Source organism: Podarcis bocagei (assembly GCF_964188305.1).
Source record: "Podarcis bocagei genome assembly, chromosome: 3".
NCBI classification, from domain to species: domain Eukaryota; kingdom Metazoa; phylum Chordata; class Lepidosauria; order Squamata; family Lacertidae; genus Podarcis; species Podarcis bocagei.
The window spans coordinates 84,722,871-84,867,049 of NC_138127.1; the positions used below are offsets into that span (position 1 = coordinate 84,722,871).

The 144,179-nt window shown below is 43.4% G+C and overlaps 3 protein-coding genes and 1 long non-coding RNA gene across 6 annotated transcripts in view; 3 read left to right on the top strand and 1 right to left on the bottom strand.

Moving 5' to 3' along the window:
- Positions 1-1,140: 1,140 nt before the first annotated feature.
- On the top strand, positions 1,141-64,139 carry LPGAT1 (lysophosphatidylglycerol acyltransferase 1). 2 transcript variants are annotated; one of them, XM_081186092.1, is made up of 9 exons: positions 1,270-1,409; positions 3,204-3,430; positions 4,441-4,708; positions 30,807-30,925; positions 36,316-36,411; positions 38,009-38,282; positions 52,320-52,446; positions 57,879-57,985; positions 62,330-64,139. In XM_081186092.1, the coding sequence occupies exons 3-9, from the start codon at positions 4,471-4,473 to the stop codon at positions 62,479-62,481; spliced, it is 1,113 nt and encodes a 370-aa protein (XP_081042218.1). In that variant the 5' UTR covers positions 1,270-1,409; positions 3,204-3,430; positions 4,441-4,470; the 3' UTR covers positions 62,482-64,139. The 2 variants fall into 2 exon arrangements, with proteins under 2 accessions (XP_081042219.1, XP_081042218.1); XM_081186093.1 differs by lacking the exon at positions 3,204-3,430 and having other exon boundaries at positions 1,141-1,409.
- Positions 64,140-89,598: 25,459 nt separating this feature from the next.
- Positions 89,599-103,271, top strand: NEK2 (NIMA related kinase 2). Of its 2 annotated transcripts, none has more exons than XM_081186073.1 (9): positions 89,599-89,825; positions 91,618-91,835; positions 93,608-93,848; positions 94,897-94,979; positions 95,182-95,308; positions 95,602-95,824; positions 96,815-96,869; positions 96,946-97,016; positions 102,242-103,271. In XM_081186073.1, the coding sequence occupies exons 1-9, from the start codon at positions 89,730-89,732 to the stop codon at positions 102,469-102,471; spliced, it is 1,344 nt and encodes a 447-aa protein (XP_081042199.1). In that variant the 5' UTR covers positions 89,599-89,729; the 3' UTR covers positions 102,472-103,271. The 2 variants fall into 2 exon arrangements, with proteins under 2 accessions (XP_081042199.1, XP_081042200.1); XM_081186074.1 differs by lacking the exon at positions 89,599-89,825 and adding an exon at positions 89,920-89,942.
- A 30,212-nt stretch (positions 103,272-133,483) lies between these two features.
- LOC308583500 lies at positions 133,484-139,504 on the bottom strand. The gene is made up of 2 exons (XR_014006260.1): positions 138,627-139,504; positions 133,484-133,719 (listed from the first exon to the last, which is right to left on the bottom strand). It is a non-coding gene; the product is annotated as an uncharacterized lncRNA (long non-coding RNA).
- Positions 139,505-139,835: 331 nt separating this feature from the next.
- Positions 139,836-144,179, top strand: part of SLC30A1 (solute carrier family 30 member 1) — an 11,100-nt gene continuing 6,756 nt past the window's right edge. The window contains exon 1 of the mRNA XM_081187594.1: positions 139,836-140,706. Within this exon, the coding sequence (XP_081043720.1) occupies positions 140,109-140,706 (598 nt within the window). The 5' untranslated portion in view covers positions 139,836-140,108. The remainder of the gene's footprint in view (positions 140,707-144,179) is intronic.

The window sequence follows — 144,179 nt, forward strand, 5'->3', positions numbered from 1 at the left end:
GAAGACAGGAGTGCCTGGTGTGCTCTGGTCCATGGGGTCACGAAGAGTCGGACACGACTAAACGACGACAACAAATATGTTTGTATGTGATTTTATTTCATGTTGTAATCTGCCTGGGGCATAGTTTTAACTACGGAAAGGTGGCATACAAATAAAATGATATATGTATTTATGTACACACACACACACACACACACACACACAGAGTCAAATGTTTTGAAAGCTGCATTTCCAAATTAACACGCGGTTTTCAGACCCACTTCACTTCCCGGCCCTCCCACATCCACTCCAACCTCGCCTGTCCACCCCCACCCCCGCCCCAAACACCCAATGTCTTTGCTCCTTAAACCTTGAGCAAGCAAGCTTCTTTCCCCCCCCTTGCACCCCAACCCTCGCAGGGCATACATCTGCAGGCCCTTATGTGTGAGGCATGGCCCCCGACTCCCCGAACCCAAAACCCCTTGCCCGCGCCTTAAATTCCTCTCGAGTCCCCGCCTCCTCTCTGTCCATCTTTCCCCGCGCTCCGTTAGGCACGAGCATGCACACGAGTCATGTGCCCGTGTTCGTCGTGCCCGCTTCGAGCCCTTCCACGCGACATTTTCCAAGCCAGGGGTCGCTGGTTAATGACAATGTAAGAGGTGGAGGGAGAGAGAAGGGCAGTGTGGGGTCTTGCATCCATCCAATCCAGCAGCTTTCTCGCTTTGCTCAAGCTCAGTAAGAGGAGGAGGCAGGAGGAAGTGTGTGGGGTGGGCTCCTATTGTCCCCCCCCCTTTTGCATCTATATATACGTATATGTGTGTGTGTTTGTGTCCGCGCAAACATATAGCAGCGTATGTTTTAAGTTATATATAGGGCTGCTATTTATAATACTGCATTTGCCCCTGCTGAGTGAGAGAGAGAAGGGGAACCCCCCACCCCACCCCGCCACAGAAGCCTTTCCCCGGCGAGCGAAGGGCGACGCCGAGCGCGCGTTTCCCTTCCGGGCGCGGGGCGGGGGTCGAGCGAAGGAGGCGGCCTGCCGAGGCCCTGCCCGCCGCCGGGGGGATTCTCGGCTCGGCCGCCTGAGCCTGCCAGCTTTCCGAGGCTCGTTAGAGGGAGCTGTCGGCCGGAGGGAGCGGCGCTTGCTGCAGTGAGGGGCCCGCTCCTGCCTCGCTCGCTGCCGCCGCTTCCACCACCACCAGCACCGCCGCCGCCTCCTCCTCGGGAGCCGGAAAGGGAGCGAGCGAGAGGGACCCTTCCGAGCGCCAAGAGGCGAAGAGGCGGCGGCGGCGGGCCGTGGCGGCATAGCCTCTTTCCGGCACGAGAGGTGGGCGAGGGCTGGCCGGGCCCTGTGGCGGCCGCCGGCCCGCCGCTATGCATCCCGCGAGCTCCTGGGAGCCGGCCTGGGGAAGGCAGCCGGCCGGCCGGAGGTACGGAAACACCCCCGCCTCGTCCGCGCTTACCCGAGAATAAATGGGGCGCTGGTTGGGGGGTGGCGGGAAAAGGGAAAGCAGGAGCGGCGGGCGCGTGTGCGTGTGGAGAGGGGGGGGCGCCGTTCACCCGCCTGCTGGGGCTTTTGGAGAGGCAGCTCCCTCCGGAGGAGAAGCGGAGGACGGGTTCCCGCGCCCCTTGACGCCCTTGAGAGGGTCCCCGCTCCACAGCCACCGCGCGGGCCGGAAGGAGGCTCCCGGTGGGGCTTTCCCGGGGTCCTTCCTCCTCTTCTAGGGGAGGAGGAGGAGGGTCTCCCCCTGTCGCCCTTGAGATGGATCCCCATTCAGGCTGAAAGGGTATGGGGTCTTCTTGCCCCCCTTCCTCGCTGCTGCTTTTCTACGCCCTTTTTAAGAGAGAGGGGTGAACATGCCACCTCCTCGGGCAGATTAAATACGGACATTGGTCCCTCTGAATTCGGATTGAGGGGCCGGGGGGCCGTCACCCCAATAGTGCCCTTGAGAGGCCAGCCCTCTCTAGGCAGGAGGGAAAGGGCTTCTCACGAGGGGGTGTCCTTAAGATCCTCCTCTTTCCCGACAACCGGGAAACTCGCCCCACTGACGCCCTTGCGAGGTTCCCTTTACACGGAGTGCATGGCGGTGGTAGTCATTGCCCTATGGATGCTCTTTTGGAAAGTCCCCTTATTTCGGGTGCCCTTGAGACAATTCCCCGCATGGTGCGGCGGGAGAGAAGGGAATGGGCAGTTTCAGGCTCTGGAAAAGGTCACTTCCCAAAACCGACAGCTCAAGGCGGGAGTACAAGGGAAGCACTGGACTACTTCTCGGGGGCAGCCTGACCTCATCCCAGCTTCTTTTTGTTGTATGGTGGGAAGATTGAGAGCCCACCTTACTGAGGAGCAGAATGGCACCGTTTCTGACCTTGAGAGGACCTTCCATCCCGAGTGGCTCACCCCGAGGACCCCCCCCCCCGCCCCTTTCCCCAGTGGGTGAATACTCGACATGTGGGTCACGCCTGGTGCTCTGATCAGAGCTGGATGTTCCCCAGCATTGCCTGGCATCTGCCTCTTGTCGCCCTTGCGACAAGCTATGGATAGGTTGAGGTGGGGCAGCGGAGTAATAATAACAACAACAATAATAATAATTAATAATCGAAGCTATCCGGCGTGCAACTCAGAGATTCCTTCCGAGAGCTGCCGAGCTCCTCCCTCCCCTCTGTGGGGCGCTTGCAGGAAGAGCACCACCGAGTTCTTCCTACTTCTCCATATTTGAATGGGGCGTAGAGGCGTCCCTTCCCCCCGGCTTTTCAGAGGGTGCCCCCCCCCACCTTCTGCCCCCAAAATACGCTGCAGGAGCAGATAGGTAACGGGGCGGGGAGTTCCCGAGACGACCTCTATCCTCCCCTTCCTCGCCGCGCCTCTGTACCCCAACAGGTGTCGCGCATGCTTCTTCCTCGTCCTCCGCCCTCTTGCCCTGCCCTCTTGCACCCCACCCACTTCGGTGGGAGATGCGGGGGACACCCGCCCGCCCGCCCGAGGGGCTGCTGGCCGCCAAGCTTAGCCTAGGAGAGCCGGGCGCGTTAGGCCCTGAAAGCCGCGACTGGAGGAGGAGGCGGCGGCGGCGGCGGATTTAGCCGCAACCCCGGGACAAATCCTCTTGCCGGCGACCTCCCTCGCCGGCCTGGCAGCCCCCGGCGTTGGCGCCGCTTCTCTCTTCCCTCTCCCGTTCGCTCGCTCGCTCGCTCACTCCGCGCCTTTCTTCCCCCCCCCCCGCACTCAGGGAGCTGCAGACGGAATAGGGAGCCGGCTCCCAGCCCGTTACTTTGGGGCCAGGCCAGCCACCTCCGTGTCCATGAGCCCGCCGCCCTCCTGTCAGAGCTGCTGCTGCCGCCGCCGCCGCCTCCTTCACCAGCAGCCGCTGCCAACTAGGGCGCACATTGCTGCCGCCGCCGCCGCCGGGCCCAGTTCGCTCGGTCCTGCCATCTCCTTCCCTCTGCGCAGCAGAAGGTGAGTGATGATCCGCGGAGTCCCGTTGGTTGGCTTGGCGTTGTGGTTGCCCACTATCCCTTTCCTGCCTTCCACAGGCTGCTGGCGTCCCACCCCCTTCCTAGTCCTCCTTAGCCTCTCCCCCCCCCCCCAATTCCTGCTTTCCATTTCCAGCCTGGGATTCTCTGCCCTTCCCTCTCCTGTTTATCTCTGCTTTTACCTACTGACTGCCCCCTAATATGTTTGGATGTCCACTTTTTCCTGGCTAACTTGAAGGCTAGAGAGGCCATTTCAGGTATTCTAATGTCTGGCTTCAATGCTTATTGGTTGTAACTGCTAAAAGGTCCTCTCTGCAGCTGGTGGTTGCCTGTTTCCCCCTCAGCTACCTCCCCTTATTAACTAAAGGGGAGTTGTCACCCTGCTTTTAGTGTAACCCATAATAATTTCCCACTTTGTTTGTTGAGGGGGGCAGACAAATGGACTGCCCCTTAGTGCCCAGTTACTGCATTTGATTGTCTTCTTGCAGCATGGAATGTACAAATGTGCATTTCCTTTTCATCCGTGCTATAACATTACAAGACTGAATTATGTTGATGGGGTCCATTTACAGTTTATGTGATTATACTTATATATGTCTGTAAAAACAAAGTGAAACCCTAGGTCCACGGGGAAGGGTTTTCTGAGATTTCTTTACAACCTCCACAAACATAGATTAACAACTAACACAAGTGATCCTTTTGTAGCTAGGTAGATTGTGATGTGTCAGTTTTTAACAGTAAGCTTGGGTATATGCATTCTTTGCGGTAGACCCAAGGAAAAATCCTAAGCTCCTTATCAGGCTGGAAAGATAGTTATGACTCAATAGATGATGTGTGTTCAAACAGGCCAATTAGTGGGGGAAATCTTTGCTATGGTGACTCAATACATACAAAGCACATAACTGTTTCTTTGAAATAAGGCCTTGTTGGACATTGGTAAGCAGGAAGTTGTCTTCTTCATGTTGAGTAATTTCTCTCTTTCTTATTCTGTAGGAAACGACTACAGACTCCTGTGTGAAGAGAATGGCTGTGACTTTAGAACAGGCCCGAAGGGCGGCCTATATATTTCTGAAAGCACTCTTAAGATTTGGCTTCATGGTTGCCAATAACCTTGTTGCTATTCCGTCCTACATTCTGTATTTAATAGTACTGCAACCTCTCCGATTGTTGGATAGTAAACGGTTCTGGTATATTGAAGGAGTATTATTTAAATGGCTTTTAGCTATGGTGGCTTCCTGGGGCTGGTGTGCAGGATATACAGGTAAGAACAACTTACTACTTGGAATTGATTATGCATGTATACAGAAGTAAACCTATATGTGGAAGTCTCCTAAAGTCTTTTTATGTATTAATAGAGATGTATATTCAGTGCTTGTTGAATAGCAGAATTTTGGCTTAAAGACACACTTAGCCAAAGGAAGGAGGGGGGAGGACAGGTTGACTTCTCTGGGGAAGGAGGAAGCCCTTTTGAAATCGGTGAGATTTGTTGCAAAGTAAATACAAACATAATACTGTATATACTTATAAGGCTTCCAGAATAGTAGGACACTTCATGCCCTTCTATGGGATCTATATTGGTGAGAACTCCTTAAGTCCATCATCAGGAGTGATGTGTGCATTTTGGTCCCACTTCAAAACAGTGGTACTTTCCTGTTTTCCATATGGCTTAATAGTAAACGTTCATAGGTTTTATTCTTCCTGAGCTCTATCCCAGATTGTGTCTTATGATTGTGATAAAGTGTGACAGAATAGTGGGAACTGGCTTTTTTATGTGCATGAATTATATGTGCACATGTGAGTGAATGATATTAAATGTCCAAACTGGAAAACATGGGCATTCGGTTATGAATGCTGACAGCTCTAGATACATTTTGTGAATACTTATGTACAAATTTCTGTGACTCTTACCATTTACCAGATTTTGGACAATCGAAATTTGTGGATATGCCAGCGAACAACAATCACTTGTCTGCGTTTGTAAAAGGGGAAATAATACATATATTATAAATAGTTTGACTAGACAGGTTTGCTTTTTCTGAAATTCTTAATAAGTGACTTCCATTTTACTAATGGCTTCCCGAACTATAAAGATGCACGAGGACTGTTCTTGGCTTGCTTTTGTTTGTTAGAACAGTGTGTAATAGCAGCTTTTGGATATTGATATCTCACAGTTTGAGAAAAGAGGTAGATAACTCAGTATCTACAGAAATTCCCATGCCTCTATGCTGCAAAATGTTCTCTTATCTACTGATATATATGTATATATTTTGTAGAGCTTAGACATGATCATAGTGCCTCGCAGCAGTAACAGAAACTAATACTGTAGGACTTTTAAAGAACCTGAGCTAAGTGCAGGCAACAACTGCTTTAGGTGCGTCTGAATGACATGCGAACGATCACATATGATGCTGAACCCAGAAGTGACCCCCCCCCCGCAAAGTCATAAAGACGTTACGAAAAGGGAAGGGATAGGCTTATGCCTCCACTGATGTGTTCAGCGTCCAGAACATAACCCCCATGCGGAAAGAGGATTGCCTGTATGTTTATTGGGGGGGGGGGGGAATTTCCAGTAGTTCCTAGTCAGTATATTTTAATTAGAGTCTTTGTCAGTATAGCACTAGAATCTAGAAAGAACTTCCTCACTTCTCTGTAAAGTAGCCTTCAAGAACAGCTGTCCTTTTTAATAATATGCCATGTTCTACTCTATCATGGGCTTTTCTGAGTAAAACCTTTTTTTAAAAAAAAACCAGATGCTTTAAGATGAGGTTTTGTTGGTAGTTATCCAATGATTCCAGCTCATGTTCATATTATATAATGTTCTCACTAAAGTTTTAATTGGCCTACAATGTGAATGCGGTGCAAGTTTGTATTTTTGTTAGTCTTTTGTCATTCACGAGCAACATTCACAAAAGGTACAAATAGCTGGAGTGTGGCTCAAAGGTGCTTTTGAGGCCCCTACGCTGTAATGCATCCCACGTCTTTGGGGCTTCTTGAGTAGCGCAGTGCTTCAGAAGTGCTCTCCCCGTTATAGAGGTTAATCAGATACTCATTTTCATGCTGTAGATTTTAAAGATGTCTATTCAGAAAAAGTCTACATAGTATTCACAATGGAAAGTTTCCATCTGAGGTCTTCACACACACACACACACACACACACACACACACAGAAGAAAAATTCTTCCAGCAAGGATTGAGGATTTGGATGCTTTACCGTGTTACGTATGTGAGGTTTACTGTAAAAATGATGAGGTTAAAGACCCCGTTTATTATCCTGAGGATGTAATATGACAATTTTAGTTAAAATTCAGGCCAATTGTTCTGTGATATTAGATGATGTTAGTGGTTCAGAAAGGCTTTTGTTTTTAGTTCATTTCTTCTGACAGCAGGAGAAGGTTTTTTCTTCTGCCTGTTGCGTGAAAGGCATTACAGTGGTGCCTCGCAAGACGAAATTAATTCGTTCCGCAATTCTCTTCGTCTTGCGGTTTTTTCGTCTTGCGATGCAGGGTTTCCCATAGGAATGCATTGAAAATCAATTAATGCGTTCCTAGGGAAACCGCCTTCAGACCAGGTCCGGGGACAGTCTGTCCCCGGACCTCTTCTGAAGGCTGGGGGGGGGGGCAAGGGCTTTTCTTCCCACCCCCAGCATTTTAAAAAACCCCGGGACAGCGGAGGACTTCTCCGCTGTCCGGGGCGATCTTAAAATGCTGGCGGGCGGCATTTTAAAATCGCCCCGGACAGCAGAGGACTTCTCCGCTGTCCGGGGCGATTTAAAAGCCCCTGGGAAGGCAGGCAGGGGGGACAAAGACTTTTGCCCCCCCGCCAGCCTTCCTCTTCTGAAGGCTGGCGGGGGCGAAAGTCTTTGCACCCCGCCTGCCTTCAAAAGCTGTCCGGCCAAGGCTTCGCGGACCTCTCCGCCAGCAGCGGCAGCGCTGCCGCTGCTGGCGGAGGGTTGCCGCCATGCCGAAGCCTGCGCGCGCTGACATCAGCGCTCCCAGGCTTCGCGGCGCTGATGTCAGCGCGCGCAGGCTTCGGCATGGCGGCAACCCTGCAAAAGACGTCCGGGGGAAGCGGCTTCTTCCCCGCTTCCCCCGGACGTCTTTTGCAGCAAGGGGCTGCAGGGAGATAGCGATCTCCCTGCAGCCCCTTGCTGCAAAAGACGTCGGGGGGCAGCAGGGAAGAAGCGCTTAGCTTCCCGCTGCCCCTGGACCTCTTTTGAAGCGAGGGGCTGCGGGGAGATAGCGATCTCCCTGCAGCCCCTTGCTGCAAAAGACGTCGGGGGGCAGCAGGGAAGAAGCGCTTAGCTTCCCGCTGCCCCTGGACCTCTTTTGAAGCAAGGGGCTGCGGGGAGATAGCGATCTCCCTGCAGCCCCTTGCTGCAAAAGACGTCGGGGGGCAGCAGGGAAGAAGCGCTTAGCTTCCCGCTGCCCCTGGACCTCTTTTGAAGCAAGGGGCTGCGGGGAGATAGCGATCTCCCTGCAGCCCCTTGCTTCAAAAGAGAAGACCCGCTGTCCCCGGGGCAAGCTTCGTCTTGCGAAGCAAGCCCATAGGGAAATTCGTCTTGCGAGGCAACTCGAAAACGAAAAAACCTTTCGTTTTGCGAGTTTTTCGTCTCGCGAGGCGTTCGTCTTGCGGGGTACCACTGTATCGGCATGAGGTATATTCATAATCTGCCATTGAAATTATGACAGACCTATTAGCTCTTTTTTCCTTTACAAACTTAAGAATTGTATAGGTTTGTTTAAGATTCATATATGGTCCTTGTTAGCATATCATGCTAATAATGCACACCATGACTTAACCACTTTGCTCCTACAGTTGTTCTGCCGATTTAAACCATGGTTTGGCTTAGCATGTCATCCATACCTGAGCTCAAGGTTTAGCGCGCTCTAGACAAACCACAAGCTGTAAACCATAGTACAAACTTTGATTACAGCTCCTTACAAGCATGGGTTCAGACAACACATTATGCCAGCCATGGCTAAAGCTGCAGAATAACCAGAGGAGAAGAAAAGTTGTAATCACCTCTCTGGGAGCCTACATATTGTTTGTTCACACTAATGTTTTGGCTCATTCAAACTATACCATTGTCAACAAAGTGGTGATATCATTCTGTTTATGCTATACATGAAGAAATTACCGTATTTTTCGCTCTATAACACGCACCCGACCATAACACGCATGTAGTTTTTAGAGGAGGAAAACAAGAAAAAAAAATATTCTAAACAAAACAGTGGATGTATGATTTTTGTGGTTCATGCTGTGGCCACAGACATGTGATCTGACGGCGAGTTTGGGGTAGCCCAATGCAAAAATCCTGAGGATCCATGTGGATCCATGCTTTGTAACCACGTTTTTGCACCACTGCGGCCCCAGGCAACAGTGGGTGCGTGATTTTTTTGGTGCAAGCTGTAGCCATGGACATGCTATGTGATCTGCTGGTGAATTTGTGGTGACCCGTGTAAGCGGCTCCTCTCCTCTCCCACTTTGCTCCTTTAAAGAAGCAGGCTCTCTGTCCCTCTCTCCTCCCCACTCAGCGGCTCTTCTCCTGCTTTGCTGTTTCAAAGCGAGCCACGGAGGAAGGAAGGAAGGGGAACCATGGATCCTCTGCTCACGACTGCAGCAGATCCCCTCCGCCACCCGCAGGCATTCCCTCCATAACACGCACAGACATTTCCCCTTACTTTCTAGGAGGAAAAAAGTGAGTGTTATGGTGCAAAAAATACGGTAGTTGAACATATGAAATTGTAGGAGCCAGTGCATTTTTTCCTGTAGATGTTTGTGCTAAGAAAGGAGAAGTACATTTCTTATTCCCTGTTTCCTTCCCCTCCCCAATTATCATTACCTCAGGCGTTCCATATACCTATAATACTTGTGAATATGTTCTTAAAAGACTTGATGTGCTCCTTAGTGTTTAGAAGGTAAGTGCCAGTGCTTATTTGCATAAGATCACATATTCTGGAAGATTTAGAAAGTGGCCCTAAAAAAGAAAAACTCTTTCAGTTCTTTCTTTACCTTTGTACCATGTGCTTTACAGTTATGTCATCTGTTAGCATTTGCTCAAGCATTTGTCTTTAACTCCGCAGGTGTCAACATTTATTTGCATTCTTGTGCTAAAACAGAGTGGAACTGTGATGCAGAGTTCAGATGACTGCTTCTTCGCCTAAATATTCTATTTATGGTGACAAATTGGTTTTGCCACATGTGCAGAAAACCCCCCAGAAATATTTTTGTGGCCTAGTAATTAGCTGACTTGTCTCCTATTATAAGAGTACTTGAGAGTATTTATGCTTGGTTATATATTTCTGCTTTCAGCTGTTTCTAAACATGTGCTCTTCAATAACACTCAAAAGAAAACACAAATCTCTTGTTAACAAACTGTTCTTTGTTTTCTGTTTTTGATATAAAGCTTCAATATTAAGGCCAAACCAGGCATGATAGTGCTTGTTCGCTGTCTGCACCCTTCACGAATAAACTGAAAGGTGTGTATGTCTATATTTTTAACACCAAAAGAGGTGCACATGTGAGGAAAGCTGAACAGGTTCTCAGTATTGTCATAGGCATTTTTATTTCGTCCTTGGTTACTTCTGGTATTGGAGTTGGGTTTAGAGATAAAGGAATTTGGGCAACAGACTACATAAGAGTAAGGTAGGATGAAATTCAACTGAGACTTCTTATTTTCTGTGACCAGTTCCTGGGAAGGGTCTTCCCAGAAAACTATATATCGAAACTAACTATACTCTTTGCTTTGAGCTATTCTTAGTACTAAGTGGATGAAATCATAATAGGAATGGTATTCTCTCATGTCTTCATCTACACATCACTGATTATTCATGAACAGGTGGAACCATATGTCTGGATCTTTAACCAAGAGTCATGGTGTGCCATGGAAAATTGAGTCTCCAATTAAAGGAATTGGTAATGAGATCAAGACTTAGAGATACAAAATGTCTATGCACATGGTTTATTACAAGAAAGGGGAAAAGGTTCACTGAATTACAAAGGCATCATTTAGATTGGGTGGCGACTATGTGGTTAAATCTATAGAGAATAGAAGAGATCGGGGCAGATAGAATGAGAAGGAGGGATGTGGCGACGCTGAGAGAATTTGGAAAAAGACACACCAAATAAAGGAAAGGTGATTGGTGCTACGAAGATACAAAGGGATTTGTTGGATTAAGGAGGAGGAATTAGGAGGTAAATAACAGTTCATTTGGTGACAGAACTTGCTTGTGAGTTTCAAAAGGGGAGAAAGAAAGTAGAATTAGAGAAGGAAAACCCAAGCATAGATACTGAGCCCATTCACCCATCATAGTAAGCCCTAAACTATGACTTACTACAAACAAGCAGTTCACTAGTGCATACCGTTGAACTGCTCCTGCTCTGTTCTACACTGCTGGGAGGTAGACCAACAGAACTCAGTGTTGACTTACTATGAACTAGTGCTTTTGGTTTGTTTCTCTCCAAACAAGCCGCAGTTGGTAAGCCAAGAGTGTTTTGATGTTTGTTGGGAGTCACACAAGAACTTGGGGTTTTCTGTTGTCCATTAATAGGTCATAATTTGTTCTCATTGTATTAGGTTACAGATAACTTGGTCTTTTGTGCATCCAATAAACTGAGGCATAAAAGACCAGGCTGCTCTTTTTTAGAGGGTCACAACTGGCTTGGCAAACATTCCAGCTAGAGAAGAGACTGAGAGACCAAAGTAGGAGTGTGGGGACAAAGTGGAAGTGAATTCGTAGACTCTGGTGACAGGATGTTCATAGGGAAAATAGTGCAAAGTTCAGTGCAGCATGCAACTGAAGTTTATAATTTTACCTCTATCTGGTTGTGGAACAGTGTTGACTGGGTTGTAGTAAAACACCCAAGGGTGAACTTTGTAATTGCCATGGAATAATGCAATATGAAAAACCTAATACAGTTGGGTTTCTTTTTTAGTCCTTGTTTCTGAGTATGCTGTATATTCAGAACTCTCATGCGAGGTGGAAACACTCCTTTTCTTCAACAGAATTATTTGATTCTCAGGATTTAAAAGAACTATTTAGGCAGTATAGCTAGCACAAGTGCCTTGGGGAAACACGTTGACTGCCTCCGCTACTGAAGAGACCCAAAAGCAACTTTCCATTATTGACACCATGTATAGAAGATGGAACTCAAAAACTGTTAACATGGGGAGGGTGGTTTGACTATGCACACATGGTATACAGTTTTTCTTTCTGCAGTAGGCTTCCTAGGCTGTACCTAGTTTCTGATAGATTAATTGTGGGTGGGAAATGACACAGTTGGGAAATTAAGCATGGCTTTCTTTTTGTCTCTTTAAAACAATTTATAAAAGAAAGTAAATGTGTTTTACAGTTGTGGCCTATGCAAAATATATTGTGGTAACTTCTGCCTTCTTTAGCTTCACCCACATTTACCTTAACTTATTCATATTGTGTAAGATGTGTGCCTTTGGGCTAGCTGGAAAAGAAGATCAGGGGAAAAAATTGCCTATTTATTACAGTGCTTTTCTTATTCATATTTAAAGCTAGAATCTATTAAAAAAAATGTGTTGCAGTAAAATTACCGAAGAATAAATCATCAGAGGATTTTTCTTGCCTGTTTCTGGGATTATAATATTGAAGGGAATTCACATCTAACAGATGTGATTATGTAATTGTCACTTGACAAAGTGTCTTACTGGTGTTGAGTTCTAGAGTAGGTGGGCTGTGCCACTCAGAAGGCTACTTTGGTCCCTGCTGAAATTCAGAAACAGCTCAGGTCTCTCCAGCAGTTTTGGAGGGAGGTTACCATAGCAATCCATACATTATATTTGGCTCCTAGATTTCTAAGGGAAACTCCTTACAGTGGACGCTCCGGTTGTGAACGTGATCCGTGCGGGATGCACGTTTGCAACCCGCAGCGTTTGCAACCCCTCGTCTGCGCACGCGGGTTGCGATTCGGCACTTCTGCGCAAAGTGCGACTTAGCGTTTCTGCGCATGCATGACCTCCGAAACACAGAAGTAATCCGTTCCAGTACTTCCGGGTTTCGGCAGTCCGCAACCCAAAAAGATGCAACCTGAAGCCGCTGTAACCCGAGGTATGTCTATTCTTCTTTCAAACTTTGCTGGAGTTGTGGTGTAGGCAGGCTTCAGGTAGGCTTAGAGCCATGTAACCTATTCATTAGCAGAGAGGTGGCATATACACCTTTCATAAAGTTCTAGAGCTTTAATTGGTCTTAATGTATACAATTGTATTTTGATTATTTGCTTGGATTTTCCTTATTGTAAACTGCTTTGGAATCTGTTAACAATAAGTGATCTATAAATGGACAAAATAGATAATTAAGGGCTATGGAACCCTGGCAGAATTCTGAGAACAAACATTTGAAAGTGGTAGACGTGAATTAGATGAAACACTGGAAAATTGAAGAACCACCTCACTTTGAGGAAAAATAAAATGAAAACCTGTTTTCTATGGAATATCTCATCTCCAAAGAGTAAGGCGTGTCCATACAGAGAAGAATAAGTTTGCACTCAAACTATATTATCCACTGAGGGTGTGGTACATCTAATTTCATGTGTTATCAAAGGGGACACTGCTGCTGGGATTGTAGAAAGGGTAATAATACACAACAGATCACAACTGAGGCATTTAGTTACTGCACACAGAAAACTCTTCCGCAACAAGTTGATTCCCAAGGAGGAATATCAGGATTTCAGCTATTGATTTTGCTTTTTCTGGCAGGGACCTGCAACTTAAATTTGCTGGCATGCGTTTCGGTTTTTGTGTATGGATTATAGCCTAGGGGAGTTACAATTGAGTTGAATTGGTGAGAAGATAAAAGGGTTTCCGCACAATGATAAGGATGATATTGCTGCAATTCTGAAAGATGTTTACCACAGCATAATTTTGAAGAATTGTCCCTTGTTTCAGAAGCATCCAGCATCCTAGCGCTTGGGGTAGCTATATTTCAGAACATTGGACTTTCACATTCTTTCCTAGAATGGATGCCACACTCAAGGCTGTGTGTGTAGCTGCTTTGAGTTCCACCAGGGAAAAAGATGTGGGCAAGTTGTTGTCTCTCATCCTTAAATTTCCCATCTGCAAAATAGGAATAATATTGAGATTATTTTTTAGAGTATTTTCCTTTTTTAAAAAAAACATGTTTAACCCATGAGCTTCAAAATAGGGCAGAATAATAAAGCACTGGAATTGCTGTAGTTGAGGATGTGCATTGCACAGAATCCAGAATGCACAACTTGTCAATTGTTCTCTTCTCACCTGGATTGTAAGGGAACTGCATACCTGTGCCTGCTGTCTGCACCCAGATGTTTGACATCCAAAATGGCTTGGAAAAGAAACAGATTTATTTGTTAGGTTTGTTTCCCCCCATCCTCCTCTCTGTCACTTGACTTGCCCCTAGTGAGTCATACTGCTGATTTTTGCTTAGAAGCCTGGGAGAAGAAAAAGAGAGGGGGGGGTGGAATAGAAGGGAGTGAATCAGTTGGACATCTTTTCCCTTCTGTTTCTTCTTCCTCTTCTGCTGTCACTTGGCTCACCCAGGGCATGTGCGCACCCTTTTTATTCTACTGGGCGGCGGGGGGGGGGGGGGCTAGCTCTGACTCAAGAGAAAGATGAATGGTGACAGCACAAGCCTTAGGGAGTTCAAGTGGCAACTGAGGAGGGTGGAACAGAAGGAAACACACAGGCCAAATTAATCCACTCCCTTTCCCAGCCATGTCTACCTGTCTCCCCCAGGGTCAGTTGCAGGTTAAGAACACAAAGGATTAACTTTGTCTGACTAGATGATCTCTAGGCCCAAGCAGCTTTCTGTTTGTATCCAAAGGTGCTTTGTGCAAATAGGCACTTCTGCAATTCCACCAGTTTTCCTCTTATCTCGTTGCACATCATAGAGGATCCTTGTCCCTCAAACAGACTTCAAGTGGGCTTCAGTAGAGAAGAGAGGTGGGAAACTCCTTTTGCATGTACAGAAGTCTGTTTTCACTTCTTTGGATCAAACCCTTCAGGTTGATGCCATGGACGCAAGATCAGTACAGATTAAACAGCATGTAATAATAATATAAAATCAAATAATTATCTAAATGGAATAGAAGGTAATGTATGTGAACTTGTATTACTTGGCGTTTGTTTGCTTGCTTGCTCAGTGGCCTAATCCAGATCTCGCTCCACACATAGAAGTGGAGGGTCTGGATCCATGAAGGGGTGGCTGTTAGTGACAGCTAGAAAGCAAAAGGGTTTCTAGTGCAAGAAATCCCCCCTTCCCCTTATCTTACTCTGCTGTATACATCACATTGAAACTCACAGTTCTCCCATCTTCTGTTGGCTTACATTCCTAATGTCAAGTCTTCCCTTTCTGGCATTCTTTCCCCATCCTCAGCCACCTCTTCATTCCTGACTTTCCTTCCTACCATACCTTTTTATATAAAGGGAGTGGATGTTGTAGATTATTACTTGGGTTGCATTGTTGATAGCATTTTTCAAAAACTGATCGCAAATATTAAGCTCAATTTAGGTTATGTGAGGCAGGTTGCTACAAGATGCGTATTGGAATGCATGTCATGTTAAAAGCGATGCAGCGTGAATAGGCAGCTTTCTCTCTTAGATGCATGGATGGTTATTCATCCAGTGTACACTACAATTGTCAATCTAAGTGACGTATGCACGAAAGCCTGCTTCTGCGTGCAGATTGGGGTTTTTAAAACTAGAGCAGAACAAATCCAGAAAAGCATGGAGTCATCGCTGGCGGTCCTACTGTTGCTCTGCCTCACCGCAGCTACAATACACCATGCCTGCCACAGGAAATGTAAGGGCAATGGTTCTAATGGATTTTATGGGCACCGCTTTAAAACCACAGCTTTTATAGACAGTTGGCAATAACTAAATTATGACTTAAAATAAAAAAATTCCTTCCAGTAGCACCTTAAAGACCAACTAAGTTAGTTCTTGGTATGAGCTTTCGTGTGCATGCACACTTCTTCAGATACACATCGTGCATGCACACGAAAGCTCATACCAAGAACTAACTTAGTTGGTCTTTAAGGTGCTACTGGAAGGAATTTTTTTATTTTGACTATGGCAGACCAACACGGCTACCTACCTGTAAATTATGACTTGTTTGATTCTGTCAGGGTGCGTCCAGACTGGCAGATTTTTAGGATTCCTTTGCACAAACTGCATCTGTATTGTTTTTATGTCTCTCTTGCAGGGGATCCAATTAAATCTGTACTAAACAAAATGATGTGAGCGAATTCATACTGTGATACCAATTAAGCTGTGCTTTCTATAGTCCTGTGGTTAGATGAGCATTTCTTACTGGAAGCAAAGTGTTCTACCATTGCCACTTCTTGCACTATTATATGAATAAACAAGAAGTGCTTCAGTTATGACAAGGATTATGATTTTTTTCCTTTTCTGGCAATAGGGAACCAAACGATTTCTCATGTTATTAATAATGGATTTATTCAGTGTTGTTTTTCTATAGAAAAGAGGTGCCTGAACTCACCATGAACACCTCCCTCGCTCTCTTATATGGCGCCCACCTGAGAGGTACCAGAACTGAGTTCTGGCTAAAAAATTGTAATTCAGCATGCTTTTTGGGATGGGAAGTATGTGAGAATGGAGACTAGAAACAACTGAAGGGACTTCTGCTTAAATGACACAAAAGAAGAAAATGTGCAAGTAAATCTTTTTATTATTTGCCTCTATGAGTAAAACTTACCAGGGTGTTCTTCCTGAGGTGACTCTCTGAAGCGTACATCTTGTACACTCTTATCAGAATATCACAGGACAGGATGGGTATAGCAGAAATGTACTTGTAAAATTGTATGTTTTGATTGTAATTTTTTAATTTTTTAAAAAAATCCTATTGAGTTCCATAGAACTTAATAGAATTTTGGCTGTAGATTTAAATATCTAGATCAGCATGAAAGAGCTTCTCATATCCAAGAAAAGTGGAATGTTTTGTAACTTGCATAACGTTATCATTTGCAGCACCATTGCTGACAGGAGTGAGGCCTTGTCGGCATGTAACACCAGTGGTCAGAAACCTGCACTGGTTGCCAATTTGCTACCAGGCCGGGTTCAAAGTGTTACTTTTAGTATATAAAGACCTTAACAACTTAGGGCCAGTTTACCCATGAGATCGCCTTACCCTGAGAATGTCAACCCAACCACTTTGATCAGCGGAATTGGCACCACTACAGGTGCCACATAACACATGTTCCACATTTGTAAGGACTCGATAGTTAAGTGTGGCAGAGCCTACACTTTGGAACTCCTTGCCCCTTGAGTACTGTGCTTTCACGGGGCTCTTTTCTGCGCCTGTTAAAAACATACCTGTTTAGACAAGCCTATTTAGAGAGTCAGTGTGGTATAGTGGTTAAGAGCAGTGGACTCGTAATCTGGTGAACTGGGTTTGCTTCCCTGCTCCTCCACATGCAGCTGCTGGGTGACCTTGGGCCAGTCACACTTCTCTCTGAAGTCTCTCAGCCCCACTCACCTCACAGAGTGTTTGTTGTGCAGGAGGAAGGGAAAGGAGATTGTTAGCTGCTTTGAGACTCCTTAGGGCAGGCGGAGGCAAACTCCAGCCCTCCAGATGTTTGGGGCTACAATTCCCACATCCCTGACCACTGGTCCTTAGCTAGGGATGATGGGAATTGTAGTCCCAAACATCTGGAGGGCCGGAGTTTGCCTATGCCTGCCTTAAGGGGAGTGAAAGTCAGGGTATCAAGTCCAAACTCTTATTTTTCTATCCAGAAGCTTAGAGAGTTGAGGTAATTTTAACCCATTTCAGTATTGTAACTTTTGCATGTTTTAGAGTAGGGTTGTGAATCTTTCTTGATTTTACTGTTTTGTCTTCTGTAGACCGCTTTGCGGTGCATACATTTTATTAAATAAATAAATGACTAACAGTTACAGATTAGAGGTGTTTTGTGCCTTACGGGTGTTATTCAACCAAGTCTCACTCAAAGTAGACCCATTGAAATTAATGAATATGACTAAGGTCCATTGCTACTAACATGAGTTTGACCAAACTGCGGGAGGCAGTGGAAGACGGGAGTGCCTGGCGTGCTCTGGTCCATGGGGTCACGGAAAGTCGGACACGACTAAACGACTAAACAACAGCAAGGTCTGTTAATTTCAGTGGGTTTACTCTGGGTAAAACTTAGTTGAGCTCCACCTGTAATTAAAGGTCAGCAGCTTTTAAGCGATTAATTATAGTGGTGCCTTCCTTCATTAGTCCCATGCAGTGTATTAATTTAGTAATAACAGCATAGTAGTGAATGTTCTTTTTCGAACATTTTGCATTAGGGTTCTCCAATATTTGGCAGGTAAAATCCTTGCTGTACTAACCTTGTAGGAGAACAGCCAATGATGATACACTGGCAAATTTTTCATATATAATGAAGAATAGCTTAGGTTTTCAGTTTATTAACATGTCTGTTATTCTGTAGATTATATTTATAATATTTCTGTGAAAATGGAACAGTTGACCACAAGCAGTAGAACATTATACAGTCTCAGGCTCTACCACAGCACATTACAGAAGGCAGGAAAATATTGTAAGTTGTCTGTCAAGAACCTCAGCATTTTTAGTGAGTGGTGGGGAGTTTTGATCCCAATGCTGTAAGTTATTGTATGTCATCTAATCATAACTATTTTGGTCAGATTAGCAAATAATGAAAAAATATCACAGTGGTTCTAAATATATGCTCAAGGCTTAGTTTAGATGATGCCTTGCTCTTTAGGGTCATTGGATCATAAATCTCTTTGACTGTTTCATTTTACAGGAGAATTCCATTTTAAAGAATAAATTAGAGACACCAGATGCTTTACCGTTATTTATTATGAACTCAGATTTTAATTTCCTCACCTGAAAGTGCTTACATTACAATTTCCTTATATAGTTAGTGAACTGTAACTATTAAAACCAATACGGCTTTTGATTGCCCAAATATATTTATACCTCAGTGATTTGTTGAGGCTTGAAGATCTTACATATGTGAAGGCATTCTCTTGCCACAGTGTTTATTCATAAAAATAACATTTGGTTGAAATCAGTATTGCAGATTATTATTATTATTAATTATTAAATTTGCAGGCAATCACACAATTGAGGGATTTAAGCTCGACTTAATTTACTTCTAGATTAAGTATTCTATTTCTGTCCCACATTCTCCGTAGTGGTTGTAGTAGTAGTAGTAGCAATAATAATAATAATAATAATAATAATAATAATAATAATAGGTGTTGATGCCAGTTAAGCTTAGATCTTGAGCTTGATCCTAAAGAAGCTTAAAATTTGGACAAAAGGTTTGTTGTTTGCATAGTTAGTTAGTGTGTTTGGATTTTTTATTCTGATACCCATTGTAAACTATTTCCATGATAATAAAATTTGAAATCCCTTTTTTTTTTGTTCACTGCTGTCATAACTAATTGCCGATATACTGTTTTGCTTTTTCAACTTTATTTCCATTATCCCTGAGACATTGAATGGTGGCGGCGTAACTTCTGAATGTGGCTGTTTGGTTTTTGTTGTTGTTGTTGTTGTTGTTTTTTGTTCTGCAGTACACCTGGCACATTTTGAGGATTACTTTGTTGTAGCAGTCTTCCAGCTATTAGACTTAGATAAAGTAGATAAGTGTGGGACACGGGTGGCGCTGTGGTCTAAACAACTGAGCCTTGGGCTTGTTGATCAAAAGGTTGGCAGTTTCAATCCCCGCGACAGGGTGAGCTCCTGTTGCTCTGTCCCAGCTCTTGTCAACCTAGGAGTTTGAAAGCACACCCCAAAAAAGTGCAAGTAGATAAATAGGTACCGCTCCGGTGGGAAGGTAAACGGCGTTTCTGTGCGCTCCTCTGGTTTCGCCAGAAGCAGCTTAGTCATGCTGGCCACATGACCCGAAGAAACTGTCTGCGGACAAACACCGGCTCCTTTGGCCTGTAAAGCGAGAGGAGCGTTGCAACCCCAAAGTCGTTCACGACTGGACTTAACTGTCAGGGGTGCCTTTACCCTTTACCTTTAAAATAGATAAAATATACCTACCGCCTTTTAATATTGATACTTGTGATTGGCAGTTTATCCTTTTCCCCTGACTCAAGGGGGCTTACAGGATTGGAGGTAATTTCAATTACAGTGGTACCTTGGGTTACAAACACCTCGGGTTACAAACACTTCGGGTTACAGACTCCGCTAACCTGGAAGTAGCGGGTTAAGAACTTTACCTCAGGATGTGAAAAGGATCTAGGAGTCTTGGTTGACCACAAACTTGACATGAGCCAACAGTGTGACGCGGCAGCTAAAAAAGCCAATGCAATTCTGGGCTGCATCAATAGGAGTATAGCATCTAGATCAAGGGAAGTAATAGTGCCACTGTATTCTGCTCTGGTCAGACCTCACCTGGAGTACTGTGTCCAGTTCTGGGCACCACAGTTCAAGAAGGACACTGACAAACTGGAACGTGTCCAGAGGAGGGCAACCAAAATGGTCAAAGGCCTGGAAATGATGCCTTATGAGGAACGGCTAAGGGAGCTGGGCATGTTTAGCCTGGAGAAGAGGAGGTTAAGGGGTGATATGATAGCCATGTTCAAATATATAAAAGGATGTCACATGGAGGAGGGAGAAAGGTTGTTTTCTGCTGCTCCAGAGAAGCGGACACGGAGCAATGGATCCAAACTACAAGAAAGAAGATTCCACCTAAACATTAGGAAGAACTTCCTGACAGTAAGAGCTGTTTGACAGTGGAATTTGCTGCCAAGGAGTGTGGTGGAGTCTCCTACTTTGGAGGTCTTTAAGCAGAGGCTTGACAACCATATGTCAGGAGTGCTCTGATGGTGTTTCCTGCTTGGCAGGGGGTTGGACTCGATGGCCCTTGTGGTCTCTTCCAACTCTATGATTCTATGATTCTATTCTATGAGAACAGAAATCGTGCAGCGGCAGTGGGAGGCCCCATTAGCTAAAGTGGTATCTCGGGTTAAGAATGGTTTCAGGTTAAGAACGGACCTCCAGAACAAATTAAGTTCGTAACCAGAGGTACCACTGTACATTTTAAAAGCAAGCATAACATTTTCATGGGAGCTCTTACCAGGAAGACCTGGTCCTCAGTAAATTTATTGAAATGCTGACGTGGATCATTGTGTTAGAATAAATTGCTTACTTCTGTAAAGGTCAGGGCTGAAATGTGCTGTGGAATTAGTTTTGTATTTTGCTGCCTTTTTATAGTAGATTGAACTCCTCCTTTGCTGTTCCTCAGTTTTGGTATGATGAGTACATGCCATGTGTTGAATGAAAACTGGAGATATCTGGAGGCAATTGGAGAAAGAACATGGTTGAGGCTTGGAAGCTTCTTTTATGCAGTCACAATGTTAAAAAGTACATCTTGGATTTGAATGTTGAATGGGCTTACTTGATTTTATCTTATTGTTATTCCGATAGGCGAGTTATTTTAACGGTTACTGTATAAAAAAGTTTTCTTCGTCTTTGTTGTGGAAGTTGTCATCGCGTTCAGTGGTTTAGCTTTTTATTCAGTAGTGCTTTGTTATTTTCCTTTTTATCTTCATCTCTTGACTATTGGATGAATGGTTTACATTATTGTGATCCGGACCTGTTATCTCCTCTTGCTTGTTCTCTTCATATTACATTGAGAAAAAGACATAATCTCTTCTAGGCTGCCTCTTAAGCCCTTGGATCACTCTGCAGTACAGGGCAAATATTACTTAACAGTGTTACATTGCAAATCTGAAAATAGCCCTGAATAATGACGGTCAGTAACCAAACTAGATGTGACAGTGGCAGAACCTTTTGTTTAAACCAGCTCTGAACCCTGCGCTTGCTACTTACATCTCTATAGTGATGAGGTAATCTTTGAGTGATGGGTTTAGTTCCCTTTCCTCTAAAATCTAATCTGGTCTCTGCTTTATATGTGATTGAGGCGGGCTTGGGCTTTGAACCCATCATATACTTAAAGCACCTACCCCTCCAAATTCTGGGAACTGTAGTTTATTTCTCTCAGAGCTGTATTTCTCAGCACCTTAAACTACAGTTCTCAACCCCCCCCCCCCAGGTAGAGGCATGCTTTAAATGTATGGTGTGGTTGCAGTTTTAGAAGACTGAAATGAATTAATCTTCTGCTGTTTGAATCCAATCTGGCCATAGACTAGGAAGTCTTTTTAGCATTCTTCAAAAGCTGATCAAAAGTTGGTGCTTACCTTATTCCAGAGTGGAGGTGATTCCATAAACTGGGTAACAAAACTGAAAGGGTCGTTTCCTGGTTGTTGCAAGATGGGACCTCAGCATGCTTTGACACAACCAGACAGGTCTCAATATACAGGTTGAGGGTGTCCAGCTTCCAAGTTGTTTACAGCTTTGTAAGTTGACAAGAGAACCTTAAACTTGTCTCAGCAGCAACTTGGAGCCCACTGCCCAGTTCAGTTCTTTCAGAAGTGGTGGAAAATGCTCACGACAGGTAGCCCAATCAGCAGTTTATCTGCTTTATTCTGCACTAGCTTTGGTTTCAGACCTGTGTTAAGGGCAGCCCTACTTAGAGTGAATTCCAGTAGTCTGTATTCCAGTATAGTCTTGGAAGTTACCAATGTGTGGGTCACTGTGGCCAAAGTACCCAAGTAGACATAACTGGGTCGGGTCAGGATCGCCCTATCCACATTTCGGTAATATACATCAGATCAGCCTCTTCATCCATAGTCAAATCATGAATGGGTCTTATTATGCACTGACTTGGGATGTGGCAGTGAACCAGACAAATACAAAATTTATTGGCATCTACAGTTTCAGGGGGTTTTTTTGGTCTACTAATTGCAAATCAACCAAAGTTCTGCACCCTGGAAAGCCATATCCTGCAAATTACATATTATGTACGTTTTGCTGATTTGGTCTAACCAAATTCATCACACTATTTATCACTGAACAGAAATAGAAACAGCTTATTTAAGATACTGCCACCCACACTAGGAGAGCTGATCTGCCCCATTTGCAAAGTAGAACATTAGGAGAGAGGAATGCCTGCATCAGGATAAGCCAACATGGTGCTCTTCTGATGTTGGACTACAACTCCCATCATCCCTGGTGAGTGGCCCTGCTTGCTGGAGCTAATGTGAGTTGGAGTACAACAACTCGCTCTACGTGGGGCTGCCCCTGAGACTGACCCAGAAACTCCAGCGGGTGCAGAATGCCGCGGCGAGACTCCTTATGGGGTCTTCGCTGCGAGAACACATTCATCCGGTATTATACCAGCTGCACTGGCTCCCAGTGGAGTACAGGATCAGGTTTAAGGTGCTGGTTTTAACCTTTAAAGCCCTATACGGCCTAGGACCCTCGTACCTACGGGACCGCCTCTCCTGGTATGCCCCAAAGAGAAACCTACGGTCTGCAAATAATAACATCCTCAAGGTCCCAGGCCTCAGAGAGGTTAGGCTGGCCTCAACTAGAGCCAGGGCCTTCTCGGCTGCGGCTCCAAACTGGTGGAATGCTCTGTCACAAGAGACCAGGGCCTTGCGGGACTTGACATCTTTCCGCAGGGCCTGCAAGACAGAGTTGTTCCGCCAGGCTTTTGGTCAGGGCGCAGCCTGACTCCCTCCTCTGGCAACCTGCTCAGAATTTTGCTTAATTGGTTGCCATCAATTTGATTTAATTAATTTTTATAATGAAATATTTTTAGATTGTGTGATTATTTGACTGATTATTTGATTGTTGTTAGCCGCCCTGAGCCCGGCTTCGGCTGGGGAGGGCGGGATATAAATAAAATTTATTATTATTATTATTATTATTATTATTATTATTATTATTATTATTAAGATACGGAGGGTACCATGTGGGCTTCCCCTGGCCTATGCAGATGCAGAAGTGAAGTGTGTAAAGCAGATAGGAAGTGGCTGAAAAAGGAGATTATTTTTTAAAACATCATTGCCCTCTCTTGCATTCCCAGTTATATGTATTTTGCTGCTTCTTTGAAAGTTCATTGTTTACAGCTATATTCAGTTAAAAGGCGAATGATTTGGGGACACTAGAAACTGACCTCTGACCTATTTCATTCAGGATTTTGTCGGGCAACCCAAGTGTTAATGAGCAGCCAGAACTTGGGCCATGCCAAAGGTTGGTATACCAATAGCAAGATGTGTTTAGAAGCAGTTCAAAGTCAAGGCTAAAGTAAACTTTGTTCTGCAACTAAGCTTTTAAATACCGTATTTTTCGCCCTATAGGACGCACTTTTCCCCCTCCAAAAATGAAGGGGAAATGTGTGTGCGTCCTATGGGGCGAATGCAGGCTTTCGCTGAAGCCTGGAGAGCGAGAGGGGTCGGTGCGCACCGACCCCTCTCGCTCTCCAGGCTTCGCGGACCTCTCCGCAAGCAGCAGGAGCGCTCCCGCTGCTTGCGGAGAGTTGCCGGCATGCCGAAGCCTGCACACGCTGAGATCAGCGCGTCCAGGCTTCACGGACCTCTCCGCAAGCAGCGGGAGCACTCCCGCTGCTTGCGGAGAGTTGCCGGCATGCCGAAGCCTGTGCGCGCTGAGATCAGTGCGTCCAGGCTTCGCGGACCTCTCTGCAAGCAGCGGGAGCCAGCGCTGGGCTCCCACGGCTTGCAGAGAGCTGCCTGTTTGGGGGCTGGGGTCGGGGGAAGCTCGGGCCTCCCCCGCCCCAGCCCCGCGCCTGGGGGAAAAATAATTTTTCCCCCTTTATTTCCCCCCCAAAAAACTAGGTGCACCTTATGGGACGGTGCGTCCTATAGGGCGAAAAATACGGTAACTAGCTGCTTGTATATCACTGAACTTTTCAATTGTTCAAGCCTTTTTTTACATGGGACATTCTTAATTTTATTTTTTTTTAAAAAAATTGTTAGACATCATAGAACAACTTGGATTGAAGCTTTTAAAAATGTTCTGCCCTAGATCAGGTATAATAAGGTGTACCAGACTGTGTTGATCAAGTTACGCCTACTTGGCTTGTACCTTATGTAATTTATGATGTCAAGTGGGGACAGGTAAAGACAGGCTTTGGCCAAAAGGGGTTTGCAGGCACCATTATTCAGCTGTTTGGCAATGCCTGCAAAGCCCTGTGCACTAGATTCTGCAAGCACCGATGATCAGATGATCATTGAGGCTTCCAAGGTGCTATGTTTTTGCCTTTTTGGTTTGATTTCAACCAAAGCAGCAGACAGTATTTCTTTCAGAATTTATATAGTATGTCTTTATTTTTATTTAAAATGCTTTTCAGAATTGTGTTCATACAGTGTTAAAATCCACAATATGGTAATTACGGCTTGATTACTGTAATTCACTCTACACGGGGCTGCCCTTGAAGCTGACCCAGAAACCAGCGGCTGCAGAATGCCGCGGCGAGACTCCTTACAGGGTCCTTGCCGCGGGATCACATTCATCCAGTGCTTTACCAGCTGCACTGGCTCCCAGTGAAGTACAAGGTCAGGTTTAAGGTGCTGGTTTTGACCTTTAAAGCCCTGTGTGGCTTAGGACCTTTGTACCTACGGGACTGCCTCTCCTGGTATGCCCCGCGGAGAACCCTTAAGGTCCATAAATAACAACACTTTGGAAGTCCCAAGCCCCAAGGAGGTTAGATTGGCCCCAACTAGGGCCAGGGCCTTTTCAGCTTTGGCCCCAGCCTGGTGGAACGTCGTACCGCAAGAGATCAGGGCCCTGCGGGATTTTACATCTTTCCGCAGGGCCTGCAAGACGGAAGACGGAGCTGTTGCACCTGGCCTTTGGGCTGGACTCAGTCTAAACACCCCCCCCCATATATATATATATTTTTAATGGAACCCCTTATATGGGATTTGTATATAAATTTTCCCTCGGCTCTTTTTGCTGGCCCATGTACGACCAGCATGGATAGTTGGCCCCAGTGAATATTTTCTCCCCTTATGGCTTTGATCTATGGGCTACCACTAAAACGAGGCTGCATATTAAGCTGCATTTTAAACTGTATTCTAACTTCTATTTTAATCAACTATTGTTGTTTTTTACTGTTTTTACTGTATTTATATTCAGTGTTAGCAGTCCTGAGCCCGGTCTTGGCCGGGGAGGGTGGGGTATAAATAAATTGTTGTTGTTGTTGTTGTTGTTGTTGTTGTTGTTATCATTATTATTAAAACATAAATCTTGGGCTAGAATAGAATTTTGCTTGGTCTGTGTTTTTAAGTGAACAGATATAATTCACATCTCCCTCACTAATACATGAATTGGAACATAATTCTCCTTTAGTTTTCATCTTCTCCAAATTTTGCAATGCAGCTCTCAGATCACATGTAGAACAAGTCCAGGGAGGCAAAGTCCATTTGAATTAAGGAAATCTTCTCAATTCCTTTGGTTGTGTCATACAAATGTGGACTTCTTGGAGAAGTTGTGAAAGATCTGGCTCGGGTTTTTATTTTGTGTTCTGTATTTTCATTATGTTCTCATTTAGTGTATCTCCATCACAGTGACAAACGTAAACAATGACTTACCATTATTTTGCTCCTCCCCGTTCATGTTAGCTGGGCACTGGTAGAAAACAAGTCACAATCCCTTTGATGTCCACACCAAGGGATCATAATTATTCTGCTTCCAACAAATCATGATTTCTAGACAAAGTTTGTTCTAATAAATCACAATCAGTAATCCAAAAAATGAAACAAAACCACAATCTCTGGTTCAGATCGTTTTTGGGTTTTTATTGTATTTTGTTTTAAGTTGAATATGAAGAGAAGACAAACAGGCCAGATAGGTGCATACATAGTAAACCATTAGCTAACTGCTTTGAGGCTTTTTTTTTTTTACATTCAAGCAGTATATAAATTCTAGTTTAATGTGGAGTGCAAACTGGGTCAGTTTGTATTATGTGCACTGTAATAAGTAGCATGCATTAAGCTGCTCCATTACTCAAACCTAAATCCTTTTAAAAATCAATATATTTTACATACTTCTAATTATATGCCGAATAAGTAATATAACCATTAGCCTTTAAGGTCCCACGAAAGTCTTTGTTGTTCATACAAAGAATTGTAACATTATATTTTACTTTCATGCTTTGGTTTTAAACATGTTGTGACTTTCACTGAGCAATCAGGGTTGTTGGGTAGCTAGGTTGTTTTTTTAAAAAAACTGTTCATTGCAGTTGGATATGAACTCCTGTCTCCATAGCATGTTCAAACTACTGGGCTTCTCTTTTTTAAAAAAAGGATTATAAACATTTGCTTGCTGCACAGTGTAATTCATTTCTCAGGACAAAGCAGGAGAAATTTAAACCGATGAATAAGAGCACATTTAATTGAAGAAATTATTTGTTGAAACACATGGTTAAGTGAGGTTCCTCTTGGGAGCTTATTTTTCTGTGTGCACAGTGAATCAGACTCAAGAGCAAGGGAGCGTTGTGGAAGCCGGCTGCAAGCTGTGCTCTTATTTCCTCTCTGCAACAGAGAAGAGACTAGAGATGTCATACATTTCAAGGCAGGTAGGAATGAAAGGCATTCCTCAAACCCTCAGCCTACATTTGTAATAAAATAGGAGGACTTTGACTTATGGAGCTTGAAGGTTGGTGGGAGGAAGAAAGACAAACTAGGCAGAAGTAGCACAAAAATTGCTCAAGGCAGAACCATTAACATTTATAACATGATACAGGGAGGGAGGTTTCAGAAATAGTTACTGATAAAGGCTGGAGTTTGCCCTACCTGAAGTATAGAGTTACAAATGAGTTGAGTGAATAACTGTTTTTCGACTGAGAACTTCAGAAAGATTAGTTTTCAAATGAGGCAAGATGGAGTAATTGTTCCAGGGTTGCTGCACGGAGGAAGGGGGATCGAATGCCCCCATTGCTATTCACACTACTGATCATAGAATCATAAAATTGTAGAGTTGGAAAGGACCCTGAGGATCATCTAGTCCAGCCCCCTGCAATGCAGGAATATGCAGCTGCCCCATACGGGGATCGAACCTGCAGCCTTGGCATTAACAGCACCGCACTCGAAGCAACTGAGCTGTAATGAAATGGGAGGGAGCACGTAGGTATATGCAGGGGGGAATAATTTCAAAAGTTGCTATCCTGAAGCTCCATTTCCCCACTTCAGGGCTGGCCCACCCATGAGGCAATGTGAGGCAACCGCCTCAGGTGGCAGCATCCACAGGGGCAGAAGATCTGGTCTCTAAGGAACGTATCACCTGCCACCGCTGCCACTGCCTTGGCAGCAGTGGAGGCCAGCACCCCCCATGCTGCCTCTACAGTGACCTCTTGGCAAATAGGAAGCAGTGCTGGTCTCCTCCCAATCCTTGTTCCTGATGTAGATCTTCATTCATCCCTTCTCCGCTGGTGGAAGGAAACACCATTTTGTGGTTTGCCTCAGGTGACAAAATATTTTGGGCCAGCCTCCTTGCTGCTTTGGGTTGGGGTGGGTGAGAACCATGGGAGATCTAATAATGGACCTCCAGTCCTCTCTTCAAGTTTAGCTCTCCACTTTGATTGCAAGTAATAACCCAGAAATTGCAGGAGGGAGAGGAAGGTAGAAGCACCATTATTGCACCTGGCAAGGAATGAGAGCGGCCTTCCTCACTTTGCCTATGTGTATTTTACATCATTAATATCTGAATATGTCCTCATTTCGCTTTTTTGGTTCATGGATCTGTTTATATTACAACTCTGTTGTGAACCACCTAAACTCAGAGCTATAGTTGCCTGCCCTCGGGTCTATGGTTACAAATAAACAGAAACTGAAATACTTTGCCATGCAGTAGACATTCCTCCCTCCCTCCCCTCTCTCTCTCTCTCTCTCTCTCTCTCTCTCTCTCTCTCTCTCTCTCTCTCTCCCTGGTGTACTGTAATTTATTACTTGATTGTAGGTGCAGTCCTCAAATGTCCGGCAATAGGAACAATTTGTAACGGAAGTGCTTGTTCTTGTTCAGTAGCCCTTTAAACAGTTTACCTCTGGATGCTCCTTGGCCATTTCACAGGGGAGCACATCAATGTTCTTGTTTAGTTGCTGCACACCTGGTGATTGATAGATTGAGCGGTTTGTTTGTTTTTTAAGCCTTTATGCATGGAAAGAAGCACAAAAAAACACCTCTCAAACTATGTTTGTTTTCCTTGCTCCAGCGGTCTGAAGGCTAAAGGGTCGCTTGCGAGCATGACATTGTAGAAGGGAGGGTTTGACCACAGAGCCATGGCAAACTTTAAACCCAGCCAGATTAAATATAATTCATTCATTTCTGTACAGGTCACAAGCACTATTGATTCTGTCCTGTTGCTTAGGGCCTTGCCAGGACTAGGTTTTGATCTGGTGGAGTGGATTCTAGTCCACAAAACTTAACCCACTTTTTTCAGACACTGGCCACAGACCACTTTTAACTGGGCCTCAGTGCCATAGCCTGCAAGCCATACCATAATCTTTGGGTTGATTCCATAAAAGGAAGAACCTCTTAAGGAAAGCTAAGCTATGAAATAGTTTGCCACAAGGCAAATGCCGCAGCAAAGAATTTAGCAGTAATCAGATATGGATTAGCTATTGGTAGAAAGTGGTGACAGTAATTGCCAGCTGATTATGCCAAGCTCTGCCACTACCTGCCACTGTTTTGCGACTGGCTTCTCCCCTGTATCTTCCGTTTTCTGTCTGGTGGGCCTCAGTAAGCATCCTAAGTGCCTTGAGGATAGAACATTTGAGAACCCCTTTTCTGGCCTGCCATCATTGTCTTGGTTTTAAGGTGCCACAATAGTGCCTCTGGCTTTTGCTGCAACACACACAGCAACTTTCTGGTACTTGCTTTTGGTTTGTTTGTTAAACTACTGTTTTTAAGCCCACCTTTCTAGAACTGCTTAAGGCAACCAACAATCAACATTTACGGGAACATCATATCTATAAACGCAGAAAAAGCAGTGCAGCAGTCCAAGCTTTCCTACAGAGTAAAACTCAGGAGTGACTTTTTTTAAAAGCCATCAATTCCTCATGCCCCCAAGCTTTCCTAAATAAATGAGCTTTACATAACTGACAGAAAGCCGAAAGGGAAGTATACAATCAGGATTTCTGTTGGAGGTCATTCCACAGCCCTGAGTCACAACTGGGGGCCCTGCTCCAAACACCACATTCCTTTACTTGACTTAATCTGGTCCTTTGATAATGATGACAATAGGCAGATAGAGGTGCTCGCCAAGTTCCCAGGTTATGAAGTGTTCTCAGGTGTTTTGCAATATTGCTTAAAAATGTAAATGGGAATTATACTATTGAGAGGTTTTTTTTTCTTTGCCTGCATTAATAGTACCCGGGGGGGACGGGGACCTTTTACCCAGTGGCGTAGCGTGGGTTGTCAGCACCCAGGGCAAGGCAAGTAATTTGCGCCCCCTAACCCGTGGATTTGCGCCCCCTAACCCGTGGATTTGCACCCCCCTAACCCCCAGATGTTGCGCCCGCTGCGGCCGGGCCCCCCCTGCACCCCCCCACGCTACGCCACTGCTTTTACCTGCTGCCCTTTGCTTCTCTGGCATGACTGCAGTGAGCTGCTGGTTTCCATTAACCACATCCAACACGGCATCCAAACTGTTAAACCAGGACTGGGAAACTTGCGGCCTTCCAGATGTTGCAAGACTACTACTTCCATCACTTCTGTCCCTTGGCCACACTGGCTGGAGTGATGGGAGTTGGAGGCCAACAACATCTGGAGAATCATTGTTTACCCACCTCTGCCTTAAATTATGGTTAACATTAACCACAGTTTGTTTGAACAAACTCGCTTCATAATCCATGGTTTGAAGTTGGCTTGTTTTAAACCAAACATGCTTTACATTAACAAGTAGAAACAGAAGTGAACAGCTTCTGAACTAGTCCACTTTAGAGGAAAAGAGGAGCAGCTACAAGGCCAAGGGTCACTGATTTGTTCTCCTCGTGCAACACCAGGCAATGCCTGATATCCTTTCTGCTATCTAGTGCATTTAAAATTTTCAGGTGTCAGAATACAGGTTCCTGTTTTTGAATTGACACGTTTAAAGTGCCTGTGTCAATTTCATGACGATTCCCCCCCTTAAAGATAGTATGCTCTGTAACTAATATTGTCATCCTTACTTAATTACCAATGTATTGATTAGTGAATGTGTTCTTTCTGATGTTTAATTCGGGAACTGCAATTCAGTTTTATCTTACTGCTGCAGATTTTTGGGTTCTTTATGCTTGTTCTTCTAAGTTTATAAATTAATGTGGTCTGCTAGAATGCCTTTTGAATTGACTGTTTCTATTGTGCTGAAGAAAATAATTTTGCTTAACTCATATATATATATATATATATATATTACATTGGCTTGTAATGACATTTTAAAATATTTTTTAACTTTAAGAAATATGTGGTTTTAAATAAGTTTTTCCTTTCCCTTTCCCCCCAAAATAGTCATAGAATGGGGAGATGATATTAAAACCATCTCAGAAGATGAAGCTGTGATGTTGGTGAACCATCAAGCAACAGGAGACATTTGCACCCTAATGATGTGCCTTCAGGACAAAGGCACGGTATGCTATTTTTGTATTCACCGCTGTTTCATACTGGGTAGGCCATATTGAGAATATGCTCCGAATCATAGCACTGGAGACCACTGCCAAGTCTGGTACCTAGCCCTGAGACTCAAATTCACACCCATTTAATGGATCTAGCTGTCCTCCTTCCCCTGCAGAGTGGCCCAGATCCTCCAGATGGCTGTGCTATAGAAGCAGGGCATACAGACACCAGAGTTGTTTGCAGGGCAGGAATCATTTAGCAATCCAAGTGGCCCAGGAAAGCAGATCAAACTAAGTGACCGAGGAAAGGCACAAAGTAAGAGATGCTTCCCCATGTCCACTTCTGGAGAGGAAAGGAGTTGAAATTGCACAGTGAATGTTACCCAGGAATGGAAAGCAAAGCAGGGGGCATTCAAGGATAGCAAGCATCCTTTTAATTTTGCCTTCATGTACTGTAGACAATGCTTGCTGAATAAAAATGCACTGCGCTGCATTAGTCTTTCATAATAAAATGCTCATAAACCTTGACTGCTATGTTCAGGTGATAAAATGGGAATTATGCATTTCCCATTATCTTCGGTTCTGAAAATGGGATATGGCCTGCAAACAATATTTGTTTAGAAATATTTATGGTCTTTACTCCAATATGGTTGAAATGGGAAGCATTTGATTTAGTGTTTTATTTCTAGTTAGTGCAAGGCTATAAAAGTGAATACATGCCATCCATCCGTTTGTTTGTTTTTTAATCAAATGAATGTGGGTTGAAATAAATTGTTCTGAACATCAGTCCAAAAATGAAATTGCTTCCAGTAGTTTGTGTGTGTGCATGTAATTGTGATGATACCAGAATTCTTAATTAGTCTGTTCAAATGGTAAACCCAGCAGGTTCATAATTCCTGTTTGCATAATGAACCCCAACTTGAAGCCAGTGAAATTTATTACAAGCTAAACTCTCTTTTCTGTGCCTCTGTCATCTGCGTGGAACTCCATCTTATAGCAAGCTCAGATTTTGCCTATTAGTTACCGAAGGAGATGAAAATATCCCATGTTGTACATGTTCAAAGAAATTTTCCTTTTACCACTTTGGTTCTTTTGTCAAAGTGTAGCAAAGCAGTTTAAAAGTTTGGATCAGAAACTATACAACCACCAATCACTTTGGAGAATCAGACATGTTGATTTGCACCATTTCTTTCTTGCTCGTGGTTGGGCATTCTTTTCTCCTCCAGCTAGTTACTACTGACCCCCCCCCCCAGTATCGAATATAAAGTTTCTTTCTTTCTTTTTATAAGTAAAGCACAACTTGACTCAGGTTCTGGGTGGCACTGTGAAGGCGATGCATTCTCTCTGTGTTCAGCCTTTTGCAGTACCTGCATAAATTCCTGCCTGTTGTCCTCCCCAACACCATCTCCACACAAAATTGTAGCATGCGGAATTCAGTTCAGTCTGCATCAAATGCTAGCTAGGAAGCAAACCTGGTACCCCAATGACCCCAGGACAGTGGAACTCAGTAATTTCACGGGGTTAGATGAGATGACCCTCGTGGTCCCTTCCAACCCTACAGTTCTATGGTCTATGTGGCTTGTAGAGTTAATCACCATGAAAGGGTACCATTATCCCTTCTTGATAAGCTGTATTTTGGAGTATTTATCCATCACTGTGTCCCTCAAGAGAAGTTGTCTGGAAGGAACTACTTTTTCAAACAGCAGTTTTTGCACTTTCAGCTGCTGTTACAAGATGCTCCCAGTACAAACTTTGAAGATGGCATTGGTGGGACCGTACATCTCACCATAGATATTTGCAATAGCTAATGAGTACAAGACTACATGTCTTGTTACTACTCATTGGTTTACAGTTGCAGATATGGGCAGTCTGGTGAGACAACAGGTGGTTCTAAACATACCTGGATTTGGCTGTGTACATGCTGCAGTCAGTGTTGCATGCAAACTGACAGCAGTCATTCAGTTGAGTGCTGATTCCTCAGCCTGGATTTCAAAGCAGACAGTGCAACAAACATTATGAAGGCACAGTATGATGGTAGGATCCAACATATCTCACTGTTAAAACATGGTTTTGAAGGGCAAATCACACATAAAACTCCAAGGAGTATTAGTGATTAATTCAAGCAAACTGTATCTTCACAAACAAGACTGAAAAATTGAGACCACCACCACAACTTAGCGCTGTGCTGCTTAGTGTAGGGTGTCCTTGCAAGTAGGAACAGCAAGCTGCAGTAGTATTGTACCTCTGCAAACAACCCAAATCAATGGTGGGTTGTTGTTTTTTACAACTTTCACTTCATTCCAAGGCAATAGGAATAATAAAGGACCTTTCTCACAAGCAGCCTTCTGGCCAATAGGCGTATCAAGGCAGTTCAGGGGGAGATTATCTGGTGGGCTGCTGGTTACCTTACCCCAAGATTCGTTAACTATTTAGGGAGGAAGGTCCTGTTTAAAAGAAGTTAGGTAGGATGAATGAGTATCTGGTGGGAGAAACTGTGATGGCTTGTCTTGAAACGCACTAGGTGTTTGTAAGGTACAGCATATGGTATCTGATGCACTGAGTAACAATTTTTCAAAGGTTATGGAACAAATCTCAGCAACATCCAGAGACACTGAGACTGATCCCTCGTTCGTCTTGCAGAAGTCCCAGGTGGATTGTCTGGGACTCGTAAATGAAAATGATTCTTCACCTTATACCAGACATGAAGCTGCAGCAGCGACAAGGCAGGAACTTGTGAGGGGGAGGGTGTGCCAGAATTTAACAAAGCCCTAAGGACCTATATGCTTTATCAGGAACACAAGTGGCATTTGCAGCACTCAGCACACACTGTTTCTTTGGACTCCCTTGCTAGCCCTCCCACCAGTATCCACTCTGAGAGTCTGTTCAGCACAGCTGGAAGGATTGCAACAGGCAGCATAAATAATCTGCCAACAGAGAATGTTCATATTTGAACCACTCACGGATACCAAAGATGCAGCCAGTGGACCCTTAAAAAATCAGTTGGGGCTTCCCAGCACATGTATCATACACCAACAGCAGAAGCAGCAGACATGGAGCAGGAAGATGAGAAGAAGAAAGGGCCAAACCTTCATCAAAGAGCCATTTTTGAGGAAGTCCTAATTGAAGTCAATAATGAACAAAACAAGCATGACAACCCACAGTTAACCATCATGTTAGTTTAATGCACAATAACGTAAAGCTGGTTATCTACAGATACAGTGTTTATTATTTTTGATAATTGCTGAAACATGATATGTTTATATTTCCTGACTTTAAATTATTTTAAGTACAAAAAAGCAGGAAAGGAAGTATAACAAAAACCAAATAAACTTCTAATAATGAAGCAAAAATTGGTTATTTCTGTCTTAAAGTTGCTTAATTAGGCACTCTTTTAGAGTTTTTTAAAAATAAATAATACATTGGATGAGAATACAAACTTTCCATCCATTCCATTGTCATTGTTACTATTTTAAATAATAAAAATAAGTGAAGGAGTCTAGCACCTCTGCAGTTAACTGTCCCACCCCCCCAAAAAGAAATAAATACACTTACTTTCCGGAATTGGGGACAACAACTGGCAGAAGCAGTCTCCACATTGACGACAGCAGCATACTGAGTCTGTCATCAAATAGGAATGGGCATTGTCACTGCTTCTGCTGGTTTGGCTTGTTCCATAGCTGCTGTCTCTGCCTGTGGTTCCATGTTGATCTACTCATTATTGTAAACGAAGCCCACATGAGAAGGATGCCTTGTGATTCGTGGGGTGGAAAAAGAATGCTAAATTCACACTTTTGTTTCCAAGATCTGCTTTCGTGATGTGCACACGCGAAAATTCAGAGGTGCTTCAGAAGATTGTAACACAGGAAAGAGTTTGCCTGAGTTTATAACCCTGGACTGGTAACCTGGCTGCCTGATTCTGAATTATAATGGGTCAGTTCACCCATCTGTAGCTATTAATATAACTAATATAATTTACTGGTATGGCAAAGTTTAAACCAAAATAGATGAACCCATTCCTTGATTAAATACTAGCCATTCGCTCAATGCCAATAAAGCATATAGGGTTAGGACCTTTTGTTTCTCTGGCTCACTGGTCTTTGGTAGTTAGTTTGGGGCCCACTTCTGCGCTGCAACTTGACAGCAACACTAACACCTTACAGATATATAGTGTCCCATTAAGTGGGTCCCTGAATGTGTCCTTGGTATGAAAAGGTTCCAGAATATAGATCTTGCCCAATATTGTTTGCCCTGATTGCCAGCATTCCAGATTAATTTGAGACTGAATGGTTGGGTGTTTGTTGGGTAACTGGATTAAGGGGGAACCTGAATTTTCCATCCAGAAGGTTTACAGCCTGAGAACTATGTAAACACTACAAATTTCCTAGATAGAAACTGCCTACATAAAAAGTATCTTCATATAGGAAGAAGTGTGAAAGGTTCTTTGAATGCATCTGTTTTCACTGCATATTTTTATGTTGAGAAGCTGGTGTTCCCTACACTTCCCCACACTTAACATGTGCAGACAAATAGGTGAATGTGATTAACACATACAACTTACATGGTCTTCATGGCTTTTCTTCTCTTGACCGTGCTTTCTGTGTAGGAAATTTGTAATGTTCCAAGTATGGTGGACGGAACGCATACATAACACTGTTTAAGGTAATATGATGGTAGGAAAAATTTGATTATTTTCTGCCAGTGTCTTCATATTTCAAAACTCCCTTACCTCATTGTACACCTGCACAGATCTTTTAAAATTAAATAGTGTAGATATTCTCCTTCTGAAACAGAACAGTACAAAGAATACAATAGATAATTCATGGAATAGGTGCTGTTCTTGTATATCTTATCATGAGAAGCCCATCTTAGATTTTTCCTTTATATTCTCTTGCTCTCCCTTGCAAGAAAGCAAGCCCATCTGTTCAATCAAACCAATTCAAGGAATGTATTCAGTTGAAAGTAAGGACTATTTAAACTAATTTTTTAAAAGTGCATATGAAAGTCATTGTAAAAGCTTGTTAATTCAGATTGATTGGAAGTGACTGATTTCCCCCCCCGAAGAATCAAATGATTTACCCAATATGTTTAACAAGTAGAGATCAAATCTGTATTTTCCCCCTCTGTAAAATGAAAACTGTGAAGATGCTGGATTGAGTGGGAGTAGAATTCTGAGAGATTATGTTTTTGCAAATAAGACTTTGTTGAAAGGTAATAGTCTTTTAGTGGTTACATCTGTACAGAGTTATTCTCGGTGGCATTTTTATTCAGACTTCTTAGTAAGGAAAATGGTTTTCTGCTAGCTAATGTGTTCTGAAGGGTTACCATGTTTTACTTTGTACATTGCCTTGTTTATTTGTTGTGTTACTTTGGAGTGCACTGACAGGTTCTTGTCTGAACTTCCCCAGGTTGTTCGTAAGATGATGTGGCTGATGGATTATATTTTTAAATATACAAACTTTGGAATTGTATCTCTAATTCATGGAGACTTCTTTATAAGACAGGTAATGGATTTTTTTTTAACTGTATCAGTAGCATCATCTGCTTTCAAAGTGGTCACCCATTTCATCGACTATGCTAGGTAGTCGTAGTGTATAAAAACATTTCCACAGTGTACCTTGGCACAAAACCAACTGTTTATCCCCAAATTAATGTTTCAAAGTTAATATATTATTTAGGAGTACTTTTATCCTACTTGTTCCCCAAAATTATTCAGGTGGCTAAAAGAGAACTGGGGAGGAGAGAAGAGAGAATGCAGGAAACATATGGCAATACCTAAATATATAGTAGTTGAAATGGAATGTAAAGAAATGTCTTCAGGACAATTGAGCCTGCCTCTTCATTCTTGGAAACTAGTCAATACTTTCTATAGAGCAGATGTGGGAAACCTGTGACCCTCCACATAGTGGACTCAACTCCCATCCGCCCCAGTCAGCATGGCTAGTGATCAGGGATAATGTGGGTTGGGGTCCAATGACATGTAGAGGGTCACAGGTTTCCTATCTATGCTATAGAGTCTCTGGGGCTATTTAGGCATGGTGTGAGCAGGCATAAGCCTAGCGTTTCCTCAGGTACAATATTCTTTCAAGCCTAATTGCACCTAATTTGGTGGGGGTATTACTGATAGGACCTTTTGACTGACATAAGCTACAGGTCAGTAAAATTCAGCTGCTTGATCTAGCCATTTGACTAGAATCTGGGAGTGTTGTATAGCTGGTGACGAGAGAAGTATGAAGTAAAAGGTTGTGTTGCTTGTAGGATACATGTCTGTAAGAAATGGCAGCACTGACCCCATCATCATCCTCTGAGATGTGATATAAATAAACAAACTTCCATCAATTAAGTCCTGACGAGAGATGAATGGAGACAAAAACTTAGGGATTACGCAGAAATTGTGAAACTTATCAGAAGAATAAGAAATCAAGATGACATTTTTTAAAAAATAAAAGCATGGAAATGGTTTATTGAATATCTAACAAATTATAAACAGAGAAAAGACATTGGCAGGATTATTGTAATAACCTGCAATTTATATATTCTTTTAAAATAGATGAATAAAAGAATAAGTTAATTTAGAATATGCATGAAATTATAAATTTAAGGAACCGCAGGAAGAGGAGGAAGGAAGTCAAGATTGGAAATGTTAGAAGTAATGTTAAACTATTGAATTGTATTTAAATGAAAACTAGAAATATTTTTTTTTAAAAAAAACTTCATCAACACTATATCATGTTTCTCTATATGTTCGGATTTCAATGAAGAAATGACCCTGCAATTGTGAGTTGGGCAGCCTGGGGGCTCTAGACCAGGCTTCTCCAACCTGGTGTCTTCTGGATGTCCAAAATATCTGGAGGGTACCTCATTGAGGAAGGCTGTCACTGGCTATGCGGAGGGGATTACATTATCTTTCTGATAGTATGTGACAAGAGTATTTACATGGAAATAGGGGTGGGTAGGAATTCTCTCCCAACTCTAAATTCAGCCAAGTGAGATAATTTGTTTTGGGATTATTATTTCTTTTAAGTAAACAACAGCATTATGAAAATAAACTTTCTTAGAAAGTTGTACTTAACGTGTCCCTTTTTATCATTTGCATTTTAGGGAAAAGCTTATCGTGACCGGCAGCTTTTGCTTCTCCAAGAACATCTAGAAAAACATTATAGGAGCCGCGATCGGAAGTGGATTGTATTGTTTCCAGAAGGTGGTTTTCTTAGAAAAAGAAGAGAGACCAGTCAGGCATTTGCCAAGAAAAACAATTTGCCATTTCTTACACACGTTACACTGCCAAGACTGGGGGCCACACAAGTTATACTGAAAAACCTGATAGCTCAGCAAGAAAATGGAACTCTGGCAGGTGGCGATGCTCCAGAAGCAGGTATGGGTCATTTAAACTTTTTATAGAACCAGTTGCCAGCTGATTGGGATCTCAGAATCAGCGTCAGGTCAAAATGAGAGTCAGGTTTTATGTTTTACATAAAAATATTTTTTAATGTAACTTAAAAAAAATAGAATTGGATTTTTTGGACCAAAAATATATAGCACTTCCAAGCAATAGCAAATTCAAGTCATCCCAGAATTAACAAATGCTTTTTTTTTCCCCTTTAAAAAAAATGCCTTAAAATATCTGGTGCTCCTTGGATTACCTAACCACATACATTTAACTGTTCTGGGATCATAAGAGTACTGTATACACCTATTAGTGTAGGAGGGGAAGTTGTGGGTGTGTTAGAGACTGAAGTGCAAATTACTACTTCTATATTGTTGACTTTTCCCCTGTTGTGCGTCTATTATAAGTCTGATTGCCGGAAGGAGAATATATAGCTCTCACCTGCAGCGTTACAGAATTCAAAGTTATTTGCTGTAGGCTGCATTTAAAACACTTCTACTGCAGTCCTTTCCTCCTACCTTACAGGAGTGATATCCACCATGGAGCTTGTAGGCTAGAAAATGAAAAGCACCGACTTTTATCTAATGGAAACAACTTCTTTAAAAATAAGTTTCCGTTACTCCCCTAAAAAGAGAACTTTCTTTTCCATTGGCTATCGGTTTAATAACACTGTCTGGGCATCTTTGTATGAACAAATTAATTCTGGGCCAGGGGTGAAGAAGAAACATGGGCTGAAGGAAGGTTATTTTGTCCCACCCAATTGCAAAGCAACCCCCCCCCCAGCCCACTTTGCAGCCAGGCTTCTCTGGACGCAACACATCCGTTAATTAGCTTTGTGTCTTCAGTTATTGTTGCTGTTTCTGCCCCCAGCTGCTTTACTGTGTTAAGAACAAAGGAAGTCTTTTGGGTGTGTTTATTTGCCTCCTCTATTCCATCACTCATAACCTAGTGCATCTAAAGGACTGCCACCTTCTCTTAGATGGGTTCTTCATGAACTGGGCCCTTTTGGTTGTGCTGATGCTGTAGTAGAATGTTCTTCCCTAGAGGCCTGCGTAGTGTCAGCAGCTGATGAAAACTTGGCTCTTTAAAGAAGTATTTGGGGAAAACCGAACTGATCATCTGTTGTGTTTGCTGATTCCATTATTATGATATTTTATCATGCTGTTTGATGTTGCCTAGATTATTTGTACCTTTGTGCTGCTACTTATTTTGAATTTCCAGAAGAAAACGGGGGTAGAAATTTAATATACATATGATATATTTCGCTCTTGCTATGCTTGTACATTATTTGAGTTACAACTATCCACATACTGGCAGCGTCCAACTTTCCTTTTTCCACCAATTGAGCATATAATGATTGTGTTTTGGCAATTCCTGTACAGCACATTATAGTGGGTGTTACTTGTGCACATTATAGTGGGTGTTACTTGTCATCAGAAAAAGAATTTCTACATTATTTTTCTACATTACTTGTTTCAGAGTGAAGGTGTGTTGAATTTATAGCATTGTTTTTATGGAGCTTTAGAGGTATGCTTTCCAAAATTCAGCTGTGTTCAAAATTAATATGAGAAACTCAGGGAGCTTTTGCTGTATTTTGCTTTGCAAATCAGTCCCTGGCTTTTTGGAGATACAGCAGAATTAAACAAGCAATTTATGTTCACCATGTAAGTGAGATTACTTATTTAAGATCTGAGACTCAGCTGAATTTAGATATCTGTAGGAATGTGAGTTTACAAGGGAAAAGGCATATTCATTCATTTGCGTGCAGTTCTTTGTTACCTGGCCAGCTTCTGGCACACCAAATGCAATTTCTTCTCTCTTGTTTTTTTAAAAAATAATATTTATTAGTAGTTTCAAAGTTATAAAGAAAAAAGAAAAATTAAAAACAACACTGTAGTACATAGAAAGAAAAAAAAGAAACAACAATACAACAAAAAAATATAAAAAGAAAAATGGAAAACACAAGAAAAAAGAAAACAACATAGATCCCAAGTTGCATATCTATAACTTCCATTTGCTTGTTTCATTGACCTCCTCACACCTCCCTTTTTGTATTCTAGTTTAATTAATTGTTTCAGCAAATTCTTTCCATCTTTCTCAATTTTTGTTAAAAAATTTATCTTGACAGTTTAACTTAATAATTAGCTCAGCAAATCCTTACCATCTTTCCCCATATTCTGTTATTCAAATTGCCTTAATTTATTTAACCTTATCTTACCCTAAAATACCTTAAAGCTTAAATCTTAGTTTTCAAATATACATAACTCCTGATATCATTTCTGCTAGAGTCACATAGTTTCATTCCAACATTTTCCCTAATATTCATTAATTTTTAGCCAATTCCCTAAATAAAAAGTTTCCTTTATAAATTTTCTTCCAATCTTCATCCAACGTCTCATCTTCCTGGTCTCGGATCGTGTCAGTCCTTACTGTCCAATCCATCTAGTCCATCAACCTGGAAGCCTTATGTCCGAGGCCTTAAGTCTCTTCCATGTCCCTTCTGCATTTCTTCTTCTTTTTTATACTTGCCCTTTTCCCTGTCTTTTGTTGGTCTCTTTCTTAATTCCTTTCCTTTCTCATTGAGGAGTAGTTCTCTGGGGGGTTCCAACCCAGAATTGTCTCCATCTCCCTTCATCAAACCCACCCATTCCCCAAAGTCCCACTCCCCACAGTCCTTGATAAAATAAAATAAAAAATTAAAAACATATTTCAAGGTCTCTCCAAAGTTAGGAACCTCCTCAACACCAGATTCCCCCTGGCCCATTCCAACTTCAATCTTCAATGATAGCGGCTTATGCTCCTGTAGGGCCTCGGGTCTCTCCATTTGTATTATTTGAGGTGCAACCTCCTCCTCCTCCATTATCTTCTGTTCTTGCCCAGTCAGTACTGATTCATGAGTTGGTCCCTGAATAATTTCTGTATCAATTTTCCCAGTTATTAACCACAACAGTCAAATCCATTTTTTCATTCATCAAGTCCATCTTCTCATGCATCTGTTCCAACAGGGCACTTGTCTTACATAAGGCAAGCACCCAATCTTCCTCCCAGCTCATCTTTAGGCAAGGTCAGAAAAGACTGTTCCCACGGTCTTAATCTCACACCTGTTGAGTCCTCAAGTATACTGCTGCAACAATTTAACAAGCTCCCTCTAGAGGAGACAATTTCTATTTGTATCCTTTTTTTTTTTTTAAGGCAAGTCCAACAAAGGAAAATTACTTTCGTTTTTCAGATATTTTCCGGATATTTTGTTTCTTTAAGATGCAAAAGGCAACATTGGAATCAGCTTGTTTCTCTTCTTTAACTATCTGTCAAAATGTTCCATTCACAGTCAATAAACCTACAATTTCTGTCTCTGACACCCCGTTCCCAGGTTAGAGACGGTGGAAACTCATCCTTCTCGCTCCCTCTCCTGCAGGGGTTAAACAAAATTCCCCCCCTTTTCTCCTGCTTCCAAGGGGGTTTCAGTAGTTCTGAATGAAGGAAATTTAGACTTTTTTGACAGCTTTCCAGGCTTTAGCTTACGAAGTTTTTGCTTTAGTCTATATACAAAAAGCTGAAGGCGGACTTCCTATTTTGAACCTTCCCGCTTCGATGCCAAATTAAGATATTTCTTGATCCAATTTTCCGTTTCTACTCACGGGTACTTGTTTTAAATCCAATTGTCCACAGGAAAAAGTCAGCGCTCTCCGGCAATGGCTGTGCGGCTTCACTCCATGAAAGTAGCAATCAGTTCGCAGCACCGCGCAGCTCACCCCGCTTCAGTCTGGCACCCCAAAAAGGGGTTCCCGGTGAGTGGGGGGGCGCTTCTGGTGCCCTGCCGAACCCCACGTTCGCAGGCTTCCTCCGCCTGGGATTTCTAGTGGGTCCCCGCCTTCGCCGCGGCGGGAAGACCCAGTTTTCACGGAGCTAGTTCCTCTGGTTGGAGGAACTCCGCCATTCACCAATGGCACTGACCCAGAAGTCCGCAATTTCTTCTCTCTTGAGACCTTGACATTGACAGTTGGTCTTGCTCAGTATTTGATGAAGCATATTGTAGTTGCTTGGCAGTTTCATTGGTCTTGCCAGCAGTGTCCTGTCTACAGTCCTTCCTTTCGTTATTTTATATAACTCTACAGGATATCCTAAATCTTGTCAAGAATGTGGTGCATACATAGCAAATTCTTTGGTATTCCTCAGGGTGAAAGTTTTCTGTTTTTCACCTGGACAGCATTTTACAAGGTTATAGTGTCTGATTATATGTAAGTTTGATTTTCACACACCACTGCTTCAAGGTTTATATTGTTTTTTAATGGCAATGTGTACTAGCAGAAACTTTATCAGAATACTGGACTTCGGCAGTATAAGCAGTTTCCAGTTGTTGTCCATTTTTTAAAGAAATGCCTTTGTGTGTCACGATATATTTGGGCCCTTTATTTATTTATTTTTATCTTTATTTATACAACAACAAAAACACACAAAAAGAAACACATATACAAAATTACACACAAATTACAAAAATAACCATAGACACATAATTTTCTTGGCAAACAATAAAACATCTATTGGTCTTAACACTAAAGACCCAACTTCCCGTCTATTCCATATTTCAAATTCATATTACTTATTGCCAATACACATTTTCATAATTAAACTTATTCTCAATAAATCTAATTTCTTCTATCTACCTAGGTAGCTAGGTAGCTAGGTAGATATTTGGGCCCTTTAAAATGATCGCATTGCAGAGTCAATTTTCAGGAGCACGTTTCTGCTAAAGATTGTGATTACTGATTGTTGTAAACCTGCTATTGGAGTATTGTGTTTATGAATTATTCCTGATGTGTTAGAAAGTCTCATTAGTAACATCCTCATTGGATCAAAATGGGCTTGCAGGTACCTTAACATTGAACCTGAGCAGTTAAGTGTTCAGTGACAGAGGCCTAATGGAATGAAATAGTTGAAGTTCGCAAAAAATTGTTGCAATGCACTACTTGCTGATAACTGATGAAAGTTTTCATTAATGTAGATAATGAACAAATCTCATTTACATAGATCGGCATGTGTTATTTATTGAATTATAACCTCATATAATAGAACTCTGATGTCATTTTAAAGAAGTGTTTTCTTTTGTGTGCAATAGCTGACCCAGTTTAAATTTGTGAGTTTGTTATATACTGCACACAGATGGAAGCATAGATGCCTCCTCACCCTTGAACATGCTGCTTTTTGCCTCATTCTAGTTTTGGCCAGGCTTAATTGATTTAAAATTAATTGTTTACCTGTATGAACCCAGCCCTAGTTGTTCTGTATAACCATAGTACCTTTTGTTTATGTTTTTAATCCTGCAAAGAGCACCAGCCCAATATTTCTAAGTTACTTAGGGCTGGAATTAGCCTATGAAGAGGAACCAGGAGTGAGAAGTAGAGATTGTATAAGAGATGGACAGTACAGGAGGTGAAGGAGTAGGAAATAAGAAGTGGGCACAGTGTCTGAGAAATCTAAATTAATAGGGAAACATTCAAGTCACTGCTACAATGTGCTACTGCCACCTGTAGAACAAATGAATGGAATATCCAGTCTAAAACACCTGTACAGTATTACCTATTTTGGTCTATAGGCAGCAGCAATATGCTATAACAATTCCTTCCTGAATTGTATCAGATGGGGCTAAGATGTGCCCGGCTATTTGTTGTTAATACTTTAGAGCTTTCATTTGAAATGCAGTGTTAAATATTGCTGGGTTTTAATGATAAAAATTGGGTAATGATAGACAAATATTGGATAATCTGCTGGCTTATTTATATTCATCAAATTGATGTTTACCCATTGAATGTGGGTAGAATACCTTTTGTAATCTTCACTGCAGTTCACAACTGAAGGGGTGTCTTGTTTGGTTTATGTGGGAAGATAAATATGCTCTTCGCTTTAGATTTGGAGTTTGCTTTTTCTGGTCTGTCAGCATGCATAACCAGTGAATCCTATCCTGCCTCTAGATATCCAGCACAGCCCACACTGCGTGCTTTTAAGCTTTTAGGTCCCACAAAATGAGAAACAGAGTTGAGTGAGACCCTATCTTTTTATTTCAACCAACTATTATTATTTTAAAATCTTTTCATCAGGTTGCATATTCAGAGGGGGAAATGATTTTGAAACATACTGGATCAGATCACGAATCCGCCTTATAGTCCAGCATTAGACTAGACATTCACTTCCGCGAAACCCACAAGAAGGGCATGATGCCAGCAGTTCTGTCACTTTGTCAATTCAGTGTTTATCCCACAATACTTTGGCAGATTTTTAATATCAAGACACAGGAATTTATTTAAATCAAATGCTTCCATTTAGATATCTAAGTCTGAGCTATACTATTTAGTGTCAGGTGGGCTTCCCTGAGACAAGCAATATAGCTATTATTGCTGTATTTAATAAATACTACACTTTTTCTGCTCTCCCTTCCATAGCTATGACACCCAATTATATTGGTGGCACAAAGATGCCTTACTTTTCTGGTTGCTAAACTTCTAAATGGAGAATGTGTATGGGTGTTATATATTGGTTTGTTACTTGGCTGGGATTCGTGTAGCCCAAAATGTTATCCTCGAACGGGTAGTATTGCTAAAAGACGTTCCTTCCTTTTCTGTTTCTTTGATTGCTGTGAGTGTTGTGAGAATTTGCCTTGGCACTGGATGAAAGCAGCCCTACTGAAGAGCCCATTCAGAACTGCTAGGCCAAGCTATTGCACTTGGCAGCCCCTGACTGCAAGGAACCCAGAGGGAAGGAAGGGCCTGTAGAGAGTGATAGATAAATACATGCCGCAGCCTGCAGGGTTTCCATTCAAATCCCCGTGGGCTAATTTACTTGCTTCCAGAGGAAGCAAAGACTAGGAGTATTCTCGAGTGGAGCAACACTGTTAAAAAAAAAAAAATCTTTTTAGGTATAGTCTCTGAAGTATTTACAAAATTGTATTTCTTCTGGTAGCACAACTGGGATTTCTTCAGAAGCATTAGTCTCTGATCTGCTCTTTACTCTGGCACTTTTGTGGTAAAAGCTGGAGGCCAAAGAGGTGAGCTAGCTCTTTTGTCTCCTTCAGCTCTGATGCCATAGCACAGGTTTGTCTTGGGCTCAGAGGCCTAAGGTCTAAGGACATAATAAGGGGGTCTATTGGTTTGCTTTTGCTTTTGTTTTATTCTGTATTTTGTGTTCTCATTTTATTTGTTTATATTGTGAACCTCCCTGTGATCTTTGGACAAAGTGTGGTATAGAAATGTTAATAATAATAATAATAATAATAATAATAATAATAATAATAATAATAATATAATATACCCTACAGTGAGGTGGTCTGAAGTGGAAGGATTGGGGGGGGGGTGATGAGCAGCCTTGGCCCTCCTTTTGTCCCAAATTAATTTTAAGTACTTCTTTGCTGGACTGAGGAGGAATAATTGGTGAACCACTTCTTTCCATTCATCTCTCCAAATTTTGGGCCTTAAGCTGGCCAAGAGTAGCACATACCCCCAAGCCTTGTCCAAGGTTTTTTGGACCCTCCCAGGTGTTTTGGGAGGAAGCAGGCACGGGTTCATTGTGACCCACCTCTATTTGGGACCTATGGCAGGGTTGCCACATGTCCGTTTCCCCCCAGACGTGTCCTCTGTTTTTAGGGTAAAGATTCCAGGCGGGTTTTAATTTTTTTTTGCAAAATGTCCAGGTTTTTTATGGCAGCATCATGGCGACAGCGGTAGCGAGGTGGAAGCCTGTGTGCCCTATACTCCATCACCCACACCAGGCCCACATTCTGGCTTTTGCCTCCTGGCTCGTTTGCTCTCCTCTTTCTCCTCTGAGGCTGTAGCACGGCGGGCAAGGCCGCTGCAGCACTCAGGGCACGATTGCTAAGGGAACACCTGCCTGCGCACTGAGAGGAGGAGGCAAGCAGGGGCAGGAGAAAGGAAAGGTGAGCGCGCCGAGAGACATGGGGCAGCAGTAGAGCGTGTCTCTGTGCTGCTCGGGGCGGGTATGCACACGCACACACACACACCCACTCCAGTGGCAGGGTGAGGGGCAGAGGACAAAAGCAAGTCTAGAGTAAGAGACTAGGATGAAATCCACTGTTTCCACAACTTCTTGTTGTGAGCTTTCTATGGGTGAGTTGAGGTTTTGATTGGACCCTGGCTGAGAACCCAAAGGCTGAAAGGGAGGGTGTGTTAGGAGGAAACTGAATTGGTATTGATTTATATGTATTAATAGTAATAATAATAATAATAATAATATAACAACAACAACTGTCTTTTTCCAATCTTTTGTTTTAATTGTTGTTGCTTCAGTTTTTTGTACACCGCTTAGAGTTTTTTGTAATATATTAAATGGCATAGAAATTAAATAATCAAAAAAGTATGCTTTGTAATTGCAAAATAAACTGGTGGGCAATCTGACCTTTTAAAAAGACCTTGCAAGACTGAAGCCAGGGCACCCCTGGCCCTCAGAGCATAAGAATTACCTCATGCAAGCAGATGCAGCCTTTGAGGGAATGGTCATGGCTCAGTGGTGGAGCATCGGCACAAAGAAGACCCTTGGTTGTGTCTTTAGCATCTTTCAGCTAGGGCACGAAAAAATCCTGTTGTCAACACCAGAAAGCTGCTGTATAAAGAGCTGCCGCCCATTTTCCCCATGTATTGAGCCACGTGCAGCACCAGATCAGGGAAGAATCTTCTCTCTCAGGCTGGCCCAGGCAGGAAGGGGTATAAAGCACTTTGTTTTTCAGCTGACTCTTTTCCAAACCACAAGGTCCACCTGATTCTATCACAACTTGCCTCTGTGGTCTTGTTCCCTGGTCCAGCTTTCTGGATTGCCCTCAGGTACTGATGGTCATGGAGTCCCGACTCTCCAGGCCACTCATTGCCTGTGGTCCAGCCTTGACATGCCACTGGTCTCATAGACAGCACTGAGCTAGATGGACAAATGGTCTGACTCTGTATGAGCCAGCGTCTTACGTTCGTGGTCCCCATCACTGCACACTAGGACACAGATATTCCTCTGTTTTCAGAAAAGAGGAAGAGCGTGGAAGAACAGTTCTTTTTGCTTATCTAGTTGGGGAAGTACAGTAATACAGTGTGGCTATGGAGCTTGTGCATGTGTGCTCTCTCTCTCACTCTTCCCCTTTCGCCTCTGGCAGAGACACAATGTGCAGATCAGGTCACTGGTCAGGGCACATCAGCACACTGTAGCTATTGCTTTTATAGCGGCTCCCTCAGCTGTTTGCAGAGTGTGTACGTGTAGGTTGGAGCTAGTGCTGCTTGCAACATCTCCTTTTCTATCTTCTGGTTTTAAGAACAGAAATGGAGAGAGCAATGAGAGCTACTTCCTTCATGCTGTAATTTCTTTCTGCGATACAAGGTAGCCTATACTGGCTTCCAATGTGTGCAGATGATCCTTGGGGGAATTACGGGTTTAATTTTCCAGGGTTGCTTGAATATCAACATATATAGCAGTGTTTCCCAACACTAGTGTGCCGCGGAACGTTGCCTTGTGTTCCGTGGGAGGGAGGCGGGTGAGTCGGGCGGCGGCGAGCACACGCGGGGCAGCGAGCGAGCTCCCTCCCACATCCCATCGCCGCTCGCTTCGGCCGGCCTACTGGAGGAAGGCGCGAAAACCTTGCGCATGCGCAGGCCTTCCGCCTGCGACAGCCCAGTAGGCCGGCCGAAGCGAGCGGCGATGGGATTCGGGAGGGAGCTCGCTCGCCGCCCCGCGTGTGCTCGCCGCCCGACTCGCCCGCCTCCCTCCCACGGCACACCAGCCTACCTCCGTGGGAGGGAGGCGGGCGAGTCGGGCGGCGGGCGGCGGCGGCGAGGAGAGGCCGCCCAGCGCGGGGCTCTCGCCGTCTGCCTGCCTGGCTGCCTGCGAGCTCGGTGGGCAGCGCTTCCGTCCACAGCGCCCGCCTCGCGGCTCTCATTCCCTGCCCCTGCCAAAGCTCACCCAGCCAAGCCGCGCTCTCCTTCCTGCCTCGCTTTGCTGCCTCCTCCCCCCCACCCCCAAAGCTTGGAGGTTCCCCGGCAGGAAGGAGGGAACTTAATCCTCTCCAAGGGCTGCGGAAAGCAGACATGCAAATGGGGGCTTGCCAGCTCTTCAAGCGCCGCCGGCTTTCTTTGGGAATTACCGCCCGCCGAGCCCGGTAACGCTGACAGGCCGAGCCGCGGGGCTTGGCAGCGCAGCCGGCAGAGTGTGGGAAAGGGCGGCCGCCACGCGTCGGGCAAGGCGAGACTCGACGGGGAGGACACCGGCAGCAGCGCCCCCCCCCCAGAAACCCGCTCCGGGCAGGTAATTCACAGAGAGTGGACAGAAGGAAGCCTTAAAGGGCTTCAGCCTCCCAGAGTGGCGGGGAATAATAATAATAATAATAATAATAATAATAATAATAATAATAATAATAATAATAATAAATTGACAGGTGGTGTTTTTCTAGGTGAGGGGGTGGGGACTGTAATAACAAAAAAATCAGCTGTATATCAACCGCTGTTTTGCAATGAGGAATTGCAAATAAGGAAGATCAAAAGGAGAATGTTTTTTTGGGGGGGACTCTCTTCCTCTTCCTCCTCCTCCTCTCGTTCTTGCTCCTCTTCCTGGCAAAAGGGCTGCTGAGACCCCTTCTCTCTTGGGTGCCGGTGGGTGCTGTGACGTTGACGCTGCTGTGGCAAGTGCCTTTACTTAGCAGAGTGCATTCCCCTTTACACAGGAGGGGAGGGGAAAAAATTGAAACTTACACTTTCGTGCGTCCCTCCCGGCGCGACGCTGCGCGCTGACGTCACGGGGCTGTAATGGTGGTGTGCCTCGAGATTTTTTTCATTAAACAAGTGTGCCTTTGCCCAAAAAAGGTTGGGAAACACTGATATATAGAATGGAAGAAGTGGTAGCCAGGATGAAACCTGAAACAAAACAAGCAGTCCCTGGAGGGAAAAGTTGATGTAGCTGGCTGCTAAGTCCAGCACACCAGGGTAATTGGACCATTTGCTGAAGAGAAACTCTCAGTGTCTTCTAATGCAGAACAAAAGTATTCTAATTGGAAAGATCAAAATAGCTTGGCTGCTTGAGATCTGTGTGTCAAAATTGTAAGGAAGGGGTTTAGGAACCATCTCTTTCCTGTTGCAATTTATTGAAACAAATCAACCTGTCCTTTGGCTTAAGGTTTCTCAGCAGTCCATTATATGCATAAGAAGTATGCCTTTCAAAGGCATACATGTCACAGAGTTACGGGCCAGTGCACTATGTGGAGAATAAAGCATACAGTTAAAATGTGACACATGATTATATTACAGTGGACGCTCGGGTTGCAAACGTGATCCATGTGGGATGCACGTTCGCAACCTGCAGTGGTGCGTCTGCGCACGCGCAAGTTGCGATTTGCTGCTTATGCGCAAAGCGCGAGTGCCGAAACCCGGAAGTAACCCGTTCCGGTACTTCCGGGTTTCGGCGGTCTGTAACCCAAAAAACACAACCTGAAGCATCTGTAACCTGAGGTATGACTGTATTTTAACGGCTGCTTTTGTCCGTAGTTTTATGTCTGCGCACTACAGGCGGTGACAACTTTGTGTGTGTCCAGTTGACACACGACTGCCAGTGAAGCGGTCCTTTTGGACCTGGTAGAGGGAAGAACGGTGGACAGAACAGGGCAGCGAGGGCATTTGTGCGCTCTGCTGACACATGCGGGGGCCAGTATGGAAGCCCCCACGCACAATGGTTGCCACCTGTATTTTATTCTCCTCCTGTTTTGTATTTTTTATGGTGGTTGAGTTATTTTGTGGCTAAGATACCTTGAATGCTATTTAGCTGAGAGGCAACATATAAACCTTTCAAATAAGTTAGCCAATTAATTTGGGTGAAAATAAAACATGCTTAACTTTATCTCAGTTGTTCTCTTTCGCTCTAATATTTTCATGGTAGTTTTGTCATCACAAACCAGTTTGGCATTGTCAGGGGTTCAGGAGCAGAGGCAAGGGCAAGGGAGGAAACAGAGAGCGAGGGGGAGGAGGCAGAAGAAAAGATGAGTGATGACGACGACCCGAGATCTCCGAGTCTTTCCAGTGAATCGGAAGATTCACAGAAAGGAGCACCAGTGGCCAGGGCAAGGGGGGAGCCTAGGGGGACACCCCAGCAAGATAGAGCCAGAGGGGACTCAGAGGAGAGCAGTTGGAAATCGGGACCAGCGTCACCGCCAGAGAGCAGGGAAGAGGAAGGGAGCCAGGGATTAAGCGCTGGCAGCTCACAACAGGGGGGAGGGCATGAGTCAGGAGTGGCCACACCTCCATCGGGGAGCGAAGAAACGGTCAGACGGAAAGTGGAAGGTTGGGCGCGCGCGCCAAGTTCAAATGCACAGGAAAGTGACGCAGTAGGCAGCCCTGAAAGAGAGCCAGGTCCTAAAGCCCGGCGCAAGGAGACAGGAGGGTCCGGGGGGTCGGCGTCAGAAGAATCCAGGAAGGAAGAGACCCCGGGGGGCAGAGGGACCCAGAGGAGAACAGTCAGGCGGAAAAGGTGGAGCAGGGCTAGGATATTAAGTTGGTGCACAAGGGGCGGAGACTCAGACGGAGCTTCGCCGATCTAGCCACTAGACGTAGAGTTGCACGCAGTAGCTTGAGAATGGAAACTGTAACTCAATAAAGACTTTTACTTAATGATCGCTGGCTAGCGTGATCCTCTGTGAGCTAGGATCTGGAAGCAACTCTGACAGGCATACAGTACTTTGGTTCTTGTTTCTATGAAGACTTCCTTTCTTAGGTATGATGATGGTTTTTTCCTTGGCGTTGAGAATCTCCTCTAGTCATTGATTGTGAATATATGGTTTCCTGTGATTTAAAACTTCTACTTAAATAGTAATGAAGTGTTAATGTAAATGGGCTATAAATTAAAATGTGTATCTATATATTGTTGTGTTAAAGATAAATAATAGCCACTATTTTGTTTGCTAAAAAAATATTTTGAAAAGGGCTCTGTCTGCATTGCGAAAGTGTGATGAAGAAGCTTTTGAAAGCTTGAAAGAGAATGAGTAACTAAGAGAAGAAAGGTCTCTAGGCGATGAGAACTTATGCCAAAACAAATATATTAGTAGGTTGCCATGTCTTCTTTGATACTACTTCATACATTCCATGCTGATCCTGGTATTGAAAACAGATTTGTGTACTAAGCCTGTTGAGACCAGACGTTGCAAGCACTTGAAGGCTTCAGCGGTGCACCAGGCGTATGTCATTTCCTCTGCCCAGGGAGAAAGTGCTCCTACACCGAACATGGCACTAGGTTAAGCTTTTTAAGTGCTTGGCTTAATTAGCATCTCACTTGTTGACAGAATGCCAGAAATTTAATGGGGTACCTTTAATGCTTATTGATAATTTAAATCATGTTGGTTAGGGCATGGTGCTGATAATGCCAAGGCTGCAGGTTCGATCCCCACACGGGACAGCTGCATATTCCTGCATTTCAGGGGGTTGGACTAGATGATCCCCAGGGTCCCTTCCAACTCTATAATCCTATGATTCTATGTTGTTATTAAAACATCCTCACATTGTATATCTGAATAATCCTACTAATGTACATACAGCCATAGAAACATCAATGTATTTCAATAAGAAGTTCTTTAAAGCAAGCAGCAGTGCTAATAATACACCTTGAATTATTCCTTCCTAGGGCTATATGGAAGATACAAGGTAGACTTTTTTTTTGTGAGAACAGGGTGAGAGGGATTGGGGAGGGAGGGAGATGAAGTGGGGTCTTTGGATAACCAGAATTTAAATAATTGAAGTGTATGACGTCATGATCAAGGATAGCCATTTTTGTATATGATGATTTGGAATATAAGGGAGTTTTCTGCCAATTCTCTAATTTGAGAAGTAAGAGCTGAACATGTTCCTCCTGCTTTGGCATCGTGTAGTATGGTGGTATTTCATCAAATCATAGAATGCAGATCAAATGAGTTGGTGTGATGTACTGTATTAGAACAGAAATATGATACTAAGAATTGAAAATCATACTCTTTCTGTTTCCTTTCTTTTGTTCTATAATCCCCTTTCTTAGAAAGTAAATCAAAAGGTCTTCAGTGGGTGATAGATACAACCATTGCATATCCCAAAGCTGAACCCCTAGACATCCAGACCTGGATTCTTGGCTACAGGCGACCAACAATTACACATGTACATTACAGGTAGGACAAATATGTTTGTCTTCTGTTAATTTTAAATTGAGACCTGGAAAAAATACATTAGGTACTTGTATTTTGGAATATGACTGGCTTGAAATAAAATTTTCACATTGCTTTCTTCCTCAAAGCTCTTCATTTTTGGACAAGCAAATTATTTTCAATAAGGTAACTTGGGGGTGTATGTTTGTAGATAGAAGTTTCTGGGGAAAAGTGAGGTTTTTTACCTCCCAATAGCATAAGAAAGAATTCATCAATAGCATATGCAGAATTCATCATGCGAAAGGCTGGGCTGGATGAATCCCAAGCCGGAATTAAGATTGCCGGAAGAAATACCAACAACCTCAGATATGCAGATGACACAACCTTGATGGCAGAAAGTGAGGAGGAATTAAAGAACCTTTTAATGAGGGTGAAAGAGGAGAGCGCAAATATGGTCTGAAGCTCAACATCAAAAAAACGAAGATCATGGCCACTGGGCCCATCACCTCCTGGCAAATAGAAGGGGAAGAAATGGAGGCAGTGAGAGATTTTACTTTCTTGGGCTCCATGATCACTGCAGATGGTGACAGCAGTCACAAAATTAAAAGACACCTGCTCCTTGGGAGTAAGGCGATGGCAAACCTAGACAGCATCTTAAAAAGCAGAGACATCACCTTACCAACAAAGGTCCGTATAGTTAAAGCCATGGTTTTCCCAGTAGTGATTTATGGAAGTGAGAGCTGAACCCTAAAGAAGGCTGATCGCCGAAGAATTGATGCTTTTGAATTATGGTGCTGGAGGAGACTCTTGAGGGTCCCATGGACTGTAAGAAGATCCAACCTATCCATTCTTAAGGAAACCAGCCCTGAGTGCTCACTGGAAGGACAGATCCTGAAGCTGAGGCTCCAATACTTTGGCCACCTCATGAGAAGAGAAGACTCCCTGGAAAAGACCCTGATGTTGGGAAAGATGGAGGGCACAAGGAGAAGGGGACGACAGAGGACTAGATGGTTGGACAGCGTTCTGGAAGCTACAAACATGAGTCTGACCAAACTGCGGGAGGCAGTGGAAGACAGGGATGCCTGGCGTGCTCTGGTCCACGGGGTCACGAAGAGTCGGACACGACTAAACGACTAAACAACAACAAGCATAAGAAAGTCAGACTATAACAGCATACTCCTTGAATTAAAGCCAGTACTTCAGTTATGGTCAAATGTGTCTTTTGAAAACCAAAGCAAGGAAGTTGTTTCTCACTTGGCTAATAATTAGACATAGAGACCCTATCCATCCATCCATCCATGGCGATCTTACATTACATCATACAATGTGGCTCTTGCAAATGTGGCAAACATTTACTGGGTCTGCCCATGACATCTGTAATGAAGAATGCTGAATGCCAGGTCAGTCTGCAATAAACCATGCGGATCCATGCTTTGATCATGGATGAACAGGTGTATCACCAAGACCTGCTCATCAGGTGTGATGTCAGACATCAGTCATGCACATTTGCCAAAGAAGTCTGGTTAGTCTTGCGTTCACCTGCCATATGTCCACCATGAGTTTACATGTATTTGTCCTGCAAACAATAGTAGTGTTTACTACAAGACTCACTTTCAGTGTATCTACCCTGGATTTGCTACACACAGCATAAAGTGGTCCTCTGATAATGACACAAAGCAAGTTAATAGAGGCTTTGGGAAAAATACTGAATAGTGGGGGCCAATTAAATTTAGCTTTAATGCATAAAGCCTACAACTAACAGACCACTGAGTGCAGGCTAGAGAGTGGGGGTTGAGGCCACCTTTCCACAATGACCTATTACTAAGTCTGGCTGCTAAGTTGCTTCTCTGTTGAGTTGCCTGAAATAACTTGGGAGAAATATATTTGGAAGAGGCGAAGGGTCAGCATTTATGTTGTAATGTAATGTTGTTATGTAATGTTCTTTCTTTCTTGGGTCCAGTTTGGACGACCATTCCTGTCTGGTTTATGAATCCAGTAACAAGTGCTCCTCCCTTAACCCTTTGCTCCTTCCATCACACTCTGGCTTCGCCATGAAAGTCCTGACCTGCATTAAGCCAGATTCCCCCACTTTTTGTGTAATGCAAAACTCTGCTTTAGAACAACCCAAGATCTTCATGCTGAAGCTGGCACACAGCAGAAGGAGAGAAGGGTTTAAGGAGGTTATTATATTCGATACAAAAATAGTCAAGTGGGTTTATTATATTTATTTTAGAAATGCATGTTCCCCTTTTTCTTCAGTCCACTTACCATTCCAGAGTTCAGCTCTGTAGAAAATGTTCTGCATAATTTCAGCAGAAGCCAGCTGTGCACAGTTTCAGTTGCCTGTGATACTATCAAGGAACATTTTACCCTCCCATGTAACCCCTGGAGCAGTTTTGTACTTTATATGGTGACAATTGAAAGGCATGCAGCAGTTTTTAAACATTAAAAAGGTGAACCTTCCACTTGAAGCATTAAGGGAGAGAGCTAGTCAGGAATCTACTGGTATGCATGCAATTGTGAATCCAGGAGACCAGGATGACAAATCAGGGGGAAATGCTTGGGTGGAGAAGAACATTTGAACAGAGCTGAGACCTGGCACTTCATAATCCTATTCAGTCACCTCCCAGGTCTCCCTTGAGAATGTGTATTGTATAAAACATTGCACACACAGCTGCAGCCTGTTCCTGCAAATCTTTTCAGTGTTGTGAATTAGAGTTTAAATAGCACTCAGAAATCTGCTGAAGGTAATGAAAACATAACAGTGTAGGAAGGGCAAATGAAAGGTGGAATGGCAAACAGAATCCTATTATGAAATACTTTCTTTTTGGAGACTAAACTCAACTAGTCATTTCATGCCTTTAACTTGAAGGCCAGTGCACAGCAGTCTTACATAAGAGAAGCCAAAAGGCACTTACGTTAAAGAGCTCGCTAATGAGAGTGGAGAGCAGCTACTTTCTTGACCTTTCGATATCTTCAGGCTTGTTGAAGCTAAAACGTAATAGCAAGATCCTGGAGAAAAAGAGAGGCTGTGATGATGTGAATGGAAATTTATTGGTGAAATGAGTAAGATAAATATTTGGTGGTTGAAGTGAGCGTGAAATTTTCCACTCAGTAAATTAACTTTTTGTCATGGGGCAATGAAATGATGTTCCTCTAGCTAGCCATCCTATTATGATATGTATAATGAAGGCTTGAGGGGAGTGCAATTTGATCTTGTGTTTTGGAATATTTGGGGCATAGGGTTAAGTGCTATGGTGATGGCACTATAGGATGCTCTTCCTTTGAGGACTGACCCTTGCTGTTGTGGCATAAATGATGCTGTTCTGACATTAAGGAAAACTCCTGTTTGGTGCAGAATTGCCCCCCAAACGCTCTCATTTGCGGCAGGTAGCAGGGATATACGATGTTACGATATGAATGCAACGCAGCTGCAAACCAGCTCGATGTTTACATCACATGATGAGGCTAGCTGTGGGAAAGAATCTTCCCGGAAGTTCACAGGCTGGAAAAGTCTTTGTGAAGTGCGTAATATGAGACCTTCCTGTTGCGTATGTGAAGGAAGTCTTTGCCACTTGCTTGCTGAACACTGAACTGTTCGGACATGTTTTCTGTAGTGCTGCAAAGTCAGAAATAAACAAGATGTAAAGGACTTTCTGGCTATCTTCTTTCCCTGCTAGGGAAGCAAGGGGGAGAAGGGGGCGTGCATTTTCCACGCTGGGAAATGTCGCCTACTGAGATCTACCCTGGACTTGCGGGGATTGCAGCCAGGGAGGTCACCGGTAAACAAGCCGGGAGCCTGGGAGAGTTGCCAGTTTCTCCCAAGGAGGCTTGTTTTCCAAAATATAGGGCCATACTAGTTGTCCGTACTTTGCTTACTAGATTGAAATTCTGAATCCAGGGAACTAGAAGGAGTTCAGGAACAGAAGGCACTGCATATGTGCAGACATGTTTTATTTACATATGAATAGAATGATAAAGGTTGAAGATACAATGGGAACTGGCCTTGAGAAAGGAGCAGAGGAAAGTTGGAGAAGAAATGTGCCAGGAAAAAATATACTTGATGGACGCTCCTCATTGTGAAATATGAATCGGACTGGTTTGGTACAGGGAACCAATGTTTGAATATAAGAACTTTCAGAGTCTGCAGTTTGCAAAATAAAAATGGGTGCGTTGACAAGGAGAGCTTCCTTGGTGGCTGCAATGACTGCATCTTCCTTCCTAGGGAGAACTGTTTTGCCTCCTCTTTAATAGTCTTTTACCAACAGGTGAGGACTTTTTCTTTCTTTTTTTGCTTAGACAAGCCCTTGGATTGATTGCATTTGACTAATTAAGGTATAGGGACGCGGGTGGCGCTGTGGGTTAAACCACAGAGCCTAGGACTTGCCAATCAGAAGGTTGGCGGTTTGAATCCCCGCGACTGGGTGAGCTCCCGTTGCTCAGTCCCTGCTCCTGCCAACCTAGCAGTTCGAAAGCACGTCAAAGTGCAAGTAGATAAATAGGTACCGCTCCAGCGGGAAGGTAGACAGCATTTCCATGCGCTGCTCTGGTTCGCCAGAAGCAGCTTAGTCATGCTACATGACCCGAAAGCTGTACGCCGGCTCCCTCAGCCAATAAAGCGAGATGAGTGCCACAACCCCAGAGTCGGTCATGACTGGACCTAATGGTCAGGGGTCCCTTTACCTTTACCTTTAATTAAGGTATTTGAAAAGAAGTGTATCTGAAGAAGTGTGCATGCACACGAAAGCTTATACCTAGAACAAACTTAATTGGTCTCTAAGGTGCTTAATTGGTCTCTAGGGACGCGGGTGGTGCTGTGGGTAAAACCTCAGCGCCTAGGACTTGCCAATCGTCAGGACAGCGGTTTGAATCCCCGTGGCAGGGTGCGCTCCCGCTGCTCGGTCCCAGCGCCTGCCAACCTAGCAGTTCGAAAGAACCCCCGGTGCAAGTAGATAAATAGGGACCGCTTACTAGCGGGAAAGTAAACGGCGTTTCCGTGTGCTGCGCTGGCTCGCCAGATGCAGCTTGTCACGGTGGCCACGTGACCCGGAAGTGTCTTCGGACAGTGCTGGCCCCCGGCCTCTTAAGTGAGATGGGCGCACAACCCTAGAGTCGGACACGACTGGCCCGTACGGGCAGGGGTACCTTTACCTTTAAGGTGCTACTGGACAATTTATTTATTTTTTAATTTCGTCTGCGTCAGACCAACACAGCTACCTACCTGAATCTAAGGTATTTGACGTGTGTCCCTAAAGATTGTTGCAAGAGATGAGTCCAACAATTGGGTCACTTTTTAAAAAAGTGTAATGGGTTATGCAAACAGTTCTTCTGTGAATAGAATGAATAAATAGTGGAGAATATGCCAGGTCCTGTTCCAGAGTTCACCTGATTCACCTTACAAATGGGAAATTATTTCATATGTCTAGTGTACTGTTCTGTCTGTCTTTGAAATGCAGGATTTTTCCAATTAAAGAGGTACCTGTTGAGCCTGCAGCCCTCACCATTTGGTTATATCAACGGTTCATTGAAAAGGAGGATCTTTTGTCACACTTTTACAAAACAGGTAACACTTTCTTAAGATAAAAAGCAAGCATTTTTAATACTCAGCTCCTTTCAAGCATGTTTTCACTTAATGGTCAACTAATTAGAAGCCCAGGATTAAGCTGCCCACTATCATTAGAGATGTGAAGGTGGACATTTTCTCCCAATTTTTCTGTTGGTTTGTTTTCTTGTTCTACCTCCGCTCCCACCCCCAAAATGGAAAAATTGGGAAAGCCCTATGGTTTCTCCCAATTTTCCTGGGTTTTCCCCAAGCAACCCCATCTCTAGTTATCATCTCAGGTCTTGGGCATTGCATTTCTAACGTACCTGAATTTTGCAGAACTTTTTCTCTTTTTATATAATGTTGGCTTTATTATGTGCCTGTTAATAAATAAAATATATAGAAATGACTCTTTTAAAAAAGTATTGAACGTGCCACTTTCAGCCCAGTCCTTTACGTGTCTACTCAGAAGTAAGCCTCATTGAATTCAGTAGGGCTTTTATTGCAGCATGAATTTTAAGATTGCAGGCATGGGATCAGCCATGCGGGTAATGCAAAAGTTGGCGTTACATATTCTCTTACTGTCTTGCTGCACTTCGTGATGCTATTGCATACGAGTCTAGATACAGAGCGGCATGAGCCTTTGGGAAGGGCAACTGGAAAGTTCTCCTTCCACAGGAGCTGGAGGGAGTGTTCTGACATGTGAAGAGGGGAAAGCATAACTTGTAAACAGTGGTAATGCTGAAATGGAGGAAGATTCCCCAGTGAGCATTGAAGCATTTTAAAATGCACTTGTTATTTTAACTTTATATGCTGCTACCATGCTGCCCAAGGTAGTTATTAACAAATGTTTACAATCTCATTCTGTTTTCTTTTAAAAAAATAATATTTATTGCTTTTACAACAATTTAAACACTACAAAAAAAACAAAGAAAAAACAATACATTACAATACAAAGACCCTGCCTTACACTAAAACATTAAACTAACAAGACAAAACAAAAACAATTTAAAAACACATCAACAAAGAAAAGAAAAGGGGAAAAAAATAAAATTCAATGTCTTATCTTTCTTTCACATATTTCCACGACCTCCTCACACCTCCCTTTTTGTATTCCACTTCTATTAATTATTTCAGCAATTCCTTTCCATCTTCCCGTTTCCTATCCTATAATTATCTTAACACATTTCAACCTTATTTTTCTTTTAATACTCTATTAACCTATTTGTACTTAATTCCTTATAACCTTTCTACTAAAGCCATATCACTTCATTCCAACATTCTTCTAGCATTCCTTAATTTTACAATATTTCTGTAAATAGTCTTTAAACTTTTTCCAGTCTTCTTCCACTGACTCTTCTCCCTGGTCTCGGATTCTGCCAGTCATTTCTGCCAGTTCCATATAGTCCATCAACTTCATCTGCCATTCTTCCCTGGTGGGTGAATCTTGTGTCTTCCAATACTTCACGATGAGTATTCTTGCTGCTGTTGTTGCATACATAAAAAAAGTTCTATCCTTCTTTAGCACCAATTGGCCGACCATGCCCAGGAGAAAGGCCTCTGGTTTCTTAAGGAAGGTATATTTAAATACCTTTTTCATTTCATTATAAATCATCTCCCAGAATGTCTTAATCCTTGGGCACGTCCACCAAAGGTGAAAGAATGTACCTTCAGTCTCATTACATTTCCAACATTTATTATCGGGCAAATGGTAATTTTTTTCAAGCTTAACTGGTGTCATGTACCACCTATAAATCATTTTCATTAAATTTTCTCTTAGGGCATTACATGCTGTAAATTTCATACCTGTGGTCCATAACCGTTCCCAGTCAGCCATCATTATGTTATGTCCAACATCTTGTGCCCATGTAATCATAGCTGATTTCACCGTTTCATCCTGAGTGTTCCATTTCAACAGCAAGTTATACATTCTTGACAAATTCTTGGTTTTTGGATCTAACAATTCTGTTTCCAATTTTGATTTTTCCACCTGGAAACCAACTTTTTTGTCCAATTTGTATGCCTCCATTATTTGATAATAATGGAGCCAATCTCGCACTTTGTTTTTCAATTTTTCAAAGCTCTGCAATTTTATTCTATCTCCATCTTGCACCAGAATTTCCCAATATTTCGGCCATTTGGCCTCCATATTGAGTTTTTTCTGTGCCTTCGCTTCCATTGGTGACAACCATCTTGGGGTTTTCTTTTCTAACAAATCCTTATATCTTATCCAAACATTAAACAATGCTTTTCTAACAATATGATTTTTAGACACTTTATGTACTTTTACCTTATCGTACCACAAATATGCATGCCAACCAAATACATTGTTAAAAACCTTCTAAATCCAACACTTCAGTGTTTTCAAGAAGCAGCCATTCTCTCAGCCAGCAAAAAGCAGCTGATTCATAGTAAAGTTTAAGGTCTGGCAGGGCAAATCCACCTCTTTCTTTAGCATCAGTTAGTATCTTAAATTTTATTCGAGGCTTCTTGCCCTGCCAAACAAATCTAGAAATATCCTTCTGCCACTTCTTGAAACAATCCATCTTATCCAAAATTTGCAATGTTTGGAACAAAAATAACATCCTTGGCAGCACATTCATTTTTATCACAGCAATTCGGCCTAACAATGATAACTTCAAATTTGTCCATACTTCTAAATCCTTTTTCACTTCAATCCAACATTTTTCATAATTATCCTTAAATAAATTCACATTTTTAGCAGTCATGTTAACCCCTAAGTATTTCACTTTTTAAACCAATGTTAGTCCTGTCTCCTCCTGAAATTTCTCTCTCTCATTCATAGTTAAATTTTTCTCTAGAACCTTGGTTTTCATCTTATTCAACTTGAAACCTGCAACCTGTCCAAATTCTTGAATAGGTTCCAATACCCTTTTAGTACTAGGTTCTGGCTCCTGTAGAGTCAATACTAAATCATCAGCAAATGCTTTCAGTTTGTACTGTTTAGCTCCCACTTGTATACCTTTAACCTCTTGGTCCTTTCTAATCATGTTTAACAAAACCCCGAGGACCGATATAAAAAGCAATGGAGAAATTGGGCAACCTTGTTGTGTCCCTTTTTCAATCTTAAACTCTTCTGTCATCACATTGTTCACAATTAATTTTGCCTTTTGTTCTGAATAAATTGCACCTATACCATTTTCAAAACCTTGTCCTACTCCCATCCCCTGTAGATTCTTCTTCATAAAACTCCAAGAAATATTGTCAAAGGCTTTCTCTGCATCCACGAATATCAAGACTGCTTTAGTATTGATATTCATTCTGAAAGCCTAACCCAGGCTTCCTCAGACTCGGCCCTCCAGATGTTTTGAGACTACAATTCCCATCATCCCTGACGACAGGTCCTGCTAGCTAGGGATCATGGGAGTTGTAGGCCAAAAACATCTGGAAGGCCGAGTTTGAGGAAGCCTGGCCTAACCGATTGAGCCCTTTTTCTCTAGGAAGATCCAAGTAATCAGCCCCCCACCCTATGTACATTAGGGAAATTTGATACCGTCTGTAGTTGGAGGTTCTTTTACAAATAAATAGCTTAACCTGCCCTTTGGATCCTTTCCAACTCTACAGTTCTATGTTTCTAATTACTACATACGCCACACATTCAGTATATTAATGTGTATACAAATCTGCCAAGCCATTTTCATGCTGTCTCATTGCAGAAATGGCGCAGCCGTTGCTTCCTTAATTTCACTTGAAATTCAGGAAAATTAAGGAGGGCCTAAGAAGAACAGGGACGCGGGTGGCGCTGTGGGTTAAACCACAGAGCCTAGGGCTTGCCGACCAGAAGTTGGCGGTTCAAATCCCCACGACGGGGTGAGCTCCCGTTGCTCGGTCCCTGCTCCTGCCAACCTAGCAGTTCGAAAGCACATCAAAGTGCAAGTAGATAAATAGGAACCGCTCCGGCGGGAAGGTAAACAGCGTTTCTGTGCGTTGTTCTGGTTCGCCAGAAGCGGCTTAGTCCTGCTGGCCACATGACCCGGAAGCTGTACACCGGCTCCCTCGGCCAATAAAGCGAGATAAGTGCCGCAACCCCAGAGTCGGTCACGACTGGACCTAATGGTCAGGGGTCCCTTTACCTTTACATTAAGAAGCTAAACAAATCCAAAATCCTGTAGATCCAATTCTGCCTTTTCTCCTACTGCAAAGAAGAAGAAAACACACTAGCAAAACTTAATTATGTTATGAGAAGGATTTTTAAAGTCTGGCTTGTTGAGTAACCTGTATCTTGATGAATAAGGTGCTGTTCTACATCTGCATTGCACCGAGTTCTTGTTCTGTCCATGATGTGGCAACACTCTGAAAAGGCAGCTGGAATGTGCAACTAACAGACTGTTCCTTCTCTTCCAGGAGCGTTCCCCCCTTTGCAGGGACAGACAGAAATTGTTTCCCGGGAGATGACCCTTAGCAATTTGTGGCTAATACTCGTACAGTTGTTTGCGTTTTTGTCAGGTGGTATGTGGTACTGCATTCTTCAGTATTTTTATCAATGCCTATTTTAAAAGGTGAATGAATGGGACCTAAGAACAAGAGGAACTTGGTACTTTACAGAGTGCATCATGTTATGTTCAAATGTGAATATACCAGGATAAAGGAACATTACTGGATGGACTTTCTCCCCCTTCGGGAATTTTAAACTCCGCTAGGAGAGAGAATCAGTAACACAGCAACCTAATGATGTATTTTAAGAACTGTCCATATTTTTAAAGGGTGTGTCTTCCTCGCACATCCACGTCAGCAAATTCGGTGTTTGAACAGGAGATACAATTATACAACCACCACAGGTGAACATCTGCAGCAAGATTGCTTTCACCGCAGGTAGTATTCAGCATTGTAGTAAAAACTCGGAATCTTCAGCAACTTTCTCTCCAGTAGCCTGTACTGCAAGTCTTGTGGTAGAGATCCCTCATCTGCACAAGCTCAAGTTGTATTGTAATTAATCATGCTGGATCTGTTTAATGTACTCTGCAGACCTGGTCATGGTATTGTGACTGCCCCATGTTACCTGTTTAGTAGAGACCTCTCTCTCTTCTTCTTCTTCTGAAAAAGAATATCTCAGTGAGATCTTGTATGGGAAAGCTAGAAAAGGAAAAGCGCTCTGCAAAAGGCATTAACTGTGTCATGAAGTATTGAAGAAATTGTGCATACCTCATTGACCCATCTGTTCTTACCATGTTTTCTGTCTTCAAATCTCTTGAGAGCATCCTCTTGTAAAGGTACTTCACATATGGCGCATCACATAACCCGCTTCCCGTTTTGGTTTTACAATGCATTTTGTAAATTGGGATCTTCTCTTTCTTTCTTTCTTTCTTTCTTTCTTTCTTTTTTGCAAAACAATTTTGAAAATGCAATACAGTGATAGAAAAGAGCATAGCTTGAAAGGAATTTAGATGCTGTCCATGACAGATTGGATTCTTGATAGCTGTTAGCAGTTCAGAAAGGTCTGTGGATTGCCATCCCTGAAGTTTACCTGTTGCCACAGTCTAGCCCAGATGATATGGGTGGGAGTTGTTTTTAACCTTTATAGAGGCCTTTATTTCCATTTGACACAACAGTACCTGGAACATCCATGCGAGGGTTTATGCCAAGCACCACAATTCTTTTTCTTATAGGAAAAATAAATAAAAGGAAGTTAGCAGGGTCATGAAACAGTATATCTAGTCACTGGGTAAAACGTTTGCTTTACCATCCTGAACTAATGTAAAAATTCTCTGAACCATGAAGAGCGTTATGAAATCTGCCATCTTGCTGAAAAATGTCACTGTCATGGAAAGGGAATTTTAATTTAAGAGACAGACTGGCACTAAAGCAGGATTTCAGGTTATAATGTTACAGTTTTATAATGGTTTTGAAGGAAAGATATTTGTTACCTATCACTCTTGGAACGTTTGGCATCCTGTCTGTATCACTATATGAAGATATATTTAAAAAGAACCATTCCTAGGAAACAGTTCCTAATTTCCACATACAGACGTGCAAACGAAGCTTGAATGACAGAATGTTGTCTTTTTATGGACTGTAAGTTTTTCTAAGAGCCAAGCCAAGCCAACAGTAGTTGTCTGTGCTAAGTTTGAGGTATATATTATCCTGGTTTCCCCCCCAAAATCACATGAGAACCAATTTTGGTGAGTAGTATACAAAATAAAAATATAAAACCACAGCATCATCCTTTTTTTCTTTTGCTTTGAGTGGGGAAGAGGGGGAATGGGAAGAGATGAATTTCCCCTAGCTATGGGAATGAAATGTCACCTTACTGAATACAGGCGAATAGTGTTTTTAAATAATGAAATGCATTTTAGCATGGATGATGGCAACGTCCGCTATTCATTCTAGAAGATAACTCTGGTACATTTCACTGGAATGAGACCACCGCAGATACAAGGCAAAAAGTCAGTTTGCAGTTAAGACCTGCTTTTTGAACTTCATGCAAACTTAAGGATAAAACATAGAAATAAAATCCATTTTAAGTAAAGCACTTCTTGCAGAAGGAAGCCTTTGGGGGGGTGGGAGTGGCCAGAGTTCTTTGGTTTTTAATCCTCCTTGCCTTGTTGAGTTATAGCAAGCAGTTTGCTTCATTTGTTACGGAGTTCATTTCTGGTAATGATGTATGTAGCTTCAATCCTGAATGACAAACATCTTGAACTGGGATGCAAAGCAGCAGCTGCTGTTTTAGTGTATAATTTATTTGGACATGCGACCTATTTTAGGAAGGGCATGATTATACTGAAAATGAAGACTTGCATCCATGGGCATAGCCAGGATTGGGGGGGGGGGCGCAGGACTTTTGTTAGGGGAGTCAGAACCGACATGATTGGTCAGTTAAGTATTTCTATTGTTTTACTTGATGGGGGGCAGCTGCTCCCCCTGCCCCCTCTTGGCTATGCCCATGCTTGCATCTAAATGTAGGCAATGAAAACTAGGTATGCGTTGTGCTGCTTCATCAGACTTCCTGTTTGTTCTGCTATGGCTGCATTGAATTCAGCAGAACCAAATCCAGAGTACATTTGGGGAATACAGAAGAATGGAAAGTTAGTTAATAGAACATTTTTTAAATGTGTGTGTGTGTATACATGAAATGCTGTATATATGCAGTAGGTTGGTCCAGTCTGTTTTTGAGTACAGTAGTTCAGTTGAAAACACCCTGTGTTCATGGTGGCTTGAGCCTTCCATTTAATACAGCATTTCATAGTGAGTGAGGCTTCAACATCGGCATCTGGTTGGCCACTCTGAGAAGAGGATGCTGCCATTGGCCTCTTCCAGCAGGCTCTTTTGTTCTCATGAGTGGACATTGTCCTGGGTTGTCTGCCTCTTACAAAGAGGAGACGGGGGATTCATTGCCTCTTGGAATATAATGAACTTCCTCAACATCTTTTGCATCACCTAATCCCACATAAGACAGTATCTTGCAATTCTGTATCCAAATTGTAGAGTTGGAAGGGACTCCGGGGGTCATCAGTTCCAACCCCCTGCAATGCAGGAATTTCAACTAGATCACACTACCGATGACCATCCAACCTCTGCTTAAAAACCTCCAGTGAAGTCCACCAACTTCCAAAGGAGTCCATTCTACTGTTAAACAGCTTTTACCATCAGAAAGTTCTTAATAATAATAATAAATAATAATAATTTTGTTATTCAAGTCCCACCCATCTGTGTTGCCCCAGCCACTCTGGGTGGCTTCCAACACATATAAAGTTACAGATAGGTAGCCGTGTTGGTCTGCCATAGTCAAAATAAAAAAATTCCTTCCAGTAGCACCTTAAAGACCAACTAAGTTAGTTCTTGGTATGAGCTTTCGTGTGCATGCACACGAAAGCTCATACCAAGAACTTACTTAGTTGGTCTTTAAGGTGCTACTGGAAGGAATTTTTTTATTTTAACACATATAAAAACATAATAAAACATCGGGCATGTTTAGTCGGAATCTCCTTTCTTGTAACTTGAATCCATTGGTTTGAGTCATCTAGATGAGCACCTCACAGTTCCATCTTTGCAGCAGTCCATTATAATTCATGTTCCTCTTATGTATGCATACAGTGAAAGAGTTGCATTTATATAATGGTATCAGAATAGCTGAAGATTGGGAAGGGACCACTAATTTGCGTTGAACTACTTCAATAGGCACCCTTGCTTTCTCTCTGAAAAACATAGTGTAGAGCCAGCTCATCCCATGCTGAAGCTTACCATACTTGTATGCCATCATACGGGCATTAGCAGCCATGGGACATACCTTGGTGTATTGGGGTCATCATGCAAAACTCACCTGGCAATTGAGACATTGTGACACACTAACACACACACACACGTGCATTTTTCAGCAGCGTGACTGGAGGATGTAATGTTAGAATTGACTCTGAACAATGATTATTTTAATATTATTTATTAAATTTGCATACTGCCCTTCATCCGTAGAATTGCAACATAAAGAACACAAAGTACATGATAAAAATAAGAACAAAAACAACCGCTTAATCCCTCCCTCCCACAGCACACTTAAAAGGGCATCAGATGTTAGTTGGCCAAAGGCCTGGTTAAAGAGGAACACTTTCATCTGGCGCCAAAAGGTGTATAATGAAGGCACCAGCCGAAGCTCCCTGGGGAGAGCATTCCACGATAATGAGGGCTTCTTTGGCAAAGCCTGAATGGTGGATGGCAAACACCCACTCACAAAGCTTGTTTTACTATGGCCTGCATATTTATTTTCTATCCAGAATAGTGTGTGTAGAATAATATGCCCAGCGGAACATTGTTTTAACAAATCAAACGGTTTTACATGAGACAGTTCCATTTAAGCATTATGGAACAGTAGGAAACACAAGGGTAAAAATTACGATGCTTTCTCAGGTTTGGTGTGGGTGTTGGAGATTCAGCTGAACCTATTCTTAGTCTTGCAAATTTGCATCAGTATGTTAACTAGGTAGTGTAAAACATCAACTGAAGAAGATAGTAAACGTTTTGAAGGCTAACCATTTATTAACAAGAAACCATCACGGCCTTAACCGCTTTAAAGTGATGTGTGCCATTCACACAGATCCCTTCCATTGATAGTCACTGTTCTGCAAGCTTTCTTAACGTCTACGCATTATTGCTGTTTTTAGCAAGAACTTAAGTTACAATTGTAAACCTTACTTTAAAGATCCAAAGGTTTTGTGGTGTTCAGGAAGCAAGACCACACTCCTTTGAAATCCAGCCAAAATATGAGGGATGTCAGGTCTGGTCTGCAAACGTGTGTTTTTGTGACTTTGTTTGTTCAGCATATGACTCACAACTGAATGTGCGAACTGCTTTTATGGAAAAGCATTGCATTGCGAAGTAATGGCTCATTGAGAGATAGAGCATGAGTCTGTGAACTGGGCCAGTCTAATACAATTATGCAAACCATGCCTAACCTACCAACATCTCCACAGCTTCTTTTCATTTTAATGGAGACCCCCTTATTATATCCTAACGTTGCAGCACTTGGTGTTTTGTGCCCCAAAGCTGCCTTCCGTCCTCTTGACTGTTCAGTGCAGAGCATTGTCCCATCTGTCCGTAGAAAACAAGGATACCAAACAGCTGTGTGGGGCAGCAGTTAAGGCTTTGAGAATTTCCTCTAGACAAAATGTAACATGCACTTGGGACCAAAGTTAATGAATTTCTTTCTGGACTTCTCAGCGTACAGGTTGGTATGAAGGAATGGCACTGACCCTTGGCCTTTGGCCGTGGATTTCTGTTTCTCCCCAAAACAAACACAATGAAGCTTACAGCTGAAGCTACCATACTGGCGAGAGGTGGCGGGGGGAGGGGAGCCACATGAAAATGTACGTATGAAATACCATGTTTTGCAGAGTTACATGCTTGGTTTTGTAAGGAGGAAGATTAAACTGCAAGGTCATCACAATTAGTTGTGAATTGCTTTTGTTACCCTTGTACAAAACTTGTAGGTTGTCCTGTTGTATACCTGTCTGCGAAAATTCCTTAAACATATGGTGGCTTTGAGAAAGTCTATGCATTTTATTGTTATACTTCTTAAATGTCCAGTACAACCTTGCATTGAATTTCCTCCTTGATGATGATGAAGATGATGGGGTTTGGGATGCCATATTCTTTAGTTTGGTCTTTCGTCCCCTCTATTGTGTATCTGTTTTTCTTCCCCTTTTATTTTATGCCATATGTGATTGGAATGATTACAGGCACCATGGTGTAAGTCTGTTAAAGGACTGGTCACATTTGGATTTTGTGCTTCGAGTTGATTTTTCTTTATCAAAATAAATAACCAATCAACATTCTTCTTTTTTATACTTCTGCAGATACCAAAAATGCTTTCCTCTTCGCAGGCAAATATATGGCATTATTGGGTTTGGAGTTTCTGTTTTCCATGTTACAGTTGTTAATAGACAAGAAAGGGAAATAATGTGCCGGGTTCATTTTGTTTCCCATAAAACATTGAATCGGTTGTGTTAATTGTTCTTGCTGCAAGTTTGTATGCGTGTTAGCTAAATATATGGTTTGTTAATTCTGCTTCCAGCTGGAATAGTTCTATTTATAGCTCTCAGGAATAGCATAGAGACTTGTCTTTTTTCTGCAAGAAGGGACTGGGTTGTTACCTGCCATTTTAACTCAGTCACGGTAATAACTGCATAAATATTTGCAGAGATCTAGCTACCAATATAAAGGTATGAACATTTCAGAGTTGCTTAAGGGAAAGAAGGAGGCTGCTGCCATAATGTATCTTTGTTTGTTTGTTTGTTTGAAATGTATGCAACCACTTTAAAGAACGTTTAGCTTAAAATAAGCAATACAGGGTGCCATGGTGCCATAGACTTACTGTCCTGTGATCCAGCGCTCTAGTAACACTAAGGCCTGGTTCAGGTTAAAAGCAACCCCACAGGGAGAAGGTGTGGCTTTGTAAGCTGGCAGAACTACTGTATAGACACTAATTTGCAAGCGCAAATGGGGGTTGCCTCTCTAGCCGTGATTGTGCAATGACACAACCCTTTTTGTGAGTTGCCACTGTAGCTCAGATTTGCGCGTGGCTGGGTAGGGCGTACTATAAAAACACCATTCGAGGTTGAGTCCTACGCAAACCTGGTGGAAGCCCTGGTTGTTTGCACGGAGGCGCCATTAGTCTGAACCCTTAGTCAAGCGGTGTCAATGTTTTAAGCAAAGTGGCCGTAATAGGAAAGTAGAAACAAATGGAACTCTTAGGAGCAAGCCGAAGCACATTGCTCAGTCCAAAGAACTGTGCATTGTGGTTACTGTCTACCTCTTTGTTTCACCTCTGGATTTTGTTTGGGTTTGGATTTGTGTTCTTTGTGCTGATGATGAAAGTGTTATTTTTTAAAATCAAAATCAAAACGAGGGTAGGGGGAATGAAGTTTAAAGCACTACAAGATCCGGTGCTGACCGGCTCTGTTCTGCACGTCCTTGACAAAAGCCATTGTTTTTAATTCCTAATATAAATAATGTTTGTAAAGTTCCTTCCTGCTAGGGGGAAAATATGTATTTTTAAAAGGGGGGAAATCTGTCTTTTGGCTATAAGAATGTCAGCTGTATGAGCAGGTGTGATCATATCATAACATGCTGATTGGATATAAATCAATAAAGTTTATACCTCTCCGGACTCTTTGTGCTTGGTCTTTTGGGTAATCTATTAGCATGCTCTGTGTATTCCCCAGCTCCAACATGTGGGCAGAGAGAATGTGATGCACTGATTCTGGTCATGTGAATTATGTAATGTACCTTGACCAGAAACTAACACAAATTTGTTGGCTTGAGTACCAGAATGGCATTGGAAAAATAGCAAAGACCACAGTGGAAATGAGGTTAGAGGTTGCAAAGGAGTATGTTGGAAAGCATTTGCCAGAGTTTACAAGCCAGTCTAGATCTAAGTACAGTGGTACCTTGGTTCTCAAACTTAATCCGTTCTGGAAGTCCATTCCAAAACCAAAGCGTTCCAAAACCAAGGCACACTTTCCCATAGAAAGTAATGCAAAATGGATTAATCCATTCCAGACTTTTAAAAGCAACCTCTAAAAAAGCAATTTAACGTGAATTTTACTAGCTAACAAGACCATTGATCCATAAAATGAAAGCAATAAACAATGTACTGCAGTCACACAATCAATAGCTGAACTGGGTTTTACACAGTCACCAAAAAACCCCCCCACAAAAACGCAAAATAAATAGCAAAAACAGACCTAAGCATAACACTCAAAACGGAGCACGTTCAGCTTCCGAAAAAAGTCTGCAAACCGGAACACTTACTTCCAGGTTTGCAGTGTTTGTGTTCCAAGTTGTTCGAGTACCAAGGCATTTGAGAAGCAAGGTACCACTGTACAACAGAAATGGAATGAGCTACCAGGAGGGGCATTCACTTTCGTTTTTACACCACTGCTGAAGGTTTTGCTGGGTGTGTCTGCTCAAACATGTTTGTAGATGATCAGTGTTCTAAAATAACAGGTTCAGGAAGGGGACAGGGAAACTCCCCTTCTGATCACTGTCACTCCTCATGGACTAGAAAAAACTCACTCGTGAGTTACCATAATACCAAAACAGCAACAATAGGTCAAAATGGCAATGCTGCTTAATTTCCTGTTTCCCTTTTACTGCCACCCATTTTTTGAGAGACCAGGTCTGCAACCCCTGAATAGCTGGTCTACTGTAGATGCAATGCAATTCTAAGTGCATAGATGTGCCAAACAAAACAAAAGAGGGGGGGGCATATTTATATCTTGACAGTCTGATAAATTTGTTGTGTTCCTTTGTAGCCAGTTGTATCCTTGAGCCATTCCCTCAAAGCTCTGCAAATAGGTGTCCTGGTTGTAACAGAGCAAGGGGGATTCTGCACTGTTGTTATTTTTGGGTGAGATTCATTCACAGCACCGACAAAATCAGGATGCGCAATTAAAGCTGTTTTGGCACATTTGCACAACAAACTTGCTCCCCCCCCCAAAAAAATCAGACACTTTGGAATTAGGAAAGCAATGGGGCATTGCATCTGGAATGTGTGGGATAACACTTACTGGACAGAAGAAGAGTTTATCACTGCCCTAAGGAGTCTCAAAAGAGACGCGGGTGGCGCTGTGGGTTAAACCACAGAGCCTAGGACTTGCCAGTCAGAAGGTCGGCAGTTCGAATCCCCACGACGGGGTGAGCTCCCGTTGCTCGGTCCCTGCTCCTGCCAACCTAGCAGCTTGAAACCACGTCAAAGTGCAAGTAGATAAATAGGTACCGCTCCGGCGGGAAGGTAAATGGCGTTTCCGTACGCTGCTCTGGTTCGCCAGAAGCGGCTTAGTCATGCTGGCCACATGACCCGGAAGCTGTATGCCGGCTCCCTCGGCCAATAAAGCGAGATGAGCACTGCAACCCCAGAGTCGGTCATGACTGGACCTAATGGTCAGGGGTCCCTTTAACTTTACCTAAGGAGTCTCAAAGCGGCTAACAATCTCCTTTCCCTTCCTCCCCCACAACAAACACTCTGTGAGGTGAGTGGGGCTGAGAGACTTCAAATAAGTGTGACTAGCCCAAGGTCACCCAGCAGCTGCAAGTGGAGAAGGGAAGCGAACCCGGTTCACCAGATTACGAGTCCAGTGCTCTTAACCACTACACCACACTGGCTCTTAGAACATCATATAATCTCCCCGCCAGCTAATCCAAAGGCATGCTTAATAAATATCAGGTGCTGCTGAACCTCCCTACAAAGTTTGTGTAAACATGTCAGGATTAATGCTCAATAAACTGTATGGAAATGACCAATGTGTCTATTTTGGAGTGGGGCTTCTGGGTGTTATTACCCTCAACAAGAGAGGGTGAGATTCTTATTTAATGAATGATGGCGGCATCCAGTGCAAGGTAGAAGAATACATGGAGAATAAGTGGTTGAAATGTTAAATATTTTAAAGCATTAAGTCTTTTAGCTCAGCCTTTTTGATGTGATAGGAAGGACAAACCTAATGCAAAACTTGAGTGTTCGTTAAAGGTACATGCAGCAAAGTCAGGAGACCAGGGGGAATAATTAACGCTGACTTAAGAACACAGTCACATGCTTCTTGCTGTTTATGCAAATATGCATTTAAGGAGTTTAGGTAGCACATTCATCTATTTTTATCACCTATGCTTTATTCAGAAGTTAAATGTAAAGCTGCAAACAATAAAGAAGCTCATTTTCAATTAGGCTGCATGTGGTTTCAGAAACGAGATATACAGGTATGTATCATGTGAAAATGCCATACAATACTGTTGTTGTTTAGTCGTTTAGTCGTATCCGACTCTTCGTGACCTCATGGACCAGAGCACGCCAGGCACTTCTGTCTTCCACTGCCTCCCGCAGTTTGGTCATACAATACTATCAAGTGCCAATTCCAAGACTCAAATTGAGGGTTACTTTCTTTCTTTCTTTTTAGAATTTATTTTTGTAAACTGTGTAACATTTATCTTTAAAACATAAAAATCAAGCAATAGGAATTATGGGGTCATTGGGGATTACATCCAGATTGCTTGCTTATTTATTTACTAGCAACGTTATACCAGGCATTGCTGACGAAATTCCAGGAAACCAAGCCATCAGGGCAATTTTGAAATCTGTGGTTAAAATCAATGCAGTTTTGAAAGGTCCATTCCACCACCTTGATTCAGACCAGCATCCAACTCTGTTCAAAGATAGATGAAAATCTGCTCCCTCATCTGATACACAAACAACTTCTCAAAATATAGAGTAGATTATTGTGTTTACACTCTACCTTTCCTCCAATAAAAGGCATTGGATCGAGAGACTGTATGGCCAAAGTTCACCCAGTGAGAGAGAGTTGAACGCTGTGGTTTCCCAAGACCTATTCAAACACTTTAACCATTACATTACACAGACTCAACACCATGGTTGTCCTGGCGAATGGTGCAAGGTACAAGTTCTTCTTTTTCATTCTGGATTCGACATTTAAATATTTGTATATTGCCCAATATTGGAGCTGCCAGCTGATTTCCTCATCCTTTTCTGTAAAGGGTGGTCAAGCTGTCAAACAGTCTGGAAGCCTGTCAGAAGATGGCTTTTTCCTGTAGCTGTTTTCTTCCGCTTTTTAAAATCTTCAGAGTGTATGAAAACATGAGTTGACCACAATGCATGGAATATGGCATGAGGTGCTCTGTTTTTGCTCTGGGCACACCAGCTACAAATATAATGCACAAGTGTCTTTCCATATTTTCTATAAGGCCCCCTCTGTACAATGTTAAAGGTGTCTGCAAAAGGAGATAAATTGCAGTTGGCATCAGTGCTACACTTACCATAACAGTATTGGAGTCATATTTGAGCATGCTCAGAAGAGTTGCAATTTGGGGGTTATGGCAAATACCTCTTCACTATCTGAAATGAAGAAATACAAGCTCCCTTGATTCCCATTCTGAGATGTTCTATTTCTCATTGGGGAAAAGGGGTTGTACAGGAGAGAGTGCATGCCCAGCCCAGCCCCATATCGTAGAAATGGGAGCATACAGATTTGTTTCCCTTCTGTATTCTAAGGAGGCAGCAATGGCTGGTGCCCATTGGGTGGAAGGTGGAGAGACCCACAATAGTCAGAGCCAATAACAGGCAGACCAAATTAACTCCAGTTTTGTCTCCATCTTTCTCTCTGCTGAGCTTAAAAAGGGAAACACTGGTGCTGCTGTATGTAGGTTTTATTTTATTTGTTTTTATCTTATATTTTGGAAATGTACATCCAGTTTTTCCCCTTTAATTTTTTGGAGGGCCCCCAAGAGAGGGGCCCCCTAAGCTATAGCTTGTTTAGCTTATATGTAAATTCGGCACTGGGTGGGACAATGATGAATGGTCAGAGGGAAAAGAGACAGCAGACTGAGAGGCGCTGGTGGTGGAAGCTGAGAGACAACAGGGTTTAGTGAGCAGGAAGAGGCTGTGGCAGAGAGCAGTTCAGACTCTGAGTCTGGAGGGGAGAGGGGCCAGGAGACAGAGATGAGGCAGGCTGCTGAAGAATCCAGTGAGTCTCCCCCTCCTGCTGTGACCAGCTTCTCTCCTCTCTAGTCTCCTAGAACTCACAGAGAAATGAAACAAGCAGAGAGAAGAAGGGTGGTTGTGTGCAGACACAGCCTGAGACTGCATGGAAACGACCCAGAAGAGGAGTCCTAGTGGACACTGGGAAGGTGGGAACCTTGCAACTGCTTCCTTTGGGCAAGACTGCCTAGAAAGTGTTGCTGAGACTATTAGCTCTGAGCTGTGGTCTGTTTCCTTTAATAAAGATTTGACTGCACTGGGCCTTGGGTGATTTATTGTTTCTGTTGTGGACCTACGCCTAAGTCCAGCCCTCTAGGGCTGGCTCCCTAAAGCTGAACAGGAATAGTTATTCATGGTTTAGCCCTGAACAGCTGCCCCCCCACTCCAGTATCAACTGAACTAGAAGAAAAGTCAAAGCAGGATAACCGACATCAGAAGCTGACATACCCTGTGCTTTGGCAAGAACACTTGGATCTTGAAAACATGGATCCCAGATGGTTTCGGGATATTGAAGCTGACCTTTTATTTTCTGAAGATTAACATGTTAATATCTTTTTTCCTTCTTCAACTGTTACTTGGAAAATTAAGTAGCTGTATTTCCAGGGCCATTTTAATTTTAAAAATGAAGCATCATGGCCTTGCCATAGCTAGTTGGAAAAGAATCAATTATGTGAAGTCAACAGATAGATGCAAATTTGCTTTATTATTTACATTGCGGGGTGATGAACTGTGCTCTCCCGGTGTCTCTGGACTCCAAATCCCATCAGCCCCAGCAAACCTGGCCAATGCTCAGAAGTTGCAATATGACATCTGAAATCTTCAATGTGCTCAACTTTGGCTGGCTCATTCTTAGAGAACTGCTTCAGCCGAAGACACCAGAATGTCTGGATTTGTTCATTTCTGCTGTTTTTATATAATACACGTCAACCTTGAAAACACCAGCCTCTCTCTTGACATAAAGAGGGAGGGGGGGAGGGCAAGAGGCATATCACATCTCTAGATAGAGCTAATTAAATAAGAACATTTTATTACCATGAAACTTCGCAGATAATTTCATTACCTGCTGTGGGGAGAGAGGGTGAAATTAGAATGTGGAAGAGATGTGTTCTCCATTTTCATCTTTATGGGACTTCATCTTATGGCCAGCTTCAAACACAATTGTAAACTTGTTCATTTCATAGCAGATAAGCCCAACTGTGGCTGTTCTGTTTGTCTCATAATAATGTATAATAGAAAGTTCCCAACAGGCTGGATTACTGCCATGTGCTCTCTGTGGGCCCTTGGGCCTGATTTGGGGATGCTTCAGCTGGTGCAGAATGTGGCAGCCAGACTGTGGCCAATGGGGGTGTCAGAGCATGTGACCCCATTGTTAAAACTGCGTGCTGGCTGCCCATCTATTACCAAAGCAGGTTCAAGGTCCTTGTAGTAATTTACAACTTAGGTTCAGGGTACCTCTATGGACCACCTGAACCCTTATATTCCAGCTCAGTCACAGAGGAGCATCATGGGTTGTTCCCCAAGTTGGTGAGGCTCATTTGACAACAACAAAAAAAAACCCTAAGCATTTAGTTTCATTGGCCCGGTATTGTGGAATACTCTGCCAACAGAGATTAAGCAAGCACCTTTTGTTCCAACTTTTAAATGTCCGCTGAAAAGTTTTCTATGCCATCAGGCTTATCCAGACAACTAAGAATACAACAGTTAGCTGATTTCTGATTTTAACATTTTATTTGGTTTTATGTGCAGTGGTTGTAAGCTGCTATGGTTTGTTCTGGGATTTTTTTTATAAAAAATAAAAATAACGGTCTATCAGTATTTTTATAAATAAAATTACCATAATAAATGAACATTGTGTCACATTTGACTGTGTCCAAGTAGCAGGTCCCAGGATGGTGATGTGCAGGTAGAACATTTAAGTTGCTCTTGGAGATGCATGGGTCAAACAATGTTAAATTTTACTCTTAAAAAGATTCATGAGGATTATGGAGAACTCCCACCACTGCACTGGAGAACAAAATGATAACACTGTACTAGCAGTTATTTATTTTTTTGCCTTGTAGCCACAGTTCAACTTTCCGATAGTCAAAGTCCAATATATTGAGCCAATGCAACCTTTCACCTCTTGCCTACCTTGAACGTGGTTGGCAGCCAGAAAACCTTTGGAGCCATGCCCACAACACGACAACACTGAACAGTGGGTGGCATGCTTTCGGTGCACAGACAAGATAATATAATTACTGGATTTTATATAAATGGGACACAGCTGATGACCGTAATAAACCTCTCTGCATATTAGTAGCCCTCAGGGCTGCACTGAATTTTCTCCCATTTCATATTTCAGGTTGGAAGTAATGCTTTCAGAGTTTCCCTCCCCAACCCTCCAATTTATAACTTTTTCTTGAATCTCTCTGCTACTGTTTTCCAATATCCGCTGCTGTACCAGCAACTTTTCCTCCTTTCCTGTGCTGTGATCGAGTTCCTGTCAGCATCTTAATTTGGAATGTGCTCGGTTAAAATGTCTTATTTAAAATAATAATAAAAAATCAGAAAACATTGCATCTTTTTGCTAATTAGCATCTTTATTTTTTATGCTCCCCCAGCCATCTGAGGCAGCTGCAGAGGCACTTCATGGTGCCCTAGATTCAGGCCCATGGGACAATTCCCAGAGTTGCCTGGGAAGAGGTATTTCTTGTTAAACCACAGAACCACAGATTGTTAGAGTTGGAAGGGACCCCAAGGGTCATCTAGTCCAGCCCCCTGCAATGCGGGACTCTTTTGCTCAATGTGAGGCTCAAACCCACAACCCTGAGATTAAGAGTCTCATGCTCTACCGACTGAGCTATCCCAGCTCTAAACCACTCCAGGAATTATCGCTCTGGGAGAGGAGTTGTTGTCTCCTAATAACTGTCAGCACCCTTAGCAAACTACTGATCCCAGAATTATTTGGGGGGAAACCATGACTGTTAAAGCAGTATTGAGGTGCTTTCAGTATATGGTGTGAAGGGTTTTAACTTATAGCACCTCTTTTGCAAGGTATGACATTACATTGATGCAGGGGTAGGAAGTAGCTGTAGGCAAGGATAAAGTTTCACCTCAGCTCTCATCTCCATCTCCATCTCTGCCCATTTCTCCCTGCTGCTGTCCTGCCACAATATGGGTTTTGGCTGAAGACAGCCTGCCCTAGTAGCAGTGCAATGGTGTCAAAACACTACTGCAGATTATTGGCATGCCTCTGAGATCCAGGAGGGCGGGGGAATTTAAGAGTTAACCTACCTTCATTCAGTGGGCATAAATCAGAATAGAATTTTTATGCTAGGCAGAATCAGGTGCACTAAAATCCTTTATTAAGCTGAATCTGAAACTGCCAATTGATTCCTGGAACAGTATGCATTTTCATTTGAATTTTTGTGTGTGTATGTGTGTTAATTAGGTCATTTGAATCACAAGCTGCTCAATAAATACAAAACTCAAATGCATATTTACTCCCCATCCCTAAGGAAATATCCACATTGCACAATCTGGCAAAGAATACGCCTGGTGTCCCTGATCCTCAAGGCACAGAACCCCCTAATGCCCACGAGTGTGGAAAGTCCCCAGCTTCGTTAGCATTTGCTAATTCAATTTCCTCAGTGCCCTGCAACTCCTCTATGCAATCTGCTAATCCTGATATCCTGAGAGGTCATGCAGCTAATATGCTCTCTTGCTAAGGGTGATGATTAAATTAATTAGACATACTCCATAGGCTGTGGAATTGGCTGAAGAATGTATTAACCCAAAATTGTAACACTGGTTTCAAGCTAAGTTTATTATGGCTCAGGAGATGAGGAATGACTGCTGCCACTTGTCATTGAGCCCCAGACCTTTGCACTGTACAAGCTAGAGAAGAGCTGGAGAACTTGTGGCTCTCCAGATCTTTTGGATTTCAACTCTCATCAGACTCAGCCAGGGGTGATGGGAATCGTACAGCAACTTCTGGAGCTGGGTCCTCGAGACACGGAGACTTATGGCTGAAACCAGGTTGTGCTGTGGCAGACAGGTAGAATCCAGGCACCATAGTTGTCAAGCGTCCCTTATTTGGCGGGACACTCCCTTATTGATGATGTCCTTTAAATAAGCTACTGAAGGTAATGGGGCCCTTTCTATGTCCAGCTATGCTTTGTCAACAACAAATTGTTGCTGTTTTTTTTGTGTTGAATATATGCTATATGGTAATTTATGGACCTAATAGGTATCTAAAGTCATTTGCATGCAACAAAATTTGTATTTTATCAAAGTAATTGTTTATCCCTTATTTTGGCTGCTGATTCCTTATTTTCGAGGCTGCTGGTCCCTTATTTTCAAATCTCTAAGTTGACAGCTATGCCAGGCACCCATTTATTGGCTGTGCTCTAGAGGCATGCAAACAATAGATCTATCATTCTGCCAGCTTGCTGGTGTTGCCCAGCTTTAGGATTCCATTGCTGCAATCCATCATCAAGCTCTCATTATGACAAAACAGAATAGCAGCTATAAGGTTCTTAAGGCAGCGATCCTATGCCGCTGAAATTTGAGAACCCAAGGTCTGCCACTGCACGAATTTATCCACCAGTTTGTTTGGAACAGTGATGGACAGCAGAGCTAGGCACCTTTTTTAAAAAGTGAAGAGCCTGTTTGTACTTTTTGGAGCACTACTAGAACCAGTAGCAGCTGGAGTGAGATGGCCGCAAGCCATCGGTACCAATAACAGCTCTATCTGTCATGGAGTGGCTGGATGCTGAGGAATGGTGGGAGACACCAGCAGGGGAACCCCCAAGGAAAGAAGACTCAGAGCCAGGGGATTGGCGATGGGACAACAATGCGCGGTCAGAACGAGACGAGGGCAGAGCCACAAGCTATAGAACAGAACCTTAGCCTTCTGAGGAACTGACAGAGGAGCCTTAGGGAGCGGTGGGAAGGTGGGGACCTTCAGTCCTCGCAACTGATTCAATTGGGCAAGACCTCCTGGGATGGGTTGCTGTGAGCACTAGGACTGAGCTGGTTTTCTTTCTTTGAATAAAGTATTAGCATCACTGACATTGGGTGCTTGGTTGCTTTATTGCTGACCTATGCCTGACTCCTGACACCGTCCTACCACTTTATTTGTTGCGACAAAAATCTTCTTTGTCTCTCTCTAGCTTAAAAGAAGGTAAGAACTAATCTTTTCCAGAGCACTGTGGTTTAGAACAAGTTCCTCCAACCCACCCTCTGTAAATTTGCTGTTGAGTTTTTAAGCATGTGTGTGTGTGCGCGCGCTATGCAGCGCTAAGTGGCCTGGCAACGTTCTAATTAGCCTGACTTCATTTGCCTGCCATCCCTTGTAATGATTTTAACAGAAATGTTATGATTAAGTTGTGCTCTGCAGACTGGAGGTCACCCTAATCTAATAATGTTTCTTCCTCGCGGCCTCCAGCATTAATGAGAGCAGAGAAGGCTGGCTACCTGGCAGTTTTTCATTGGCGTTGTGAACCACCCCATTGTTTCAATTTTTTTGAAAAAGTAAGAAACCCATTTTGATGCAATTTTTCTTCAGGCCCTACAGTTACGCTAATATAAACATGGGGGTGGGGGGGAGACTGTGGAAACTCATGGCAAACACCTCCCATGTGCAGTCTTTTGTATCCATATAGGTTCCCCATGCATTTAGAACTGTGATTTTCCAGGGTTAGTCCTAGTGATGTGTAGCTATTGCACCGCTTGTGCACCAGAACAATGCAGAATTCAACTCTCCCCGCCCCCAACAGCTGATGCACGAGGATGGGGGCACCAGTCTGGGTTCACTGCTGCTGTTGGATCTTGTAGCACTTCAAAAATATCATACCCCATAAATGTCCTGGAAAACATCCCTTTTTTTTCTTGTGGGAAGATTGAAGCCATTTTTGGTCCCATGATCTCAGGCAATTTTGCACCATGATCCCCCTTGAAAAAGTGCTTTTTAGGGGGCCATGATCTTGCGTGGCATCCCAAAATGTATTATTCCCCCCCCCGGGGGGGGGAATGCTGTGTGAAATCATGTAAGATCACAGCACCCAAAATGGCAATTGATGAGAGGAGAGGGTACAATTCTCCATCCACCCCCTGTAGTGACCTGATTTGCATAGATCCACTGAGGGTGGGTGTGCCCTGCATTTAAGTTTATCCTGTACAAGGCATATGAGTGTGTTTGTGTGAAAGTGTGTGGTGCCCGTGCCCATTTTGGCCATTCTTATTACTGGCATGTGCCCCTGAATGTGGCCCTCAGACAAAAAAAGGCTTGGCTATTGTTGTTACGATGATAATAATTATAATAATTATATATTTTTATTATTTCTATAATTATTATTATTACCCCGCCCACCTGGCCGCGTTTCCCCAGCCACTCTGGGCAGCTTACAGCATATATAAAACATAATAAAACAACAAACATTAAAATCTTCCCAATATAGGGCTGCCTTCAACTGTTTTACAAAAGTTATGTAGTTCTTAATCTCCTTGACATCTGAAGGGAGGGTGTTCCACAGGGCAGGCACGACTACCAAGAAGGCCTTCTGCCTTGTTCCCTGTAACTTCGCTTCTCGCAATGAGGGAACCAGCAGAAGACCCTCAGAGGAGGACCTCAGTGTCTGGGCTGAATGATGAGGGTGGAGACACTCCTTAAGGTATACTGGGCCGAGGCCGTTTAGAACTGTTATAAGAAAAAAACAACTGCTCCTTTTCCCTTATGGGGTATCCAAGAGCCCGTACAGAGTAGGTTCTCTATCAGTAGGAGAAAATAACAGAGGCCAACCAGAGAATATTGAGAAGCAATGCAGCTAAGAAGCCTGGTCTTTATTAAACTGTTGCAACAGGGTCCCCCACAGGGAGGGAGGAGAGGAACCCCGAACAATGGTGTGCAAGCGCTTACATAGACTTTTGAAATTGCCTACTCTGTAGCTCAAGACCACCCCCAAAACATCATACATACATCACAGAAGGAGGCAGTCTCCAACAGAAATACATCACAGAGGGCACTCTACCACAGAAATCCTGTTTGTCAGGATACCTGATAGTGGTTACTTATTGCTCCACCTGGGCAGCCTGGCCATTCCTTTTGAGATGCTAAATACTTAGCTCCTGAATCCAGGTCACAAGCTCACCCTATTTATACACAAACACGCCCTTAAGAAAGGATTTGAGCAAAGGGGAAATGGGGAGGCTTTCCTATTTCTTTCCTCACTGCAGAGAATATTTGAGGACACAGGAAGAGTCAAAATGGCTTCAGGATTGCTCTCTTGTATTGTTATTTATATACTTTGAATGTGATTGCCTTGTAAGTTTATGAACATACGATTTATATATATGAGACCTTAGAATTCCTATAACAGGCTTTCAAGGTCAGCACCAACACTTTGAATTGTGCTCGGAAATGTACTGAAACTAAAGTCTCAGGGAGACATCCCACCCCACCCCCAGCATTACCAGGGCAAAACAGTGTGCATGCACACTTTTTCGTGTGCATGCACACTTCTTCAGGGTATCTGAAGAAGTGTGCATGCACACGAAAGCTCATACCAAGAACTAACTTAGTTGGTCTTTAAGGTGCTACTGGAAGGAATTTTTTTATTTTGACCAGGGCAAAACAGAAATTTGAGACATGTGCCTTAACAATGGACGATAGCCCTTGTGGGAGATTATGAAGACGGAAGTGGATGTAAATGGATCTGAAGCGGTGCATCTTAGAAAATGGAGTTAAGAGGATCGCTGGATCGTGTGATTCAAATAATCATGATGTTGGTTTTAAACAACTCTTTGTCTGGGATCCTTGGGGGGAGGCAGGTGTCTGGGGAAGCCTTCTCTACTGGTTTAAATGGGATTGTTATCCTATATGTGTTTTTTGAGATTACTGTACCTGGAAATAATAGAGGATGGAACAAGAAAAACTGGTCAGAGAATAAACAAACAAAAACCTACATGCCGATTGTTAAGAGAAATGTCTCCTCTGTTTGCCTCTGTGTAGGTTTCTAATCTTTTTTCCTCGTGCTATTTTTTTTGAAAAAAACTGCTTTGTGCTTTTTATCTGTTTCATTTACTTCCTCCTTTTCCCAGCTAAAGTTTTGGTAGGTGGGCTTCAAAGTACTGGGGACAACAGCTCGCATATCTTAATCAACTTCTGAAAGCAAAAAATTTATCTTCCCAGCTCTCTTGACATTTTTGCTCAAATGAGGTGCACAATGCTATCGCCTGATAAATTGGTATGAACCTACATTGTTTTGTCTTGCCATTTTTGCAGCTCTACAACCTCTAAAAAATACTCTTGAAAACACACCCCCCCCCCGAAAATGTCATTAGTATAACTTGCTGTTGGCAAGCCTGTATATTTATTAGGGTTAAATATGCACTGAAGAATCTTTAACAGAAGTCTCATATACAGACACCAGGCGGAGATAACGTTTATTTTCAGGCTGTGAAAAGTTTCAGAGGCCGATTTCTACACACTTGTAAATGTATCAGAGTAGCCTGGCACCCCCCCCCCCCCAGCCTATCAGTTGGCAGTCCTAGTCTTTACGCATCAACAAATTCTTATATAAGGGTACTTGTTTGCAAGTTACTTCTATGCTAGGTGAATCTGCCTGGTAGGATCTGCAAAGGATAATAAACTAGATTTGTTCCAAACAACAGCCCCAAGGCTGTCTGCTCTTTTTGTGTTTCGCTAGAAGGAACCTGAGGACAAGAGCACAGCTCATTTTGGGACTTCATGTGGCTTGTTTTGTGCTGCAACTGCTCCCATCAGCCCCAGCCAGCACAGCACAGCGAAGATTTTCACAAGGAAATAAAACATTATTGCCTGTTAAAGTCTGCACATTAACCCACAGTTAAAGGCATGGTCAGCGGCGTAGCGTGGGTTGTCAGCACCCTGGGCAAGGCAAGTAATTTGCGCCCCCTAACCCAATAGTCCCTCGCACTCTCTCTGCACCGCACGCCTGGGACCACCAGGGTCATCTGATCCAACGCTCTGCAACACAAGAATATTTCACCCAATGTGAGGCTTGAACCCACAACCCTGAAATTAAGAGTTTCATGCTCTACCAACTGAGCTAGCAACTACCTTGCAGTTAATAATTACCAGTTTATGAAACTGAAGTTGCAATGTCCAGTGATAAAGGTTTGACTGAAGCATAGAAATGAATACAAGCAGAATGACAAAGCAGCTGTGTTCAGACGTTGTGCTAAACTGTGATTTATTGCGAGTGGGAACTAATCCAAGTGAGCCTTGGGGCTTGTGCACCTCCCCACTCTCCTCTCCTCCTCCAGTAAGATCAGAAGCTTTCACTTCTATTATTTTATATCAGTGGCAGCTTAGCTTTCTGTTCAAATTCTAAATTGTGGCTAATCTTTATGAACAAACTATGGTTAAGGCTAACCACAGTTTGTCAGGTTCAAATAAAAGACAAGTTGTGCTTAATAAAAACGGGACTGAAAGTGCGAAGCTAAGACTTGCCATGACTCATTCCCATAATGATAAATCATGTTTTTTGATGAGTTCAGACTGCAATATGAAGCACACCTGCAAGGAAAGAAGTCAGATTGAACTCAGATAGGGCTTACTTTTGAGTAATCACACTTGAGATTCTGTTGCATGGGAGACGTTTAAAGCTATATATTTAAAGTTGACAATTACAATTTAATCTAACCTGACAGGTATATGTGGTAAAGTTTTGTTTTTGTAATTCCATTGTCTAATGGCACTGCCTATTTATGATGCTAATAATGTAAGAGAATCCTCCTTTCTGTAAGGTCACTATAACCAGAACTGTCAATGATTCACCCATTACCCAGCTGCAGCAATGCAACAGTAACCAAGAAACCTTTTAAGTTCTTCCTTTCAAAGACAATCTGAAATGTGCGTTTCACGTTCTCAACATTGTGAAATTGAATTTTTTAACTGAGTGGCAGTTAAGGTCTGAACAAATTGCTATGGCCATGCTCTGGGTCTTGGTGCAATTACTGCTTCAACAGGCCACTCCTAAAGGAATTACTTTGAAGCAAATTTCATTTCCTAGTATGTGTATTTAGGATTTCTGCCCAAGCATGTGATCTGTGTATAACCTTATATCCCAGTCTCTCTCTCTCTCTCTCTCTCTCTCTCTCTCTCTCTCTCTCTCTCTCACACACACACACACACACACAGAGAGAGAGAGAGAGAGAGAGAGAGAGAGAGAGAGAGAGAGAGAGATCTCATACAATCATAGAATTGGAAGGGATCCTGAAGCTCATTTTTTCCAACCCCCTGCATTGCAGGAATATACATCTGTCCCTTACAGGGATTGAACCTGCAACCAGGGTTTTTTCCAGCCAGAACTCAGTTCCGGCACCTCTCAGGTGGGTGCCATTGCCATTATAAGAGAACAAGGGAGGCATTCCCAATGAGTTCTGGCACCTCTTTTCCCAGAAAAATAGCACTGCCTGCAACCTTAATGTTGTCAGCACCATACTCCAGCCAGCTGAGCATGGGTGTGTGGAGGTGTTAACCTATAAGAATGATTAACATAAAGGCCTTCATTCAGTAAGAGCTTACTTCCAGGAAAATGTGCTCAGGACCACAGCTGTAGGCAATAATAGCAACGCACAGATAACACAACCTTATGCATGCTTACTTGGAACGTCAATCCCACTACATTCAGAAGGGCTTGCCCCCCGAATACCCATGTGTAGAATTACAGCCTTCCCGGCTTCATAAAAACATTGCAAGAGCATCCTTTAGCATAATTGAAGCTGTACTCTGAAGGACCCTTATTTTGGAATGCAACTTATTGAACCTAATAGAACATAGAAATCTGCCCTATACTGAGTCAGACCATTGAGCCATCTAGAGCAGGGGCTCTCCATGGTTTCAGCTGAACCAGTCACAGCTCTACCCGAAGATACTGAACCTGGGACTTTCTGCATGCAAAGCAGGTGTCTATTGTAAACAAAAATTGCCCTTTTCCCTTATGGGGTATCCAAGAGCCCATATAGAGTCCTTACATATGTTCCCTATTGGTAGGAGAGAATAACAGATTCCAACCAGAGAATATTGAGAAGCAAAGCAGCTAGTAAGCTTGATCTTTATTGATCTGTTGCAACAGGGTCTCCCCTCATCCGCAGGAGAGAGGAGGGACCCAGAAAAATGGCATACAAGGCCTTATAAAGACTTTTGAAATTCCCATCCTGTAGATCAAGACCACCCCCAGAAACATCATACATACATCACAGAAGGGGTGTAACCTAAGACCACCCCTCAGATACATCATACCTACATCACAAAAAAGGCGGTCTTAAAACAGAAATTTGAATGTTGTTTTTCTCCTGTCATTGTTTATCTCCTGTTTGGCAGGTTACTTGATTGGATTGCCTGGGTAGCCTGGCTAGTCTTTTGTAATGATAAATACTTAGTCCCTGGGCCAGGTCACAGGCTCACACCCTGTTCATATCTTAAATGTGCCCTTAAGACAGGATTTGTGAGGAAAGAGACAATGGGGAGGTTTCCCACTTTGACCTTGCAGAGAAAACATTTGCTCAGTTTAGGAATCAAAATGGTTCCAGGTTGGTCTTCCTGTGCTGATCTATGTACGTGCTTGGTTAGTAAATTTATGAACATTTCCATATATCTAAGACCTCAAAATTCCTATCACATGTGCTAGCAGTGAGCTGCAGCCCTTCTCCAGGTTGACCCTTTCACCCAGGTCAAAGACCCAATTTGGCACACCCACCCATGCACATACAGGCTGGGAGCCTCAATGATGCTCCTTTGGAGGCTTCACCCAGGGCAAAAAACCCCCTCAATATCCCCCCTGTAGTTATGGCTCTGCCTTCCCCAGTGGGATTCAGCATGGGTTTCTGATTCTGCCTGGAGGAAAAGCTCTAATCATGGTTTGCGAATTTTTGTTTTTTTAAAAAATACTTCATGGCATGGGTCCAGGCTTTGGGAAATTGTCTGAATCAGGCCATTATGAATTCAAGGCTACATTTCACAAATATTTTCACATAGTTTCTGGGAATGCTGCAACAAGGAGACACACAAACCCCATACATAATTCAGGAAGGAGACACAGCAGTATTGTTTGGCTGAGACTGAGATATGCCACTATCTAATTTATTCCAATATATGTTATTATGAACTTTCATTCTCCTGGAAACAAATTGCGATAAATTTAACAGCAAATGTGATACAGACATTTTCTGTTTGGAAAAATAATTTTTAAGAGAATCACTGATATTTGTTAGTATATATTTAATTAAATTTGACCATTTATGATGTATGTTAATAATACAAACACAAACATGTTAAAGCTGCAGCATGGCAGAAAGTATGCTATGTATTTTTTTTTTACTGGAAAAGCATTTAACCCAATCAATACACAAAGCTATTCAGCTATGAAATGTGAAGCTTTCATATGTATTTCATCTTGCCTTATGGATCATTTCCAGAAGACAAATAGCTCAGGAACTTATAGCATCTTAAAGACCAAACAGATTTGCACTGCAATCCTATGCATGTCTCATCAGTGGTAAGCTTCAATAAGTTCAAAGAAACTTACCCCCAGGTGTGTATAAGATTGCAATCCTGATTGCAGTAGCAGTTTTTGTGGATTAGGACCCTCCCCCACTGCCTTTGGCAAATATAATATACACATGCATTCAAAGGGGTGAATGATAATTAGCAAGGAGCTGAAACGGGTTTGTGATATTTCTGTACCATGCCAATGTAGAGGTTTTCAAACTCTGGAGCATGAGTCTCATTCAGGTGGACCACAAAAAGGCTGTGAAGCAGTCAATAATATCCATACCTAGTTCTCTATTTGATTTTTTAATAGGACAATATATCAAGGCTGTTTTAAGCATGTCTGGGTTATCAAACAGACCAACACTGCCTAGAGTCCAGTTAAAAGAGGCCTTTCTCACTAGCCTGGCCTAGTGTCTGCAACTTTGATGCTGGCTTTGATGCTGATGCCAGTGCTGAAGGGGTGTAATGGAACGTTGCTGTTTTATTTTTCTTCATCCATTGAATTAGAAAGACTAAAGTATAGTTACTTAAATAAGTTAAATACATGCATTGATTTGTAAAACAAAGAAAGTTGTGGTACACTGAGATCTCAAATGGACCACGGTAAAAAAAAGTTTGAAAACTGTTAGATATAAGCACAGTAACCCATTCACAACTTCAATCAATTGCACAATGCTAACATGGCCAAAGGTGTTAAAACAGCAAGGCAGTTGAAAAGACAGGTTTTAAGACTTATGACTTCTGTTGTAAATGACTCACTGTGCATTCATCTTTTGTGCTTTTAGCTTTTCCATAGAATGTCACAGATCAGCTGTGCCTTTTATATTTCATGTCATTCTGACCTCACTTTCCACTCTGTGTAGGTGAAATATTCACACATGTGTAAGGGCACCCAGTACATCTAACAAAATGAGTTCACAAAAATTCATGCCACAATAAATCTGTAAATCCTGAAAGTGTAAATTTTGCTGTTTCCCCTCAATATCTGAAGTGATGGCCAAGTGCCATCTAATGGAAATGTTGCAGCACAGCATCCAATATTAAACCAGCAAAGGTTCCATTATTTTTCAAGAGATCAGTTTTTCAGATTTTCACCTCAATTCACAATTAATTAAGTCCCAAAGTGATTGCATTTGCCGTATTTACTCACATCTAATGCTCACCTTTTCTGGCCAAATTACGTTGTGAAAAATAAGGTGTGCATTAGATTTGATGGCACATTTACATTCGCCAGGAAATAATATTTTTTGTTTCAAGGTTGTGAAAACTGAGATGCACATTAGATTTGATGGCACATTAGACTCGAGTAAGTACAGTAAATCTGTTTGACTGAAGTCAGTATGACCAACCACCTTACAGACCACTCCCAAATATTCCCCAATAGAACATTCTTTCTGGTAAGAATGTTTAAGATAGGGTTGTAAACAATTTTAAAATCTGAATCAGTGATATCAACATAATTTCCATGTTTAGAGCCAAGGTGAGAAAATAATTAGATATGACATGGATCTTGTTCCTTCAGAACCTGCTCTGGCATTCTTCTTTTTTTTCTTGTGCCCTCTTTGCAGGATATATACAACGGCTTACTTTTGGGGTATCAACTTGCAATGATTGAAAACCTACCATAGTATATTAGCAGCAATCCAAGGTTCAGTGGATTTTGAATTGTGGTGCTGGAGGAGACTCTTGAGAGTCCCATGGACTGAAAGAAGATCAAACACATCCATTCTTAAGGAAATTAGCCCTGAGTGCTCACTGGAAGGACAGATCCTGAAGCTGAGGCTCCAGTACTTTGGCCACCTCATGAGAAGACTCCCTGGAAAAGACCCTGATGTTGGGAAAAATGGAGGGCACAAGGAGAAGGGGACGACAGAGGACGAGATGGTTGGACAGTGTTCTTGAAGCTACGAACATGAGTCTGACCAAACTGCGGGAGGCAGTGGAAGACAGGAGTGCCTGGCATGCTCTGGTCCATGGGGTCACGAAGAGTCGGACACGACTAAACAACAACAAGGTTAAGTGGCTAAAATCCCATCCTCTGATGATTGCAATGATACCAAAAAGTGCAAGGAGTCTTCAGAGATGTAACCACTTAGCTGCAAACTGCCAAATACTTGGTTTGTTTCCCAGTGCATTGTCCTTCTTCTTACTGCAATTCTAAGCTTTGCATCTAAGCCAGGTCTGCTTAAATGCAAAACTTCAGCTCATAATTTCTTATGAATTCCATAAGAAATTAGGAACTGAAATTGGGAATTAAAAGCCATTTTCAGTCTCATGAACGGTGTTGTGTCTGATTGTGGACAAATTGCAAAGCCGTGACACATAGTTCAGTTGGTGTAGCATGAGACTCTCTCCCAGCCTTCATTCCCCTATCTGGAAAGTGGGAATATCTATTTTGGCTAATGCAAGGAAGACCGTAAACAATTTAAAAATGGAACAATAAATGACAGCTCATTATAATTATTTAAGAGCAGTTTATATTCACCCCAAAGGCAAATGAGGACGGTGGAGAGAGAGAGGGGTGGTGGTGGCAGAATATACTAAGATACAATGATATAAACTCCCACTGTCCACTGTACCCTGACTCAGTTCTTATGTTCTGCTACATGCACTTGATTTTGTCTTTCCATGAGAGGCTAAGGGTGTCATTGAAAAATAAAAGGGTTTCGCCTTCCCTGGGTCTTCAGGGTCCTGCTCAGAGTAGCTCCATTGAAATTAGCAGACATTCTCATTAATTTCAGCGGGTCTACTCGGAGTATGATAAATATATAGTTATATTCCATCCTGTCCCTGGTAGCCACTACGTCACCTGAAGAGCCGAATGCCTGCGATATGGAACCAGAAATACTGTAATGACTTATGTTCAACTCTTGGGTTTGTTCGGTTTGGTAAAAATACATTCTCGTCGCCTGCCTGATGACGTCTTTTGACTGGCAGGGCACGATCAAAGCGCAACTTGGGATCCGCTTCCGCCGCGTGCCCAAGCCGCGTACCCAAAATACCTCAGCCCCAAGTTTTCTCGCGCCGCCCTCGAGCGGCAGCTGCGGTTGCCTGGCGACCGGGCAGAGGAGCAGCCGTTGGGAGGCACGTGACTTCGGCGGCCGCGCGAGCCAATTGGAAAGAGGGCGGGCGGGCGTGGGCAACGGCAGACCAATCGGCGGCAGGCGCGGCGTCTTTTAAACGTCTTTTGCGCTGGGGGACGGCTGCGTGTTCCGCTGTGTTTGGGTCGTTTGGCCGCCGCGGAGCGCGGAGCGATGCCGAGCCGCCCGGAGGACTACGAGGTGCTTCTCACTATCGGCGCCGGTTCCTACGGCAGATGCCAGAAGGTGCGGCGGAGGTCGGACGGCAAGGTGAGTAGAGGCTGCGAGCGGGGGGGGGGGAGGAGAGCGCCCCGGAGGATTGTGGGAAACCCGGAGGATTGTGGGAGCCCTTCTGAAGCCATGCGGAAGGGCAGGGCCTAGGCCCGGGTGGGAACGCTGTGCTTCCCCAGATGTTGTCGTGTTACAATTCCCATGATTCTCTCCGAGCATGAGAAGAGCCCTACTGGATAAGGCCAAAAGCCATGTTATATTATTAGTGTTATTATCAGTGGTTTTTTCTTAAAAAATGCTTAGGGGTACTCTCATTTTGACTCATGAAAATCACCATTTTATAGTTCAAATCGGGAAAAATAGATATAGTAAATGGACAAAAGTACCAAAAGTTTAGGGGTATGCGTAGCCCTGCATCCCGCCAGAAAAAAACACTGATGATGATGATTAATTTATTTAGTTATATGTCATCAGATAGGTCTCTACTTACACCCAGAATTTCAGTGTCAAGGCCAGCTGCTGTAAATTAGAGCAGGGGTATCGTTTTCCAAGAATGGTCCAGCAGCTCTCTTATGCAAACATAGCAGTAGGAGCAGCAAATACAGTGCAGGAAGAAGTTTTATCTGCTCTGCAGTTGCTCCGGCTACTCCTTTCTCTGCTGGGGGTTTCATCCAGCGTCCTTCTCTCATAGTGGCCAGTGGGGTGCCTCAGGGAAGCCAGTAATCAAGCCCACTCCTGCTATTGTTCCCCAGTGACTGGTATTCAGAGATATGCTGTCTGGCACTGAAGGTGGCATGCAGCCGTTGTGATGAACTGATAGCCTTATCAATGCTCATGTAGCCTGGAGCTGAAGGCAATTGGAGTCTAAGGAAAGCTGAAGGCCACAAATTCACTATCCCTGTCTTAAAACATATGCATAGGGATGCCACCAAAGAAAGCTTGATGCAAAACAAAGCTTGGAATCAGAAACAGACTTTAGTGTTAGAGCTCAGCCCTGGTGCTAAAAACCATTTCTCTGAGCTCCCCCTCCCTTTCCTGTTTTTACTACTGCACCACAACACAGGCCTTGCATGCAGGCTGTGTTCCTGCTACTTTTCTTCCATGCCTCCCTCCCCTAAAAGCCAAATGTGTGGCCCCAGTCTTTGTATTTGTGGGTGAGGTGAAGAGGGACAAGATCCCGCTTTCTAGGGATGCTCCCTGAAGTAGAGGTGGCTCTATAGCTCACTACTTTATTTTCCTTGATTGTTGCTATTGTGGGGTTTCTGGATGTTTCCTTCTGTTGGAAGCAATGTGGTCTCTGACTTCTAATACTCTTGTGCAGGAACTGGACTAAGGTCTTAGTTGCTGCATCTCTGCTTCAGAAACAGTCTTTTTCTACCTGGACTTCTGGGCATGGGACCTGAGACACCATATACATATGCTAGCAAAAGCGTCAGATTGGTTCTGGCACATGAAAGGATTCCCCAACCTCATTAGAACATTGTACTGTGTTGTGCTCTTAATTCTGCAGTTGTGCATTAGGTTGGCTAGACGTTTAGAAGGAAGTTGCAGCTTTTGTTTATTAGTATGTTTGGCATGAGAAGATTTACCATGAGCAAAATCTCAAATTACAAAGCCACCACAAGTGATCCTTGCACTAATAAAATGAGGTGTGAATCTCTTGCTGTGGAAGCAGTGGAGAGATGAGGTCAGGTTTGCTGCTGTTGGGTGCGGGGGTGATATTTATATTAGTTTAAAGTAAGATGCTAGTCCATTGAGCTTTTAAAATCATTGTATTTTTCATGTTTTTTATATGTTTATTGTCTAGAGATGGCTTGCTCCTTTTTTTCAGGTCTTGGTCTGGAAAGAACTTGACTATGGATCTATGACAGAATCTGAAAAACAAATGCTTGTTTCTGAAGTGAACTTGCTTCGTGAACTAAAACATCCGAATATTGTCAGGTATTATGACCGTATAATTGACAGGACAAATACAACACTTTATATTGTGATGGAATACTGTGAAGGTGGAGACCTGGCAACTCTGATTGCAAAATGTACAAAAGAAAGGTATGTAAAACTTCTGGATTATCATGACATTATCTTGTGCTGTAGGTTATGAAATTAGTTATGATTTACTGGCCGAGGGAGCTGGCGTACAGCTTCTGGGTCATGTGGCCAGCATGACTAAGCCGCTTCTGGCGAACCAGAGCAGTGCATGGAAATGCTGTTTACCTTCCTGCCGGAGCAATACCTATTTATCTATTTGCAATTTGACGTGCTTTCGAATTGCTAGGTTGGCAGGAGCAGGGACTGAGCAACGGGAGCTCACCCCGTTGCGGGGATTCGAAATAAGATTACTTACTACACAAACTGCCTGCTTGTGGGGAAATGACAGTTTGCTTGGACATGCACGCACGCTTTCCTAAGTAATTACATACTTAGTAAATGTTGACTTTATTCCCTGTAATCCTGTGGATTCTTTTATTTATTTTTTATTACTTCTGTTTGTTTTTTTCCTTTAGAATAGGAAATGTACAAGAGAGTATCAAGGAAATGAGGACAATGTCCTGTGCATTTTAAAACATTAACTTGGCTGTTCTAGATAAATGACCTGGCAACTAAAGAAATATACAGTGAGAGAGGCCTTAACCGTGGATATCACCCTTGTCAGTAGTGAACACTACAATACAGGTGTAATAATCCTACATAACATGATATACTAAATTTGAAAATAGCCTAAAAGTTGGAATGTTGGAAATAGCCTAAAAGTTGGAATGTCTTACACTTGGCTTTATAAAATTAAATAAATAAAATGTCTTAATTTGTTGAGCTGGAATCCTTCTGTTTTGGCGCTGCATTTTCCTGTGTTTAAAAAAACTGGTGAAAAGTTTAGTCTGCTAGCAAGTAATGAAATGATTATGGGGGCTTTCAAGTAGTTGTCCAGAGATAGAATATCCTTTATACTTAAACTCTTTGAGATAGCTACAGTTTGGCATTGGGAAAATAAAAATAAAACCTGCAGTTTTACCCGATCCATGCTTAGATGAGTAATATTAGAAAAAGCTGTCTCCCAAATTCTTTGTCAGAGGGCCTGGAGCAGCAGTCATGCCTCTGTTGGATGCAGGTTTGTAGAAGATAAACAGCAACTTTAGATTCTGATCTACTTTAAACAGCTGTGCAAGTGAGACAAGATTCTGCCTCTTGGACTTGGGGAAAGAGGCGGGGATTTTTCTCACTTGTGTGGAAGTTTGAATAAGATAATGACTAGCAGGAGAGATTCCTTGTCTGGCATGCATGCAGATTTAGATAAGAGTGTCTCTCTTCCAAATGCTCTGTGTACTGGAGGTCTTCAGAGGTTCAGCAATGTGGCAATGAGAAACAAGAGTGTCTCCTTTTCTTAACTGTTAGCATAATTGGGAAATTTCTGCCTCAAAACAGCACAAGGGAACAGGGAGATAATACCAAGGACAAATGGGATTTAGATAATAAGACAAGGCAATTATTTGTGGGATTCTTTCAGGGGATTATAGTTAGCTTTCAGTTACTTTCATGTATGCTTGTGACCAAAACACATATATCCAAAACACATTATCCAAAGAAATGAATGGCAATCATTCACTTCTACAGTATGGGAAAATTGTTGCACTTGGGGAACACCTGTTGAAAAGGGGTGCAGTTTTGGCCCCTGGGGACTCAAGCTACTTAGCTTCACCCCTATTCTATCTGCATGTTTTGAGTTTCTTTACCAAAGTAATGGAATATTTGAAAATGGGCTGAGAGAGAGAATGGATTTTGGCTTAAAGGTACTCAAAATAACCAGTTGTTTCCTCTTTCAAAAGACATTATGTGGAAGAAAACTTTGTCCTTCGCGTCCTCACCCAGCTGACCTTGGCTTTGAAGGAGTGTCACAGGCGGAGTGATGGTGGCCACACTGTGCTTCATCGGGACCTAAAACCAGCAAATATTTTCCTTGATGGCAAGAAGAATGTGAAGCTTGGTGACTTTGGCCTGGCCAGGATACTTCACCATGATACCAGTTTTGCAAAAACATTTGTTGGCACACCATATTATATGTCTCCAGTAAGTGTCCCAAGATGAAAGCAACTGCTTTGGATTTTGAGCATTTTTACTTTGTGATTGCCAGATCTAACTTACCTTTCAGCAGCAGTGACTTAAATTAATTGGTATCTAATATAGCATGTTTTGTTTTGTTTTGATTACTAAATATAAGTAAAAGTTTGCCATGCTGTATACTGTATAAAAGATCTCCAGACTATCTTTCAGAGAGCAGAAATAACAACTGAAATATTTAATAGAGAAGAATTAAATAAATTACACTGGTTTAAATGTTGTGTTTGGCTTGAAAATTATGGTAAAACTTGTAAATATTGACACAATTGTTTTACAATATTTATATACAGCTTGATCATAAAAAACTGTGTAGTTTACAAATAATAGAACAACACTGGAATTGTCCATAAGAAAAGTTAAAAGCAGGTAATTTTTAAAAATGCAAAACCTACTTAAAATCAACAGGGGGCTTAAAACATGTCAACTCATAAAATCATGGAAATTTAATTGCATGTGCTTCCTTAACAGATTTTGGAGCCTTCAATCTTTTCTTAATATTTAAATGTTAACATACTAATATATGCTTTCTAAGGGGAGTCTTAAGTGAATTGCAGCTTAGAAACTGCTCAGTTTAATTGGTTTCGTATCATTCATTGTTATTAATTTTAAGAAAGAATGTATTTCTAGAAAAGGGGAAAAATAATGGTAAATTTCACTAAGAAAAGTGAACCTTAACCCTCTTTAACAACAACTGCTGGAGACAGGTTTGAATTCCAATATGACTTTCCTCTTTCAATGTTATATTGACACAGTCAAGTCAAAAGGTGGACAAGTTGACGGTCCTAAAATACAGTAAGCAGCAAGTATGAGTTAGCACTAAAAGTGTTATTGCCATCATGGAATGCTACTTACTATGTGTTTTTTAATGCTTAACACCTAAGTAATATTCCAGAATGCATACTGGTAACCAATTTTGTGGCCACATTTCATCTAATTTGCAAAGTAATTATTAATATATTCTGTACTAATATATTCTGTTTCCCCCCCCCCCTGTTAGGAACAAATAAATCGCATGTCCTACAATGAGAAATCTGACATCTGGTCTTTAGGATGTCTTCTCTACGAGTTGTGTGCGTTGTCGTAAGTATAGTACCAGCTAAAAGTTTCTAGGCAGGCATTTGGCAGCATTTAAGCTCATTTCACAGTATAGAATGCTCTTGAGAAGAAGCAACTAAATCAAAACATGGGCACCAAAACATTCTAGAAAGAACAAATAAATAAGAATTCATTTCAAGTTGATGCTGCGGTGAAGTGGAAGAGCATGTTTGTTCACTCTTTCTAGGCCTCCATTCACAGCCTTTAACCAAAAGGAGTTGGCAGAAAAGATAAGGGAAGGGAAGTTCAGGCGGATCCCATACCGTTATTCAGATCAGCTGAATGAACTCATCACAAAGATGCTGCACCTAAAGGTAAGGGTGATTTCTCAAGGGTACGAAGGGTGGTGTCCAGCGAGCTGCTGGTGGAAGCTTCTGTCCTCATTCTTGGCCTATTGCCTATCATATGCCCAAAGAAGGAAGTGTTTATGACTCTTCCATATTAGTTTTTGATGCAGCAGAGGTGGCTGCAGTCAATCCCAATCCAGACAAGTACTGTATACATAATTTGATCCCCAAAATGTGCTGCTGCCTGAAAAAAACTTTAAATGGCTTCTTAAACATAACATTTCTGCACAGTGACTATAATAAGTCTCCCTGGTTTCAAGGATTACTGTCGGCCTTCAGTTGAAGAAATTCTGCAGAACCCTCTGATAGCCAGCCTGGTATTGGAAGAGCAAGGGAGAAACTTGGAGAGAAGAGGGCGACGATCAGGAGAGCAAGATAAAGTAGAAAGACTTTCTGGAACTCCAGTGAATGAGCTGAAACTGAAAGAGCAGCAGCTACAAGAGAGGGAGCGAGCCATAAAAGAGAGAGAACACCGGCTAGAACGTAAGAACGAACGCAGCAATGGGATGTGGGGGTTTGGATTCCTGCTCCAGACGTGTCTTCAATGGGGAGTGGGATGCATTCTTTCGGTGACATGAAGGAAATGTTAATACAGTTCTTGCAAGGTAAAGGACCCCTGGACGGTTAAGTCCAGTCGAATTTGACTGGGGTGCAGCGCTCTTCTCCACTTTCAGGCCAAGAGAGCCAGTGTTTGTCCACAGATAACTTTCCGGGTCATGTGGCCAGCATGGCTAAACAACTTCTGGTGCAACACCACGACAGAAGCCAGGGCGCACGGAAACACTGTTTACCTTCCCACTGCAGCAGTACCTATTTATATGATATACGATACGATATACGATATCTTTATTGTCATTGTCCCATGCAGGACAATGAAATTGAAAAACTACATAAAACTACTACAAAACTACATAAAACATTCAAAAACCCCTAAAAACTCTGAAACCCCATTTTAAAATACACTATACTATACTATTACTTGCACCGGTATGCTTTCGAACTGCTAGATTGGCAGGAGCTGTGACAGAGCAGCGGGAGTTCACCTCGCCTTGCAAATTCAAACTGCTGACCTTGTAACTGGCAAGCCCAAGAGGCTTGGTGGTTTAGACCACAGCACCACCTGCAACCCCCCACATTTCTTGCATGCATGATGCAGCAGCACATTTGGAATGAATGAGGGTCAAGTCATATGTAACTTGGAATGCACCTGAATAGATGATATATTCAACTAATAGTTTCATGGTGCCTAAACATGGATGCAGTGACACTACTGTGCTTGCGTGTGTTTTCCGTTATGGATCTTGTTTATCCTTTTATAATAAGCCAAGGACACTGTTCATAGAAGCAAAGGGACTTCACATACTATGCTGGTTGCATCATCTTTCCCCATGGGCCATTTACTGGTCAGAATAAAAAGCTGTCATAGGTGCACACTGTCCACAATTGGATAACATGGCTTGTCTTTTGTTCCAGAGAGAGAGCGGGAACTGTGTGTTCGGGAGCGACTGGCAGAAGAAAAACTGTCTAGGTTGGTTTTAAAATGTCTAAAAGTGTCTTGTTTTGAAAAAGGCTTTTCTTTTATTAACCAGCTCCTTTCTAAACAGGGCTGAGAACATGGTGAAGAATTACAACTTATTCAAGGACCAGAAGCTATTGCAGCCAGCGACATGCCCAGGTAGGAGAAGATGTTGGAAGCTCTTAACGGACTGCTAAACCCGGAATCCCCAGATGCTACCAGCCTTAATACTAGTGACCTCTCTAGTAACGCTCCTTCTATGGTGGATATTAAGCCAGCTTTCCTGGCAGCTCCAGTATGTTTTAATACCGGCGGCAGATTAGGGTGGGCTTAATATGTGTATGAAGGGGCCAGATTGGATGCCCACTGTGGTGGTACTTCCCTTTGCCAGTAGTAAATACTGGATACTTCAAGCTGTTGATGCTCCTCATCTTTATGGTAAACCATGACTTTAAGAGGAGGCTTCTGAAATGCTGTATACTGTGAATTTCTTGAAGGTTTGGTCAGGGGCAGAGGTGTTTGACATCTTTGCCACTCAGACAAATGAAGAGTTGGACAAACTAAACCTCTCTGCTTCTCTTTGCCTCTGCTATTTAACTGCTAAGCCTAGTTTAGATACCACTGCTACCCAAGATGGGAGGCATCATGACTTCAGTAAATATTTTCTACCATTCAGCTGTCACTTTCTAGTGCCAGATCTGTGTGTGTGCATTATACCTCTGTCTTCTTACATGTTTACAACTTGGAGCCAATTTTGGCTTACTTGAACTCTAAAGTTAATCCTGAAATAAAATATATTTTAACTTACCATTTTGTAAATGGCTGTGCAAAGAGGCTAATTTAGGCTAACTTGGGGTTTATATGATGGTGCCTTACTAGTTAGTAGGTTTTTGTTCTTGGAGGCCATTTAGAATGGGCATCCTAATGCATATCCAAACTAGATAGGGAATTAAGCCTTATTCAAAAGCAGCCAAAATATGGGTAGCTTTCCTTTGACTGTAGCCTAGTCAATTTTCATATATCTTGCTTTAAAACACTGCAATTCTAGGTTCTATGCTGTTATCTAGGCATATAGCCTGGGATACCATGAACTGATGCAGCTTGATTTTTTTCTTTAAACTTGATTTTTCTTTGGGACCCCCGCTCTTCATTTCAAAAGCTGTTTGTCAGGCAGCCAGAGTGGCCTCATTTATAATAAACAGAAGCCTAAAACCCCATGCAGCTAGCTGCGTGGACTTCTGGAAGCCTACCAGAGTAACTGCCAAGGGGAGTCTAGTCAATGCAAAACCCAAATTCTAGTATGTTGCTGTTTGAGCAATAGGCCTAGTAAAGAAATCCAGCAAATAATGTAGCCTCTTTAAAATACCATTTTTCCTTGTGGATTTTCCTTCAAAATCACAGACAAGTCTTCGCTAATCACCACAAACTTAAATGATGGTAGAATTCTTATTTATTTGGCTTATCAAAAATGGTGTGATATCAAAGCATCTTCAGGAAGTGAACTTCTTTGTAGTCTTCGAATCAAAATGAAGCTTCTGCAAAAAAAAAAAAAAAAAAAGCCACTGTGTTTGCAACTGATATTTTTCCACTCCAGCTCTGTTCTAAGGGACCTACTTCACTGGGCAAACCCACTTGACTTGAGTAATAATTTAACAATTGCATTATCTGGGTGATGCCCCTTTGAAACTAATGGACTTTAAGTAACCAAAGTCCATTGATTTCAGGGAGTAGATTCAGAATATTAACTAGCTGGATGCTGTCCTGTAATAATACAGCTCTTGCATATAGTAGCCTTTTATTGTTCCATATGCAGGCTGTATTCTGTTATGTATGGTTTTACTTATCATTAAAATACGTAATTTTTGGTTGGGGGTATTGAAAGTCCTTGAAAGGTGGGCTTGCTGAATTTGCCCAGTGTTTTCTGGGCCTTCACATCTCCTGTGGCCAAAAAATCTGAAAGTATTGCAGTTAAGCTGCATCAAAAAGGTAATCTACAGTGCCTTACAATGAGGTATTAAAGTCTATTCAAAACTATTGTAAAGGAGGCCTGACTAGTGGGCTCTTTTAACATAAGAATCCCCCTTTACTTGCAAAATATCTAATTCTGTATGCCCACTAGTCACCTTTTTAATATACTTTTGATGTGAGAAATTGCTTGGCTAAATTGCCACCATTCATGGTAAGCAAAGCTGTATACACACCAGTCCCACTATCCAAACACAATGCATATTCAGGAAATCATTTGTTAGGTGAGTGTTCATGTAATTGGTCAACGATTGCCATCGATTCTTTGGAGGGGGGGATTCTAAAGCGTTGCCAACCATGGAATTCTGACGCTAAAATGACAACAAAGCCCTCTGAAACCTTACAAAAGGCAAACAAGGAAAGAAAAATGCTCTTATTTGTCTAATCTTACCCCCACCCTGCCCATGGTTTCTGGCAAATGGCTGCCACAGACTAGCAAAACACAAGCAGCCTTAAACAAGCCTTACCTTTTATTTGTTTACAGTTCAACACACAAGTCTGCCTGTTTGAATATCTACTTCTACATTCAGGCAATTCTTTGTGATATTGGTCCAGCTTGTGAATCACAGTAAACCACAGTTAATGGTTTGCTCTGAGCAAGCTGCTCTCCACTTGTGCTTCCACAATCCCACGATTAGTGTTATGTTCAAGTCAGGCATCATAGTTCATTTCACTCCTAAGAAGTCAAGATCTGTAGTTAGGTTTGTTCTTGGCTTACTAATCCTGTGTTTCTTGGAACTAAGCAGACCAACATCTGTCTTAGCATAATGCTAAGCTAAAGAACACAATCCATTTCTCCTGTTTTCTAGCATCAAGGAGCAAAGCACCCTGGAGCAGCAAGCTCATGATAAACTGCTAACTATGGTTTACTGTGATGTGCAAAGGAGGCGCAGTGACTCCTCAGAAAAAGAGGCATAGTAAAGACAGCTATTGGTGCTGTTCTTATTATTGATCTTTAGTTATTGTCTGGAATATGTACCCAAAATCGAGATATGGTTCCATGACATATAGTGCAGGGATTACTTTCAGGTTTTAGATATATGCTGCAGTTGAAGTGGGCTAACATACCATGGGTGAATGGGTTTTGAAACTGAACATTTTGTGGGCTTTTTTTTCATAAAGTGGAAAATCCCCACACTATCAATGTAAATGGTACGTTGTCCAGAGGTGGGTCAGAGAAGGGATGAATGAGTGGGAGAAAACAATACAATGGCATGCACTTGGGGTTTGGTTGGCTGGGGATAAAGACAAATATAATGGCGTAGCCACAGATCGGCAGTGCATCCCCAAGTTCTGGAACAGACATGAGAGCAAGTAGTATTCAGTATCTTCAGAGTTGGGACCTTCAAAACATCTGGAGGGCAATAGATTGGAGAAGACTGCTTTTACCTACCTCAAGGAAAGTTGGGCCGTTTTTCATTTTTAGCTGTGTCCTTCTAGTTGCCCAATTTTCCTCAGTTCTCTCATGACTTGAACAAATAAAAATATTATTTCTGCTGCTTCCAGTAGAATCTTAGGTTATGTCCATCAGTTGATAAGCAGGGTCAGTGCTACTTCCAGGGTCTAGACACTCCTTCAAAACTGCCAAATTACTGACCTCTCCCTCAGTTTCCCAGAAGAAGAGGATGAAGTCAGTGGATGTTGGCTCTCCTTGTTGCATCATTAATAGAAGATGACAGCTGAAGGTGGGCCCTGAGGCTTCCACGCATTGGCAGGGGGGTGCTCTCCTTAGACATGGGGCATTGGCAGCTGCCCATCATTGCTGACATCTGACACTTCCCTTGACCAATGGAGAAGAAATCTGCTTCCAAATTGAAGACTGAGCTTGAGATACTTGTACCATGATTAATCATTGCTCTTAGATCAAGGATGGGAAACCTCCAGATGTTGCTAGACTTCTGGCTCTTAGAATAGGGAGACCTGCATTCAAATCACTCCTCAGCTACAAAACTTGCCAAGTAATCGTGGGCCAGTTTCCCTTGGCATAAACTGTCTCCCAAGCTGGCTGCGACCATGGGGGTATGCAGTCTCAGACCATGTCTGAACCATACATTTAAAACACTGTGATGCCACTTTAAAAGTCATGGCTTCCTCCAAGCAATCTTAGAAGCTGTAGCTTGTTAAGGATGCTAAGAGTTGTTAGGAGACCCCCCTGCTCCCCTTCCATAGCTACAATTTTCAGAGTTCTGTGAGAAGAACAATTGATTGGTCAACCACTTTGAGAATTGGAATTCTGGTAGAGGAATAGGGATCACCTAACAAGTCAGCATCCTTAACAAACTACAGTTCCCAGAATTCTTTGGGGGAAGCCATGACAGTTAAAGTGGTCTGATACTGCTTTAAATGTTTTGGTGGATGTGGCCTGAGTTACTACGAAGAGCATAAACATGTAATGAAATTATTCAGTGAAACCACCCTTTTGTATGGAACACGTAGCCTCCTGTGCAGTGTAAAATAATAAAAACACATAACACTAAAACTCAGTAAAGGAGCAGTGTTATATAGTGTGGGTGTAAGGAGAATATATGCATGATGAAAAGTTCTCACTTTTCCAATTTCCTGTGTATAAACAATTGCCACACATGAAATTTATCTTCTTCAACTAAGTATGTTTATGCTGCACCCATTTGACATGGTTTTAAACTGGTTCATACTGTCAAATTGCTTCAGTTTTATAAAATAAAAGTGCATTGACCAATATTGTCCTTCAGAGGTGAATTAAAAGTAAGAAACAAGGCCCCTCATCCGTTGGCTCTTTTTTTCCTAGACCCTATTCTGAGTTTCCTAAGGCAAACGAGATTTATTTCTGTCTTTCTTTCACACACAGAAGATCTCTATATGATAATCCTTCCCTTCACAATAATGTGTGCACAGTCTAGAAGGCACATTCTCCCAGATAAGCCCTATAAAAGTACTGAACCCAGCCAGATGTGCAGGGTATAAATAGTAGTAATTATTATTATTACTACTACTGAACGCCTTTCCCCCTGTAATAGCATGGTACACACACTCCCTCCCCCCCAAAGGCAGTGACATTGATGATTTTTTTTCTTGCAAGGAGTGTGGCAACTGTGGAACCTTCAGTGTAATCAAAATTTCGCCTTGTAGAGGGGTATGAACACTTGCAACCTTTGCTGAAAACTCAAAATGGAAGGAAGTGAACTAGGGGTGGCTGATCTCTGGCTCACCAGACATTGCCAGACTCCAACTCCATGGAATGGCCATTACGGAATGGCGGGAATTGGGAGTCCCAACAACATCAGAGAGCCAGAGGTTATCCACCCCCAGAGTAAAGAATAAACTAATATTCAGTGAGCGAGAGTTAAGTATTTGAAAAGCATCTTTCTGTTTTTTTAAAGATGATGAAGCGCTGCCAGTCTTTCCTACGAGAAAAAAGAAGGTTCAGTTTGGTGACGAAAGCAAAGAAAATGCTCAGTCTGAGGACAGCCTGGAGAATTTCCCCCTCTCAAAAGAAAAAGGTTGTAATCTGAAGAAGCGTCTCTACGCTGCCAACCTGCGGGCTCAAGCCCTTTGTGAGCTGGAGAAACACTACCAGCTCAAAAGCCGCCAGCTTCTCGGAATGCGCTGAATATTTGTGTGTATCGTGTACAGAACTGTGATGTTTTCAATAGTGTCATTTAAGCTGATGTTTCCTGTGGCGTGTATGATGAAAAGCTGCGTAGGATGGTTTTAGAAAAGGTGCTAAAATAGTCTTTTAAACTCTTTGTAAATAAATGTAAATAATTGTGTGGTTGTGTGTGAATAACTCTTTTCCTTAGAGTTTGCATTTTTATGCATTTGGCTTGCTAGTGTTGCATTGCTTAGGCCAGTTCTAAATATAAATATTCATGGTGTGGTTAGCTAGATTTTTTTTTAATGATTACGATGTGATTTTAACAAATAGCACAACACTGGATATAAGATTTAAGGAAGTGATTCTGCTGCATCAGAAGAAGAAAAAACCCCCTCACTTTGAGTCTCTAAATTTAGGTGTGTATAATATGGTAGTTGGATTTTTACAAGCATAATGTTGCATCTAGCACAATATCTGTTCCTTCTAATTAGCTGAATTACTCCCCCTGCAAAGTTTACTGAAATGTTACATTGTTTAATGAAAAATGTTAAAAAAGAGCCAAGTATGTAATGTGTTCCAGGACATCCCCACAGAACGGAGTAGATATCAAAATTTGACTGGAGGAAAAGAATTTACAGGTAGCCTTTTGTTTAAAGACTCATTTCTCATGAGAGGTTTTATACATTAAATATGGTTGTACATGAGTTCTTACGTCTGAAGGAAGATCATAAATTTCCCAGGAAGGGAGATCTATGGATTTCAGAGGTCAGGATGCATACATACTCTTTGGATGTTATTAAAAGCAGAAGTGTAAATAGTCTTGTATGCCTTTTTGTTTTTTTCTCACCTTGTGATGAATGTATGAAGCCACTTTTGATCTCTTTCGTTAATCCAAAACGTTGGATAGAATTTAAATAGCTTAATTCTCCAATGGCCTGGAGGTGGTGCACTTGCTCTGTTGATGTGGTGATCCCGACTTATACCTCTGCTGCAAGTGCCTATATGTGAAATTAACGCCTGTCTGCTTCAGTAGAGCTTACTGTCAAATAAATTTGGCCCATGAGTTTAGCTTTAACCTATATTCACATGCCACATTATTTTAGAAAAGCATGGCCACCCAGCTCCTCTGAAATACACGCATGTTCTGAAGTAATGGGATAGCTGTTGTCTTCATTGCAGCCTGGTCATATGCACATGGCACATGAGTGGCAGGCTTTCTGTCTCCTTAAATCTCTCGCATGCAGACACACACACACACACACAATTTTGCATTACAGCCTAGAAACGGCTTATCTACAGTGAGAACTATGCCAGACAAGTGCTTGGTTTTCATTGGTTTGTGCCTCCCCTTTGCATACCGGTTTACAAACTACAAAAGTAACTGGAAATGTGAATTTTAAGCTGTTATAGCAACATGTTCCACTGACACTTGAATAGCTAGGTTTTCCAAACCCTTGCAGTACTCTTTACATCTAGTGCTATTTTTCTAGTAAAAGAGGTGCTGGAACACCCACCAATCCCACTCCTGAGCTGCAGTCATGCTTTCACTACACAGCAGCTCCCCAGCTTTCCACCTTGCTCTTGGTACCTAGGGGAAATAATATCTCGCCCTATCCGTTCCATTCTCTCACCTAGGAGCAAGCCTGCTCACAAGCAACCCCCCCCCATGAAGCATGCCTTTAACCTCAGCCCAAAGGGGCAGCGGCAGCTACCCTCCCTTGCACCCCCAGAAACAACCCACAACCAACTGTGGCAAACTTCTTGCTTTTCAGTAGCAGATCTAACCAACCTACCAAACCTGGTTTCTCCAACATGTTGCCATCCTAAGGTCTAGCGAGGAAACACTGGGGAGCCTAAGACTAGCATTCACCAGCCTATGGTGGCCTCAGAATAAATAGGCTTTCTGCAGTTAACTCGTTACAGCTGTAGCAAAGCTTTTGCTCTTCATGGGTGTGGCTAGTTGGCCAACAGGAAGCTGTTCTCCAGGTGCAGCAGAAATGGGCTGAGGGAGTCTAAGGTTAGGGTCCTCCTCCAAGCCAGCAATGCTACTGCTACCTCCCGCTAAGGATTTGCTTGTCTGCTCAGAAATAAGTCCCATTGAGTTCCAAGCTTACATGTGGAAGCAAACATCCTTGGGCAGCATCCAATGTCTGCCCGCTTTCTGTTTGCACAACAGGACAGGACTTCTGGTCCTTGCTGCACCTGGAGATAGCAGGGACCATCTCCCTAGAACTCCCACGTGACCCCAAAATCTGCTCCAGAGATTTCACCCCCACCTAATTGAGGGCAGATTTTGTGGAAGGGGCAGCTGCACTGGGCAGCAGAGGAAGCTGCCTTCTACTGCATCTGACCTTTAGTCCATCTAACTCAGTATTGGGCCTATTGACTGGCAGTGGCTTTCCAGGGTTTCAGAAATGTGTGTCACAGCCCTACCAGGAGAAGGAGGCGACAGACCATGAGACCTTTTGCATGCAAATCACACAGTCCTGCTGTGAGGAGAAGCCACACCCATCTTGAAAGAGATTTACCTCTGATTAAATTTCCACAGCACCCCTATGCAAATCCCATTCAATTGTTTTCCATGAGGAGGAGGAGTTTGGATTTGATATCCCGCTTTATCACTACCCGAAGGAGTCTCAAAGCGGATGAGACTTACATCCCACTGCTATGTATGCTTTGTTGTTGTTGTTTAGTCGTGTCCGACTCTTCGTGACCCCATGGACCAGAGCATGCCAGGCACTCCTGTCTTCCACTGCCTCCCGCAGTGTATGCTTATGCAGGACCAAATCCTACTGCGTTCCTTTCCTAGATTAAGTATGCATACAATTGTAGCCTCCATCATAGCAAAATCTTCCCACTTGTATACTTAATATGCAACTCTTTTTGAAGCAGAATGTCAGCAGGCACAAACCCAAGGAAATGCAGGGGGAGGCCCCAGTGTTGACCATTAAAATGAAATAGTTACATTGGATCCTATTGCATTTTAATCAAAAACAACAAAAATTCATTTGCATAGGTATGCTTACTCCAGAGAAAGCCTCCTGGTGTTCAGTGGGGCTTACTTCCAGGTAAGGCTGCAATCCTATACCCACTTCCCTAGAAGAAAGTCCCACTGAAGTCAATGGGACTTACTTCTGAGCAGACATCTATAGGCTTGCCCTGTATGTATATGTACCTATATAGCAGATGTAGGGAACCTTTGACCCTCCAGATGCTGCTGAACTACAATGTCCATCAGCCCCAGCGAACATGGCCAATAGGTAGGAATGATGGGTGTTGTAGTTCTGCAACTTCTGGCGGGTTATCCCCCTACTGTCATAAACCATTGAAGGCAAGCAATGCAATCCTATACATGTGTACTTCAAATGCTGTTGAATGAGATTTATCCTTATATAAGTGCTTATAGGATGGATTATAGCTTTAATTCGTTAAAGGTTATTTCAGATCACTGTTAGAATACAGCCAAAGATTAAATATTAATTTTTACGACTGCAGAACAGTTGATAGGCTGATATTAATACTGCATTAATACTGTGCGTCATTTACACTGCTTTTCCATTTAATCTTTTCGGCCAAACAAGGCTGGAAAGTTAGTATGATAACAGCAAAGATTTGCCTGTATCTGACACAGGATGGTGCAGAAGGATAAAGGCCACGCTTGGGAATTTCTTTGACTTAATCCTGCATATAATCTCCGGGAAGTCGTTTTCTGTGACCATCAGTAACAGGCCCGTGTCACTAAATATTGATTCAGATTTGAAGCTGATGGAATTTAGAGTGCCTGTGATTTTGGGCTTGGTCCACTGTGTACACAGTATCTGCACAGATGCACATCAAGCATTTGTTTGGCTTCTTCAAACAAAATGGAACGAGACGTGATTTATGGGACCAGCACTTACAATTGTCTTCCCAGGTTGCTCGCTGTTCATAAGCAGTAAATGATTAGCATGCGAAGTTAATTTGCAGCCCTCGAGCCATTTGGCAAATGGGAAACTTGAGATTTTCTTCCTTGTCATTGCTTGCAGGAAATTCATGTTGATGTCTGCTGTTTTATATGGCCCCAAGTAATTGAAATGTTTGTCTGTTAGTTCGGACTCGATTGTTCAGTGTCCTTGATTAATTTGAGGACCATATTTTCACTGCAAAGCATATCGGTGCTTAAGTGCTCATGTACTTGTAAATACTTAAAAAATAATAATACTTAATTTAAACAGACTCAAAGTGTGTCACATAACTAGTTTTACTTATTTATTTGCTTGGCTGCCTGCCTCATTCATTCTCTGTTGGTTAGGAATCCTGTTCTAGCTGCAGGAAATTTGGCCCTGCCTCATGAATCCCTCCTTACCACCTAACAGGAGCAGTGGTCAGAATTTGGTAGGGTTTGTATATGCACAACACATCTAGTTCCCCAAGCACAGGATAGCGGAGGTAACCTTTTAAAGACCTACAATTATCAGATTAAAATCTAAGCCACAAAAGAATGCCTAGATCTTCCCTACACCAATCCCAAAAGCACATTTCCCCTGACAAAAAGTTTTTTTAAAAAATCCTTCCCATTAAAGTAGCGGTGGGGCTTTAAAAGAGGATTGGACAAATTCATGAAGGATAAAGCTATCAATGGTTACTACCCCCAAAGGTTATGTTCCTTCTCCAGAATGCCAGCTACTGGGAGTCACAACTGGGAAGTATCCTGTTCTGCTACTTGAGGTGAAATGGGAAGGTGCCCCCCTGCTGTCACTAAAGGCTCCCTTCTCTGAGTCGCACAGCAGCGATGGTGGGTTCTGGTGTGGTCTTGCAGGGCTTTTGCAACATCTCGTGGCATGCACAAGATCCTGTGAGATTTCAGTGAGAGCTTGCGAGATTTTGGTGAGATCTTGTGAGACCTTGAAGATGCTGCTGCCACTTCCCGACCAGCGGCCAAGGAGGTGGGGAGGGACAGGGCCCCTGCTCTTGGTGTTCTGCCGCCCGAGGCGGCTGCCTCAGTCCGCCTCATGGAGCTGCATATTCCTGCATTGCAGGGGTTTGGACTAGAATAGATGATCCTCAGGGTCCCTTCCAGCTCTTCTATTCTATAATTCTATTATTATTCTATTATCTAATTGGTCCCTGTGAGAATGGGAGGCTCTTCCAGTAGGGAGCATGTAATATTCTTAATTACAGGAACGGAACCTGGGACTTCTGCATGCAAGCATGTGCTCTACCACTGAACTACAGCCCTACGAGGAAAGTTTGAGAAACAGTGCCTTAAAGAATGGACACACAAAGCTGTCTGAAAAGCCCAGGGCACAAATTTTCACAGCCCTCTAGTAGCTATGGTGGCTCATTTAAATAAGCATTATTGCACAGACACACAAAAGTCTGATCTTTTGGGGAAGCTGGTTTGTGGCACAAGGGCTCACAATCCACTATACAGTGGTGCCTCGCAAGACGAAATTAATTCGTTCCGCAAGTCTCTTCGTCTTGCGGTTTTTTCGTCTTGCGATGCACGGTTTCCCATAGGAATGCATTGAAAATCAATTAATGCGTTCCTAGGGAAACCGCCTTCGGACCAGGTCCGGGGACAGTCTGCCCCCGGACCTCTTCTGAAGGCTGGGGGGGGGACAAGGGCTTTTCTTCCCACCCCCAGCATTTTAAAAAACCCTGGGACAGCGGAGGACTTCTCCGCTGTCCGGGGCGATCTTAAAATGCTGGCGGGCGGCATTTTAAAATCGCCCCGGACAGCGGAGGACTTCTCCGCTGTCCGGGGCGATTTAAAAGCCCCTGGGAAGGCAGGCAGGGGGGACAAAGACTTTCGCCCCCTGCCCGCCTTCAGAAGGTGTTCCCGCCCCCCGCCCCACTTCGGAACAGCTTTCCGAAGTGGGGCGGCTGGGGCAGGTGTCCCCGCCCCCCCTCCCCACTTCGGAACAGCTTTCCGAAGTGGGGCGGCTGGGGCAGGTGTCCCCGCCCCCCCGCCCCACTTTGGAACAGCTTTCCGAAGTGGGGCGGCTGGGGCAGGTGTCCCCGCCCCCCCTCCCCACTTCGGAACAGCTTTCCGAAGTGGGGCGGCGGGGGCAGGTGTCCCCGCCCCCCCTCCCCACTTCGGAACAGCTTTCCGAAGTGGGGTGGCTGGGGCAGGTGTCCCCGCCCCCCCCACTTCGGAACAGCTTTCCGAAGTGGGGCGGCGGGGGCAGGTGTCCCCGCCCCCCGCCCCACTTCGGAACAGCTTTCCGAAGTGGGGCGGCGGGGGCAGGTGTCCCCGCCCCCCCTCCCCACTTCGGAACAGCTTTCCGAAGTGGGGCGGCTGGGGCAGGTGTCCCCGCCCCCCCTCCCCACTTCGGAACAGCTTTCCGAAGTGGGGCGGCTGGGGCAGGTGTCCCCGCCCCCCCCGCCCCACTTCGGAACAGCTTTCCGAAGTGGGGCGGCTGGGGCAGGTGTCCCCGCCCCCCCTTCGGAACAGCATTTTAAAATCTCCCCGTGTCCCGGGAAGATTTTAAAATGCTGGGGGTCGGGCTGCCGACCCCCAGCATTTTAAAACCTTCCCGGGACACGGGGAGATTTTAAAATGCTGGGGTTCGGCAGCGCTTTGCTCCCGACCCCCAGCATTTTAAAACCTCCCCGGGACACGGGGAGATTTTAAAATGCTGGGGGTCGGCAGCGCTTCGCTCCCGACCCCCAGCATTTTAAAATCTCCCCGGGACAGAGACTTCTCTGCTGTCCCTTGGAGATTTTAAAATGCTGGTGGTCGGCAGCGAACGCTTCGCTCCCGCCCGCCAGCATTTTAAGATCGCCCGGGCAGGCGGGGGGGGGGGGAAGGCAGGACACGGGGAGATTTTAAAATGCTGGGGGTCGGCAGCGCTTCGCTCCCGACCCCCAGCATTTTAAAATCTCCCCGGGACAGGGGGAGATTTTAAAATGCTGGGGGTCGGCAGCTAACGCTTCGCTCCCGACCCCCAGCATTTTAAAACCTTCCCGGGACACGGGGAGATTTTAAAATGCTGGGGGTCGGCAGCGCTTCGCTCCCGACCCCCAGCATTTTAAAATCTCCCCGGGACAGAGACTTCTCTGCTGTCCCTTGGAGATTTTAAAATGCTGGGGGTCGGCAGCGAACGCTTCGCTCCCGCCCGCCAGCATTTTAAGATCGCCCGGGGCAGGGGGGGGGAAGGCAGGCGGGGGGGAGCAAAGACTTTTGCCCCCCGCCGGCCTTCAGAAGAGGTCGTCTTCTGAAGACCGGCTGTGGGCGAAAGTCTTTGCTCCCGACCGCCAGCATTTCCCTATGGGCTTTCGTCTTGCGAAGCAAGCCCATAGGGAAATTCGTCTTGCGAAGCGCCTCCAAAACAGAAAACCCTTTCGTCTTGTGGGTCGCCAAAGTTAACTCCCTTGCCATTCCCCCCCCCCTTACTACCAATCAACATAATGTGCTACTGGTCCTGTTCAGATCTGTGGGCATGGTGCTTAACAGGTTAGCATAACAAAAGACAGCTCTTTGCCTCAAAGAACCTGGGATTTAAGGGAACTTCCAGCTTGATCGTTGATTGAGAAGTCTGATGCAACAGGCCTGCTTCCGAAAAGGCTCAAACTTATTGTGATAAGGAAAGTGATGGGAAAACACAGTAGAAAATGTGAGCTTTGATGCAACATCAGCTATCCTCCCTGCAAACAAATCCCAGTGAATGTTCATTAACTAGCCAGCATCTAATCTCCCTCCAAATAAATCAAGATGAATGCTCAATAAACAGGTAATCTGAAAGTGCTGGGAATTAAAGGCACAGAAACTCCTGCCAAGACCACAAGGGTGTCAATCCTATCACTCAGTAGCTTTTCCAGATGTGACCTAATCTTTACCTTTGCTGTAGTTTGATGCTTCCTATGACCACTTGGATATACAGTGCCTGAAGACCATTAATATTTTCCATAGCTGCTCATCACCAGGGATGCAAAAGCCCAGGTGCACAGTGACCACTGAGACCTAAATAATTGGGCAGCAAACTTGAAGAGGCATCGTTCAGAGGTAGAACATCTGTTTTGCATGTAGAAGGTCCCATGTTCAATCCTTGGCATCTTCAGATAGAGCTGGCAGAGACCTCTGCCTGTCTCAAATCCCTGGGAACCTCAGTCAGGTCAGGAGAACCTGTGGTCCTCCAGATATTCTTGGGACTCCATCAGTTCCAGCCAGCGCAGCCAGTAGGCAGGGCCAGGGCCTTCTGTACCATGAGGCAGAGCATCGGCATAGTCAGGATTTTTGTTGGGAGGGGCAGGACTTTGGGGAGGGGGGCAGAACGGATGTGTTTGGTTAGTTAGTTAAGTATTTCTATTGTTTTACTTGATTGGGTTTTACTTCTATTGTTTTACTTGATCGGCTACGCCCATGAGGCAGCTGCCTTAGGTACCAATTCTGCAGGGAGCTGTATATGTGTGAGAATTTTCTGTCCCCTTTCCTTATTGCAAAAGGCCCAGGTTTTGTTTGTTTGGAAAGCAGGTTTGTTGTGCAAGAGCTCCAAATCGACTTGCATTGTGCAACCTGAATTTCCCTGTAAGTGACTGAATCGCATCCAAAGGAGTAAGCACCTGGAAGGGCCCTCAGGCCCACAAACTAGTTACATGTTTAAAGATCAAATCCAGCACTTTGAATCACACCCAGGAGATCACAATCAACATCACAGAATCAGAATTGTAGAGTTGGAAGGGACCCCAAGGGTCATCTAACCCAACCCCCTGAAATGCAGGAATCTCAGCTAAAGCATCCATGACAGATGACCATCTGACCTCTGCTTAAAAACCTCCAAGGAAGGAGAGTCCACCACCTCCCGAGGGAGACCATTCCACTGTCAAACAGCTCTTACTGTCAGAAAGTTCTTCCCAAGTTTTAGTTGGAATCTCCTTTCTCGTGTAACTTCCTCGTAAGATCATTAAAATTAAAATTCCCATTCCTGACCCATGAGGTGGTTTCCTTTGAACTAAGACAGAGGTGATACTCTTAGAGGAGGGGTGTGGCCCTGAAAGTGCCTTCACTGCCTTCCATCAAAATCCACTCAACATCTCTACCCGCCCCCTTTTAGCTAATTGACCTTAACGCTACGGAAAGTTAACCCTTAAGTTGCACGCAGAATGATCTCTGCTGTTGCACTTCCAACAGAGCTATGGTCAATCCCCTTGGTTTAAATAGGCTATTTGAGTGCCTCAGAATACGCAGGGGGCATAGCCCGGACATGCGCCAACTGATGTTCCCGTGCCCTGTCACTAAACTGCACTGTTTGGAGAATCCAGACACGTTAAAGCTGGTAATATAAACAAGGCAATAAGAAGGGCAATAAATCATGACACAAGATCGTTTGAGATAATGACTTCCGGGGTGGTGGAACAAAGTCATGAAACAATGATACTTGTATAATGAGGTTGACTAGAAAGATGTCAAGTACTTTGTGCTCAACTGAATGCAGTGACATTATGGGAGTTGTCAAGATATGCTACATCAGTCATGTTTTTGAGAAAGGATAAAGTGGCAGCAGTTCATCAACCCAATGAAGGTGAAAAGTTTATTTTCCTCTAACTAGCAGATTAAAATATTTTCACCTTTAACACTGACTTAAACCAGGGTGGGAAACCTTTTCGCTTCCATAGGTCAGAACCTTCACAGGCTCAGCACGGCAGGCCAAATTTGACAGGTTGTTCGTGTTCATGATGCCTGTAACACCAAAGGAGACTTGGGGGCCATCAGGGACAGAGATGACTTGCCCATGGTACTCTATGCTTTGAGAACTTCCAGACTGGATTATTGCAATGTGCTTTATGTGGGTCTCTCCTTGAAGATTACTGAGGAACTTCAACCGGTTCAAAATGCAGTGGCCAGGTTGCCTTTCGAACCCCTGTTCTTAAACAACTGCATTGACTTTGTAGGCCCGATTCAAGGGGCTCAATTCAAGGGACTGCATTCATTTGTGGGCCCGATGCAAGGGGCTCGCTCTAGTTTTTAAAGCCCTAAATGACTTACACTCGAAATATCTGAGAGACCACCTACAGTGGTACCTTGGGTTACAGACGCTTCAGGTTACAGACTCCACTAACCCAGAAATAGTACCTCAGGATGGGAACAAAAATCGTGTGGTGGTGGCACGGCAGCAGTAGGAGGCCCCATTAGCTAAAGTGGTGCTTCAGGTTAAGAACAGTTTCAGGTTAAGAACGGACCTCCGGAACGAATTAAGTTCTTAACCCAAGGTACCAGTGTATTTCTCTATAGACCCTCTCATGTGCTAGGTCAGCAAAGCAGACCCTCTTGGTAGTTCCTCCACTCTCAGAAATTCAGGTGTCACGGCCTGAATTTTCTGTGGCAGCCCCACATTGTGGAATTCCCTCCTACAGAGGTTCATATGGCACCTTCACTATAAAACCTCCAGCAAATACTGAGGATGTATGTTTTCAAGACCCATCCTATTCCCCGATTGCAATTTAACTGTTTTTAATTCTGAATTTTAAATTGTTATTTTTTTTAGCTTCCCTGTGACTGTCTCAGATTCTGTTTACAAAGTGGCTGGACTCCCACTGTGTTTCCCTTTGTTATACTGCAGAGGACTCTGAATAGTACTCTATCCCTCCCCCTCTCAACTTCCTGCCCCTACCTGGATTTTAGTACAAGCAAATCAGTCCCATGCAACAACTGGACCAGAGGAGGCAGTAGTCCTGGAATATTTGGTAGGGAGGGATGGTTGAAGTGGCACTGATAGCATATCCCTCACAAGGATGCTGAGCTGAGTCATAGAATGAGAGAATCATAGTGGGAAAGGGTCATCTAAGGGCCATCTAATTCATCCCTTTGCTCTGGCAAGAAATCCAGAGCTAGAAGAGATAGCACGAGCCATTCCACCTTTCAATTCTAAGAATTGTTTGTGAGTAACTTGTCTCTCTATAGATTTCATATAGTTAAGAAACAGGGCAATGGATGCGTTCTCAGGAGATAAGCAGAACTATGTTGCACAACAACCTCACAATAAACTTCTATTATTTCAACAAGTCCACCGAGACATATAATTTAGTTGTGTACACTTGTTTTTCATATTTGGAAATTTAATCTATGTATTCAGTAATACTGTTTTACGGACACTACCGTACTTAAGAGAGGTTAAAAAAAATTAAGCAGTTCCTAAATGTTTCTAAATTTATATTGAGGATTAATCCATGCTGTTCTTTGTTTGCTAAAGATTAGACTACCTAGAGAAGAAGAAAATAGATCTCTCGAAAGATTGTGACAATAGCCAGCACATCAAGCACTTTGTAACTAAAGCATTAGCAAACACACCTGTTCTGTATCTTCTGAGACATCTTCCTCTGTGAGTCATTTTTATAGGACTTCTTCCTCATTTTTGATACTAAGGATATGGTGAAAGCCAAGGATACAATTAGAGGTAGGTTAACACTAATCTACATTTTGAACATTTCCAGCCAATTGGAAAGTTGGGCTCTTGAGCCAAATCAGAACTCTGCTTTGTAGTTTGTCAACAAATCCATATAGTCTTCTCAAACCGCCAAGTTGCAGAGCAAGGCGAAGGTTTTGTGATACTGAAACTGGGTTACACCCAGTTCGAAATAAAAACATTGCATAATCTGGAGTTGTCAAATGAGTGGTTGTGAAAAGAGTGTATTGATTCAGCACTTCCTACTAGAAAGCAAGGAGGGTTGTGCTGCATCTGAATACCAGTTGCTGAAAACGGCAGGAGGGGAGAGTTCTCTGGTGCTCAAATGCTGCTTGCTGGCTTCCCACAAGCACCTGCTTGGACATTATGAGAGCAGGATGTTGGGCTACCTCATAATAATAATAATAATAATAATAATAATAATAATTATTATTATTATTATTATTATTATTATTATTATTATTTATTTGTACCCCCTGGGCGGCTTCCAACAAAGATTAAAAATACATTAAAATGTCACACATTAAAAACTTCCCCGAACAGGGCTGCCTTCAGATGTCTTCTAAAAGTCTGGTGGGTGTTTTTCTCTTTGAAATCTGGTGGGAGGGCATTCCACAGGGCAGGTGCCACTACCAAGAAGGCCCTCTGCCTGGTTCCCTGTAGCTTTGCTTCTTGTAATGAGGGAACCACCAGAAGGCCCTCAGAGCTGGACCTCAGCGTCCGGGCAGAACAATGGGGGTGGAGACACTCCATCAGGTATAGTGGGCCGAGGCCGTTTAGGGTTTTAAAGGTCAACACCAGCACTTTGAATTGTGCTCGGAAACGTACTGGGAGCCAATGTATGTCTTTCAAGACTGGTGTTATGTGGTCTTGGTGGCCGCCCCCAGTCACTAGTCTAGCTGCCACATTCTGGATTAGTTGCAGTTTCCGGGTCACCTTCAACGGTAGCCCCATGTAGAGCACATTGCAGTAGTCCAAGCAGGAGATAACTAGAGCATGCACCACTCTGGTAGGCTCCAACAGGCTCAACTCATGTTTTTGCCAGACAGAAGTAAAGCACACAATTCTAGTGTTCTTTGGCCTGTTAGTTGCTGCTGCTGATTAGCTGTTGGACAAAGTGTTTGTTTATATTTCTTAGCTTGTCCTTTCTTGTGTCAGGACAATCCGTTTTTGTTCAAATGTGCACTGGAGAGCCAGCATGAATGGGAGGCTGAGACAATGAAGAGAGCCACCTTTTCTATTGAATGGTATTCCTTGTTGTTTGTAGGTGTTGTCAAGGGTCGCCAGGATTGGGCACTTGCCGTGAGCCCACAGTCCAGCATGGGGCCATTTGACAAGAAGCCCTTGTGGACTTGCTCCTACTCTTCACCATTGCAAGCTACTCGCTTGTTCACCCACCTCTTTCTTCGGCCCTGCCAATGGTGGTGGTGGCTGAAGAGGATTTAGGGGAGCACAATTAGTTCAGTCGTGCTGGTCACGGAGCCTCGGGGTCGCCACAACTATGATGTAGAATGAAAGATAAGAAAGGGGGGCAGCAAATTTTGGCATTGCACAGAGTGCTGCTGAAATCTGAGACCTCAACGTACCCCACTGGTGGTGGTGAGGAGCAGTAGATGCCACTGCCTGCTTACTCACTGACTAAGCTTTTTGAATTATGCAGCAAATGGGTTGTGCAGTTTTGAATATGCTGTTGTTGTTTAGTCGTTTAGTCGTGTCCGACTCTTCGTGACCCCATGGACCAGAGCACGCCAGGCACTTCTGTCTTCCACTGTCTCCCGCAGTTTGGTCAGACTCATGTTTGTAGCTTCGAGAACACTGTCCAACCATCTCGTCCTCTGTCGTCCCCTTCTCCTTGCGCCCTCAATTTTTCCCAACATCAGGGTCTTTTCCAGGGAGTCTTCTCTTCTCATGAGGTGGCCAAAGTATTGGAGCCTCAGCTTCACGATCTGTCCTTCCAGTGAGCACTCAGGGCTGATTTCCTTCAGAATGGATGTGTTTGATCTTCTTGCAGTCCATGGGACTCTCAAGAGTCTCCTCCAGACCATAATTCAAAAGCATCAATTCTTCGGCGATCAGCCTTCTTTATGGTCCAGCTCTCACTTCCATACATCGCTGCTGGGAAAACCATGGCTTTAACTATATGGACCTTTGTTGACAAGGTGATGTCTCTGCTTTTTAAGATGCTGTCTAGGTTTGCCATCGCCTTTCTCCCAAAGAGCAGGCGTCTTTTAATTTCGTGACTGCTGTCCCCATCTGCAGTAATCAGGAAGTAAATCAAGAAAGTAAAATCTCTCACTGCCTCCATTTCTTCCCCTTCTATTTGCCAGGAGGTGATGGGACCAGTGGCCATGATCTTCGTTTTTCTGATGTTGAGCTTCAGACCATATTTTGCGCTCTCCTCTTTCACCCTCATTAAAAGGTTCTTTAATTCCTCCTCACTTTCTGCCATCAAGGTTGTGTCATCTGCATATCTGAGGTTGTTGATATTTCTTCCGGCGATTTTAATTCCGGCTAGGGATTCATCCAGCCCAGCCTTTCGCATGATGAATTCTGCATATAAGTTAAATAAGCAGGGAGACAATATACAGCCTTGCTGTACTCCTTTCCCAATTTTGAACCAATCAGTTGTTCCATATCCAGTTCTAACTGTAGCTTCTTGTCCCACATAGAGATTTCTCAGGAGACAGATGAGGTGATCAGGCACCCCCATTTCTTTAAGAACTTGCCATAGTTTGCTGTGGTCAACACAGTCAAAGGCTTTTGTATAGTCAATGAAGCAGAAGTAGATGTTTTTCTGGAACTGTCTAGCTTTCTCCATAATCCAGCACATGTTTGCAATTTGGTCTCTGGTTCCTCTGCCTCTTCTAAATCCAGCTTGCACTTCTGGGAGTTCTCGGTCCATATACTGCTTGAGCCTTCCTTGTAGAATTTTAAGCATAACTTTGCTAGCGTGTGAAATGAGTGGAATTGTGCGGTAGTTGGAGCATTCTTTGGCACTGCCCTTCTTTGGGATTGGGATGTAGACTGATCTTCTCCAATCCTCTGGCCACTGCTGAGTTTTCCAAACTTGCTGGCATATTGAGTGTAGCACCTTAACAGCATCATCTTTTAAAATTTTAAGTAGTTCAGCTGGAATACCATCACTTCCACTGGCCTTGTTATTTGCAGTGCTTTCTAAGGCCCATTTGACTTCACTCTCCAGGATGTCTGGCTCAAGGTCAGCAACCACACTACCTGGGGTGTACGAGCCATCCATATCTTTCTGGTATAATTCCTCTGTGTATTCTTGCCACCTCTTAGAATCATAGAATCATAGAGTTGGAAGAGACCACAAGGGCCATCGAGTCCAACCCCCTGCCAAGCAGGAAACACCACCAGAGCACTCCTGACATATGGTTGTCAAGCCTCTGCTTAAAGACCTCCAAAGAAGGAGACTCCACCACACTCCTTGGCAGCAAATTCCACTGTCGAACAGCTCTTACTGTCAGGAAGTTCTTCCTAATGTTTAGGTGGAATCTTCTTTCTTCTTCTTTATGTCTTCTGCTTCTGTTAGGTCCTTTGAATATATTACGCATAAAATAGTTGGCCACAACTCCTGTTCCTTGCGGCATGTTGCATAAGCAAGAAATAGTGTGGGTTCAATAGATTGGTGCCATAGTCCAGAAAGTGGGGATATGTTCCTAAACCCAGTTAAGTCAATTAGTTTGTAGGGGGCTGCCCACCTCAGTTTTTGGCTGTGGCCCAGAATGTTTGCCTTTTACCTGAGCTCAAGGCATCAAAGCACTGAGCAGTATTCCATTACCACTAGGCTTCCATCTGTAAAATGAGGAGTTGCATATAACACAATAGCCTTCTAATTCAGAACTTCCTCCTTCCCATCTCTGTGTCAGTTTGCATTTCTTAGTACAGAAAGTATTGATCTGATGTGTAGAGATCTTTCCTATTCTAACTAATTCAAGAGGGTTCTGGAAGCTTCTGTGTGAAAGACACAAGCAGAAGGTTCATGATATTTGGGTTACTCCTTCAGAGAAACTGAGTACAGCTGGCTTAAACTGGTTCTGTTCTCTCTTCTGTCAAGATCATGCTGCCTATAAAAGTAAGGCCAGAAGGAGCCTGGGTTTCACTTTCTCCTTCTATCTCTCTTCCTTCTGGTGTAGTGTTCTGTATATAGTGTTAAGGTTTAGACTTATTATAAGTTATTGTAAATTTAAGTCTGCTGCAACTGGATTTCTTATGGATGGTGCCAATCCTGAATGCATTGGATTGGTGACCATTATGCTCATTTGCCTTCAGTAGCAGTAAAGTTCTGCTGGATGTAATATTAATTGCCTCTAGTCTATTTTTTGGGAATCCTGCAACATGTTTTTAATCTGCTAACTATACGTCGGAGTTCTGCTCTGAATCAATATTGAGTAGAATTCAGCGATACTCTGCTCTCCAGTCCCCTCCCCACCCCTGCCTCCTTAAAATCCGCTCTGGGGAGGTGAGGAAGGGGAAGACTTGCCATCGGTACAGGTGGCACTTCTTGGCCACAGTCTACCTAGCCCAGTGCATGACGGGAAGTGTGTGCAGGTCCTCTCCACCAACCCACTAAGTGTTCTGTCCTTGCCACTGTACCTAGGGACAGATCAGCCTATGACCACTTAACATGCATGCAACTTGCATGGTTGATTCCTAGTCAAATAAAGAAATTTCACAATTTCCATGCATGTAGGTGGCAATCGTAGGGGTGTGGGTGGCGCTGTGGGTTAAACCACAGAGCCTAGGACTTGCCGATCAGAAGGTCGGAGGTCCGAATCCCCGCGACGGGGTGAGCTCCTGTTGCTCGGTCCCTGCTCCTGCCAACCTAGCAGTTTGAAAGCACGTCAAAGTGCAAATAGATAAATAGGTACCGCTCCAGCGGGAAGGTAAACGGCGTTTCCGTGCGCTGCTCTAGTTTGCCAGAAGCAGCTTAGTCATGCTGGCCACATGACCCGGAAGCTGTACGCCGGCTCCCTCAGCCAATAAACCGAGATGAGCGCCGCAACCCCAGAGTCGGTCACGACTGGAACTAATGGTCAGGGGTCCCTTTACCTTTTTAGGTGAGAATCAGGTGATCTATTCAGGTGGAACAGTGCACTAGGTGGACTGAGAGAAACAGGTGCAGATTTGATCTTTTCATACATTTTTGCGGGGGGGGAGTGTGTGTGTGTGTGCAGGGAGACATGGCATTCAAACCGGCTCACTGTGCAGTTTTGGGGTTAGAAAGAAAGAAAGGGTAATTGCTTTGGCTGTTGAAAAACGTGGTCGAAATAATACTGTTCACATCTCCCCTGTGCCCAGATGTGACATCTCTCTTATGTGTCATCGCAATCATAGATTATAGTTATCAAGCATCAGGCTTGTGTCACAGCTTGGCAACGTAACCTCTGCTTAAGACAAAAGGCTCTGCTAATAGCATTATTGTTTCTGGGTTAATCAGTGGCTGGCAGTTCACCTTGTACAAAAGACGCATGAGGACATTTATTAAACGGGTGGCTGATACAGAAACCGGACGTGCCGCATCCGTTTTGGAAAACGAGATGAAAAATCAGAAATCAGAAAAGTCTTGACTTGCTTCAGCATCTTAGCAGGGAAGCAGCGAGATTGTACATAACTAGTTTGGGCTTTTTGTCTTAGGATCTAATTATTGGTCAAGTCCACAGATTTGAAGATGGCAGGATCCCCAAGGACATGCTCTATGGGGATCTGGCTTCAGGCACCAGGCCAATTGGCAGCCCAATTCTGCATTACAAAGATGTCTGCAAACATGACACGAAGGCTGGCAACACCAAGACAGCCATGTGGGAATCCCTGCAGACGACCGCAGCACCTAGAGACAATCAGTGAGGTTGTGTATCCACAGTACTGACCAGAAGAAAAATGACTGCTGGGAGAAGCACAGAAAGAAGAGACACCATGGTACCGGAAGCCTTCATCTGCCCCAGCTGCAACAGAACATGTCTCTCCCATATCATTCTCTACAGCCACAACAGGTGCTGTAACTCTCCAACAGTTTGACTTCACCCCCAATGGCATGCTCCTCCATTGTCTCCTGAGATAGATGCCAACCAAGTAATCGGAGTCATCGGAGACTCCTTGGTTCCCATTGTATGTCTGCTTGGGCTTTAGAGTGGCACCTTACTTTCGAGTAGGCATTTAAAGGATCCGTCCCCCCAAAGAATCCAGGGAATTGTTGTTTGTTAAAGGTGTTTAATTCAGAGTAGACTAATGAACATGACTAAGTTAGGTCCATTTATTTCAGTAGGTATGTTCTGAGTAAAACTTAGTTGACTATCACATATTTCATACATACGGTATATAGGCTGGTATATCAAGAGCATGATGAAGGGTTTGGGTGTGGTGCTATCTGCTTACCTCCCTCCTTCATTGCTCCCGCCCCAAGTTCCTGCTGGCCTAGATGTGTGGCCTTACTCACTGGAAGTCAAGGGTGACTTCAACCCACTTGCTGGCCTTCAGTTTCACCTACTTAGAGCTAGGGAGGATAGACTTCAAAGCCTCCTGAGAAATGCAGGATCCATTTTTAATGAGCTGTTATCAGTTTCCCTGGCACTTAATCCGGATTCATTAGATCTACTTAAGAAAATATGTGTGGACCTTAAAAAAAATATGACAGTTTTATTTAGGATGTCTAGTTTCAGCCGTTACGTGACTGGTATGCCTCTTAAATATGCAAATAAATAAACAGCTTACCAAAGGATTTCCCGATCTTCCATTCATTTGAAGCAGAACCTGTAGCCATCGAGAGGTTGCTGGACTTCAACTGCCATCTACCTCACCCTCAACCAGCATGTCCAATGGTCAGAGACAAAGTAGTCCAGCAACATATGGAGGGCCAAAATTTCCCTGATTTAGAGTCACTGTGCATTAACATGTCCTTGACGAACTCCTTGCAACCAGTATCTGAGCTCTGCATAATGATGTGTTGCTTATATTGCAGCTCTGTTCTGCCTGTATTCATAATTTTTTAAATTTCAGAATGGATCAATCCTTGGGATAATTACATCTCTACTAACTCACTGGTCCTACACCACTCCGAGGGTCATATTCCCTCTGGATCTGTATGCCACTGGGCAGGCAAGGCCAAGGCAGACGTGGTGTGTGGCCACCCCAAACACAAACCACACACCTGCACAAGCTGCAGCCTAGACCTTTGAGTTTGCATTTCCTAGTGCAGAAAGTATTGTTCTGATGTGTAGAGATCTTTCCTATTCTAATTAATTCAAGAGGGTTTTGGAAGCTTTTCTGTGTGAAAGAAACAAGCAGAAGGTTCACAATGTTTGGGTTATTCCTTCACAGAAGCTGAGTACAGCTGGCTTAAACTGGTTCTGTTATCTTTTCTGTCAAGGTCATGCTGACTATAAAAGTAAGGCCAGAAGGAGACTGGGTTTCACATTTTCTTTCTGTCTCTCTTCCTTCTGGTGTGGTGTTCTGTACATAATATGCTTAGTGCTAAGGTTTTAGACTTATTGTAAGTTATTGTAAGTTTACGTTAAATCTGCTGCAACTGGATTTCTTATGGACAGTGCCAATCCTGAATGTATTGGATTTGTGACCATTATGCTCATTTGCCTTCAGTAGCAGTAAAGCTCTGCTGGATGTGATATTAATTGCCTCTGGTCTGGTTTTTTTTGGAATCCTGCAATGTGTTTTAAGTTTTTACTCTGCTAACTATACGCTGGAATCTGCTCTGGATGAATTTTGAGTAGAATTCCATGACCTAGACCTCTTTTGGTCTCGCACCTACAGCGCAGCATGTGGGGCAGCCCCATGGAAGCTATTCCACCTCTGCTCCCTGACTTACCTCTGGGATAGGTCTCTGCTGTACTGCTGGATCTGCAGTGTTACGGGTGGCCAGCACACTCCAGGGCAAAACTTCCACATATGTCCCAGGAGCACACAGCAACTTATTTTCCCCAGGGTCTCCAGATTGCCTCTCTGTTCCTGCTTCTTCCCGGATAAACTCCACTCTAGGGGACTGCAGAATTGCACGCCGAATGACTATTGTTAGACCCAATGAACAAGGCTTACATAGAGAGGTACAGCAACATATGGCACTGCCTTGTACCCTATGGCACTGACCGGCAGCAGCTCTCCAGGGTTTCCAATGGGTGTCTCTCTCAGCCATTGCCAGTTCCTGGGGGGAACATGGGTGAGAAGAGTGACTATGAGCTCCTGCTTGGGGACATTCCATGTGGTGCAGTGGGTCAGTGCATCTGGCTGTTAACCAGAAGGTTGGTGGTTCAAGCCCACCCAGGGGCAGCTGTGGGCAAAAGATTCCTGCCTTGCAGCGGGTTGGACCAGATCACCCTTGGGGTCCCTTCCAGCTCTGCAGTTCTATGAGTCTAAGATCATCTGATTGGCCAGAGGATGCTGGACTTGGTGGATCTTTGGCCTGATCTAGCAGGGCTCTTCCTATGTACCACAGGTAGTGGAGGTTGCAGAAACAAACATCCCAGCAAATGCTCATCTCACTCTCTACACTAGCCTATTGCTGCAAAAGTTTGTTTTGTTGTGCCAGGTCTCACTGTAACCAGTGGAACAAGTTTGCCAAATTGTCGCTTGCAATAGACTGAAGCTCATCAGCTTCTGTGCACTAAAGATTTCCATGCTATTACCGGTAACTGCAGTCATCATCATTATTATTTTAAACCATTACTTCTTTTCCATTTTCCATTTTCTGCAAGCCACCTTCATCACTGTTGTTATAGTACAATGACCCTTAATGTGCCCCAAAATGCCACGATTTACTAATGTTTTTAATGGTATCCCAATGTATCATGTTTATATTTAACTGGGAATTACGTAGAAACTCCCTCTCCTCATTTCAAATATATACCACCACCATATGGCCTGTTGTGCCCCTTTTATTCCAGACCACCAGTTTTTCTGACATGAGGCCCATTGTTTGAGACTTGCCATCTGCCAAGTTGCATATGCCTGTAGATCACATGCAAATTCTTGGACTATTGTTATCTAAAATCCAGCCCCAACATAACAGCGCGCGCCCCCTCTCTGTGTGTGTGTGACTGAACAAACCTTTCCACAAGACATGTAAGGCTCATAGAGGGTAGATTAAGAAGGGGGGGGGGAACCACACACCCCTGTATTCATACATTCTTGATCATTTCACCATTCTAAAAGGCAACCCACTGGATACACTAACCAGTATTTCCTAAACATTACTGGAAGAATTTCAGCTTCATCGTTCCATGCCCATTAGCATTTAAAGTTTAATTTTCTTCATTGAGTCGACGATCTATGGGGTGGTGTCGCTGACCACTATATGACAGGGGACAAAGGTCGAGTAAGGATTATAGATCTGCGTGTGTGTTGAATGTTTCACGCTAAGGCCTTCCAATTCCTTTGATACTAGAAATGTTTGATAGTCTTGCCATGAAAATTGGCCCACCACCACTCTGAAACAAAACAACACAAGCTCCCCTATCTCAATATCAAGAGAGCACCTTTTGAGAGACTTTGAAGCAGCCTCAAAGAGCTACTACTGCTTTTGATGCACCAGCTTCATATTTAGGTCAATAACTTCAGCCAGTTATTCTGGGATTCAGTAGTAATTACTTCAGATTAAGGTAATTTATTGACCACGGTTGCTGCGACTTCAGCCACAATGTGCAGACTGAAGTGGTGCTGACCAGAACGCTGCCTCATTTCATGTAATTTACATGCTCCACCCAAATTATGTGTGTTATATAATATTTATTTGTTTGAAATATTTCTCTCCCCATGCTTTCTCAAAACTGCTATTACAGCACACAGGTGTTTACGTACAAATGCGGAACTATTTTTTTCTCCAGGCAGCAGTGCTCCTGCTCAGGTTTCCAGCCAGCCATGACCTCCCTGAGATACTCCATTCCATCCAGCCCTAGGTTTCTTTTCCAAGTGATTCAACATTCCATGGCTACTGAGCACACCCGGTTTTCACTGCACTGTTTCTGGAGCATTGTGCCTCCTTAGTAGTTACTGTGGTTTTTTAAAAATGTTTTGTACTTCTGCAGACTTCAGGGTTCCTTCCTTCTTGTTCCCCACCAGTCCTCTTTTGGCTGCCATCCTGTTGGTACTCACTGCTCATTATTTGAGTGATGAAAATATCAAACCTCCTCCAACATTTTTCTGATGATAATAGGGGCATTCTGGTTCTCAAACTTAATCTGTTCTGGAGGTCCGTTCCAAAACCAAAGCATTCCAAAACCAAGGCGCGCTTTCCCATAGAAAGTAATGCAAAATGGATTAATCCATTCCAGACTTTTAAAAACAACCCCTAAAACAGCCATTTAACATGAATTTTACTATCTAATGAGACCATTGATCCATGAAACGAAAGCAATAATCAATGTACTGTACTATAAAACAAATAAGACAGTATTGTAGATGATAAAAATTAAAATTAATTCCCCCCCCCTTGCCTGCACTGATGATAGCCATTGTTTGGATGGGGGGCTTTTATCCATTTCCGCAGTCACACAATCAACCAGTCAGTAGCTGAAGTGGGTTCCACACAGTCACAAAAACAAATTAACCGAAAAAGCCTCAAAAACAAACACGCAAAATAAATAGCAAAAACAAAAGCACCAAACTCAATCCATTCCGGAAGTCTGTCCGACTTACGAAATGTTTGAAAACCAAGGCACAGCTTCTGATTGATGCAGGCACCCTGGAAACAATAGCCAACATCGGACGTTTGGCTTCTGAAAAACGTTCGAAAACAAGAACGCTTACCGTACTTCCGGGTTTTCGGCATTTGGGAACCAAGACGTTTTAGTACCAAGGCGTTTGAGAACCAAGATACCACTATATACCCCACCCATCTGATTGAGCTGCCCCAGCCACATTGGGCAGCTTCCAACATATATAAAAACATAATAAAATATACACAAGGCTGCCTTCAGATGGATCGGGGTCAGCTAACTTTATACCTTGCAACTTTTCTCTAATGAAAATAGAGGCATCCTAAGGAAAAGGGGGACATTCTGGGATCTAATCTGAAACCGAGATGGCTTCTGTAAACCCGGGACCGTCCCTGGAAAACAAGGACACTTGGAGGCTCTGAAATATTCCATCCCCTGACCTTTATGTGTTAACTGAATGCTTGAATAAAGTCCTCACACTTGTGTGTGGTGTATGTTTGTGTGTGAGCTCTGCTCCACGTGTACAAATGCATATCTGTAGCCCACAAGGGGCCGAAGCCCCCATCTCTGCATGTTCCCCAAACATCCTTTGAATGGCAGGCTTCACATAAAAGAGAATTAGAGAATGGATGCATAATATCTGAGAGGAAGAACAGATGCCAGCTGTGGAATGAGTCTATAATCTGTTCTATTTTTAAAAAGGGAGACACACTAGAATGCAGCAGCGAAAATGCCACCTTGTTGCTTTTGCTAATAAACAAGATGTTGTTTTGAGGCGGTTCCAGGTTAGGGATAACATGCCCTCAGAGGACGCACACAGCACTCTCCACATCCATCTCCAGCTGTCCAGACACATCCAGCTGTCTTTTTAGTTTTGCCCAAAGTTGTTGAGCTTTTCTTGGCAAAATTTAAAGAATAAGAATACGTTTTCCAGCTATTTTTAAGAAAATTAACCAAAATCTACATGGGTTGCCATACATCTGGATTTTACTGGACATTTCAGCAATTTCCCCTGACACTGCTTCTGACTGCCATATTCTGTCTATGTCCAGGCAGGAGGTAGGCAGCAAGAATAAACAGGAGGGGAGCCAAGGCCAAACCGTTGGACAAAACTTTCAATTTTGGTTTCTTTCTATTTCTCATCCCCGCCCCCAACTTTCATTCTCCTTATTAAAGCCCTATACGGACTAGGACCCTCGTACCTACGGGACCGCCTCTCCTGGTATGTCCCACAGAGGAACTTGCGGTCTTCAAACAAAAACATCTTGAAGGTCCCAGGCCACAGAGAAGTTAGGCTGGCCTCAGCTAGAGCCAGGGCTTTTTCGGCTGTGGCTCCAATCTGGTGGAACATTCTGTCACAAGAGACCAGGGCCCTGCGGGACTTGACATCTTTCCGCAGGGCCTGCAAGACGGAGCTGTTCTGCCAGGCCTTTGGTCGGGGTTCAGTCTGACTCCCTCTCCCCTTTCATAAGAACTTGCATGAAAGTGGCCTCCCAATTTTTCTCACAGGCCCATATAAGTTCAGCAGAAACAGTTGGGCCTGGTGAGCATTTAAGGTCCCCAACCCTAATCTGCGGGTTGCCATCTGATTGGATTTTATTCCGATCCTGATCTGATTTGAGGATGTATTTTAATTGATTGTCTGATTTTATGTTAATGTGTAATACATTTGATGTTAGCCGCTCTGAACCCGGCTTCGGCTGGGGAGAGCGGGATATAAATAAAATTTATTATTATTATTATTATTATTACTACTATTATTATTATTATTAAATAAATTGTTATTTATTTATTTTAACTCCACAGGAAAAATTACCGGCATTCTAGCACACATTTCTCATAAAATGCCAATGTTTCTGCAAGCAGCCTCTCTAATACCATGCCTTCTTGTAAGCTATTTATTCTTATGCACACTTTCTCCTAATATACACATTTTTGCACACATTATATCACACAAAATTTGGAGAGTTTATATTGCTAAAGGGAGCGATGTCAGGTCCTATATTCCATATCCCCCCCCCCCAGTAACAGTTCAGGTTTGATTGATAATCTTATTATTTTTTCCACCCAGAAACAATCTCTCTCCATTCTGCTGTTTATGCCATTAATTGTAAGAGCAAATGAAGTTCAATGAAGATCGTGCAAATTCAGAAATGATTCCGGGCGTTTGCCTGAAGTTACATGTCACAATGACAGGATGAGAAAAATCTCATGGACTGAAATCTCACTTTCTACACAACTAGTAAGGACGAAGGATCACTTTGTCTCTGGTCACCTTTGCAGAAGTTCAGTGAGAGGCGCCTTGGGAATGAGAGACAGTGATATGTAATTAGAAATACTGGGGTCAGCCACACATCGAGGTGGCCCAGTACTGTTCAGAGTATCTACTGTACTTCCTGACTGGGAGCTGAAAGACTACACTACACCAACGTCAGTGGTGAGTTACTGTGGCTGCAAGCAGCTGTCAACATATGCCCAATTGCTAGATTGGGATGATACTTCACTTTAGAGGCCTGTTATTAAGAGGTGTGCTAATGACATTGAAAAGGATTAACAGTGCAAACTGTGCTACTACCCACAGTGACGTTAGAGACAGAGGTGGCTGAACTCACATTGCAGGCGTGGTTAAGGAGGACTCAGTTTTTTTGAAGATCTATTCAAAGAACAAGCAAACTGCCTGCTCATAATTAAACATCAGGGAGAGGGCAATGCTAAAACTTTCTTCTTTATGCATACCACCTCTGTGTCTCTGCTAAATCTCTCTCTCTCTCTCTCTCTCTCTCTCTCTCTCTCTCTCTCTCTCTGAATCACTCCTCTGAATGACTATATGTGGAAATGACAGTTTGGGACACAGTTGCTTATTAACACTGGGATTTCTGCACATATGACTATCTCTTCTTATAGTACCTCTAAGTCAGTGGTAGAGCAACCAACTGTCCCAGCAACAATGGAGCAGAATGCCTTAAGTCAGTTGGCTTCCACCTTTCTAGACCCAGAAACCACCCTGAAGCCCAAACATGCATTTAGAGACCCATCTCTTAGTCCTTGCCTTGTGCTACTATGGTTGCAGGTAGTATTTACAGTGGTACCTCAGGTTAAGAACTTAATTCGTTCTGGAGGTCCGTTCTTAATCTGAAACTGTTCTTAACCTGAGGTACCACTTCAGCTAGTGGGGCCTTCCACTGCTGCCATGCGATTTCTGTTCTCATCCTGAAGCAAAGTTCTTAACCCGAGGTACTATTTCTGGTTTAGCAGAGTCTGTAACCTGAAGCGTCTGTAACCTGAGGTACCACTGTACTTATTTAAGAAGTTTATGAACCACCTTTTGTCACAGATCTCCAATTGATTGTCAACAACGTAAGATCCATAATTACATACCAAACAAATCAAGCAGGAGAGTATTAAACGTGACCGGATAAAATCAACATTTCAGAAATGCTTGCTGAAATAAAGATGTTTTCACAGTGCACCAAGATTCATGAAATAAAGATGTTTTCACAGTGCACCAAGATTTCACAGTGCACCATGAAATAGTAGGAGGATTTTGACCCAAGGAAAAGAATATAGGGTTATGAAGACATGTGCTGGAGTAGTACTTAAAGCTGCCCATGGTTACTCAGATAAATAGTAAAGACCTGACCAAAAACAATATTAAGCAGCCAGTGTTGTGTAGGATCTGGGAGATCGGGGTTCAAATTCTCACTTGGGCATGAAGTTCACTGGGTGACCTTGTGCCAGTCACTGTCTCTCAACCTAACCTACCCCACAGGATATTTGTGAGGCTAAAGCAAGGAGGAGCAGATAGTTCAGTTGGTAGAGCATGAGACTCTTAATCTCAGGGTTGTGGGTTCGAGCCCCGCATTGGGTGAACTATTCAAGCATTGAAGGGGTTGGACTAGATGACCATTGTGGTCCCTTCCAGCTCTACAATTCTATGATTCTTTCTTGAGATCCTTGGAGGAAAGGTGGGATATAAATGCAGTCGATAAATATATGCTAAACTTTAGTGTGTAAAAAGTGTATTCTTTCCTTGAGTATTTGCTATGTATTTGAGCAGCAGTACTTAAAATCTCAGGTTTAATTATTAGCTGCCCTGATGTCACTAAGGGTTCAACACGCTGTTCATGGACTCTTCGAGATAGTGCTGGCCTGGCACACCCAACAACCTGCATAGAAAGATATCCGCTACAATGGAAAAACTTCATCGAAGGACATGTCTAAAGGAGATAAACAGCTGGGGGAAAGGGCACTGCACTCCTGTTTTCTTTTCCCACTTTAGCAACTGCGTTGTTTATCCGTTGTTGTTATTATCCTTTATGCTGGAAGTAGCTTTCCTTCAGCATGCTAGCCAAGATTTGATAGGGGGTCTATAACGTGTCCCATATATTGGCTTGAAATCCAATGGGATATGTGAATGCAAGACAACACAGACTAAGCACTTTCGGCAGGCAAGGCCAAAATTGAGATGTCAGTATTATTATGGTAGGTGTGTGAGTTTCATGAAATCAGCGGGTCAGAAGGTCTGGTATGTATGTGTTGCCTTATTAGACAGAAAGAACCCAACCTAAGTATATAACCCTTAATAATAGATGCAGTGTTGTGTTACTTAAGCACAGGGAAGGTCAAGGAACCTTAATGAGTTGTCATCTCAGTCCTATTAAAATGTACTCTCAATAGCAGTGACTTGCTCTGTTTAATTGAACAAAAGAAGAGCTGTGCTGGATCAGGCCTAAAAGGCTAATCTAATTCAGCACCCTCCTCTCACAGTGGCCAGTCAGATACCCATGGGAAGCCTAAAAGTAGGTCTTGAGCCATTGCTGAATTGGACCGCAAGGAACTGGAGAAGTAGTTTATTAGGGAATTACTACCTGGATTGTCCTAAGCAGGTATGAGAGCTTAGTTCCCTACAGTGATTTGTAGGGAACATTACAGGCCAGGAGGAAAGAGTCAAAGGCAGGGGAAGCGTCAGAGCTGGAGGGTGGAGCACAGGATGGATGGGAAGAAGACGAGGAAGAGGCAGGTCAGTGGTGCCACTCCTGGCATCTCCCAGAACCAGGAGGGGACCAAAAAGGGATGAGCAGAGGATGCTTCCACACAGGCATAGCCTGCTGGGCAAAGGGACATAAACTGGTGGAGGAGGAGTGGTCCCCTGTTGCAGCATAGCACACAGAGCTGTAGAAGCTGCTGCATTATCTTTGACAATAAAGAGTTCACTATCTGCCCTGTGCATTCCTTTGGCTCTGAAGCGCACTTGACACCCTTGCACATCCTGCCAGCCTAAGCATCCCTGGCATGCTGATGCCAAGGGCCAACTAGCCAGTCTACTATCCTCCTCATTGTTTACACAAACTACGAGACTGTAGATCACCATCAACTACTTGTTAATTTAAACAGACTCTCCTTCCTTGGATGTTTTGAAGCAGAGGTTGGATGGCCACCTGTCATGGATGCTTTAGCTGAGATTCCTGCATTGCAAGGGGTTGGACTAGATGACTCTTGGGGTCCCTTCCAACTCTACAGCTTTATGAGTCTATGAGTGGGTAAGAGGCTGATACACCAGTGGGGAAGAGAGGGCCTTTTCATTGTTGGGTCCCTGACTGTGGAAGGATCTATTCAGAGAGACTTACCTGGTATCTACAGTGGTTGTCATTTCAGCACCAGATGAAGATCTTTTGATTTGCTCAGGCCTTTTCACCATCCCTCTGAGCTTTATGCCATTTTCGCTCCCTGTGACTTGTGGTTTGCATGCTGCATTATCCTTGCTGTTAATAATATTAGGTAAAGGTAAAGGGACCCCTGACCATTAGATCCAGTCGTGGCCGACTCTCGGGTTGCGGCACTCATCTCACACTATAGGCCGAGGGAGCCGGCGTACAGCTTCCGGGTCATGTGGCCAGCATGACTAAGCCGCTTCTGGCGAACCAGAACAGCACACGGAAACACCGTTTACTGTCCCACCAGAGTGGTACCTATTTATCTACTTGCACTTTGACGTGCTTTCGAACTGCTAGGTTGGCAGGAGCAGGGACTGAGCAACGGAAGCTCACCCCGTTGCGGGGATTCAAACCGCTGACCTTCTGATCAGCAAGTCCTAGGCTCTGTGGTTTAACCCACAGCGCCTCCCGCGTCCCACATTAATAATGTTAGCGAGTCATAAAAGGGACGAGCATAAATCAGGGCAGGCAGGGATATACCCAAGCAAAGTTAACTGTCTGGCCATTGAATACAAAGCGTCAGGGTGAGAACAGGGTGACAAGGAAGTCAATGGGAAGCTGAAACAGGAGCAAAGTCCACATTCCAGGGCCTGTTTCAGCAGAAAGATCAATAGCTATGGCATTGCTCGGACACTTCCAGCTTCTTGCTGTGTCCTTAAAAGTGCTCAAATACATCCAACCATGAGAGAGAGCCACAGGGTGTAGTTTGGGGGCTAGGAGAGATTCCCTAGGTATAGCATCCTAAGGGCTGGGAGTAGCCAGAAGCATAGTTGGCATGAGACTGATGCCTGCCGCATAATCCTTGCTTAAACATGAATCCTAAGCATTTATTTATTTATTTATAAATAAAGTATTTAGGTTGGCAGAAGCTGGCACAGAGCAATGGGAGCTCATCCTGTCATGCAGATTTGAACCACTGACCTTCCGATCGGCAAGCCCAAGAGGCTCAGTGGTTTAGACCACAGCGCCACACATGCACATATACATCCCTTTCCCAAGGGAACTGAGTAAAAGTCAGATATGGTAGAATGAATCCGAGTCTTGAAAATCACAAAGAGCTGATAGAAAAGAAATGTGGGTGGCAGACATGTGATTATTCCACCTTTCTCTCTAAACTGTACAAGAGAGTGAAAAAGATAACAGCTGACTGGAGCTGATGGGAACTGTAGTCCAACAATATTTGGAAGACACCAGGTTAGAGAAGGCTGCTCTACAGCTTTCTGAGTTCATAAGGTTCCCCATGAAAAACTTGAGGTAAGCCAATTCATCCCATCCCTACAGCTTCAGTTGTGATCCAAAAACTGAGCTATGTTTCTGGGAGAGTGCCTTTTAATATTTCAAAACTATCCATAATTATAGTTGGTTTCCCCAAGGGACTCTTACAACTGGTTGAAAACATAAGATAATAAATCTTTTCATGCTCACAAACATTCTCCCGATGTTCTATTATTTTAATTGCCATTTTATAACTGGAGGCTACAATTAACATGGATTTCATAGTCAGAGAAGAAACAGAACCATCTTAATAATATGCAGTAACGTCTCCTTGCAATTCAGCTAATGGTAATTGTCATTTATAGTAGAAGAAGTTTGTTGAGATGAAGGCAGATATATTTAAAACTGTGCAAGCTGGCTCCTAATGGCATGTGAAGCTTCAAGAGAAGTTATAATATGGTTACGCCTACCTGAAACTGCCATTGCAACAGATGCATTAATATGTGGGGGGGAAATACTTCTGATGCCTTGCTGCTTGAAAATCGGGAGGTGGGGATGGAATGTTGGGATCCTAACCCCACTTACCTGGGAGTAAGTCACCTTTAATTCAATAGGACTTACCATTGAGAAGACATTGGTTGTTATCAGCTAGCCTGGTTTCTAATGCTAATTATTATTAACAAGTGGGATCTGCAACAAAAAAGTTGCTGTGTGTCAGGGAACCAGCCAGCAATAAATCACACAGAGTAAGTGAAGTTAACTATTTATTAGAAGAAACACGGCTGCTCAGTAATGCCAGGCCTAACGAGCACAGCAACTATTCCTGGGACTCAGGTATATGGCTGCAAATAAAATGTTCCAAGTGTGTTGTAAAGTGCAGTAAACAAATTTGACACTACATGGTGACAGTGAGCTATGGCAAATTCAATGTATTTTTCAAAGCTTTTTTTTATATGTGTGTAGATTCCACCCTGGTAGATATAGCCCCTATGAGGCTGTTGTGGGGACTAAAAGACTCTGCCTTCCCATAGTTGCCTATACCTCCTCCTCTCTCAGGTCCTTCCCAAGCAATCTGAGACTCTGCTGGTGCACATTTCTCTATTTCTTCCTCTTCATACCTCTTCTGATTCTGGGAGACCAGGGAGGTGGGGCGTTCATCAGAGTAGGAGTGGGAGACACCTTGCGTTCTTCACCAGCCTGACTCATCTCTTGTTAGGCTGCTGCCAGCGACTCCCAGCTGGTTGCCCAGGAACGTACAAAGAAGAGAAGAAGAAGAGTTTGGATTTGATACCCCGCCTTTCACTCCCTTTAAGGAGTCTCAAAGCGGCTAACATTCTCCTTTCTCTTCCTCCCCCACAACAAACACTCTGTGAGGTGAGTGGGGCTGAGAGACTTCAAAGAAGTGTGACTAGCCCAAGGTCACCCAGCAGCTGCATGTGGAGGAGCGGAGACGCGAACCCGGTTCCCCAGATTACATGACTACCACTCTTAACCACTACACCACACTGGCTCTCAAAGACAAGGAAATGTTTCTTAACGTCTGCCTTTTTATTCAATATTCAGTGCAAGTAGATAAATAGGTACTGCTCTGGTGGGAAGGTAAACAGCGTTTCCGTGCGCTGCTCTAGTTCGCCAGAAGCGGCTTAGTCATGCTGGCCACATGACCCGAAAGCTGTACGCCAGCTCCTTCGGCCAGTAAAGCGAGATGGGCGCCGCAACCCCAGAGTCGTCCGCAACTGGACGTAATGGTCAGGGGTCCCTTTACCTTACTACTATGAATGATTAATTTGCTATTATATTATTGCCCTCCTATCCCACCTTGCCTCCAGGAACCTCAAGGCAACATATCTTTATCCTAACAAAAACCCTATGAGGTAGGCTAGGCCCAGATAAATAGTGAGCTTCACAGCCAAGTGGAAATTGGATCTGGGTGCTACTAATCCTACAGCCTCAGGAACAAACCAGCAGTGAAGCTAGATGTGTCTTTGCATTTAATGTCCAGGGTTGGTTTAAAAAAAAAAAAAGAAGAAGGAAGGAAGGAAGGAAGGAAGGGAAGAAGGAAAGAGCATTAGCTGGGGTGGTTGGTTTTTTTAAATTAACCCTTTCCTTCTCTTCCTTTGGACTTGATGAAAATCCTGGCATTTGTATTAGGAGGAAATCTCTCATTACCACTAATGATGACAAGACAATAATGTTGTGTCCTGATACATGCTTCAGCCTGACACCATTTTGAAAGAGATGGATTGCTGTTCATATTCTTCCTTCCTAGATTTTACAAAAAAAAAAAATTACACCTATATCAGAGTATACCTGAAGCTTTCCCTACTGATATTATAGACTTCTGCCCTTCAAAACATCATCAGACCAATATACAGTTTAATTTGCAAAGTGTTTAAATTACCAACTTTGTTATGGTTAATGGCCAAAACAAACAGAAATGGAAACAGATAATTAAATATCTGATCACCAAAGTACTTGTGTCCCCATTGCTGACTGAGACTGTCTGCAAACCACCTCCCAGAAATATATTCTTAGCAAGAAAAATAGCTCAAATGTACAGTTTACTAACTTACCCCTCACAGGGAAATTCCTGCAATTACAGGAGAGGAAAATATTTACTGTTCTTTTTTCCTTTCTCTTTTGCTTCCACAAATTTATTGTATTTAGAATTTTTCCTTCTGCTGAATCATTATCACTTGCTTTCCACAGAACAGATGATTATGTGGAAAGAGCAAAGATAAATACACCTTTTGGATGATTGCCAAAGCCGTTTCTTTTTCCTTCCACAAATATATTTTTATTTTATATGTTGAAGCTGCTATGTTGGTCTGCATAAAACAAAGAAGGTCCCCTAGAGTATCAGAACAAGGTCAAAGGAACCTCCCAAAGTGGAAATGGTATAAAAGATTATTTATGAACAGAAAAACAAGACTACCTGTACATGTAAGATGGCTAGAGAGAGATGGCTATATCTATATTTACAAAGATACATATGCATTAGAAATAGGCACAGCTTTGTGACAATGAATACTATGGAGCCATTCTTCCCTCCAGTATCAGGAATCCCAGGTTTTAAAGTTTTTCTTTTTAAAAAAACCAATTATTTTTTAAACCAAGACCAACACTTTCCCCTCTCCTTTCTTCAAAACAGTTTTAAATCTGATATTTGTCCTTGCCATGTACTGTTTTGCACCAACTTGCAGATGCCAGAATGCAACACCTACAGGCCATCTGCCATTCTTAAGAACAAAGTAAAGGGGGGGGGGAGTTTCTAATTGGATCTGTAATTTCTTTTGAACTTCCCAAAGCTTTCCTGTCTCAGTGGGTTCCTATTAGTTGCAATCATATATTTTTTTAAAAATGAAAATCTGCAGTTGGCCCCATTTAGTTCAACGGAGCTTACTCCCAGAAAGTTGGGGATAAAGATTGGATCCTGATTATACCAAACCATTCAGGACATTATGGCATGAAACAAGGATTGTAAATTGAAGATGTGCACTACAGCTATGAGTGATTCCATTTGTTACTGGAGTGAAGTCTAAAAGGATTTCAGGAGTGTGTGTGTGTGTGTGTGTGTGTGTGTGTGTGTGTGTGTGTGTGCATAAATGGCAGGCCATTTCCCTACCTCCATATGCTAGGGATTGAACCTCAGACCGTCTGCATTTAAAAGATGTGCGCTAGCACTAAGCAATGGACCCTGTATGCCTTTGTGATTTGTTTTCTGTCAGGGCTGAAGGCCTCTACTGGACAGGAATGCTTGTTGAATGGTGCCCAAGGGGGAAAAAAATCTTCTATACCAGACGGTACTGGCAGACCACTTAATACTTTTTTCCCCTGCTGTGCTAGATCCTGCATGCTTTTTAATTGCATTTTTACAGACATGCCACAGATCAACTGAATGAAGCTCAATGACCTTTGGTGGTCTACAGACCAATTTGGGAACCCCTGCTTTAAATAAAAGTAACTAACTAAATATAACTTGTTTACTATGAGGTTTTTTTGCCCTTTTAGAAAAAAGAATCAGACTAAGGAACAGCAAAATATCTCATGTGGTGCTCACTTTTATGGATGGTGAGGGGCAAACAAGCCTTGCTGAGGTCTGCAGAGAAAGCAGAAAAACTTTCTGTATTAAATCCCCAGTGAAATACTTCAGTAAGGAGCAGTAATCATGAGTCAGCCCTCCTTCATTCTTCCTCTTCCTTTACTGGCCTCCTAGAGTAATTCAACTACACAGCACTCTGTTCCTCTTCTTAATAAATGTTCTCCCCACCACCACCTTCACAATCCCCAGCAGTGAAAGGCTTTGTAAGGAGCCAGATGTTTTGACTAATTTGCCATTCATTTCCATAATTGGGTAATACACTGGCTTATTAACTCATACTGAAGACGTAGTGGGTGGATACTGCTGAAGAAATATGACACTGCAGTCGGCAACTCACCGATTATGTGTTGTACCTTGTTGTACTCGATACAGGTGGAGTTCAAGGGAGAAGCTTTACAGCAGTATGATCCTTTTTTTGTCTTGATGCATTGATACTGTAATTCTGTAATGCTCACCCGGAGGAAGCCCCACTGAGAGCAGTGGATGTGTATAATTTAACATCTGGGTAGACATGTACTGCTAAATGGATAAATCCATATACTGTTAATGGATAGCTGTAGCTTCCACATGCTATTAAACTGGAGAAGACTGCGTCCCTTAAGATAGAAATAAACATTGTAATGATGTTCCTCATAATATGGAACTGGCCATCTCTATAACCTAGATCACACCTTTACAAGTTAACCAGAAGCCTTTGGACTAAAAAGTCCTATTGCTTTGACATTGTGTATGTTGACATTGTGACCAAACATTATTTATGGTTACTGGAAGGTAGTTCTACTTCGTTGTTGTATCTGACTGAATCATACTTAGATTGGGCATATTGAAATCAATGGACACAACAGACTTAATCCCATTGATTTCAGTGGTTCTACTCTAAGTAGGGATGGAGGAAAGATCTGATTCATTATGCATTTAAAGCCAAATCTATCAAATTCACACTTTTCAAAACAGTACGCAAACCAAAACACAGCCATCCTTTGAAATTCATAATTATCTGTAATTATTTGTAATTATCCAAAGTATTACAGCCTTAAAAGAAATCAATTTCATTGAAAATCCACAATTTACCAAATGACAGAGAATTACCGGTAAATTCACATCTGATGATATGGTGGAACTTAATTCCTTGGCAGAGGAGCAGGATACACATGTTTAACTGCAGAATAACAGCATCAGCAATTGCACATGATGCACATGTAAGAATGTGATATATTTTTATATGAACCTAAGGTTGTTGTTTTTTTAAAAAAGATTGTTCAGGTACACTTGGCTGGAGGGTTGGATTAACAAGTGCATACATCTATCAAGTGCTTACTCAGTAGCAAAACTAATATCATAAAATTTGTCACTTTGTATTTGTGAAGAGGCTTTCAGCAGCATGTTTGAACCTGAAATTCCCACAGCCAAACAAAAACTTTGCAACAGTCACATCATGCTGGCTCCAAGTGTAAAATCTTGACATTTTGATTCAATAGGCAACACAATCAAACCAGCAGAAGATAGAATTAGCTAGTGTGTCCTTTAATCTAAAGTAACCACAAGCAATTGTGTTGCTACATAGATAGCACCCTCAGTAGCAAGAAATATCACAGAGCAGTTGGCTAAGAATCTGTGCACAAAGGGAAGCCCTGCTGCAGAAGTCTCCAAACAATTTATCCTCTCATTAAGATACATTGGACTACTCAAGAGTAAACTGCTCTAATAGTTCTAGCCATTGCAATATCTCTTCTCAACTGCTGCTTTTTGGAATAGTAATGGCAAAAGTTGGTTTGAGGGACCTTCCATTCCATTATCAAAATAATGGTTGGAATAACTGAATCAGCAGGTTCTACTGCCAGATGACTTTGGAATTAACTGCCACAATTCAAGTGTGGACTATTCACTGAGGAGATTTAATCTACTGAGACTGTCTGAGAAGAATGGCATTTGGGAAACAGGCAACTTTTAATATCCTTAAAATGAAATGATGCAAGACGTTGAAGCACTGGCAGTGTAAACAGGCAGTTAATTTTGGAATTTGATTATTGGCTATGCTGAAATATATTCTCAAGACATCCCTCTTGTGGAGGAACAACAGATCACTAAACAATTGCCGGTTGTCAATCCTTCATAAACCCCCAAATTCATGAAAGTTACCTCTAAAGTTATGAAAGAAAGGTAGTAGTAATAAAATGAAAATTATAAAGTATTGGTGATTCTTGAAAACATGCTGCAGCAATGCCAACAGCAGTGAGGTAATATAGCATAAAGCTATATTAGGTGTTATGTCAGCTGTGATACTTGGCTTTCGTTAAAACAACAAGTATGACCAAATAAGATTTCACCCATCCCATGTGCCTTCCAGAGGAGATATCCAAAATGGAAAAGAAATGCTTTTTCTGGGCATCACAAGCCCCCAGGCAGAATCACACATCCCAAGGGCCAAATTCCAATAACAGCCTTATGCTGGGGATGGTTTGATTTCTGTTGAGACTTATGGTTAAGATAAAAATGGTCGGCTGGCTGGTTGATTAAATTCTGGTAGAACAATTATTGTATAACCTAGGTTGTTCAGAGCAGGGTGGCAATTTGAATGGTGACTGAATCAATCAGTTTAATACCTAAACTATAAGTGGTGGCTGTGAAATCTGCGAGTCCTACCAGATTCATGGACACTTTACAGATAGCTCCGTGTGGAATATAGGATTTCCAGACCTTCACAAACATGTTTCAGAGGAAGATTTTACGGCTGTCACAATATCCGGCACAAGATGGGGTGCCTCATCAGGGCCTGTTAGACTGAGATGGGAGGGCTGGTGTATTTGTTTTAGCGTCTGTATTGTCAAAGCCTGGATGTCATGAACCACTTGTGCATCATAAGGCAAGCTGGCCAGAGATGGATGGGCATTGACTGTGCATACAACGCAAGCCGATATTAATACATTTCGACTCAAGTAGGTGTGGTAGGTGGTGTCCATACGGCTAGGAGAACATGCATTGCTTTGCCAGGAGAGGTGACAACATGGAAATGTGTGGGCATTTGGGATTCTTAGTAGCTTTGGCATTGTTTGTTATTTGGAGGATTCACCTTATCAACCAAGAGAAGAAAAGCAGGACCCTCAATGCTTTGGGCAGGCTGCTATCTAGGGAGGCCTGAGCACAGGAGAACACAAGCCAAGATCTTTTGTAAGGTCCCAAAGTGGTAAATATGACTAGGAATGGTTTGCCCATCCACCCTGCCATATCCCTTATGGCGAGTCTTGCTCACTTATTTGGATGTTGTGGAGAGGCTGTGAGCGGGTTAAATAACACGAGTGTTTTGTGGCCACCCCAAAGGGCGAGCAAGATCTATTTTTACATAAGGAGCCACAATACTCTTTGGGTGATCTTGGGCCAGTCGTGTTTTTCCCCCGGCACGACCTACATTGCAAGTGGATGATGAGGCAAGAGATATGTAGGCGCCCCCGAGGCAGGGGAGCCTAGAAATGGATGGAAATATGTTGTTGTTGCTATTGTTATTGCTTTTGACGCACACGGGAACATCGCTACACGGGAAGCGTTGCCCTTGGGTGTTGCGAAGGGGAAGAGTGGGGTGTATCGCGTGCGCACTGACAGGTTCACACATGCCCCAGCGCCCTCCTCACACTCGCGCCGTGTCCGGGCGCGGCTGCCAAGAGCGGGAGAGTCAACCTGTCAGTATCGCCGAGGCGGAAAGGGGAAGCTCGGGCCGGGTGTAAAAGAGCCGCTGTGAGGTAAATGCCGCGTTCCACTGGTGGGCCGTGTGGAAAACCGGGGCGATGCGCGCGGGTGGGGGGGAGGGAGGGGCGGGGCGAAGGAGGAAGAAGGCTCTTCTGTTCCTTCAGCGCAACCACGTTTTGCACCAGTCCCGAAAAAATGACTCTTTCGGAGGCGGAGGCAGAACGGAGCGAGGAGCGGAAAGCCAAGGCTGATAGGCTGCCGCACACCGCGGCTGACCGCGTCCCCCCAATCGAAACCAGCGCCGCGCCCCCCGAGGCCGCGCCCCCGCCTCCCCAGACGAAGCCGGAGGTTCGGCGAGCGAATCGCGAAGCCGCGTGTAGGCGTGGCGGTTGGGACTGGTCGCGAGGCCATCTGGGTGCCAATCAGCTCGCGGGGAGGCGTGACCGGTCCCCGCCCGGTTGCCGGGGCCACCGCCAATGAGCGAGCCGGCGGTGGGCGGGCCCTGGCGGCGGGCGGCGCGGTTGCCGGGAGCCGTCGCCAATGAGGAGGCCCCGAGTGGGCGGGCCCGCGCGGCGGGCGGCTCTGGGGTTCCGTGTGGAAAGGAGTGCGAGGGGGTTCGGGTGCAAAGTTTAGTTTCAAACCGTCTGCAAAGAACGGCGGTGCCGCTGCTGCTGCTGCTAGTTCTCCTTCGAACAGACTGAGGCGGCGGCGGAGGAGAGCAGAAGCAAAGGAGCCGGAGCGTCGACAGCCTGAAGCGGCCGAGGCGCAGTCGAAGAGCCGCCGGCCGCCGCTCCCCCACCTCCCTCGGCAACAGCGGCCGCTTCGTGGGCGCCGCCTGGGTCCTGCCGGGTCCGCTCCGTCTCGGGCGAAGATGGGCGCGGAGGCTCCGGTCCGGCGCCGGCACGGGTGCCGCCGGGCGCGCCTGATGTGCATGCTGGCGCTGACCTTCCTGTTCTTCGTGGTGGAGGTGGCGGTGAGCCGCGTGACGGACTCGCTGGCCATGCTGTCGGACTCCTTCCACATGCTGTCGGACGTGATGGCGCTGGTGGTGGCGCTGGTGGCCGTGCGCTTCGCCGAGCGCACCCGCGCCACCAAGAAGAACACCTTCGGCTGGGTGCGCGCCGAGGTGATGGGCGCGCTGGTCAACGCCGTCTTCCTGACGGCGCTCTGCTTCACCATCCTGCTCGAGGCCATCGAGCGCTTCACCGAGCCCAACGAGATCAAGCAGCCCTGGGTGGTCATCGGCGTCGGCGCCGCGGGGCTCCTGGTCAACGTCCTGGGGCTCTGTCTCTTCCACCAGCACGGCGGCGGCGGAGGAGGTCACGGCCACTCGCACGGGGGAGGAGGAGGGGGCCACCGGCGCCGGGGCAAGGCAGAGCAGCCTCCCGGAGAGCGGCAGAAAGAGGAGGAGACCAACACCCTGGTGGACAATTTCAGCAGCTTCAATGGAGTCAGCCTGGAGAAGCTAGGTGAGCTGGGGGTGGGGTGGGCGAGCAGGCCTCCCCTCTGCCCGGGGATGCCTGGCTTCTCCCAGGCACAGCCCCAAATATGAGGGGTACCCGGAAGCGGTCGGAGCCTCCATCAGAACCAGGTTATTGGGCTGAACAGGTCTTTAATATCCCCACTAAGCTGATGGTCTGGCAATATTTCTAGTCTGCACAAGAGCTTGTAAGCAGCACTTCTAAGCAGACATTTGCATTCTGTAGGTTCCTAGATAAAATGAAACTGCCCTTTCATAAGGAGTTGCACACTTCAGATCTTGTAGTTGTGGTGGTGGTAGTTGTCATCGGTGCATAATCTGCCTCCTATTGCAACTTGGTTCCATTTAAAGACCTGGCAAAAGAGGAAGTGCTACTGGAAACCAATACCATGCAAAGGCTTTGGGTGTAGATCAAGGAATGTCAAGGAGCTCATTCTGCCCATCAGGAATGTTGGGAAGGCAGTTAACAGAAGCTGCAGCAGCACCCATTCGTTCTGTTTTATGGAAGGACCCCTTTGTACAGAACAGAAATACACTTTACTTTATAGAATAAGTACCTTGAATTCCCTACATGAAAGCCACCAACATTTCACAGTCTTTGCTGGTGGCATTAAGCTTTCGCAGAACGCAAGGAAAGGAACTACTGCAGTGCTTTTCAAATTTCTTACCTTTAGAGCCCCCTTCCCAAGATGTCTCCTGAGACAACCCAGCATGTCTGCCTTTGAACCTTGCAGAGGAGTCTGATGCAAATTTTAAAACACATAAGTCAGGTCAAGTATGCCTTCCATCCTACTGTAATGAAAAGTATGACTTTAGGAACCATAAGTTCCTGTGACCATGCATTGCAGGGGAAATTCAGTAGTGGTGGACAAGCTGCTACAGAGGAAGTTACTGCTGTTAATGTTCTTGCCACTGAGAAACCCTTGGGCTTCTCAGAACAGTTTTGACAACTGAGGCCCGATATAATCAGCCTTCTTTCTTTTACAGCTTGATGAATAATAATAATAATAATAATAATAATAATAATAATAATAATAATAATAATAATAATTTATTTATACCCCGCCCATCTGGCTGGGCCTCCCCAGCCACTCTGGGCGGCTTCCATAAAAACCAAAAATACAATAAAATATCACACGTTAAAAACTTCCCTGAACAGGGCTGCCTTAAGATGTCTCCTGAATGTCAAGTAGTTGTTTATCGCTTTGACATCTGCTGGAAGGGTGTTCCACAGGGCGGGCGCCACTACCGAGAAGGCCCTCTGCCTGGTTCCCTGTAGCTTTGCTTCTCGCAATGAGGGAACCGCCAGAAGGCCCTTGGCACTGGACCTCAGCGTCCGGGCAGAATGATGGGGGTGGAGACGCTCCTTCAGGTATACTGGACCGAGGCCGTTTAGGGCTTTAAAGGAAACTTTATATCCTATAGCACAATTTGGGCTCATGGGGAAATCTGCAGAACCCCCTATTTTAGGGGTTAACACGTTGCATTAAAGTAGACAGAGTGGCAAAGCTCACAGGAAGCTGCAGCTTCTGTTAACTGCCTTCCCAACATTCCTGGTGAGCAGAATGAACTCTACTGACATTCCTGATCTACACCCAAAGCCTTTGCATGGTATTGGTTCCAGTAACTAGAAGCACTTCCTCTTTTGCCAGGTCTTTAAATGGAGCCAAGTTGCAATAGGAAGCATATTATCCATAGATGACAATGATCATGACTATAGATGTGGAATGTAAAATTCCTTATGAAAAAGCAGTTTTGTTTTATTTCTGATCCTACAGAATACAGTGTCTGTTTATAAGTGTTGCTTACAGCTCTTCTACAGACTTGAAATATTGCAAAACTATCAGTGTAGTCAGAATATTAAAGACCTATTCAGCCCAATATAATTTCCTGGGATAGTACCAAAATAAAAGTGGAGTGGTACAAATGTTTACATTGTTGCTCATTGCTATGTCAGCTGAACTACTTCGCTCTGCTTTGGTATTCTTGCTTAATTTTGTTTTCATTAAAGCTTTTATCATTAGTAATTTGGTTTTTGTAAAAAATTGAAAATAAAGGCCCTATGTAGTTGGACTGTCATCTCTTAATTTCAGGCCACTGGAACTCATAATTGATCCTAGCAACATCTCAGATGAAAGAATTTGTTATCTACTGTAGAAATAAATGGGAATATATGGCAATACACTACTTTTAATATAATTTTAGTTTATGCCAGTAAATTATTTTATGTCTCTATTTCATGTTTTAATAGGGAGTCAGTGCTAGGATAATAGGCAGCATATTATGACAGCTGGTAGGATCTGGCCAAGTAGGTACGGCAAAGTTCCCTTTCATAGAGAAGTGGACCGACTTCTCTCTTTCTGTCTCTAGAGGGTGCATGTCTTATTTCTACAGCCCACCAGTCATCCTCAGTATTGGCACCTAGGTAGCACACGCTTGTTCCTCTAGGGGTGTATGTGGCCCAGAGTTTTCCACTGAAGCTAGTCCATACAGTTGAAGGATGATTAGCTGTCAACAGACTACACAGCTATATTTTCTTTACTGAAAAACAGGTGAATGGAATTGAATATGTTTTTAAAAAGTTATGCCAAGCATAGCAAACCTTGTATGTCCTGCCCCATGTATAGTAAGGATTTTAAGTTGAACGTAAGTTTTACAAAATACTACAGTGGTGCCCTGCAAGACGAATGCCTCTCAAGACGGAAAACTCGCTAGACGAAAGAGTTTTCCGTTTTGGAGGTGCTTCGCAAAACGAATTTCCTATGGGCTTGCTTTGCAAGACGAAAATGTCTTGCGAGTTCCTGCTGGTTTCCCCCCCCCCTTTTCTAAGCCGCTTATCAGCTGATCTGATCAGCAGATAAGCCGCTAAAAGCCGCTAATCCGCTAATGGGCTTGCGATTCTTTTCGTCTTGCGAGGCACCACTGTAGTGGGGCATAAACTTAGTCTGGCAATAGTTGGAGGTGATAAATGTTAGGCCTGGCAAGGCGAGACTATCACAATTAGGCAATATGCTGGCTTATTCACTGAGCTTTATTTCTTGGTGCAAAACAGGAAGGAGGATTTCTTGTGTAGGTCCTATAGCTGCAGGTCATGAAGCCTAATAGTGTTGTATCAGTGTGCTTAGTTCATATCTTAAGCATATACCTGTTAGCAGGCCTTGACTTTCTGCTACTTTTAAAAGCTGTCTTCTTTTTTTAGTATGCATGAACATAACTCTTGAACTCACTTGAGGATGCTACTTCTGGGACTTGTAAAGTACATTATATAGGTGGAGTTTACCTGGTGAAACAAGTGTGGGAGTTGTGATGGTTTCCAGTTCTACCGGTTATATTGGTGAAATCACCAGGCAAAATTTTGCTCAGTATCCATGCGTGAATATCTCAAAAACTTTTTTGAGTCTGTATCAATGCATGAATATCTCAAAAACTTTTTTCAGTTCACAAGAAGAAAAATCTCCTTTG

Bases quoted from the DNA above. Each gene is read 5' to 3' on its own strand.
- LPGAT1 (XM_081186093.1), top strand. From the start codon at position 4,471: ATGGCTGTGACTTTAGAACAGGCCCGAAGGGCGGCCTATATATTTCTG. The intron at 36,412-38,008 runs GTAATGGATTTT...TTTGCATTTTAG, and splicing joins GAGACTTCTTTATAAGACAG to GGAAAAGCTTATCGTGACCG. The intron at 57,986-62,329 runs GTAACACTTTCT...CTTCTCTTCCAG, and splicing joins GTCACACTTTTACAAAACAG to GAGCGTTCCCCCCTTTGCAG.
- NEK2 (XM_081186073.1), top strand. From the start codon at position 89,730: ATGCCGAGCCGCCCGGAGGACTACGAGGTGCTTCTCACTATCGGCGCC. The intron at 89,826-91,617 runs GTGAGTAGAGGC...CCTTTTTTTCAG, and splicing joins GGCGGAGGTCGGACGGCAAG to GTCTTGGTCTGGAAAGAACT. The intron at 96,870-96,945 runs GTTGGTTTTAAA...CTTTCTAAACAG, and splicing joins GCAGAAGAAAAACTGTCTAG to GGCTGAGAACATGGTGAAGA.